General features: G+C 31.2%; 11 protein-coding genes, 1 long non-coding RNA gene, 1 other non-coding gene and 2 pseudogenes across 18 annotated transcripts; 6 read left to right on the top strand and 9 right to left on the bottom strand.

The window, feature by feature from the left end:
* Positions 1-5,773: 5,773 nt before the first annotated feature.
* Positions 5,774-10,121, bottom strand: LOC100775671 (transcription activator GLK1). 2 transcript variants are annotated; one of them, XM_003543275.5, is made up of 6 exons: positions 9,162-10,121; positions 8,696-8,836; positions 7,908-8,246; positions 7,458-7,514; positions 7,180-7,302; positions 5,774-6,311 (listed from the first exon to the last, which is right to left on the bottom strand). In XM_003543275.5, the coding sequence occupies exons 1-6, from the start codon at positions 9,660-9,662 to the stop codon at positions 6,162-6,164; spliced, it is 1,311 nt and encodes a 436-aa protein (XP_003543323.1). In that variant the 5' UTR covers positions 9,663-10,121; the 3' UTR covers positions 5,774-6,161. The 2 variants fall into 2 exon arrangements, with proteins under 2 accessions (XP_003543323.1, XP_014621441.1); XM_014765955.2 differs by lacking the exon at positions 8,696-8,836.
* A 7,569-nt stretch (positions 10,122-17,690) lies between these two features.
* On the top strand, positions 17,691-18,386 carry LOC100820571 (signaling peptide TAXIMIN 2). The gene is made up of 2 exons (XM_003543274.5): positions 17,691-17,898; positions 18,107-18,386. Exons 1-2 carry the CDS (start codon positions 17,786-17,788, stop codon positions 18,228-18,230), a joined length of 237 nt encoding a protein of 78 aa, XP_003543322.1. The 5' UTR covers positions 17,691-17,785; the 3' UTR covers positions 18,231-18,386.
* A 16,371-nt stretch (positions 18,387-34,757) lies between these two features.
* LOC100527209 (uncharacterized) lies at positions 34,758-35,863 on the top strand. The gene is given in 2 exon segments (NM_001249511.1): positions 34,758-34,908; positions 35,251-35,863. Coding segments are annotated over 2 exon segments (432 nt in total). The 5' UTR covers positions 34,758-34,868; the 3' UTR covers positions 35,643-35,863.
* Positions 35,864-41,831: 5,968 nt separating this feature from the next.
* On the top strand, positions 41,832-44,288 carry NAC175 (NAC domain-containing protein 175). The gene is made up of 3 exons (XM_006594769.4): positions 41,832-42,412; positions 42,775-42,967; positions 43,577-44,288. The coding sequence occupies exons 1-3, from the start codon at positions 42,299-42,301 to the stop codon at positions 44,107-44,109; spliced, it is 840 nt and encodes a 279-aa protein (XP_006594832.1). The 5' UTR covers positions 41,832-42,298; the 3' UTR covers positions 44,110-44,288.
* An 845-nt stretch (positions 44,289-45,133) lies between these two features.
* Positions 45,134-47,604, bottom strand: LOC100818970 (protein N-lysine methyltransferase METTL21A). Of its 2 annotated transcripts, XR_417736.4 has the most exons (3): positions 46,634-47,604; positions 46,085-46,128; positions 45,134-45,788 (listed from the first exon to the last, which is right to left on the bottom strand). XR_417736.4 is itself a non-coding variant. In XM_003543271.5 (2 exons), exon 1 carries the CDS (start codon positions 47,500-47,502, stop codon positions 46,651-46,653), a length of 852 nt encoding a protein of 283 aa, XP_003543319.4. In that variant the 5' UTR covers positions 47,503-47,604; the 3' UTR covers positions 45,134-45,788; positions 46,634-46,650. The 2 variants fall into 2 exon arrangements, 1 of the variants encoding a protein (XP_003543319.4); XM_003543271.5 differs by lacking the exon at positions 46,085-46,128.
* A 3,001-nt stretch (positions 47,605-50,605) lies between these two features.
* Positions 50,606-53,760, bottom strand: LOC100799235 (zinc finger protein MAGPIE-like; annotated as a pseudogene).
* An 11,102-nt stretch (positions 53,761-64,862) lies between these two features.
* LOC100818445 (glutaredoxin-C9) lies at positions 64,863-65,735 on the bottom strand. The gene has a single exon (XM_003543270.5). It carries the CDS (start codon positions 65,592-65,594, stop codon positions 65,070-65,072), a length of 525 nt encoding a protein of 174 aa, XP_003543318.1. The 5' UTR covers positions 65,595-65,735; the 3' UTR covers positions 64,863-65,069.
* Positions 65,736-72,216: 6,481 nt separating this feature from the next.
* On the bottom strand, positions 72,217-75,594 carry LOC100817907 (prohibitin-1, mitochondrial-like; annotated as a pseudogene).
* Positions 75,595-77,139: 1,545 nt separating this feature from the next.
* On the bottom strand, positions 77,140-78,211 carry LOC100527846 (putative fasciclin-like arabinogalactan). The gene has a single exon (NM_001251427.2). The coding sequence runs from the start codon at positions 78,121-78,123 to the stop codon at positions 77,371-77,373; it is 753 nt and encodes a 250-aa protein (NP_001238356.2). The 5' UTR covers positions 78,124-78,211; the 3' UTR covers positions 77,140-77,370.
* Positions 78,212-84,956: 6,745 nt separating this feature from the next.
* Positions 84,957-87,224, top strand: LOC100798711 (vegetative cell wall protein gp1). 2 transcript variants are annotated; one of them, XM_014765953.3, is made up of 3 exons: positions 84,957-85,632; positions 85,701-85,809; positions 86,811-87,224. In XM_014765953.3, exons 1-2 carry the CDS (start codon positions 85,058-85,060, stop codon positions 85,720-85,722), a joined length of 597 nt encoding a protein of 198 aa, XP_014621439.1. In that variant the 5' UTR covers positions 84,957-85,057; the 3' UTR covers positions 85,723-85,809; positions 86,811-87,224. The 2 variants fall into 2 exon arrangements, with proteins under 2 accessions (XP_014621439.1, XP_006594831.1); XM_006594768.4 differs by lacking the exon at positions 85,701-85,809 and having other exon boundaries at positions 84,968-85,632.
* Positions 87,225-88,132: 908 nt separating this feature from the next.
* On the bottom strand, positions 88,133-90,502 carry LOC100817378 (ras-related protein RABA1f). Its single transcript, XM_003543268.5, has 2 exons — positions 90,052-90,502; positions 88,133-88,751 (listed from the first exon to the last, which is right to left on the bottom strand). Exons 1-2 carry the CDS (start codon positions 90,261-90,263, stop codon positions 88,307-88,309), a joined length of 657 nt encoding a protein of 218 aa, XP_003543316.1. The 5' UTR covers positions 90,264-90,502; the 3' UTR covers positions 88,133-88,306.
* A 1,555-nt stretch (positions 90,503-92,057) lies between these two features.
* Positions 92,058-92,130, bottom strand: TRNAR-CCU (transfer RNA arginine (anticodon CCU)). Its single transcript has one exon. It is a non-coding gene; the product is annotated as a tRNA-Arg (tRNA).
* A 4,712-nt stretch (positions 92,131-96,842) lies between these two features.
* On the bottom strand, positions 96,843-99,862 carry LOC100816833 (rac-like GTP-binding protein RAC2). Of its 2 annotated transcripts, XM_041008455.1 has the most exons (8): positions 99,685-99,862; positions 98,866-99,062; positions 98,690-98,777; positions 98,382-98,491; positions 98,167-98,230; positions 98,003-98,067; positions 97,831-97,896; positions 96,843-97,200 (listed from the first exon to the last, which is right to left on the bottom strand). In XM_041008455.1, exons 2-8 carry the CDS (start codon positions 98,962-98,964, stop codon positions 97,102-97,104), a joined length of 591 nt encoding a protein of 196 aa, XP_040864389.1. In that variant the 5' UTR covers positions 98,965-99,062; positions 99,685-99,862; the 3' UTR covers positions 96,843-97,101. The 2 variants fall into 2 exon arrangements, with proteins under 2 accessions (XP_040864389.1, XP_003543315.1); XM_003543267.5 differs by lacking the exon at positions 99,685-99,862 and having other exon boundaries at positions 98,866-99,588.
* Positions 99,863-103,116: 3,254 nt separating this feature from the next.
* On the top strand, positions 103,117-107,862 carry LOC100798186 (uncharacterized). The gene is made up of 3 exons (XR_417732.4): positions 103,117-103,417; positions 104,190-104,334; positions 104,976-107,862. It is a non-coding gene; the product is annotated as an uncharacterized lncRNA (long non-coding RNA).
* A 7,882-nt stretch (positions 107,863-115,744) lies between these two features.
* Positions 115,745-119,798, top strand: BZIP8 (bZIP transcription factor 8). Of its 2 annotated transcripts, XM_026124889.2 has the most exons (5): positions 115,745-116,749; positions 117,359-117,449; positions 117,748-117,874; positions 119,057-119,211; positions 119,586-119,798. In XM_026124889.2, exons 1-5 carry the CDS (start codon positions 116,193-116,195, stop codon positions 119,676-119,678), a joined length of 1,023 nt encoding a protein of 340 aa, XP_025980674.1. In that variant the 5' UTR covers positions 115,745-116,192; the 3' UTR covers positions 119,679-119,798. The 2 variants fall into 2 exon arrangements, with proteins under 2 accessions (XP_025980674.1, XP_003543312.1); XM_003543264.5 differs by having other exon boundaries at positions 115,753-116,749; positions 119,057-119,751.
* Positions 119,799-125,225: the final 5,427 nt, after the last annotated feature.

Below are 125,225 nucleotides of genomic sequence, written 5' to 3'. Positions count from 1 at the left end.
TAATTAACCACTGATTCTGAAAGGCATTGAAAAAAGATGCAAGACAGGCTACGACATTTTGCTTAAAGAATAATCAATTTCATTGGCCACGATGATTCTAGGCCTCTGCCTCATCAATTAAAGTAATGGGTATACTATACAGCAAGCGTTGTCTATGGAGTTTGGAAGCAAAATTGCTAAAGTTAGCTCAATGACTGGCTTGATTAGTTGAAAGAAGGTTTCCACTTTTGATATTCGGTTTGCTTTGGAGTAATGTTGAAGGGACGTTTTTTTTAACTATGGCGTGATTAGGGGAAGAACCATTGAAAAACAAAGGTAAAATGTGCACACATCTAGAACCGGAAGTACGCAACATGAACAAGCCTTTTGGGATATGTAGGTTATAACACTTTGACTTTATATTTGATGTTTGACCCGATGACTCAGGAGAATTTATGGAAACATGACATATTTTGTGACTTTCCCATTGACCAATTATATTATAAAATAATTAATATTATTATATATAATATTAAATTTTTTAATATATATTTAATTTACATATAAATTTACATAATAAATTTTGTGACAATTAATTTTAATATAACAATTAATTTGTTTACATATATAATTTATAAATAAAAATCACAAGTTTAATAAAAATTTATATATGTGAAAAAGACATTATTAACATAAATTTATTAATGTGTTTTTTGACCTTACTACAATTCATTTTGATCTAATAATGTATTTTTTTACATATATAAATTTTAAATAAAAATCATAGGTTTCATAAAAATTTATATATGTAAACAAATTAATTATTAGATCAAAATTAATTATCACAAAATTTATTATGTAAATTTACATATGCATTAAATATACATTAGAAATTTTAGTATTATATATAGCAACATTAATTATTTTAAAACATAATTGACCTATTAGCTTAATTGGTTAAAGCGTTATCCTAATAACCCAAAAGTTATAGGTTCGATTTCTATTTGGTCCATTAATTTTTAATTAATTTGTAAAATATAATTTTGAAAAAAAAAATAAAAAATTGTATGGGCCACTTACGGATTATCAATTTTACAAAAGGATAAAATTAAAATTACGCGTGTTGTGCTGGGTGTACCAGCAATTTGTTGGGTGTGCAAAGAAAAACCCCACACACAATATTGGCTCTATATCATTTAGGCATTGAAAGCCCAGGTTTTTATTGGGCCAAAAAAGGCTTTTATCTGTCCGTCAAATTTATGAAAGTGGAGACAGCAAAATTGGTCTATTGCTATTTCTACTCTCCTTAATTGCTAATACACTCCCATTTTGATTTTTTTTCCAAGACTGCCCCAAAAAATACACTCCCCTTCATCTCTCCATAAGTCTCTATTTGATGAAAGAAGCCTTCTCCACCACAGACACAAAACATGGTGACGAAGGGGATGGTGACGATTGAGTCGACAATGCAAAGGCTTGGGTCTTGGAAGATTGATCGTTGGTGACAATTTTTCAAAGAATATTTTTTTCCTAAAACTTTATGTGATGAGATTCATACTCTCTCCCTGAGTCTTTGCTGGTTTGATACAAAATTAATAGAACCTTCTTCTTCTCCACTTTATTCCTTGACTAAAGAGTGTAAAGGAGGTACAAGATGTGGCATCATGACCCCGACAAGCGAAATTGGTGGAATTTTTTAAATTTAGCTCAAGAAACAGGATCAGTTTTTGCACTGTTGTTGTTGGGGTTTTTCCGGAAGCAAATTCACGTGGGGGTGTGGATTGATGGTTTTTCTTGATTTGGAGCAAGCTGGATTAGTTAATTGATTTAATGAAGAAAGGTTTTATTACAATCACTGGACCAATTTCTGGAATGCAGTGGACGATAATTTTGAAACGCAATTTGGGAGCGATTTCTGGAGTGCAATATGGTCTCACGATTTCTTCTTCTTAGATGATTAAAATTTATGAAAAATTACAAAATTAAAAGAGAAAATCATTAAATATGATGTAAGGTTCATAAATTTTTGTATTTTTAATCAATTTTAACCTATACGAGAGATTGTTTAAAAGATTATAGAAAGTGTATTTTTAACATTTATCATTAAATCAGTGAAAAGAAAGAGAAAAGTATTAAAATAAAATTATTAAAAAAATTATATTTGGTCATTTAACAAATGAGAAGTATTTGCAACACATTGGTATCGAAACACTTTTTTTATTGATTAAAATTTATTAAAAATTAAAAATTTAAAAAATCATTAAATATAATGTAAAACCTAAAAAGTGTTATACTTTTCAATAGATTTCAATTAATAAAAGAAAGTACATTAATAAGAATGTATTAAAAAAATGTTTTTAACATTTCTCTAAATAAAAATAAGAAACAATTTAATGATTTTGTTTTATTATTGGTTGAACTCCAAGATTAGGTGCATGTTTATTTTAACGTTTTGAGGAACATTAAACAATCGTTCAATTAAAAGTAACAAATTGTTACTTACTTCTCACAAGATGACACTTTAAAATTGGTACAAACTTACCGTAATGAAAATACAAACATGCCCTAAATGAGTGGGCTAATGTAAACGGGTCCTTACTTAACATAAAAAATTGCAAGCCTTTAAAGCAAAATATGGGTCCACCAAAGTTCCTCTAATCCTCTCAAATCTCAATCTCTATTCTCTCAATATGTGGCTCTCACCAGTCACCACCGCCTGGAATATTTTTTCTAGTTCGGCAAACAAAATATTTAGATTATAGAATGGTTAAAGTGCGGATGACAAAATTAACGTTTTAAAACCAAACATGACAGCGTTGCCAATTACCATTAACCAACTGAATAAATACATGTTATTTTGGATAATAAAAAACTTAGAACGTTATGCAAGAAAATGACGTTATCTGCTTTTATTATTATTATAGATGAGCTTAGAGTAATCTCTCGAGGTCCCAATAATTGAATTCCTGATCATACATTTAAAAAAGAAAGTTATTTATCAATCATACTAAGCTATATATGTTTACTCATAAAAAAATATAAAACCATGTTTATTATGTCTTTTACTATAGAAAAAATTTATGAAAAAGTAAAATTATTTTGTAGGTCTCACTTATTAATTAAATGTTCTTTTGATTTTGTAGTTTTTTTAAATCAACAATAGAATGTGTATTAGAAATAATATATTAGAGAATAGTTTGCTAACACTTTAAATAAATAATTGTCAAGAAATTATTAAATAATATGAGATCATCGATCATAATTTAATTAATCTTCATATGACATATAGTTGAATGTTATTAATTTTTTTTTTATAAATTTAAATTCTTAAATACATGCTACATAAAAAGATTGACCACAATTATACATACAAGATGGTTTGAAACCGTCTACTATCCACTTAGAAAAAATTACAAAATAAAATATGCAAAGTTGGTTGAATATTATCCTAAAATGTTACCAAACCAAATCAACCATTTTTCAAGGAAATTGTATAAATTGTAGTATTTAATAGATATAAGGTTATATTTAGATAAAAGTTTGAAAAGTATTTTTAGTAAATTTCAATGTATAAAATATAAAAGATTAAATGCGTTGTTTTGAAAGTAAATATACTTTTAAACTGTCTTAGTTATTGAAATCTATACATGCAATCTTCTTCTGATCATGACGGAAGAATTTTTTTTTTTAAGCATGACATAATTTGTTCAATATATCAAAATAAACCATGAGAAATTACAACCCTTCTCATTTAGGCTTGAGACACTTAAAGACATTGGACATTCAACTCCTAGCAGCAAAACCCCGAAGACATTAAAAAACAAAAGCAATCAATAAAGATTTTAACACCTAACCAATATGAGTACACCTAAGAAACCACAAAGATTATTCACAAATAATTCCAAAACTTCTGTCAGCAATTCCATAAATAACTACCACCTCATATTACAATTAAGAGCTTTAGAATTCTCTTCCTCATTAAAAACTTCAACAACTAGTTGCAGGTTATCATTATTAACCCTTAATTGCTCCACCTCACCGGCCAAATTAAAAAAAAAATAGATTTAATTCTCTCGGGTTGCCTATCTTATGTTTCCCCATCAGTGTTTCTCGGAGATACATCATAAATATTAGCCAAGACATCAAGCAAAGTAGCATGAACTATACTACTTTTTTCCAACTTCATGAATTTGAAAACTGCCCATATTAGTATTATCCGAATATTACCACCTATAGCGCCTTTGACTAGCAATCGAGATGAATGAGACTTCGCAACAATGTTTTTTTCTACAAAAATTAGATACTTTAACATAAACAATGAGAAATGAAGCTGCAAATTTTACATCTAATAATAAACCTATACCATAATCGAATATTCTTCTTTTTAAGTAGTATCGTTATTTACATCAACACTATATCCAAACAATCTTTCGATTGCCAAAAAATAAATAATATATTCCACATGCCAAAGCAACTATCTAAAATTTCAGTCAAACAAAGGAACTAGGGGTATTTTTAGCTTGATTTGATTCAATATTTTATTAAAAAATATCCGAATCAAACTTAAAATATATGCAGTTCGGTTTAGTTTGATTTTCATTTAAAATAAAATCTAAACTAAATCAAATCAATATTTATGAAAATATTATTTTATTAAAATTTATATATTTTTTTTCATATTTTAAATAAAATTACATTAAAAATTATTGATAAAAATCTATTAAACTTATTAATAGGTTAAATCTTTTATAATAAAAATATGTAAAATTTTATTTATTTTAAAAATAAAAAAGAAAGTAATATGCATTATATAAATTATATATATAATATTATTAAATATTATGAAACTTAAGTGTTACACACATAAAATAAATAACATTAAAGTAATATAAATATTAGTTAAATGTTATGGTTTGGATCGATTTCAAAAATATAAACCACAAACTAAAATCAAATTAATTGGTTTAAATCATTCAAACAAATAAAAAATATTGATTTAGTTTGATTTTTAGTTTTTAAGCAATTTTTGTTTTTTTATTATTTTGGATAACACTAAAGTTAAAAATCATTACTACCTGATAAAAAAAAAAACTCTAGAGAGGTAAAAATATCTCTAGATGAATATATAATGTTGGTTTATCGTATAAAGTATGACTTTTCCAATTCCTCCCCAGGGAACCATATATCAAAATCCAACAATATCATCCGAATAAAAAAAATATTTTACACAAAATACGAGTTGCTAGATGAATATATAATGTTGGTTTATCATATAAAAATAAAATTAATAACTTGTTAAGGACGCGAGTTTTTAATTAATGAATCTAAAATTTTAAGTAATAACTTTATGGATAAAAATTGTTCAGTACAATCATGAAGTTAATAACATTATTTGTTTTCCTGACTTAGGAGATTAATTAGTAATTAGGAGAAAGTATTAATTAAGTATGGTCTTTAACAAAAGAACCTTACTTCTTAAATCTTAATTTTGTAGGATATTAGCAATTAAAGTAGCATACGTGCATGATACAGATACAATTCATTCTTCCTCTTGTTAATGTTTTATGGTTAAAAAATAAATAATTTATATCCATTAACTATGTAATTTACTTAATGTAATAATTATTAATCTCACTAGTAATTGCAATTTGCAAGGATCCCAGCCCCATACTTCGGTACTTGTATTCGCCTTTGCAGCTCTTACTGAAAAAGGATCCTTGCCATCCCTATCAGCTTCTAATTAGTTAAAGAACAGGATAGTATATATTTGTATTCTTGTACTTGTGCATATATGAAAGCTGAAAGTAAGCCATTTACTAAAGTGTCTACCAAAGAAGGAAATCTTACACTTACATAACTCAATTATATATTCCTCATCATATATTAGTCTCATATGATCTTCTAAGACTAATACAAAAATCACAGCCTTTATAATCTCACATATATTTCACAAAAGGGCTAAACTACTTGGCTGGACATAGCACATGAACAAAGAAAGTTCCAAAAGTTATATATATAGTCTTCTCTCCCCTTTTAATTTTTGCTAGATGTGAAATAGGAAGCAAGCATGCGCATAATATTCTAACATGCAAGGGAAGAGAGATGAGAAGTCGTCGAATTAGGGTTTTATGGCCATCACACCTCGCGTAAGAGGAAAATCACCTCTCTCTTAGAATTGGCACTCAAGCACAAGAGGGAGGGATTTTGGGAATCCCTTGTCTTTGTAATTCACCCATTACACCATCAAGTGCTGGAGCTTTAAGGCCAAGAGGTAGTGGCAGCCATGGTTTTGATAAAACATCACTAATAGCTGCGTCTATGCTCTCCTTTGACTGTCAAAACAACACACGACCCACACACACACACGTTAGATTAACCTTGCAATATTATTAATTCTAGCTACTTCTCGAAATATATCTCTCTTGTGTTGTGTGTGAATTTCTTCAAGCATTTCTTTGTTTTTTTCGTAGAAAAACAATTTGTTTTATTGTTAAATGTTAAAATGAAAAATGAAATTAACTGCCAATGAGAACGACGCGAATCCAACAAATAGAACTTTGTATTTAGAGACACGGACGAACACTGATGCGTGTGTACACGGTGTATTTTGAGAAAGAGAGGAAGAGATAGAAAGAGAAGTAAGAAAATGACAGGAGAGAAAAAAAATTAAAGAGACACTGAAGGAAATTTACAAAAACTGTGATTTAATTTGTACGCATGCAAACATTTTCACATCTAAAAAACTTGGGTTTAGAAATATATCATAATTCATATGTAATAATCTCGAGCGAGTTTTGTTTTTCTTTAAGACAAAATATTTTAATTTAATAATATGTTTACAATTTTATCTGGTTATTTAAAAAAACATTTCGGTAAAATAAACCCTTAAATTATATAAAAAGTTGTATCATAAAAAAATTAAGCAAGATATTTATAATTTACTACTAATAGCACACTCTTTTTCATTGTCATTAGTTAATTTTATGCAGGTATTATCAATATTCTAAGTCTACAAAGTCTATTTATCATCAAATTTTAAGTTACTAATACAAAGTATTTACACAGATCTTGTTGCTAATTTATTTCTACTGAAGACTCTGATGGATTATTTTTGATAAATTTTTGCTATTATTTAAAAATACTTTGCATATCACATAGGCATACAAATTCAATAATGAAAGTTTTAGTGTTGAAATTTACCGGATGAAAGTCGACAAGGGGTCGAGGTGGCGGTTGGCTGGCCGGGATGCCAATGCCTGGATCTACAATTTGGTACATTGCATGGCGTGGTGGGATTCCCGGAACAGTTTGAGACCCAAATCTCTGCGTGTTTTCGTTGTATTTCCTCTATAGTTAGTGAACCAAACTTGGCAACATTGTATAATGCATACAGTAAAAGTTGTTGGCAAAAGGATCCAAATTTGGAAGGAGAAGACAACTTGAGTGGTTCCAAAAGAGTAATTAAGGCTAATAGTTACCGTGGTTGTCAGAGGTTGTGGAAAACACGGTGTTCCTGTGGTTGGCGCGTTTGGAGCCTGTACCAAACAAGAATATATATACCAATTGATTTAATTAGACAAACATAAGAAATATGGGTATTATATATAGGATTGGCTGTTTTGGAGAAAGTTTTTGAGTGCCAATTAACTGTTGCTTTTTCTGTCATACATATTCAAACACAATGAATCAAGAATACTGAATACGGTTGGCTAGTTCAGTTAAAAGATGTGACAACTTAAGCCTTTTAAGATAATTATTTCATGGTATGAGAAATTTTATGACTAAATGATTTAAAATTCAATTCTAACATTGTATCCAAAGAAATCTAAAGAGTTTTGTAACTATCGTATTTTTTAGTCAATAATTGAATGTGTTGAATACTAGAAGAAAGAGAATAAGGGAGAATTTTCAAAGTCAAAAGAGTTAACCAGTTGATGTTGGTGCCAATATAGAGGGTCCGGAGACGGCGGAGACGGAGCGGTTCGTGGTGGCCATGCAGGCGGCGATGGCGAGTATGGTGGATGTTTAGGCCACATGTGCATGAAAGACTGGTCCATGTTGTGATGCCCCCATACATGTAAAGGTCTAAAGTGGTGCATTGGTGACATGGGAGGGAAGCCCATGGTTGGTGCAAGCCAAGGGTTTACTTCTCTCTTGCTTCCTCCTCCTCTACCTGCACCTGCTGCACCCAACAATTGCTTCCTTTGACTCCACCTTGCTGCTTCAGCTTCACGCGCTAGCAAATGCTTCCTGTGCGATCTATATTTCTGCCACACACCAAAACTACACATTTGAATCATGTATATAATGCAAGATCCGAGTCTAATTAGCATGTCTAAGCACAAACCAAATTTTACCTAGATTTTTTTGCTGTCACATGCATATTATAGCATATATTCGAAATTAAAAAGTTTCCATATTAAAAGCAAGTAATAAGGTATATCTTTATTTTTGGTTTTGGTAAAGGTTAGGCTCTGCTGGTTTATTATACTCTTTCTAGCAACTTTGTTAATTTTCATTTGAGTATTACTTAATTGTAGTCATTTTTTTTCAATGAATTCAATTTGTTTATCAAAGAAATAAAAAAGAATAATCTATTTTTTTTTTTATGTTTTTTAGGTTGACTCTTAATATTGAGTTTTGGGGCATGAAATTTATAGAAGGATTGAAAATCAAACAAGCTAGGTAAGGGGTCAAAGTTGAAGAATATATCTACTTGAAGGTGGCTTGCAATGTTATGGCGGGTGAGGCAGTCAATTCCCATAATCTCCAAAATCCTAGAAGGCACAGCCTTATCCACTCCAAGCTGCTCCACTGCTTGCACGAATCGCCTGTGCAATTCTGGGGTCCAATCCACCTTCACATAACCCAAGAAAAACAAACACACACACACAACAAACCCATTATTACTACAATACATACATCAAAGCCAGTTCCAAAATTCTAACACTCACTGCATCCCTCTCTCTCTCTCTTTTTCTTTAACTTAAACGGTACCCGTGAGTTCTTTTGACACACTCTGCAACTTTAGAAAGAACCCATAGAGACAGATCCTTAAGGGTTGGCCTTAACTGCCCATGAACTTAATTTCCTAAAACTAACCTACTTAATAACGCATCAGCCTTTTCCCTAACCCAAAAAAAAAGAGAGTGATAGTAATATATATAGCAACAACAACTTACCTTAACCTTTCTCTTCCCTTGATTATTATTCCTTGATGCATGATTTGATGATTTTCTTCCTTTCTCACTTTCCTTAGGGGATGGATTCACCACCACCTCTGATTCATCACTCTTGCTTACTATCTCCTCCCCTTGACTCGAACCCGAATCTGAAGAAGAATTGGATGCTATAATAATAACCTCATCATCTTGTTTTTCAGTAGTAGTAACTATATTATTCCCATCATTGTTGTTATTTGCCACTGAAACTGACGATGAGGCTATCTCGGAATCCTCGGTACTGAGGGAGAACTCAGCAAGCATCTCAGGGTCCATCTCCAGATCCGGCAAGACATCTCCATCATCATTGATTCCCATGAAGAAATCATCGAAGTTGATGCTTTCAAGCAAGTTCCCTTCGGAAAGGTCAGCAAAATCATCGGTTCCAATTGAGACACTCTCCAATATCTCTCCTTGCCCTCCTTCATCTCTTGTGCTCCTCAAAGGTGACACCGCCAACATGAATATTAATCCTAGAATTTCAACCTTGTATTGGATTTATAAATAGTAATAAAAACGAAAACACTTATATAAAAGTGTATAGCTAGCTGGTACTGTATAGGATGATGAGCAGAATTCAGATATACTGGTGCATATATGAAAATCCAGAAAGCTGATGAGGGATATGTAAAAGAAAGATGAATGGGGTTAATTAAATAATTTGAAAATGGCTGTGTTGCCTTTTTTGGAAGCGGCAAGGGAGTGTGTGAAGAAAGAGCTGGCTGTGATCTCTCTCCACCACAACTTAGGTCGAGTATCAAAAGAGAAATGCTTTCATGTTTTTGTTTGGGCGTGTGCTACTTGCAATGTTGGTCTGCATCTACAAATATATTTTATTATATGATATATTTTTGGTTTGTGGATGCCCTTTTTTGGGTCTAGAAAGGGAATTTCAAAAACAGAAACGATCCATGGACACCTAGTATATTATTATACAATAAGAAAATGCAGTATAAATATTTTTTATATGGAAAAATAATTTAAGTAAATTATTCCTGCGGACTCTCGGGGATCAGAATATACCTTATGATTGAATGAATACTTATAAAAATCATTCATCAATAGGATCAGAACATTTGTTGATTATGTTGATATATTATTACTCTTTTAAAAACACAAATGAGATTATGAACTTTTGGTAATTATAGTTAGAATAATGCTATTTTCAAGGAATTTACACTGTTTACAGTTGATTTTATATTCTTTGTCTGTCTAATGTCTATGACATTATACATCTTATATGACGAAAAAGTGTGGCAAAAATTGTAACATTACTCAAGCGTCCAGTAATGGATATATATGAAGAGAAAGTCAATTGAAGCTATTTCTGTCACTGTGTTGTAAGATGTAACAGTTTAGTGGAAATGAAAGGGATGTAGGGCATGTTGATGTTAGTGGACAAATTGACCCGCTGTATATATTTTCTTCTCTTACAGATAATGTTTATCTTGTTTTCATGATAATCAAATATTTGAAAAGCTATATATATATAGTTGGATAAGCTGCTCATCATATATGGCTTCTCTAACCACATACCTAACTAGTTAGGTAGGCCCATATTGAACTTCTAATATTGCCACTTTATGATTAATTTGCAAAGAAAATTATGTACACCACGAATCTGAATTTCGTAAATTGACTATACGAATGTTTTCAACTTATATACAAGACTTTAGAGTTCGTTTTGGTTTGAAATCTCGCAAAATTAATTTTAAAGAAACTGATCGTGAATCGCTAAATGTAATTAAGTCGAGTGTTTAAATTAATTTGAACTGCATATTTTACATTGAAATATTTATTTATTTATACCAAAAATTGAAAGAATGGGTTTTATAACTTTAAGCCTACTTTTGGTAAATCTTCATTTTCTCCCAAATCTTGGCACATGACGCGTTGTATTAATTCTTGAACTAAAGAAATACAATAATTATCTTTTTACCTTTAGTTAAGGGTCATTTGTGGTATGACTCTATGGTTGCACAAAACCCATATTACTTTCAACTCTAGTACTCTAAATTATGAAGAAGTTATGGACATTATCAAATTTGGGAGTTAGTTATGAATTAGGGCTAGATTTAAAAATATCTCAACAAGTTGTTATGAGTAGTGACTAAATCTTATATCTTGTTTATTCTCTTTGTTGAATATTATGTAAGTAGGATGACATGTTAACTTTTATTTATTTATGGAAATAAACGTGCTTAAATATTACAGTGACTTATTTAATCTTCATGTAATCAGGGATACCCTTTGTAGTCCATCGTTAATATATTTTGTATCAAAAAATTAAAGAAACGCTTGCATTTATGTTTTGCTAAGAAAATGATAAAAAAAAAACTAGAAAATAATAAGAAAGCGAATTATGGAAGATAAAAATGTAACAAAATAAGTAGATCTTTTTAATCATTTGGTACTATAAAAAAGAAAATATAAATAAAAATATTAAATCTTCTCTCTATTTATTTAGTTGGAAGATGAGGAAGAAGTAAATATATATTGTTTGAAAGGAACAAAATATCTCTAATTTTTTTTAAAAAAAAAACGCATAATTTATAAGTTCTGAGGTATGAGTGAAAATATAGAAAAGTTTCTTATTTTAGAGAAAAAAGCTTGAAGGTGAATAGTCAGCAAAAAAAAAAAAACTTGAAGGTGAATTTCAAACCTTTTTCTTTTCTTCTATATATACCGATTTCCTTTTATTTTTTGCAGAACAAGAAAAAAAAAGTTTATGAGATATGTGCTTTCTCAGCTCTTTCTCTCAACTTTCTATTATTCCCAACATTCTTTAAAACCAGGTTGTCTTCTTATATATATATATACTTTAGACTGGACTAACATGACAACTAATTTAATAAATTATGCTCTATTAAAGCGCATTTGATTAATTAAATTAAACGCTTGAGTAAAAATTATAAAAAAAAAATTATATCATATAAAAAGTAGGTCATATATCTTAGTAAGTCATATATCTTCAAAAAAAGTAAATTTTCATAACTTGTTTTCTTTCTTTCTAAATGTCACTAAATATTTAACTGCTTATATCATATATCCAGTTTATGCCTGATATCTCAAAGGCATCGAGATTCAATTTAGGTGATGGGTCATTCACTTGAAAGTGAAAGCATGTGCGGATGAAGGGACCATTGCGGGGGAACCATTTATTTTTCCTTCAGTTAATTGACATACTTTGTTAGTACTATACAAAAAAAGACACAACTGTCTTCACTAGGCCGGATAAGGAGGGATGTATAAAAATTAGTCGGTAAAAAAATGAAATTAAATTGGTTTGAAATTATTTTAATCAGTTCGATTGTATATTTAAACAGTCAAATTATTTAAAAACTAGTTTAAAAACAAATTAATTTTAAAAAAATAATGATAAATTGAACTTGTTTTTATTTTATTTTAAATTAGTTCAAAGAGTCAAATCAAATTTGAATTGATTTTCAAAATATTTTATGAATTATTTTTTTAATAAAAAATAATATTTAAATAAAAATCAATTCGATTAATTAAACTAATTTTATAGATATAATTTGATTAATCGAATTAGTTTTATAAAATATTACACTTATTTGTTGTTAACTAATTCAGAAAAAAAAATAATTAATTTTAGATTTGATTACAATTTCATTCAATACAAATCAATTTTTTTTTTTTTTTACACTGCTAGTGATAACTATCGGTGAACGTGGACATAAAAACTGTGTTGGCTCCTCAAAGTAGAAAAAAATAATAATTGCTACTGATCAGTCATGTAATAACCAGGAATCTGATTTTCAACAATCGAAGGGTACCGGCGTCGTTCTCAAAGAGGTCCCCATATTTTCGCACACATACTAAGACAATCCAAAAACAATGGCACTGACATATATAGGCCCACCCTCAATAATTCAACTCCGAAGTCTATTATATCCTCACACAAACAATATATATATCCCTGAATTTAAGACATTTATTCGGGCATTATTTGTAGCCCTCATAACTTTCCCTTTTCAACTTTGAATGATGCAATAATGATATTTCTACAATGGTCACATGAGATATGTTACGGTAAAATATTCACTCTCTATAACTGAAATTAACATCATACTATATATCAAGAAATTATATATTTTGCCTTATGTATATGCATGGAAAACGTAGCCGTGTTTTGCTTGCTTTTATTAATGTCCTAGTTCAACAGTTGTTCATACAATATTCAAAATAATGTTTCCATAAATGGTAGTGTACATAATAGTTTTAATTTAAAATGTTATAATAAGGAGACATACCAAGAGGACTACTATAGAAGCCTAAACACAAGCAAGGCTCACCAAACCTGAACTGCAAATTAAACAATTTCAACGACTCAACTAGTCTCTTAGTGCAACGAGGAGATTTCTTTGAAAATAGTTATCCATTAAGTAGGAAAAGTGATGTTAGGATATTTAAACCCACATTATTGGAAAGATGGGAGCTCATGCTAGATTTTTAACTATTTGAGCCAATTCCGAATTAACTACATTCTATATATATATATATATATATATATATATAGTGTATACAGCTGCAATAATCAAATATATTGTTTTACTCTTATTTGCATTCTTTTAATTTTGAGGTGATATCTTAAATTGCCATAAAATCTTTGGTACAGTATATTGCTTGGCCACACAGCAAATTGACAAACAAGTTAATTTATGTACAATGAAAATTCATAAATAAGCTTCTGAAATTCAATGTATAAAATTAAGAACAGACACTAGCACAGAAATAATTGAGCATTCAACTTCAGAGAGAGAGAGAGATGTGTGGGATATACAGAGTGAGTAACAAAGCTTTTGAAAATAGATAGAAAACGATATTCGGAGGAGGCACAGCCGCGCAACAGATAGAATCTGTATGTTGGTGTGATTTGGAAATGATATTTAAAGATCTGGCCCTGAAGGCTTCAGCGGGTAATGTGGAGATGAACCTTTTGTCTTTCATGCATGGAAGCATTCAATGCAAGTTTTGTGGTGACAGGTATTTTGTTTGGATATTGGATCCGTATATTTGTATGCGTTTACACATATCTGTATAAATCTATATGTATACAAGAAGAACGACATAGTGGCACCATCAACTTTTATGTAGCCAAGTTCCTTGTTAATTTGTGGGGCATGTGGCACGAGACATATGGAATCATAATTAAGGTTCTAGTGATTATACCCACAACTACTTCATAAACAAGTATATAAACTGCTCGGTTTTTTTTTCTTCTTTCAATTTAGGTTTTATTTCAATCATAGTCTAAAATTGGTAGAGTTGTAAGCCAAAAGATAAGGTGCATGTACATTAAGAATTAAATTTTTATCACTAAGGTTTATGTGACTTAAATGCAAAGTGGAAAATTATATTTTATTAGATAAATCTTAGTTGAATTGATCCATTAAAGTTATTTTGTTTCAACTTTCAAGATAACTTTTTTGTTATAGTTGGAGACAATCTTCACTATATATATAGAAAAGAGATCTAGTGGAGAAACAACACACGAGGGAGTGTGAAAAGAGAGATTGTGAAATAAAATCATTTTGTTGAGAGAAAAATGTCTTTGTGTGAAAGTGTTATCATTTCTGGTAACCATTGAGTGTGGGGTACTCGGGTTTGTAGCGTGATATACTGTATGAGGTGAGTTACAATTTTATAATCATTTTTGTAACAGAAATATTTCTTGAGTCGGTTTCGTGGAAGGAAGAAATGTCGAACCACGTTAAATTCTTGTATTTGTTATTATTTTTCTTATAATGTAATATTTGCTGTGTTCTCACGCTTCTTTGTGAGTTTGGTAATTTTATTTGAGAAAGTATTGATTACCCAATAAAATTTATTGTGTTCTCACAATATTTTGTGATTGTGAATAATTTTATTTGAGAAAGTGTTGATTATGGAACAAAAATCACCATAACAAGTGCCACGATATCATATATATATATATATATACGTGTTTTGTGGGTGTCGTAATATGTTAGGAACATATTTCATATTTATTTTGCATGCCAGACTTAATAATCTAAGGAATCATTTTTTTTATGATAAATGTTCATTGTGAATTTATTATTTTGTTTGCGGAAAGATTCAAAATTACAATCTCTTTTTTATATTCTTCTCCCAATCATTTTTTTACGACAGAAATCAGTATGATAGAGATTCATTGAATTATGTTACCATGCTGAGAAAAGTCTGCATACAATTTTAGTTAAGCTTAATTTCTCTTTTTGTCCCAGCATAACAAAGGATACATATTTCTGACTACTACAAGTTACTGCATTGCATTTATGATTATGACTCGAGAATAAAGAAAAAGAAAGTTAAAATGAAAGCACATGCAACTATATTAATTTCCCACAACCAGCTACCACTAATGCACGTAGTTATTTTTGCTGCTAATAAATAAACAATATAAATTAATGTATAAAACCCTACAAAAAAATATTGAAATACAGAATAAATTTTCTAGATATTATTAAAATATATTTATTATTTCGAAATTAATTTTAATTACGAGATTTTTTTTTCAAGATATTGCTAAAAAGCTTATTTTTCAACAAAATAATTATTGTTATTGGTAGTGATGATTGAGATAAGGTTATGCTTATAAAGTATTGTCAGGGTTAATTGGATTCCACTGTCTACAAAATTCGTTGTGAATCTATTGATTCCTTTGCTAATATTTTCTGCAGACTTTGCTACGATTTTGGAAAAAATATTATTATTATTATTTTAAATTTATTGAAAAATTCAAAGAAAAATTTAATATTTTTTTGCATTATTCTTGTACAATTTTTATTTTGTACAAAAAATATTTTCATATAACGATTTTGGAAAAAATATTATTATTATTATTTTAAATTTATTGAAAAATTCAAAGAAAAAATTAATATTTTTTTTGCATTATTCTTGTACAATTTTTGTTTTGTATAAAAAATATTTTCATATAAACTCTCTAAGTTTTTTTATTCTATAGCAAAATAGAGTATCATAAAAAAACAATTAATTAAGAAAGAAAGAATATTTGAATAGTATCGTTAAATGCTTGAAGTCACCAATTATTTTATAACCTCCATCCGTCGTACTGATGCATCCCTCTCCCTCCCCAGCTTCCCCAGGCCAATAAGGCAAGTGCTAGTTTTGGGGTTACCCCACTCGATAGTCCCTAATTATCTAATTAACATTATATTTAAATTTGTTTTGCAACAAAGCCAAATATGTTGATTATTGATTAATTTTGATTTGTTTAACTCTTATCTTGAACAAAGGTTTAGTGACGTTAAATATTGGATTGATTTAAAAATTGTCATCGGGTATTATTCGTAAGTAGAGTGGATTTTGATATTTTTCTTGCAAGATAATGCACTTGATTTTTAATCCCGAAAGGAAGCAATACAAGGTTAGATTGAGAGAAAAAGATAAATAAATAATAAAAAAAACCAAGTTAACCCTAGCCCCTGGGAGTACTATCAAAATAGTTGGTCAAAATATTTAAGTAAAACGATAAAAATGAAGTAAAAAAAATAAAAATAAAAAACTCAGTCTAGCTTGAATTAGTTGACCTATCCTGACATGGACTTGCTCTCTTATAATGGGCTGACCACAGGACGAACTAGTCCATAAGTCCTAAAACATCATGATTAAATTACAGTTTTAAATATATTTTAATTTTATTAGAAAACAAACGTTTGTCTATATTTTAAAGTAATAATTAACTTTAAATGTTATATTATAAATTATCGAATTATATTATTTAAAACTAATATTTTTTTACTCTAATAATATATAAATAAGTAAAGAAAATATAAAACAACAAATTATTCTGAAAAGCTTACAAGTTACAAGTCGCACAAAATTAGGATAGACACCTCTAAATGCTTAACTCGTTGTGGGCTAATGCGCTTTAGGCCCAACCTCTACCGAAATCCAATAAATGGTTGAATAGGCTTGTTTGGTCACCTTAGCCCATATTTAAATTACTGTTCAAGAATAAAGATTTTCCAACCTAAACTACAAAAAGTATCTCTTGACATGGTAAAAAAAAAAATCAGCATAAAATAAAGACATAAAGATTGTATGTATAATAATAAAATGGAAATATTAAAGCAGCGAAAAAACAAGTTAACTGAGGATAAATAACAACATATATATGTATGTATAATAATAAAAAATAAATAAATAAGGCCAACTTCAACGTGAGAAATAAGGAAGAAAGAAGACGACCAAGTGGCCAACTAAGCATGTGAATGCAATTCATGAAACACATAAGGAAACTTCCAAGACAGTGAATTGCCAAAAGTAACCCAAACAACTCTCTTAGTGGAAACAGACAGCGAGGCGTAAATTACAATATCGCGGAAAGAGCATTTCAGTCTACGAGTGAATCTTCCAAAACGCTACTCGGTAATCGGTATCTTAGTATAAAAATCGCCGTACGCGTCACGGTGGCTATTAATTAATTTGAAAAATGAACACCACACGGTGAATCGCTTATATATCCCAATTTTCACAACCCCTCATATTTCTTCACATTCACAGAACACAATCAATTGCATAGAGACAAAGACAAGAAGATGGGAGAAGAAGAAGGTTGCGAATGCAGGCCACTGGGTTTCTTGCTCGGATTGCCCTTTGCTCTTTTGGCTTTGATTTTATCTCTTGTGGGTGCAGTTATCTGGGTGCTTGGGTATGTTTTTCTCTCTGAAAGTTTTTTTTTTTCTTTATTCAGTTATTTTACTTCTTTTTCTATAAGAAAATATTGTCTGGGCCAAGTAATGCCGCACAATGTGTCTTTTCTTTTGTTTTATTTAATGATTTTTCTTCCTTTTGCCCCAATTTTTGTTATTTTTTTATTGCGAACTGAATTGTGCGGTGATGGGAATTCTCTTATGCAGATCTATATTGAGTTGCTTGTGCCCATGTTGCATTTGCTGCGCTGGATTGGCTAATTTGGCAGTGAGTCTTGTAAAGCTTCCAGTAAAAGTTCTTAGATGGTTCACTCGTCAAATTCCTTGCTAGAGCATAATCTTTCCCCTTTTTGATTCTTTTGTAGCAATACTTGGGTCCTTGTATTGCCTCTTTTTTTATCTTTGTTGGGATTTGCCTATTGTTTGATTCATTGGATTTGTTACGATCATCAAGCGTTTATAATTTGATTCTTTCTTGTGATCTAAATTATGCGTCTCTCTCGCTCTGTCTAAACAATAAACATAAAAATAAAAATATTATGTTGGTATTTCATTCATGTATGACAAACTACATCTATATGATGAATTGGAGCGCCAATCTAATTAGTGACAGCACGTCGGAAAGTTGGAAACAACCGTTGACTCACTTTTTAATTTTACCTCCCTTGAGTCCAGTCCTTCAAACTTGTTGCTTGTGTTGCAGTTGCTTGAAATTTAGAACTGAGTTATGATAACATGATTGTGACCATTGCATAAATGGAGGAGAAAATAATGACTTATAAAAATGTAAAGAAGTATTGTCTGGATTCAACCTATATACTTTCATCAATGAAAAAACAACCATATATACTTTCAAGCCAAACATATTATATTGAATCTGTACCACGCACAGACATATATACTATGGAGTTTATAGATAAGTGGTAGGTTTAGGTTGTTATTCGCATAGCTGCGCCAAATATCGTTTATGGTGTTTTTAGTTTTTAAAGCCTTAGCAAAACACGTTAGTTTTAGTTCTTGTATTTTATGAACTATTCAAGCATTGGTTCTTATATAGGGAAAAAAAATGTTAGCTTTCAAAAACTAAAGTTTGGATTTTTTTTTTATTTTTGAAAAATAATACAAGAATGTTAAGAATAATCCTATCAATTTATTCAAAACTTATTGGGTTCAAAACTCAGAGATTTTAACTTTTCTTTAACTTTGAATAATAATTTGTTTTCATTCGAAGTTCAAGATCTAAAGATGAGGTTAACGATCTTCATCATACAGTCATGATCTTACAATATTTATTTATTTGTTAAAATACCTTTTCATGTTTCTTTATAGTTTTAGTAAAATTTAAATCTGTTTAAGTCTATTTTTAAAAAAATATTTTGATCATTTATGTTATAAATTTGAGTTAATCTGATTTTTTTGCTAGTTTAAGAGTAACGTCGTTAATTAATTTAAGAAAATAGTGAAATATAAAAGTTGTCAGTTTAATTTAAAACATAATGGTGATTATTTAATTTATATAAAACAACATAAAACCAACACAAATAAAATAAAAAAAAATCAAACCGAAATGACAATCGAAATTCTTTATCCAAAAATCAAATTGTAGAAGTTTAGAATCCAATCACCAACACACAACCAACATCGTAAAACCCACAATCACAATTTGATTTCTTTGTGTGACCTGGTCCTGGAGATGTCGTCATGATGGTGTTGGCGTCAATATGATGACCAAAATTCGAAGACTTGCTTAAAACTCTTATCACTCGCGCCATCACATGCGGTTGTTGCCCAAATGCGTCGCCTTTTTTGAATAAAATGAACAAGTGCTACAGGAGAGTGATAGAACACTGGGCAATGGAAGAAAAATCCGTTTCTGGGAGGAATATTGGGTCCCCGGTCATGTGGCAACAAACTCAGTCAGTATTGTATTGGCCAAAGCATATATATATATATATATATTCGATCGTGACTACCATTAATCCAATTTATTTTTTTATAAATAATGAAAAAGTTAAATACAAATTATCCTGTTAAATACATCATTTCATTCATTTGAATGCAGTAAAATTTTATATCACTACACCAAGACCAAGCCCTATATACATGCTTAGAATGATTCAGATTGCTTTTTTTGTTAATGCTGATGGTGCATGGGATATGGAACGAATTCAAGCTGTTCTTCCCTAGAACATTGCACATAAAATTAAATCAATCGATGAAGCCTCCATGCAGACTTGTCTTTAGACAAGATATTGTCTCCTGCTTGAGGGAGAATGCTCGTAGCAATCATAGTTTTGATATTTACAAGTGGACCGTTGTTTTTGGGAGCGATTTTGGATCGTTTATGGTGGAGAAATGAAATTGTGTTTCGAAATATGAATGGACCACCACACAGATGGATTAGTCATTAATTAGTGGCAAATGTATTTGGCTTTTGATTCATGACATTATCAACAACAAGGCTATGGTAATTAGTACCCTTCAACCTGCACAATCAGACCCCATTGCTGATATGATATTAGGAAGATGCATGGATGACATCACCCCAAGGAGGGTTTTTCAAAACTCAACTGTGAAGGGGTTTATTTTCATTCGGCTGAAGTTGCATCTTGTGGTGTTGTGCTTAGAGACAGTGCAGAGTGCAGACAAGTACAAAAGGGGGCTTTCTAGACTTATTGATCACTGCTCGATCTTGGAAACGTAGTTATTGGCCATTCGATCTTTACAGTATGACCATGGGCCATGGCTCATGATTTGAAGGTAACTAACGTGGTAGTAGAATCTGACTGCATTGAAGCTGTTAAACTCTTGGATGGCAAGAACTATGATGGGGACCAATTCAAAAAGCTCATTACTGAGATTTGAAAACTCACATTAATCCAAATAAACTGGCAGACTCTTTTGCCAAAGCTGGGCTAGACTTATTGACTGATATGTGTTTTTATACTTCTATTAATTCCTCTCTTTGCTGAACACTCCTTCATGGAGGACGATAATTTTAGAAAGAAAAAAAAAACATGTTTTCCATTAATGCATTTCCGAAATGCATGTCTCGCTTTTCTAGTGACACCCACAACATCCTCGCCACTACCAAAGATTTGTTGTCTGATGACTATCGACAACAAGGGATTTGTTGTTCAAAAGCATCAAACCGAAATCCCTTGTTGCTTTGAACCAAAACGAAATCCCTCCTAGGGATTGTGGCATTATTCTTTCTATTTTCTTACCTTAAACCTATTTTCCTTTGCCTTTTTAAATTTTCATAAAATTTCCATCTATGAAATTTTTTAATTGATGTAGAATTTGATCCATAAAAGGACGTTCATCACTAACAAGCTTATTCATTTATCTATTTTGTAAGGGTGTACATAAATTAATCCAATAAAATTGAAAAAAAAACAATTTTAAAAATAAAAAAATTAAATAAACAAAAAATCCAACAAATGAATTTCTTTTTGGATTTGATCCGATTTCAAATTTGATTTTTAAAATCGATTCAATCAAATCCAAACCAAACATGTATATATCTATGTATTTTTATAAATAAATTGACAATATCACTTATGTTTATATTTTTATTTCTTATATGTTTGTAAAATTATCACATAATTTATATTTATTTATAAAAATATATTAAATTATTGATATTTTTAACTAATTATTTGAGTTAAGATGTATAAACATGATTACCAAATTAAATAAATTTATTTTTGATATAATATATATTTAAAAATTATAATATTATTAGTTTTATAATGACATATAAGTGAAATACTTGATATTTTAAAAAATTATTATATTTTTTATCATTGAAATTTTGAATAAATCGATTAGATGATAAATTAAAAAATACATTATAAAAATTATCATTGATATTACTTTTTAAGATAAATACATTATAAAAATTAACAAATTTATGATACATGATGATTTGTATTTGAATCTTTTACTCTATCTATACATATATTATATATTCAAATATGTTACGAGAATATAAAGTAAAAATAACATATATTTAGAGAGAAAATTATATATTGATGGTGTAAAATAATTTTATATTATTATGTAATAATAAACCATCATGTATGATGAGTTCTTTGTTAAAGTGACCAAAATTAGTGGAGGGAAATTAAGAGGAGAAAGAAAAGAGAATATGAGAAAAATATATTTTATGACAGTTAAAAGTCATCAATATCTAGATATTATTAATAGTCTTAACACCAAACATAATGATGATTTTAAATCAATTTAAAAAAATAAAGATTAAAATAAACTTTTTTTTAAATGACAAAATTAATAGAGTTTATTATTTTTTTTAGTCCTTAAATTTTTTTTAAAACATGATTTTAATCTCAAAACTTTTTTTTATCTATTTGAGTTCTTTAACTTCTTTACCTCATGAGTTTTGGTCCCTTTAACTTTTTTTTCATCCTTACTTTTAGTTTATTAAAAGGAATAAAAGTAAGGAGGACAAAAATTTGAAAACTAAAAGTAAGCATGAAAAAAACAACTATAGGACCTAAAAAAAATAAAAAATTCAAAAAAGTTTAAGAATTAAAAAAATTGAAAATACAAGACAAAAAGATCATTTAGCCTTAATGTTGGCTTTATCATTGTTTTCTCTTTCTGATAAAAGCTTGTTATATGTTTCTGATGGATTACTATTTTAAGTATTCATTGCATTGTTTGAAATTTTTTATTCGTTCATTTGATAAAAAAAATTCCCTTTTTGTCACACATGGTGTTCATTTATGACTTCCCGGAAATCTATGAGACGACAGCATGGAGGCATGGAGATTTTGAGAGCTTACACTGTAATTTTGAGATAGCATATCTGATATCAGATCTTCTTAAACTTGTTTTTCTTTCTAAATTCTCCCCTTTTTCATCCCGTATTTTGTTTTGCTTCATTCAGTGATGGCCGTCAGGATGGACGACTACTTATGATCCCATTTTTAGAGGGACGTCAAAATTATTTTTATTTACTTTATAAAAGTATTTAAATAATTTTTCGTATTATTTTAAAGTTACATAAAAATTTATAAAAATAAGAATAGATTAATGTTTCTAATCAACATTTTTAAACTCAGCAATAATTTATTCTCAGCAAACAAATACCACGAAATTAGCCGTATACCTGCATGAAATCAACAATGTTAAAAAGGATAAGGACCACAATCCCCATTACAAATTAGAAAATACTCCTTATTCAGACCCCTCCTTTTCCATCATGCTAACATGATGTACTACCATAAAATGATTTAGTTGCCAGCAATGAATCCAGCAATTACAAATTTTGAAAGACTTCAACGTATACAACATTTGTGGTTGAACTTGAAGTAGATGTTCAATGAGGCTACAGCTTCTGTAATTTTTTTTTAAAAAAAAATTATAACTGGTGATGCAATCGAATTAGACCGACATAAGCACGGGCCAAGAAAAACATGAAAGAATGTGCATAATCTATGAGCACACAATATAAGAAGATCAGAGAATTTCATTTTTCTAAATGTTTGTGAATCAATCACACGTAGACATGAAAATAAAATCAAATGGAATTAGCCAGTTGAATCCAAATTGAAGCATCCAACACTGGATTCAAAAATGGCGTGTAGTATTGTTGGAGGATGGAACATCTTCTACCTTGGATGTTATTTTTAAAAGGTGCATTATTCTTGGAAAAATAAGCAAATTGAGTACTCTTTATTAATTGACTTTAGAAGTTACATAATAGAAGAATGAGAAAAAGCTTCTTGGAAACAATAGAATTATGAAAATGCTGAATTATAATTCGTTGTAGCAACATGCCATTTATTTGCAACAAAAATGAAGAGTCAATTAATTATGGACATGTATATCAAAATACTTTAGCACGTTAATTTATTGAACGTTAATTAAAGATTGCAAAAGACTGATGTGGATTTTTATCCCTACTTAATGCTATATAGTTGAATAGAAAGAGATGCTTATTGGAATTAAGCACCATTTATTATAGTCTTATACAAGATATAACAATGCCTTATGCTTATCCCTGACATTCAAATATAATAAATAATATTTTTTTTCTTTTCTATACGGATAGCTTGATATTTACGTGATTCAATGCCACATTATGGGCGGAAGAATGCATGCAAAATTAGAGGAAAAAATTCTAAGCAGAACTACTTCGCTTTATTAATAAAAGATACTCATAATAGAACTGTGGCATTGTAGCAGTGCCCTTTCACATCAAATAATGATGCATAGCAAAAAGGTATATCAAATTGTGCATATATCGTAATGTTTGTCTCTAGTTTTTTAGAATCTATTAGGCGTCAGTTCATTCTATTATAAATTTTTTAGTAGTTCCAACTAGGAATTGCAGTTTTCCCTTAGCATAACGGCTTTTCTGTGTGAGTCTACATAATTACCTCTAATTTAATTAGCGAGTTTAAGGGATAAATATGTAAAATTTATGCAAGATGTTTAATTACCTTGAAAAGTATACTTGATTTGTACTCCTATTGAATATTGCATGTGTGGTAGACATAGAAGTTATGATAAAAATGGTATGATCGTATTGTGTAGTTGGCTAAAGCTTTATCAATTTTATGGTGCATGACAATTTCTATCGTTTGCTATTCTCTATCCTTAAGAACCATAATATTCACAAGGATATCTTTCTATACATTATTCGGTTCAGAAGTTCGTTCGAAACAATTTGGGAATGAAAAACTCTTTGAAGAGCTTCCAAACTGACAGGGATAGTTGGAGTGGGAGATAAAAATCAGCCACAACATTATGGGAAGGAGGGGAATCATTGTGTTCTTACTGTTAAACATGATCCTTGTATAAGCAATTTATGACATATGGATTCTGTGTACCTGTGCATCGTTTGCAGTAATTTTATTCGCCATCAGATGAAATCTAATGGTTATAAAAGGTTAGAATATAAAATGAATATTTTTGTAGTTGTTTATAAAAGGTGAATTTATTTGCTTGAGAGGCCGGATGATTGTCATAGGAGACATTCCAAACTCTTTGTAATGTGGCAAGTGAAGTGATGTTGCATGGCACAATAGAAGTGCTTAGTTACTATGTAGGAATCATGCCTCATGTACATTGTACGTTTTGGAAAAATTATATCTAGACTAAAATATGTTTTTCATCTTTATAAATATCGAAAAGTTTAAAATTTATCTTTGTAAAATTTTTGATATATATATTTTTTGTCTCATAAAATTGAAAAGTGTTGTTGTTTGGCTCGGAGTTAAGTTTGGAAAAATTTGAGCTTACATGACATTTTTAAAACTTAAATTATAGGTTAAAATATATTTTTGGTTCCTATAAATATTGAAATGTTTGGAATTCGTTCTTACAAAATTTTGAATACTTTTTTTGTTCTAGAAAAATTAAAATCTATTACTTTTTGGCCCAAACTCAAGTTTGGGTATCTGAATTTACGTATCACTTTTTCATTGGTTTCATTGATAATTATGAGAGTAGTTGATTTCCATGGGTTAAAAGCCGCCATAAAATATAGAAGAAAAAACTCCTTCCCTATCTTTCTTCATCTTCTTCAAATTTAAATATTTTGTTCAACTCCAATGGTCAGCACTGCCTTATTGATCTTGTCATTTTCTTCTTCTTTGAATTCTCATTTCTTCCAAAAACTTAACACCTTCACTCCCAAACTCAACCTTACGAATACTAATTTTAATATTCTATCAAAATCAAATGTCATCGACAAACTCAACAACATGGCTTCCGAATTCACCTCTCTCTCAGAGCCAATAGATCACGTGAAGTGCCTCTTGAATTAAAGGGAAAAGAGGTTAGGGAAGTGAAATTTACAAATTTGTGAGTTTTTTCTGTATTATATGACAATTTTTAATCCCTAAAAATCACTTACTCACGTAGTCATTAATGAAATCAATGAAAGAGTGACATGTAGGTTAAGATTTATCCAAACCTATGTTTATGCAAAAAAGTAATAGATTTTCATTTTTCGAAGACGAGAAAAAGACTCAAAATTTTGCAAGGACAAATTTCCAACATTTTGATATTTATATAGACGAAAAACATATTTTAACATATAATTTAAGTTTTAAAAAATATTATGTAGGCTTGGATTCCAAGCCTGACTCCAAGTTAAAAAATAACACATTTCAATTTTACAAAAACAAAGCACATATCGAAAATTTTGTAAGGATAAATTTTAAATTTTTTTATATTTATAAGGACCAAAAATATATTTTGATTTTATATCACTTTTTTCTTTATTTTTTTTATCTCTCCCAGTCCCATATGCCATATGTTTCCACCTATATCCATCCCATTATGGAGTAGTGTTGATCAACACTCTGGATTTTGGGCTTGGCCCAATGAGTTACTAATAATAATAATAATAAGCTACGCATAACACCGTTTCACTGGAAAAAAAAAAAAAAAAAGAAAAAGGCATGAACATATAATTATTTATTTAAAAAACTGTCAGTATTGTAATAAAATATACATATATACTATAAATTTTTTTGTAAGACTTTCATTTAAACTTGGGAAATTCATCCATCCTAAAAGAATGTACTAGAAGTTAGGGTGTATGTAGTATGTGTTGGATTGACTTTTGTCTATTTTTTAACCCAATCCAATCAAACTTAATTAGATTGGATTAAATTTATTTTTTTTATTTTGTCAACACAATTTAATTTAACTTTAATTGAATTGAATTGGACTGAGTTGATTATCAAATTGGACCATTAAAAAAATTTCACCTCTTTTAAGTCTTACAAAAATTAAAAAAATCCTCAAACTCAAAAATAATAAAAAATATTTTTTTTAAAAATATTTTTTTAAAAAATAATAAAGATATTTAAAAAATGGGTATTCATAAAATATTATAGTATTCATATGATAAACATAAAAAAATATAAATATATACTCATAATATCATTCATAAAATAATATTATTACCTAAAATTACACAATTTAATTTTAATCAAATTTATTAAACTAAAATTAATTCAATTTAATAACTCAATTTAACCCACAAAAATTTAATTAAATTAAATTAGACGAATTTACATATTTAGTTCGATCCCCTTACAGCCCTACTAAACCTAAATTACCTAACTACTAGGGAGACCTACTAAACCTAGATTACTTAACTACTAGACAAAAGATAAATACTCCTATATTCCAAAATATCTGAAGCATTTTTATAGGTATCTGTTAACTCGTTGGTAAGTATATCAAATTTGTCACAAGTAATAAAGTACTTGGAAATCCGAGTGTTGAATCCACATGGACTTTATTTGTACCTAGATTAATGCAAACTCAATTACAAGCAAGAGATAATAAATTTAAAATAACAGATAAAGAAAGATAAAAGATGACGTAAAGGTTTAAAAGAAAAGATAAAAGATTTAAAGATAAAAATAGAAGACAAAGAAAAAAGATAAGATAAGAAAAGTGAAAGATGAGAAAGATAAAAGATTAGGAAAAAAAATAATTTCAAGATATGATAATATTGGAACTTGACTTGCTTTGTCCGCCTAAGATATATGAGTTTATGATTATCTATCTCCCAAATCCCTTTGAAAAGACTCGACAAATAAAATACATGAAGTATGAATTCTAAATATTTGCATGAATGCATGAACATAAAACTATCATTCTATGTCTAGTAATGATGTTCTTATGAAATCCTTTCTTGTTATTATATTAGAAGTTTTCATCTCCTGAGTGTCTAACCCCTAAAACTAATTAATGCATACTTTCTTTAAACGTTTATTAGAAGTTACTCTCTCCCGAGTATCTAACCCCTACAAGAATGTAAAGATGAGAATGCAAGATAATATAGAAAAGATCATAGAATAGACAAAACTTGGAAAGAACTCTTTTTGCATTAATAAATATGAGAAGTACATCTCACTTAGCTTTTTAGGCCTGTCAAGCTCGAATTAGGGATTTAGCCCCTCATGACTATTTAGGGCTTTACATTAAATGGAATATAAGATGGAATAAAAGAGGTGAAAGAAAAGAAGTAAATGAAATTTCTACTAAAGGGGTTTTCTAGATTTTATCGTCTAGCTCTTTATTTATAGCTGCTGAAGTGAACTTGGACCTGATATTAATTTTTTTTTTGATATTTTCTCAATCTTTTTCTCTTTTAACTTATCATTTTTATACCTAGAAGTCATATATAATAAAGATATCAATTTTTATTATTTAAACAAAAAATAACTGTTAAATAAATATTTTTAAAAATATTTTAATATAATTTTATTATAAAAAATAACTCATATTTAACCGTTATCTAATATCAGTCTTGACTTCATTATCCAAGTGCTGAGTCTAGCAACAGTTATCATTTGTTTGTCGGCATAGACATAATCTAACTTTTAATTTTAGGTAGACTTACTTGTAATTATATGACATTCTGTTTCCTTCTTCAGTTCCGTGTGCCCGTGTGGAACTGTTTTGCCCACCTAATATGAAGCTCTTTTATATTTTTAATTAATATCGAGAAATGATTTATGCAGTCATAATTATGATATCAATTTTGTTAGGGAAACAATAGCCACAAAATATTCATATATTAAGGGTATGATGTTTGATTTACTTCTTACTTTTTGGGATTAATTTATTTCTAAAATTATTTTTACTTATTTAAGAATTAATTTTTCATCCAAATCTATTAAATTTTAAAAATTAATTTTCAAAGTAAGTGCTTTGAATACTAAAAAATAGGAATAATTGAGAGATTTTTTTTCCATTTACCTCTCAATTTCTCTCTATTCTCTCCCTCCCCCCTCTAGCTACTAGGTCTATGAGTAACTTCATTTATTTAAGTTACAGTTTTGAAAACTAAAAAAAATATTAAAAAAAACAAACAAACACACTGTTATTCTTTCTTTCCTTCTTGAAACGAGTAAATTGAATATCCATAATCTCTTTTATGGAAAAAAATAAATATACGATGACATTATTTTTTATGGGTCAATATTATAGTTGTTAGTTTTTTTTAATGCAGAAATTTGAACTCACAAAGCTAAATTTTCCCTTTTACTTCTCTTTCATTATGAAATCAATCTTATAATCTTTATATGATGACATATTTAAAATCATTAATTAAAAACAAAGTGAATAACCTATGAATTTGGAATGGGGTATATACGTCATTCTACCATGTTATATAGTATCACTTTTTCTTTTCTAAGGGAGGGCTCCACCACACTGAAAGGGAATTGGATATATGGGAAACAAAATTAGGGAGATGTCAGTATGAGCATGGATCCAGCATTGTTGTATATGGATTACATCTTCATCTACAGTCTACAGTGATGGTAACTTCTGCGAGTTGTAACATCTTCATCCATGTTTTAACGTATTATATATACAGGCTTTTCCCAGCCGTATTTTTCAACACCACTTTAAATTTGGGCAACAAAGTCGAGTCAAAAAGGAAGAACGCCAAACTCAACTAACCTTTTGTAAATTTGTTGGAGATGTTTAATGCTTCATCAAAAACAAATCATTCGTTGGAAATTAACTACCAATCAGAGTAACTCTGTCAAATGCCAATGTCACTTAATTCAATATTTGTTTCCTGCAAGAGGTCCTCCACACTCCACTATATCTAGCTTTAATAGTATCCATTGCTATATGTTATGTGGAAAATTTTGTCTACTAAAGCTATATACTTAATGATTGTGCTGGAGTGTTAGCAACCCTTGAATCTTGATGCTTTTTTTTAGAAAGGAGAAATGCCATGTATGCACAGTATTATTTATTGACAAAATTATAATTTGAATTAAAAAAAAAAAAGATGCATATTTGCCTAAATTATGGTTTGACACTTAAAAATAATAAATTTCAAAAGCACTAATAATTTTGGCCAAAAGAGTCAAAAAGGCTAGCAGAAAGTTGTTAAATTGTAAGTGGCATTCCGGTTTGCGACACGACCCTTGAAAGCTACTCCATACATACAAGAGTTTCAATTTCAAAGCTGTCTTTTATGAGTTCAAACCGTTCAGACTACAGAGGCACCCGACAATCCCTCTTAGGAATTGGGAACCCGTCTTTATCATTTTTCAACAACTCTTTTTTGTTTCTTTTTAGCTTCCAATAGTTGACCCAGACTCTAACACTGCATGTGTGTGGCTGCTTCAACTTTCCTAAATCATTTTCGGTGATTACTGTATTACCATTGCTTACATACTTACATGTTCTGCCACGGATATTTTAAATTTCATAAATCAACTTTTTCCTGTCATTATAGACTTATGGCTTATTTCTGTAAATATTTTTATCAATAATTACAAAAATCACTACATTATTTATGTGTTTTTTTTTTAACTTTTGTGAAAGAAATAATAAAGAATAATATAATACTGTATTAATATTTCTTTATAAAAATTTATAAGCAAAAAATAATCAATACATTCATTAATAAAGTACATCAACTAAAAAAAAATCTAAGCCCACCTAAAATTTTATGGAAATGATTCTGCATATCTGTGAATGAATATTGCAAATTAAACTTGAAATATATCCAATAATTAATAGTTTAAACTTAAAAACAGAAGGAAAGAACAAAGATGGGAGGTGAAAAGGAATTTGTTTTCTTAAAAAGCTACGAATAGATTCAATTTTAAACGTGTCGTCTGTAAATGTTTGCATTACTAATTAAGCTGAAATTCTTTGCATGTTTATCGAAATATCAACTATAAGCTTCAGCCCTTTTACCAAGGATGGAATTCCGTGCATTGATGAAAGTAACAGCACCATTGTTCTGGCATATGTTTTTATTGCTGTGGACCAAATCTTATATGCACAAGCACAAAGGCTTGTCTCTCTTACTGAGATTCAACTCCTGCCCTGCCATTCTTCTAATCTTAGGCAAATAATTGAAACTCCATTGTCCACTTTGCAGTTGGGCATTAATGATCCTCTGTCTCTAGCTTCATCTAGTCAATCATGCACGATGTAATGATTAAAACAAATATAGGGATATTTAATGTTCATAAAGTATCTTTATCATAATTATCAGAAATTTTCTTTTTATTCATAAGTGAATTTACGTATATTAAGATTAAGATTCTATTTAGCATAACTAAATGATAAGCTAGCTCATAGTGAAAAATTATTAACAACATTTCTAATAAGATACTTATATTATTTGCTTAACTTTAACTCTTTTTTTTTCTTTTTCTATTGAAACATATATCACGTAAAGTTAGTTAAATACTATTATTTAACTTACATCCTAAATAACATATTTTTAAAGTATCGTAAAATCTACAATATTAATTTAAGCATTCATTTTAGTAATCTTAGCATTGAAATGAATTTTTGTTTAAAGTACTTAGTTAAAATGTAATTTTTGTTTCTTATTTTTTTAATTGAAATATTTTGTTATTGACTTTTAAAAAAATCACAATTTTAGTCATCTTATTTTTTAATTGAGATATTTCATTCCTCATTTTTAAAAAATATGTAATTTTAGTTCCATGATCAATCTCAGACTTGTTAATTGTGTCCTTTTTTATTTTTTTAATAAATTAAGCTTATTATCAATTAAATATTTTTTCATGTGCATAATAAACAATTATCGGTCGATGTTTACAAAATACATCGATCAACATTTGAAATTGACCATAAGAACTAAAATTATTGATTTTTAAAAAAGTGAGAGAAAAATGTTTCAATTAAAAATAAAAACTAAAATAAAAAAGTTTTTAAAAATGAATGAAATATCTTTATTTACAAATGAAAAACTAAGCATAAATTTGAGAAAATAAGAGATAAAAATTACATTTTAACTAAAAATACTTAAATGTATATGAAATGTAAGACTCACATAATTATAATAAACAACTTATATAAGCAATTATGTTCTAAGTATCGATAAATTAATAAATAAATGTTGAAAAATTTATTGATTGAATTAAAATTATTTAATAAAATTAATTGATTAATTAACAGATATATGAAAAATCATGAGTTGTAACTATCAAATATTTGGAACAACTGATATGAATATAAACTTGTTTAAGTTATTTTTTTTAAAATAATAATTCATTTTTAATTTTTAAACTTTGTTTTTATTTATTTAGAAAAATAAATTTATTTTCAAATTTTTCTACGTATTTTATTAAAATTAATTTAAGGATATATTTATGTGATAATAATAATAACCAAGACAGTGAAGTGATAGTAGTGCCAATAATTTGCTTCCATGTAGTCGAAACCTCTGGTTGGTCATTATTTCATTAATCATAAATTTATTTATAATGGTCCTGAATAGGAGAGGAAGATCCATGCTGGTTGATTTACCCCAATGTGGAATATATAGAAGAATACAAAAGTGAGTAAATTGGGCGCGAGAAAATATTGCAAAACAACCTTGTGTGTTTCTTCCTTCACTTTCAACGTCACCATGCTTCAGCAGCTATTGCTGTTTCTGCTTCTCTCTCTACCCCCCACTCTCTCTCTAAACCAAGACGGCCTCTTCCTCCTCCAAGCCAAACTCCAACTCTCCGACCCCCAAAACGCCCTCTCCGACTGGAACCACCGCGACGCCACCCCATGCAACTGGACCGCCGTCACGTGCGACGCCGCAACCGGAGGCGTCGCCACTCTCGACTTCTCCAACCTCCAACTCTCCGGCCCCGTCCCCGCCACCACCCTCTGCCGCCTCCCCTCGCTCGCCTCCCTCAACTTTTCCTACAACAACCTCAACGCCACCCTCCCCGCCGCCGCGTTCTCCGCCTGCGCCGCCCTCCTCCACCTCGACCTTTCCCAGAACCTCCTCTCCGGCGCCATCCCCGCCACCCTCCCCGACTCCCTCGTCACCCTTGACCTCTCCTGCAACAACTTCTCCGGCGATATTCCGGCGAGCTTCGGCCAGCTCCGGCAACTCCAATCTCTCTCCCTTGTCAGTAACCTCCTCGCCGGAACCCTCCCCTCTTCCCTCGGCAATATTTCAACCCTCAAAATACTTCGCCTCGCTTACAACACCTTCGACGCCGGTCCCATTCCGAAAGAGTTCGGAAACCTCAAAAATCTCGAGGAGCTCTGGCTCGCAGGTTGCAGCCTTGTGGGCCCCATTCCACCCTCTTTAGGAAGGTTAAGTAATCTTTTGAACCTCGACCTGTCGCAGAACAACCTCGTCGGAGACATACCCGAACAACTCGTATCGGGTTTGCGCAACATTGTACAAATCGAACTCTACGAAAACTCTCTCTCCGGCGCGTTGCCACGCGCCGCGTTTACAAACCTCGCCAACTTAGAAAGATTCGATGCCTCCACGAACGAGTTGACTGGGACGATTCCAGAAGAGTTGTGTGGGTTGAAGAAACTCGGGTCGTTGAATTTGTACGAAAATAAGCTCGAGGGTTCTTTGCCGGAGACTATAGTGAAATCGTTGAACTTGTACGAGTTGAAGCTGTTCAACAACTCGCTCACTGGGTCGTTGCCGAGTGGGTTGGGTAAAAACTCGAAGTTGCAGTCTCTCGACGTTTCTTATAACCGATTCTCCGGCGAGATTCCGGCGAGATTGTGCGACGGGGGAGCGTTGGAGGAGCTGATTCTGATATACAATTCGTTTTCCGGGAGGATCCCGGAGACTCTCGAGGAATGCAAGAGTTTGAGGAGGGTTCGGCTTGGGAACAATAACTTTTCTGGCGTTGTGCCTGAAGGGTTATGGGGTTTGCCCCATTTGTATTTGTTGGAGCTTGTTTATAATTCTCTTTCTGGGTCGATTTCCAATTCGATTTCCGGGGCTTGGAACTTGTCAATGTTGTTAATTTCCGGGAATAAGTTTTCTGGGTCGATTCCTGAGGGGGTTGGGGAATTGGGTAATCTTGAAAAGTTTGTAGCTAATAATAATAGTCTTACTGGTCGGATTCCGAAAAGTGTGTTTAGGTTGAGTCAGTTGGATAGGCTTGTTCTCGGAGACAATCAGCTTTTCGGAGAAATTCCTGTTGGAGTTGGTGGTTGTAAGAAGCTCAATGAGCTTGATTTGGCGAATAATAGGTTAGGTGGGAGTATTCCTAAGGAGTTAGGGGACCTGCCTGTGCTTAATTATCTTGATCTTTCAGGGAATCAGTTCTCTGGTGAGATTCCAATTGAGCTGCAGAAGTTGAAGCCTGATTTGTTGAATTTGTCGAACAATCAGCTTTCTGGGGTGATTCCTCCTCTTTATGCTAATGAGAATTATAGAAAGAGTTTTCTTGGGAATCCTGGTTTATGCAAGGCTCTCTCTGGATTGTGTCCAAGCTTGGGTGGTGAGAGTGAGGGTAAGAGCAGAAAGTATGCGTGGATTTTCCGGTTCATATTTGTGCTTGCTGGGATTGTGTTAATTGTTGGGGTGGCTTGGTTTTACTTCAAATTCCGGGACTTCAAGAAGATGAAAAAGGGGTTTCACTTTTCAAAGTGGAGGTCGTTTCATAAGCTGGGTTTTAGTGAGTTTGAGATTATTAAATTGCTGAGTGAGGATAATGTAATAGGGAGTGGAGCATCTGGGAAGGTTTACAAAGTTGCGCTGAGTAATGGCGAGTTGGTGGCAGTTAAGAAATTGTGGAGAGCAACTAAGATGGGAAATGAATCTGTTGATTCTGAGAAGGACGGTTTTGAAGTTGAGGTTGAAACATTGGGAAAGATTCGGCACAAGAATATTGTGAGATTATGGTGTTGCTGCAACAGTAAAGACAGCAAGCTCTTGGTTTATGAGTACATGCCGAATGGAAGTCTTGCTGATTTGTTGCACAATAGCAAGAAAAGCTTGTTGGATTGGCCCACCAGATACAAAATTGCTATTGATGCTGCCGAGGGGCTCTCATATTTGCATCATGATTGTGTTCCCTCCATTGTTCATAGGGATGTCAAATCTAGCAATATCTTGCTAGATGATGAATTTGGAGCAAAAGTTGCCGATTTTGGAGTTGCCAAAATTTTTAAGGGAGCCAACCAAGGGGCGGAGTCCATGTCTGTGATTGCCGGATCTTATGGTTATATCGCACCAGGTACAACCTTAAACTTGAATTATCAAACAAACTTTTGAATTTTAATTTAAAAACGAATAAATTCATCCAATGTTAAACCTCAACCTACCTCATATGGTAGAAAAATTAATGCATGTTTAGTTTGTAGTTGAAAATATTGCGACGTGCATTTTAATGAAAATCCAACAGATAAAAGCAAAATGAACATAAAAGTAAAAGTCATGATCCATTGATAAAATTACTCCTGTCAAATATGCTCATAATCTTGTAAACTGTTTATGTGTTCATTAATGTTATGTGCATAATTAATTAATCTGCATTCTGCATAGATTTAATTGGATTTTCTGGTTCAATGTGATGCAGAATATGCTTATACACTTCGGGTGAATGAAAAGAGTGACATTTATAGCTTTGGTGTGGTCATTTTGGAGTTGGTAACTGGGAAGCTCCCTCTTGACCCAGAGTATGGAGAAAATGATCTAGTAAAATGGGTTCAGTCCACATTAGATCAGAAAGGACTGGATGAGGTGATTGATCCCACTTTGGATATTCAATTTAGGGAAGAAATCAGTAAGGTACTCAGCGTGGGGCTTCATTGCACTAACTCTCTTCCTATAACCCGCCCTTCAATGCGTGGTGTGGTTAAAAAGCTGAAGGAAGTAACTGAACTTCCAAAATCCTTAAGTGGAAAACTCTCTTCTCCTTATTTTCAGGAAGAGGCTTCGGATATTGATCATGAGGGAAGCTTAGTTTGAGCTAGATGCTGAAAATCATAACAGTCAGCTTCAATTTTCACTTCAGCTTTGGTACTTAAAATGTTAGTTTTTGCATAGGTAATAGTAATTGAAGCAGCAATTGTAACAAAATAGCAAGAAACTTTCCAATTTCAATCGTGTCTAATGAAATTCACAATAGAATATATTATGTTCTACTTTGCATTAAACTCAAGAAATTGTAATATGCCAATCTTTATCCGTATTGCCGTCCATATCTAGTTGGCTTATCTGTTTACTATTTATTTCTGTTGCGGTACTCATTTGTAGTACTATCACTTGGCATTAGAAATGGCCAAAATATCCAAATCCCATGCGTATAGTATTGAGTCAACAGCTGGTATTAATATTGATTTGTGACTTAAACTTGAAGCCTGAAAGTGTTAGTGTGTAAGATCATGGCAAAGAATAAACAAACGCGGGACAAAATACTTAGCAAGCCAGATACTACTTGGCGGGATGTGTTATTTTTTTTTAATTATTAAAAATTGGACATGATTATGATGTTGTCAGAGGTTTTTGTAGATGAAATCGTTTAAAACCTTTTATTAACATCATCTACCCTAGTGGAGATTACTTCAAATCAAATCTCAATTTTAATATGCTAAAGCGGAAGATAATGCGTAGTTTTACTACATCTTTTCTCCATTTGTACTCGATTAATTTTGAAAATGCATTGACCAATGTTATTTTCTTCTTTTTTCCGCGGTGTGACAAGGACATCAAATGCATTTAATTAATGCGGATAACCTACCCGCATAATAGTTAACGTTGGGAATGATATTTTCAATTTGTAATGGGCTTTTATTTATTGAAAAATTAAACGATTATTCTTCTTATATCCAATAATTTTTTTCTCAATTAAGTTAAAAAATAATTAATATTATTATATATAATATTAAAATTTTTAATATATATATTTATATAATAAATTTTGTAATAATTATTTTTATTTAATAATATTTTTATATATAAATTTTAAATAAAAATTATAGATTTAATAAAAATTTATAGATTGGGGTTTGCTACATTCCCACATCAGTCAATCAAAACCATTGAATGAAGATTAAACATCTCAAAGTTTATCATGACAAATCTAACTTAAAATAAATATTCAAGATATAAATCATTCGGTCTTCATCCAACAGTGGTCATTCATAAATGGGCGAATGCATATGTAGGGAATTCAAAATATACTTGTAGAGGTAACGATATTCAAGCATCATTTATTTATTTATATTTTTTTATAAAATATTTTATTCTACTTTTTCTACATTTTAATTTGATACTAAATATTTCATTTTCTTTCTTGTAGTCTTCATCGTAGAGGTACTATCGTTCTTTCTATTTGTTAGATAAAATATTCAAGCGCATTTTTTTAGTGAATCCAAATATTCTAATCGAGAATAAGTACTAATAGTTTAGATATTGAGATTTATTTAAGCAATTGATATCTTTAAATAATTTTTTTTCTCCGTTACACACAAACTTAGGAGCAAATTTATTTGTCATGTTGGTAGTCTTCTCTTTTTTTAATGCCTTATTGTTAGTTTAAAATTAAATTATATATACAATTGTATTTTCAATAAAATGACTTAGTATTATTCTTCTATATTTTTTATTTTATTATAATTGAGTTGAGAATGATGGCTATTTGTTAGCAATTTGCCAACGGATAATAAACATTATATAAGGTTTGAAAACTTGAGCTATAAGACATGAACAAAATTTCTCTCTTCCTATCACTATCTTTCATATATTTTCTTTGGTTTTCTCTACTCACCTTTGTTCTTTTGAATACACTCATCTAAATATGCTGCTGTACAAATCTTGGAGCAAGCTAATTAGATATCAAATTTACCCAAGAAGTGTCCCAAAATTTGCTCTCAAGGTAGTTACTATTGGCGTAACATATCATTTTTTGTTTTCTTATTAATATTTTCCTATGCTAGTTTAATATGTTTTAGACTTAATTTGTTACGCATGTTAAGGTAGGAGAAATTATTAAATGGTTTAAAATTATCATGTTATCCATGATCTCAACCAATAATCATGTAATACTTAGATAATAAAAAATATATTTACTAAATTAAAGATATACTTAGTAACTATAATAAGGATTAATTATGTTATCCCTAAATTTAAAGAATTTTAATCAATTTAAAATATTAAATTATTTACATGTCACATGATTATTAGTCAAGACTTGATAGTTTTATATCATCTAATAATTTTTTCTAATATAAATGTAAGAGAATAACTTGCTTAAAACGTCATAACACCCCGTAAAAATTTCCAATTCCTCAATTATCAAAATGATTCAATATATGATGGCATCTCCATGAAAACTCTGTTGTTGCTATAGTTACAAGTATGAAGTATCTATTTTCCCGAGAGCGGATGCGCTGTGTTTGGAGACCCTAGTAGCTCTATCCGTTTTTCTAAACACCAATGGTTTTTTTATTTACAAGCTAACATAACAGATTTTATTTAAGTAACCAATTGTGTTTGGATTGCTGGAGGGACAATCCGAACTTTAGTTTCGAGAAGCGACATCACCCATACTTTTAAGGTGAAACAATCTTAGACTTAGTGTTACTGCAAATGCACCGGAGAAACAAACATGTGCTGAACTAGTACAAGTTGTACCAGGTTGGTCTGCCAGAATCACAAGCACAACGAAACTGTTGCATAAATCCCCTTCCCGGCCACTACATCTGATACTATTTTTTTATTAATTTTTTGTACTATTTTTTAGCTGAGTACAACAATTATTTTAAGAAATTCATAAATTAAAATTTAAATTCACAACATTTTAGAATAATATTCAAGTTTGTTATAATATATTTAATAATAGATTTTTATTTATAGTAAAATTATTGACTTTTAAAATAATTATTTTAAAAATCATATTCATAATTAAAAGTAATTTTTAATTAATTAATAATATAAAATATTTTATCCTAAGAATGTATGAGATTAAAATATCCATACTTCCTTAAAAAAAAATCCATACCAAATTTAGGATATGAATTAGTGTCATTGATCAATTTTCTTTTTTAATTTTTTTAGTTACATTTAATTTTTAATTTTTTTCTTAGGCGTGACCACCTCAAACCCAAAATATTCATCGTGGCTAGCTAGCTTTTACTTCAGCAAGTCCAATTAGCTTTGGGCCTAGGGTATCACTTATCATTCATTAGTGTAACTAAAAAGCCAGAAAGATAGAGAAAATTAATAAAATCGAAGTGAACTGCTAATCATTGAGATCTCATATCACTTGTAATTAATTAAGAAAAGGAAAAAGGAAAAAGGAACGCAAACGAAAAGACATAAACTAAACTGAACTATGAGCATTCGAATTGTCCAAACCTTTTACCCTTTCCAGTTTGATAAATGATGTAATCCTATTTTAGAAGGCTGCCGTACAGCTGGAAGTTTATGCTTTTATGCATGGATGGGATTTTTTTTTAAAAAAAATCTTAAAATAAAGTACTCAAATTTAAAACTAATAAATTAAAAATAATTTTATACCCGTTAATTCACGTACTCAACGATAATTGCACGGAAGTTGTATAAAATTAACGTGACTCGATTTATCATATTCTCTAACTTTAATTATTTCTTAATTTACATATTTATTTAATGAAATATAAATAGGTCCATTCGTATAATTATTGTATGAAAAATTTTGGTATTACATGGCAATGTTTTTTTTAAATTTTTTTATCACCAAGTATGGCGAACTTTATTAATTAAAGCCAAAAATATTAATAATAAGATAAGTTATGTACACGGTCCGATTTGGCTGATGCTTGTAGTTGTACCTTTAGTGTGCAATGGCCCACTCAAAATAAGTTTTCTGGTATTACATATGGCTTAATAACTATTAGACATAAGTGAATGGTATTGTCTCCCTAATTGTCTATCCCGACTTTTGAACATGTCCTCATATTCATATCCGATGGATTAAAATTTATGATCTCATCTCCATACCCGTTGAGTATATTGAATATTCCTGACCTTATCCCGTACGTGATTCAAATTAGAAAAAAAAAAAAATTTTATAAAGAAAATATTAAAAATTTGATTTTAAAAAAAATAAATTGATTATTATATATTTATTTTTAACTACATATATATCAATAAATTTATTATAACGCATGTGCCTAAAAAAATCGTTAAGAAAAGAATATTAAATTAAGTAAAAATTTTAAAATAAAATTAACTAGTAACAAAAATTCTAGGTCTTTTGATTAAATTATACAAAAATTTTAAAAATTTTAAGTGGCAGGGCGGGTCCGGGTTCAAGGTCAGGGCGGATGTAGTAATCTCATACCCGTATCCTTACCCGACTTTTGATTGTCGAAAAAAATCCAAACCCGAACCCATACTCGATTAACTCGAGAATTACGTGTCAAAGTCAGGATAGATTCGGACAGATACCTACAGGTAAGGATTTCCTTACCATGTCTAATAACTATGAAGCATCAACATTTCTTTTTTGTTTGAATTGTCATTAAATTAGACACATTTCTAATATAATATTTCTTATTAGATGTCTGATTCAAAAATGACATGCACACACTTAAATTGTTACCTTTACAAAATTAGTATATTTGAAAAAACATAGAATGTCAGTTTTAAAAAATAAATATATCATTAATTTAAATATTTTGTTTTATATTATTTATATTTCATTTAATTAGATTTTTTTTATGTATGTGATGTCTTTGTGTCCTATATTTTATACATTAATCATGTGTTCATGTCTGTGTCAGAGTTTGTGTTTCTTAGCTTAATACTATCTATTGTAAAATAAAAAAATTATGCTCAAATATTACTATTGCTAAATGCAGAAAATTCCTTCCATTTTTGGAACAATTTGCAAAAAAATTTGGGAAAACTTATTAGTTGTTTATTTTTAAATATATTAAACACGTACCTTGTCCTTGAGCAGTGTAAATAAATATAATCTCTTCAGCATATGCTAAAAATTCAGTCAGTAGTAACATGTATAATTTAGTATGTTCAAAGAGTTAAGTTGTCGAGTTTTAAAATATAAAAAAAAAGGTTTTCGGAAATTAAGTAATGGTTGAAAGGGTCTCTTTTGGGTATCTTTGCGTGGAATAATTTTGGTTCGAGTCTATAATACTACTATAAGTAGTAAAACTTTGTCTATGTAAATTTGAGACTTAATTTTAAGATTATTAACTAATTAACTCGTTCGATGATTTAATCTATTCCTTTCAATATACTAATATTTCTCTTCTTGGTTAATGAAGAGATTAAAATTTAGAAAAATGTGTCGTATAAATATAATAAGAAAAATACTAAAAATACACCCTTTTGAACAAACTTTTTTCTATAAATTTATTTGAAATTATAAAATTTTATAAGTCTCATATTTTATTGAATGAATATTATAATTTTTAATAATTTTAACCAAAAAGGTTAAAAAAATATCGTCAGAAATCAATTTTATCACGTGAGGAAATCACTTATTTAGAAGAATATATATCTTATGTTTGATTTTTTTTTATTTGAAAAATTCTCTTAAATGAATAATAATTATGTCTCACGAGCAAGATTAATCTGATACTTTAAGTTGAGATAAAACTAACTCGTGATCTGGGCTCTAATCCAAGAAAAAAAATCTTTTTGTTATTTCCCCTAATTTCCTTCACCTAGTACATAAATATTGAGACACGATCGCATTTGCTCTTGCCATGTGGCAAAAGATAGTGTGCTGCAACTATCAATGATGTTGAAGGCTAAGCCTGTGAAGTTGCATTGAGAGAGAGAGAGAGAGGGGAGAAAAGTTTCTTGCTATGCATGAGAAGTCTACGTGAAGGAATGGAGTTATGGTTGGCTGAAAAATATTTTCTACTTATTCTTCTTAGTTTTCTGGTATTAATATTTTTAACTTTATCTATACTCCAGGGTGACATCGGACCTAAGTTGTGGCTCTATGCTTATATTAGGTTGCCCCAATCCCACTCAACTAACTCTTTTATCCTTATATTAATTGTTCCTTTTCATGTTAAAACTGGTTTTGTTTTATTTTTAATTAAATTCAAAGCTACCTTTAGTCAGACTATAAAGGAAAAATATCTACATTTATTCCTCTACAAGTTTTCATACAAATATACAAAGCAAAGCAAAACTTGAGATCAAAGCAATCTTATATCTTATTTCTTTTCATTCTTCTCTCTCTGCAACTAACCCCATCACTTATTATGAGTTCCACTCTCTATATTTAGAATTTTAGGTATCACTCTCTCCTCTCTTCCTCGTAAGGGCAAGAGGGAGGTTGGGAAAGACTGCAATATTATTCTCTCATGCAAAAGAAAGCACCAAAAAAAGTAAGGGAGAACTTAATTCATTCCCACCCTTCAACAAAAATTGGCATGAGGGGGAGCAACCTTTAGAAGAGACAACATTTTCTTTACCCCTTCTATTTAATTATTACTACTTTAAATTCATCTCTTATAGCTCAACCTATATCTCTTAGTCTTCCTCGGTCCATCTTGTTTCGGTTTCTGTTCCATTTCTTTTATAGCAGCATAAGAGGAGCTTACAGAGAAGAAGATATCCAGAAATGGAATGAGGGTGAAATTAAAGAGGATAACAAGGAAATGACTCAGTGCAATTACCCTCAAAACAGCCATAGCATCATTGTGGAGAGGCACAAAGATAGCTTGATCAGAACATGTCCTACATGTGGTCTTCATGTCAAATGCCAAGAGCAGGTTCACATAAACTCTTTAATAAGTCAATGAATACTTATCATTATCCTTTTTGTTTCTATTGTAGTTTGAATTTAATGATGTAAGTGTTTTGTTTTTGGTATAAAACTTAGATACAGTTTGATAAGTATTGTTGATGTTGTTCTTTAATCAGAATTAGAGTTTCATGGCGGTAATCTATGTAATCTTTTAATACATACCTTTATTACATGGTTTATCGAAGTGAAACGTTAATTCAGATAATTAAGAGAATAGCACCAACAGGACCTAACGAATTGTATCTAACTTTTGTCTTTATATTTTTTCTATTTTATTGGGGCATTCATTTCAAGAATAAACATCTATATTTTGGTATTAATTCTTAGGCTGCTGGAATTCATGACTTGCCTGGACTTCCTGCTGGAGTGAAGTTTGATCCTACTGATCAGGAGATTCTTGAACATTTGGAAGCGAAGGTGCGCTCTGATATTCACAAGCTTCATCCATTAATTGACGAGTTCATCCCTACTCTTGAAGGCGAGAATGGAATCTGCTGTACCCATCCAGAGAAGTTGCCAGGTCAATTAAATACAAGCCAGTTGAGATTATTGATTTCCATTATCTTTTACTCTTTCAACATTTCTAACGAGGGATATCGATCATCTCATCTCCTATAAATCACATTTTAATTTTCGTTATTATATATTGTTTGCCAAGCATAATATATATATATATATATATATATATATATATAGTCAGACGTTTGTTTTCTTTAAAATTCAGTAACTTCAAACGAAGAAAGCATGAGCTTTGCTGAAGTCATACTTTTGGGCAGAAGACGTGACCATTACATCATTATGTTATCCATTTTTATAACATCTTTTATTTTGTTGGATACAAATGCAAGCCACAAAACCTTGCGTTTACAACTGTTTCTCTTCCTTGATCTGGCACAAGAAAGCTCTTCATATTATATATATATAAAAAAAAAATAGTTTTGAAGAAAATTATAAGATATGCACTAATGGTGTAAAACAGTTTTACAGTGTCATTTAATCTTAAATTATCTTAGAAGTCATATAAGAGATGGTGTTTGATTGGTTGACAGTAAATACCTTATATGGTATAGTTTTAATTTAAACTTTGATGTAAACTAACATCTTAATGCTTCAATGAAATTGACTGCAGGAGTTAGCAAAGATGGGTTGATCCGACATTTCTTTCACAGGCCTTCCAAAGCATACACAACTGGAACAAGGAAAAGGAGAAAGGTGCACACAGATGCAGATGGCAGTGAGACTCGGTGGCACAAAACAGGTAAGACTAGGCCAGTCTTCATCAGTGGCAAGTTAAAAGGGTATAAGAAAATTCTTGTACTTTACACAAACTACAGAAAACAAAGGAAGCCTGAGAAAACAAACTGGGTCATGCACCAGTACCACCTTGGCAACAATGAAGAGGAGAAGGAAGGGGAGTTGGTGGTCTCCAAAGTTTTCTATCAAACACAGCCTAGACAATGTGGCTCACTCATGAAAGACCTGTATCCTGCAAAACTAAGTGGTGAAGGCGTGCATGAGGTAACTAATCATAAGAACACTGGCTATGTCGAGTACTACAATAATTCTTTTGTATCATATGATCAAGGGGACCAGCATAGGTCCAGCACTGCACAATTAGTATCCCATTTCCCTGTCCATGATGGTGCTCCTTTCATTCCTTGAAAGTAGTGGTGGTGAGGAAGTGGAAAGTTGAGATGCAATGCATGGAAGGGGAAGGAACATTACAATTGTATTCTGCAATGAAGAAATAAGTTAATAACCAACTATATCTAGTTAGGAGGGAAAAGGTGGCACAGAATAAGGAGAAACTGCTTCATCTGAAAGCTAGTGGTCAGATGGGGGGGGGGGGGGGGGGGGGGGGGGGGGGGTTCAAAGTAAAGAAAGAGACAAAATGATTTGGCTGTAACTTTGTTTTCTTTCTTTTATTCTTTTGGAAATTTTGAAGGGTAGCTGTTATCATGCTTTGTACAGTGACACGAAAACATATCTCAATTGTCCTTACTTGGGTAAATACTAACCATCAATCTGTGCAAACATGACTTGTATCTAAAGCACTCTTGAACTGAAGATTCTGTCTGCGTTTTTTTACTGAGTTTATTTTGACTATACATGTGATTAGAGAAATTATATTCTTATAGCATATTTATACTGCTTATCTTAAAACAGTGGAAAAAGAGAAGAAAGAGAGACACTCAATGAGTGATAGAATGGAATGAAATAAAGAGAAAATAAATTATAAAGTGTTGTAAAGAAGAGATATATAAATAACATAATTTATACGATTATTATATGTGTGAATTTCGATCCACGAAGAATGCCATTCTAGGTTGCTAAGCATCACTGCAAATTAAACCATCCTCGTTATGGGAATGCGGATAACAGAATCGCTATGTGCTTTAAATATGACATGCTATTGTTAGACTATCCATTGGCGTTCTAATAAAAAATTTAACCAGATGTCAAAAAACAGCATTACTATGAAAAATGCAAATTAGTCAAGGTAACCATTCACTAATTTCACTCCATTTCAGTGAGATTAGATATGAAAGGAACTCTACAGTAGAATATTATTTTACTCAACCGAGAAGTATACATACGAAGGTCAACAAGTTGAAGAAGCAATTGAGTAAGTGTTGGAAAAAGGACAATGAAGTCACTCAACTTTAGACAGAATAACAACTGGGAATCGATTAACTAACATTTATATTCGATGATGCATGAAATCAAAATTATCTTTGTATACAGAAAGGGCAAAGTGCACACATAAATAGTCAGCTTCTCTTCATCTGCGTCTTCTTCTCGGTCTTGTTCTTACATCAGTGGCAGACTATTCACCATCTGCCATTCGGTAGCTTGTTTGTACTAAAATAAAATAATACTGATGGTGTATTGACTTGTGGTGCAATCAAGTCTACTACTTTATGCCACCAAACCAAGTCTTGCAGAGCCATACCTTCAACCATAAGAAATTTGTATTTGCCTATGATTTGCATATTCATTTATTTACAATGAGATGTATTGCAAACCAGGTCTGCACACTCCTACTCACACATGGGACATATACCAGAATCCGAATATTAATGATTAAAAAGAAGGTTAAATGAGCTATGATTAAATAATAAAATTTATGTAACAATTAGATATAGGTAGCTTTACTCTCATATTTAATACCCTCCATTCACTAACTTTTTCCCCCTTATGTCAAGGGAGCCTAAAGCTCAGAAAAACAAAGACAAAAACAGCAGCAAGCACACGCGTCTCAGGTATATTCCAGGATCCTTTGTTGGCAATCATTTGAAGGGTCAACATAAACACCACGGCTAACAACTTTCTATCACACCCTGTTAACAAGAACCGATTTCCACAATAAGTTTCTCAAGGCCATCCCAGATAACATGCAAAGTAGAAACAAAAAAAATTGCATACAAACACTCTGACATTGCTAGTAAACAGACTTTCAGATATAAGCTGTTCATAGACTAAGTTTCAATGAATAAAAATAATCTCATTCTCAATTAACAATAAGATAAAAAATTAGAAAATATCCAGAGTCAGATACCACTTAGGATGCATTCATGGAGCTTTAGATGGCACCAATATTATCTTGCAAGACTATTGCGTCTTTAATCTAACTTACCACTGCCTCTAGCCAATTCCCAAGATTTGTCTTTACCTCAATACCTACTTATCAGAATGAAAACAAGAGCAAAAATAAACCTATCAAACCAATGTGAACCCAGCAATAAAGTTTCTATCTTATATAAATTGATCCACAAAATTGGGAACTCGCAAATAAGTTCTTCTATAAATTCTATTCAGTAATCAGTTTGTAAAAAACAAAACTACATAGGAACAAAAATAGTATCTTTCACCCCAAAACAAAATTAACCTTTTTCCATGATTCTAATATCCAAAATTCAGTCAACAGAGATGAAATCATTAGGATTTAGGAAGCATCAAGGATTTAACTTGCGGTTGGTGACTGACCCCAATTTTGTACTTGTGCACCAAACTTAACAAACAACGAAACGGACGTTTAAACAACCAGCACAGCATTCTTCAAATGATGTTAGCCATTCTAATTTCTCAATAGAAAAAAAAAAAACATTTGTTTCCTTGAGTCACCGAACAGTGCACAGAGCTGTCACTTGCGATCGACGTAACATAAATTGAAAAAAAAAATTACCTATTAGCTATAATCAGTCACTGTTTCTTGTTTTTCTTCTTCAACAGATAAACATCGGTTTCTTCGTAAGCGTAATCGGGATGCAGATGCTCGTGCGGGACTTTCTCAACGTGGAAGACTTGTTGACACAGTTCCCAGAAAAGCTCGTGCGCCTCGGGTGCCCTAAGCTGGTACCCAAGCAAAACGACGCCGTCGTCAGAGACGAGGGTTTCCATTGCAGAAACCAAGGAAGGAACAGATTCCGGAATGTAAACGACATCGGTTGCGATAACGAAATCGAAGGGAGGATTTAGGGCAGCGATCTGCTGCGGGTTGTTCCAGTAGAGCACGGAGTGTTTGAGGGCCTTGCGGAGGATGGGCTTGTTGACTTTCAGGTTGCGCTTCAGGGCCGGCATGACGGGTGCGATGTCGGTGAGGAGCAGGTCCGTCAGGCCCAACAGGTAGAGGCCCATTCCCGCCACGCCGCAGCCCGTGCCGAGCTCCACGGCCCGCTTGCCTTGGAAGTCGAGCACGCGAGCGTAGGGGTTGTTGTCAGAGGGTGGGCCCCAGCGCTCCGCGAATTTGACGAGGACGAGGGAGCATGGCCACACGGTGGTTCCCACGTGCATGGACCCGTTGTCTTGCTGAAGCGACAGAACGGCGTCGTTCACCGCAAGCTCGATCACCGGCGAGTCTGTGAACTTCATGCTTTCTCTTCCTCTCACTGGACTGTGGAGTTTCGATTCTAACACGCAACGCAGGTGCGGAGGATGTTGGATTGTTGTTTGTTTTGGGTTGTGGGCCAAGAGGCTGGAGTTGGGTTCTGGAATATTCAAATTCATGGGCCTTACTCTAATGGGCCCTGAAATATAGACACTAGGTCCACACATAGGTGAGCAAGAATCGATCTTGAGAATTGATTGTTTCTCTTATAATCAATTTCCATTAGGGTGATAATCAATCGTGTTTACTTATAATCTATTTTAATATACAGAAAAAAGTTAGAATTTTAAGAGAATGTATGGTCAATGATATATTTAAAATAATGTTATACGAGAAAAGAAAAGATTGATGGAACATCCATTGAAAAAAGAAATGACAAAAAAATCAAATAAGGTGATTTGAACGTGAATAAAGAAAATCAATTAGAAACATGATTTTTAGTTTGAAAAAAAAATGGGAAACCAAAAATGACATTGAAAAAAAAATCATTTAGAAAAATCTTAGACTCGATAATATTTTTTGAAAATTTAATTTTTAATCATTGTTAAATGAGATTATGTGATTCCTGTATTTAACTTCACCAACTAGGATAAAAAAGGTAAGTAAAAATTTAAATGTTTTTTCTTATCAATTATATTTTTTATTTTCCTTAAATCAAACAAACAAAACATCTATCTCGGAATACCTTTGAGTTATACCCGAGAATCAAATACCATAGTTAAAATAAATATTTAATTTTTTATCTTTTTATTTTTTACCAATTTTCTCTTCTCCATTTTAACCATCATATTTCTCTTCCATATCTTAAACATAATATACGTGTTAAGTAGAGATTATCCTCGAACTTTTTTCCATAATTTTTGTTGAATCATATAGCATAAATATAGCCGGGAAAAGCAGATTTACTCCTATACGTGTCTCTTGGGTACTTGCGTACTGACTCAGAAACCTTAATCGGTTATTTGGGGTATACACAAAAATCTTAATTTCCTATCACTGATGTCAGATGAAAATGCGATGTTCGGAGGGGACTAAATCAAAATTGTGTTGTCTGATCAGAAGAAAGTAAAATGCAATACGTGCAATGAGAAGATCTTACGACTAGACTTCATGCATGGCAATTATCATTAGACATATATGTCTTCCCTACATTAAACTTTATCATTATCAATGGTTGTCAAATCTTTAATCATCTGCTATGTATTTCACTTAAAAAGAAATTGTGGTATATAATCTTGAACAACCATTTGATAATTAACTTGTCCCACCACACCACGTCCGTCATCATGTGAACAAAAGTAAAATCAAAATCATAGCATGGTGAGTGCGGCAGTCAATACTCAATAAAATGGCTTTTCTTTTATCTTTTCTCCCTTTTCTTTTGATCCCTATATGTTTTCTTTCCCAACCCGTTTGATCAAACAATGCAACCGAGCATAGGATTAACTGTTAAAGTCTTATGCAAAAACAGTGATACCGTCAACCATGTGCACATGTGTGCCCCTTGTTTTTCGTTGCTAGGTAAAAAAAAATGCTAACAAGCACGAAAATAATAACGATAAAATACACATGTATAGCTTTGTGCAATATGACATTTGCTACGAAAAGAGGCATTCAGTATATGTATATTATATCCATAGAAGACAAAATGGTGAAATTAAGATTTAAGAACGAACAAGTGAGTTCATAAACTACTAATAAAGTTATTTGTCCGCATCAAAACTGATGAGGCCCGTATTTCTTGTATTCCGGTGCAGTTTTGTTTTATATTTTTATTCATGGAGCCATGGAGGAATTCCGGTAACATTGGAGGCTAAAGGATGGTAATGGACTTTCATAAGATGTGAGATAGTTTTCTATACACTATTAATTGAGAATATATATAAGAATTTGTCTCGTACAAAAGGAATAATTATGATGACTATGATTAAATATTCAGTTATAACCAAATAGAAACATAATTTTACATTATAAAACATAATCGTTACATCACTATGACACTATCGGTGTGCTAATTTGAACAGAAGGGATTTGGAGTTCTTTAAGCATTTAATTTTGAATTAGATTTTGAAATGTATGTGTACAAAAAAAATACTATTGAAAAGAATTTCTACTAAAGACTGATGATACTTATTCCAAGATATTATAGTTTCTCACTCTTCGGTTAGGAGAATATTTTGAGGGGGAAAATTACTACATCCACTTTAGGGCTGACCCATACGCCTTGTATTTTACCTAAAAAAATTTGCTTTACCAAAAAGCAAAAAAACACTTGTCTTGGGATACATTTAAATTATGAGCTGTGTTTACCGCCCCAAGAAAGATAGTGAAAAAAGGCAACAATGTTTTTTTTTTTTTAATAAAGGCAATGTTGCTAATGCATTAAAAAAGAAGAGGAATTGACAACGAAGAAAAACCAAAAGAAATGAAGAAAGATTTGATCATTTATGGAAAAAGCCTTTGAGTGAAAGCATATAAATATTTTTTAACATTACAAGCCTCTCTCTAAGAATTATTTTCGGCCTTAATGATGTAAAAAAATATTTATTTTATAAATGTGAAAATATTTAACTTCATACTATTATAAACATGGATACGCGTAAAGAATTATCAAACTTGAAACATCTTTATCAAATAGCCTGGCCCTCTCACAGCATGTCAAGAACCACTTCATTTTTTGGAAGTTTAAAGCCATAGATGAAGAAATATAAATGGGTTTTAACATCATTCTCTAACGGCCATCATGTTGTCAATTTTGTTAAAAAATATTTTGACGACATACAAAAAGAGAAGATAGCTAGTAGTAGTACATGTATGCATGCGTTGTTGATGGATCGAATGAAAGGGTACATCATCTTATTATTTTATAATAATCAACAACAGGCTAAAAGTCTATTTGTACTATAGAATCATGCTTTTTTGGTCATTGGAAAATTCTCTCTTTTGAGTCCAGTTTGACAGGCAACAACAACAACCACAACAACACGGAGATGAAAACTGAGCAATAATGGAGTCCAAAAGCGGTCCAATCCTTTGCCCCCACTACTCCACAAACCCCTCCCCTCTCTCCCCTTTATCAAAAAATTAAAGCCCCCCATTTTTAGAAAAGGGGTTAGCTTTCAGGATTCAAAAGAATATGCATGGATATCTATCTCTCTTCTTTAATTTCACCCCTTCAATAGTTTTTATAACAACTTTTTCAGCCTCCATCAAGCACTCAATTCCCACCTTTTTTCCTCCTTGCAAAGTTTCAAGATAAATATATTCTTATTTTTCCTACTAATTCCAACCCCATCCACCATTGGCATTTATTATCATATGTTCCCTTTCATTGAGAAAAAAAAAAGAAATAAAGGAGAAAACTAAAAAATAAAAAACTTCACATTTGATTGCATGATATCAAATCAAATCCATCCGTTGGTTGATGAAGGGTGGCAAATGGTTGGCACCACCAACACCAAGAAAGTCCCTAGTTTGTCCCCATGCACTCTCCTCATTCTGTACGTGCCGTCTTTTTGTAGGGGGTATTTGTGACAAATCACCTGAATAATTATTATTATTATTCTCTGCCTCACTCCCATGATGACTTGTTGTGAGTACTGAGCTTGAACCGTACATGCCACAAAATTTGTTCCCATCTTGGCCTGGACTGTTGCATTTCAAACCTATGCTCCCATGGAATAATGATGATGGGTCCGATGAAGTTGTCCCAACTTGTGCAGCTTTTTGCAACAAAGCTGTGGCTGACATGTTTGCTGAGCTTGCTTGATGGGATTGGTGTTGTGAGCTATACAAGGAAGGGACACTTATGAGTTGAAGGTTTGGGTTATCCTTAACAATGTTATTGACTAGTGGAAGTGAAGCAGTGCTAGTTAACTCTTGATGGCTTCCATTGGAGGAGAGTTTATTTCCAAACACCCAATTTAGCTGGTAATTAGAGGGTGGTGGATTTGAGCATGAAGCAAGTGGATTCCCACTAGTACCATAAATTGCTGTTGGGCTTGTAACAGACCCAAGTTGATGAAATTCATGCAAATTATTGTTGTTAGCCATTGCCTCATGAGCCTGAGATGTTTGAGTCATCCAAAGGGATAGGCCCTTATTAGATGTTTGGTTACCTGGTGCTGGCTCCTGATCAGAGCATGAATTTGGCTTGAAAAATGATGAAAATTGGGTTGTCATGTTAGGACCTAGGGGATTTTGCATGATGCTGTAGTTGCTAATGTTTGATGCTGCGTTCACTCTAGCTGTTTCTTCTGCTAAGGCATCGCAGAAGGCCCTGTGAGTGATGAAGCTATCCCTCCTGCTCATCCAAAATTGATAACATACAGTAAATTAATTAACTGCGAATAACGATATGCAGCCACTCTTATATATCAAACATTTCATTAATATCGATCTATTATTTATTTTTATCTTTTTTTTTTCTTATCACAACATCATGTTGTTTTATATACTTGTGTTTTTCTCTTACTCTCTCTAGGTGTCATTTAGGATTTAGGCGTCCATAGATTATTTTTCTTAACTAATATTTAAAAGCAAGCAAGCATGCAAGATAGTTAATGTGTACCTTTAAAAAAGAGTTAAAGGCATAATTATAATAAGGTGGCTCAATTTTATTTTCTGCCTCGTGAGCTCTTAAGAATTTCTCTAGTGAGACTGCAGCATTTTACGACTTGTAACACTTAATTATAGCTTATGAAAATAAACTACACGAGCTGGTAATAAACACTAACAATCAAGAGAGTCTTGTTTTTTTAACCATGTTTCACTTTTTTAATGGGAACAAGAGAAAGGACACAAAAAATTAGGGAAAAGTTCAATACTAACCTATAGGGTCCATAACCCCACTCTCCAGATTAGTCAATAATATTAAGACAATTTCTTAATCACATAAGGTAATCTATGAGAATTCAAAACTAGCTTAGAGCTTTTGTGGTTTAAGATGATTGGAAAAAGGTAATAAAACTTGCAAGTATAGATTCTTTCAAGTTCTTTTCACTGCACTAAACTCATTTCTCCTTTTACTACTCCCAAAATGTAAAATAGACAGCATACACTCAGAAGCGCAGAGAAGAGAGTCAGACAAAGATGTCACAGCTACAGTTTAAAGACTTCAGCATCATGGTTATCATTTTATCTACATCTTTTTGGATTTCATCTCACCACTGCATGAAGGAAGCGATGCTCTTAATTTCTTTTGCCACAGAGATAAGGATGGTAATTGCTTGTTTCATTTATTTATTTTTCAATTTTCTTCTTATATATACCACTAGACAAGTTACCACTTTTACACAATTTTTTTTATTAGTAGGATATGGATATAACTCATCATAACAGTTTGTTGTGATCCACAATATATAAGATAGAGAGATAGATATGACTAAATACCGTGAAAAGATAGTGCCACAGTCACATTTGTATTCTCTGGTGCCACATGTTTTTGAGTGTGCTTTCCAATCTGACTGAACAGCATAACGCTTTGAGCACTTCTCGCACTTCCACTTCTTCTCACCGTGTTTTCTGCAGAAGTGCTTCTTTATCCCAGTTAGGTCTCCCAGGGCCCTTGAAGGGTGGTGATGGACACATGTCTTCTCTGGACACACATAAACTCGCTTCCTTACTTCTTTGCTTGTTCTTTGCTTCAGCTTCCAAGGAAGGTTGTGCCCTCTGCGATGGAGTTGAAGGTTTTGGTCCCTTTGGAAACCCTTGAGACAGATTTCACACACGAATCTGTTTGTGGCCATTAGAGTCTTCGGTGATAGGACTATGACTTCAGCTTCGGGATCTGTGCATGTACAAAACATTATTCATTAATTCATTCACATAATAATAAACCATTAAGCATTGCTCTTTATTTGTGAAAAAAAGGCTATTAACTTTGAATATACTTATTATCATGATGACGAGAAGAGAAAAGGTAGAGAGACAGAAAGAGATAAAACCAAAGATGCTGAGAATAAGCCATGAAATTAAAGAATTAAACAAATTACTTGCCTGGATTTCCAGGGAGGTTTCTCTTCCTCTTCAAAGTAGGAGGCTGATTGTTAGATGCAGCAGTTGAAGGGTTCTGGTGAGGGAAAGCATTTGAGATTTCTCCATCATCCATCTTTTCCAGCATCTTAGAGCTTAGGTGTTTTTTTCAATCCTAAGTTTGACTCAGTTTGGAAAACAGTTGTAAATCTGACTAAGGTGGGAAGGAAGTATATTAAGTGTTTGAATTAGGAGAAAAGCCGAGGGAATGGGGTAGCTTAGGTAGCCTTGTTATTTATATGGTTCCAACCCTAAAACCAACATGAACTGATGTATGCTAGATGGGATCTCTCTGTCCCTTCCTCTCATAAATGTTGCAGTCAATTTTAATTATCTACTTTTTAGGTGGAATAAAAAACTAAGATGCTATGGGGGAGGCAAAGAAAAGAGGAGAGAGAGGAAAAAGAAAGAGAAGAGGTGGGGTCAGTCAGTGAAATATAGAGAGAGCAGGAGGTGAGAGGCAAAGGTGTATGATGACACATATGCGGTCCTGAGAAAGTTATCTTCGTTTGGAATGATTATCTCATAATTTGTTACTTTTCGTTTTCTTATTTTTCAAATCCTTTCTCATTCAATGACTTTTTTATTCAAATCTCCAGATAATTAAATAGTGAGGAACTAGTCCTTTTGTGTATATATGTAAAGTTTACCCCAACATGAATTAAATTATTTTCATAAAAAAAACTTTACCTAACCATAACCCCGGAATCGGATTGTAAATCTGTTAATTAGTTTTGCCTAATTAAATACAACAAAAGTTACAAAACATATCAAGCTTATGTTTATCGAGTAGAGCAATAATACTCAATTACAAAAGTAAGAATATATTTGTAGTCACATATATCTGGTACATCTAATATTAATATATTGTCCTCAGGGCATTACATCCAAAATCACTCTGAGTTTACATGTTATATTTCCTGTAATTTTCTTTTCTGCCATGACCCTCAGAAACCTTTGCTTCATAGGCTCTAGTGTAGTATGTATGTATATATATATATATATGTATATATATATATATATATATATATATATATATAGCTTTATGTATAGATTGTCCAATTCAACATTAAACAAAGAGAAAAACGCTATTATCCATACTAGTGTAGCGCTACAAACATAACCAAGCGTCTATGAGAAAAACTGTTTACTTTTCCTAGATTAATGTTTTAACTTGTAATACTCCACTTGCAACCATTTTAAATCAAGGCAAAACGCTGTTTCTGTCAAAAAGTGAAAATCATTGTGTCTCGTGTGAGTGTGACTGGCATGGGAAAAGAAAAGCCAACCCAAACGCCTTCCTTAATCTTTATTTTCCACAAAAAGTAAAATTTTTCAAGTCTTTGAAGCATAGTCAAAGTGAAAGTGCAGCAGGTCATTTCCCCGAAGAAGATTGATAGATGCCAAAATCTTGTAAAATGTTTGAATACCAATAATACAATGGATTAAAAGAAAAATAGGGAGAGTTAGCTAGCTAGTTTTTCATTATGATCCATCACTTTGGCTATGCAACTTGTTATTAATTTTGCTCTGGCATTCTTACTCTTATTAGTAAACAGCCATGCACGTGTGTCCATACACACTCACCAAACTGTCAAACAATGTTAATCCAAAGCAAAAGACGAAAAAACACATAAAAGGGAATAATCGTCCGGATGACGACATGACCATATGTCTCACGTACATTGACAGTGTTTCTAGCCAACTTGGATTTTATATATATACATCAAACTAAACTCTTGTTCTTGTTTTTATTAATTATTATAATAAGAATAATGAAATAATAATAATAATTGTTATTACGGGCTATCATCACATCGTGATGATGATGCAACTGGCAGTCAAACTTGCTTTTGATTAATTTCTTATACACAAGTTGAAGGTCTATGAAGACCTTAATTGGGTGGTCAATTTTTCGAGTGGTAGATGTATAGAGAATTGAACCTTTTTCCTTCCGCCCTCAATATTTTGGATGGTAGGTCGTTTACTTTTTAGCTTTTTCTCTCGACATCTTTTGCGTGGATAGGTTCCTTTTCTTTTAAATAAAGATTTGCTAAGGTAAAAATGTTTAACCTATGGATGTTGTTTATGTTATGTAACCTATATATCAATATATAGAAAGATTAAATCTTAAAAACAATATTCTCTCTTTTTTTCTTGTAATAATGATATATATAGTATGTAAGGTATATACTAGTGTAACTTCTTCATAGAATGAAGGCACCACAAAAGAAAAAAAAAAGAAAGGAGATAAAGAAAGTAAAAAGTTTGCTTAACCTCAACGCTATGATTTTCTAGGGTAATATAAGTATTAATATTTTCTTTAGGCTATAACTTGAATATGATAGTATATGTTAAAATTGGAAATACTAAGAACAATATGAAAGAGAATATGATAGAAGACAGCCAGCTGACAAAGGCAGTGAATTTTTGGAAATGTGAGTAGGCGTCTCCTTGTGGGCTGACTTTTCATGCTACTTTGCTATTCTTAATCATAATCTAATGATGTTTTTCCTTTCTAACATTGTTTAAAATAAAAATTTGGAGTTTAGCTGTTGAACTCTTTTGGCCTTAGAATATTCTCTACCCTCCAACACTCCCCCCAAAGGCTGCAACTTTCAAGGCCTTGTGAGATTCCTATTCAAACTCCACAACTCGACCATGCCAGTTGCCACAAACAAATTGCCCTCTTCCTTCAATTCTCTCTCTAGCTTGACATGGTTGGAAACAGACATTTGAAACTTGAAAGCATATATGTGAATTTAGGGAAAAACAAATTGCTGTCACCAAGGGTGTGTTCGTTTCTTTCTTTGTCCTCTTGTTCACGGAAACTGAAAGTAAATCACAAGTTGTTTCAGAATTCATTTGGCCAATTTAAGTAAAAACAGAAAAGTATTAATATCAACACATATGTACAACAATATTTGTTGTAGCTGACTCACTGTCAATTTTTCATCCTGAAAAGACAGTTATTATATATAGCCCTATTTCTTCTTTTGGCAAATTTTACTTTGATCGTTTTGTGCAATTTCATTTCTATATTATTACTTCAATATTAAAATAAGTTATAACCTCTAGAGCATGGTCTTAAATTACGACTACATGTACTATTTCATCACAATCTTTGATTACATGTACATCACAATCTTTGATATTATGAGAAATTGTGAAAAAAAAGTGATTGATGTGACCACAAAAATTCAGTGAGTAAAAAAAAGTTTTAAGCTCAAATTATACTATAAGGGTGATATTTAAAGTCTGGATTTTCAGCGAGTAGATTTGGCTTAATTAAATTGGAATAATTGCCCGAAAGTTGGACAGATTTAGATCTGGGATTCCATTACAGAAACCCACATGGTTCTGATTATCAAAAGCTGGAGAATATTTGCCTTTTACCATTGAGCAATTGATAATTCTTTTCTTTAATATTATGTTATTTTATTTTATTTATCAATTGCTGTACAAATGCAGGATATGCTACAAAGATCTTGTTGCATTTTAACCAAATCGATCAACTTTACGGACACAATGAAAGAACAGCACTTGACATGAATATTCCCTTTTGGATTTGCAAATTGTACTTCACTTTTTCAAAGGATATGCACGGTTTCTTTGTAATGCATAATTGCAACAGTACATATATTTCTTCAAGAATGAATGAATGAATGAATACGTACATAGCAAAGTTTCGTCATTTTCTTTCTTATCACAGATATAAGAAAAGGAACAACAAAGTTACAGTAAAAGCAAAACAACTCATGCCACTATATGTTGTCTCAAATGTGTTGGCTACAATAAGAGAGTACTGTGTTTACAATATATGATGGATGCAATGCATGTTTTACGATTTCGGCTTTTCAGTTTCATGACACATGCTCTTTGTATACGCATTCAAGTATGGCGAATTGTTAAGAGCAAATTTATGCTGATTAGTATTTTGCAGCTTCACACGCCACGATGTTTTACTGTTTTTAACCATTCCGACGACTTCCAATTAATTCCATAGATATATACTATCATTTCATGAAATTTATTTGATTGATTACAAACACTATCCATAGACTACAGTGCTTTGCAATATTTGATAGTTCTCAACTTTTGTTCACTTTTCCTTTTAGCTGGGTAAAAAGGGTCAGACTTAGAGAGAACCAATAATCAATTCTAAAATGTCACAATAAAAAAAGCTAAATGGTTCAATAGAAGAGTGGTTGTCAATATCAATTATTATGCCATTAAGAGATTGAGATAAAATATGCTGTTATTTCAACGTAACCTTGAATATTAGTTTATTTCCTTTCTATTTTTTTTAAAATATTAATATCAAAGACTCCACATGATAAAAAAAGAAGATTTTTTAAGAAATATAAAAATAAACCGATAGACAAACATGCACAAACAACAATGTGAAGGAAACCGGTCTTTTTTTTTTTCCATCATCAGATCATCAGTTTATCTCTAGATTATATTCTTAAGTTTCATGACATTTAGATGTCATTACATGTGTGGTGTTTATGTTTGATTGCTATTACTTAAATCCGAATTCAAACTCAGTACTTTGTTCCATCTCAACCTGACTTTGACAGGAAAAAACACTAAAAAAATAAATAAATTAGGTAGCATCATCAGATTAAAGCCAGCCCTAATTATCAAAAAACTAAAGTTAATGACTATTTTAGCGCCGGCTAAACAATGACCTCTGTAAAAACAAACACAATACACACATGCACAAAAAAAATAAAAATAAAAATAGGTTGCTGCTGTTGAAGCAGCTCCGCTCCATTACCCTTCTCTTCCACTGCATCCTCACTTCTCGGCCCTCAAAATGAAAAACTAGCGTCAACTATGTCAATATTAAAGATAAAAAATATTTTTTATAAATATTAATTAACTCAACAGGTTGACTCTAATAATATCTTTTTAATATATATATATATATATATATATATATAAAAGAAAAGATTTACTTACTTCAAAAGTAACTCTCAAAGAGTTACTTCTCATTCTTATCATATCATTTATTTTTTTAAGATCTAATTGTTAATATTAGTGAAATATGTTATTATCAACACAAGCAGAAAAATCATATCAGCACATCAAATAGTTGAAGCTAATTTATGTTTTTCTTGTAATGAAACTTGCCTTAATCTTAATTGAGGTCGAGATCAAATGTTCCTCACCTTGTAGAAGCCGGATTGGATTGGGAGATGTAAGTTTAAAATATATTTTATGATTGAGATATTTTAAGATATGATGTATTTTGTGAATCTTTTATAAATTTAATGATTATATTAGATTTTAATTTTAATTTTTAGATATTTTAATTTCAATTTTCTATTATTTTTAATCATGATATAATAATAATTGTTATTAATTATTCTGATATTTTCATATATGAAAGTATTATCATAAAATCCATATTATATATATATATTATTTGAATTAAAATATAAGTAATACCTTTAAATGTGCTTTTATTAAAAATTATATATAAATAAATTAAATTTCTTCATAAAAGGTGGGCATGCAAATTCCTCTACCCTAACAATCTAACAAAGATGGAATCGGATTTCAATTTTTGATACATTCCCCTAAACATGCACAATGCGTAGCAGGGATAGAGATCATAGGGGCAAAAAGAGTCCAGCTTGTCTCTTTGCCGTCCCATTAGGATGCTACTTCTATATTACTGGAAATAACCTAAAATTAAAACTATAGAATATAGAAGTTAGACAAATAAGATAATTCATTTCATTCATTTATGTTCAATGCATTACAAACCATACCTTAAATAGTAAAACCTAATGAATGTAAATCCTACAAGTGTTATCATCCTAGCTTAGGGTATTAGAAAGAAAAACTAAATAACATCATAAATAATATTCTAATATTTTATCTATGTCCTATAAAATATTCCAACCATTTTATTTTGGACATGAAACGCACCCTATCACATCCCTACAATCCTACCACCAATTAAGCAATCTATTATGCATCCACTTTTAGGATTTTTAAAGTATTCCTTTTTACTTGTATGAATAATTATATTGTTAGTATATCACAGTTTATTTTACCAATATAATTTCGAACTATGTGGTCAATTTAATTATCACAATTTTTATAATATTTAAAATTTCATAAACTGCATAAAATAATTTGTGATAAATTATATCATGCAAAATTAGAATAATTTTAAAATTAAAATTTCATTAAATTACTGTCTGAAATGATTAAATATACCATACAAAACAATGACAGTGAATATTTAAACATCAAAATGTCATATGTTTAAATATATTAGTTAAATATTTCATGCAATCAATTTTGCGTAAATGCTTCCGTACCATAATTTAATTTGAACATAATTTATAATATCATTATAGATCATGGTTGAGATTGAGAATTTATTGGTGTGACTCTTAAATTAAAATGGGGCCCTAACAGAGTACCCAAAAAAATCTCCTCTCTATGGTAGAAGATAGAATCAGCTAGCTAGGTAGAGTGCCCCTACTCCACCAATTTTAATAGTAATATAATAAAAGGAATTAGTTGATGAACAACAGTTATTGTATTTGTATGGGATTGAAATGTGTTTCTGAACACGCTTAGAGGCTGAAGAGGCAAGCACTTTGCCCTCATGGATATGGAATTGACCACCACTATAACTTCAATCAACCAACTATGCATTGCCATGTAACATATGTAACAAGATTAGAAGGATTCTCTTTCTTAGCTAAAAGCATTCAGGAAAAAAATAATTTAAAAAGCAGCACCCCACAGCACTAGTATTCTCCCTTTACTTTTAGGTGAATCAAGCATGCATTAGCTATTAATTATCCCCCTTTAATTGAGAAAAAAGGTAAAGGGACCAAGCATACGTAGAGCGAGAGCGAGAGAGAGAGAGAGATCAAATAATGCCCAAACGAGAAATTATTTAGTCAAGAAAATCAAGACATGTTGTATTATTACGGTAAACAAAGGTCACTATCTTGTTCTCTCTGATGCGTTTGCGGGGAAGGTCACCATCAAGAATTATATGAGCACAACGAAGTTGCACTAAGGATAAAAGAACAATGTTTTAATACGAGAAGAAATCATATATCAAATGGCCTGGTGTGTCCTTCGTTTTCTTCATTGAATTATTGGCAAATTTGGATGGGCGAAGAGAGCAAAAGGACAGAATTTCAAAACTCCCTTCCTTCATAGACAAAAGAGGCCCATATTCCACTCCGATGATTCATAATTTGAAATAGTTAATATTCATTCAATCACACGTTCGGTACATAAAAGTGTATGCGTATAAAAAGGGATCTTTGTTGTCTACCTTAACATCTATATTGACGGTGCCCCTCCTTTAATAAATTATTATTTCTTTCAGATAACTGCGACCCCACAAAGAGATGTTAATTATGCAGGAGAAGTTTGCATAAATATGCAAATCAAATCTTGTCATTTGGATACCAAATTTTAATTCTGACATCTCTTGGAAGGGCTCAAAAGCCTTAAAGAGGCTTGCATAAAAATACAGTTAATTAACGTTTTGTGCTTCGTTTCTCTTCATAAAAAAAAAAAAAAACCACGGTTTTAAAACTAAGGCAGCTCTGAATTTCACTTGATTTTATCAAAATGTAAACATCTGTTAGTTAGGTTTTCAAACTCCATGGCGAGTTATGTGAGGCGCAAATAAACCATGTGACTCAACATAAGATAAATTGATAAAATAAAAACTTTCTTCTTTTCTATCATAAAATACTCAAAATAATGATATAATAACTATTTTCCCTTCGTTAGTCAACAAAAAGAAAAAAAAAATCAAATGAAAAGGACCTATGGATTATTTTCATTCGAGAGAATAGGCCCATATGCTAAGCTATGGCCCGTGACATACGACAATTGGCCCATAAACTTTCATGTATCGAAATATTTATTTAAGAAAAAAAGTGTATCTAAATCTCTTAAACTGTGGCCATCTATTATTAAGAACTTAATAGATATGTACAGTCTTCTATGTAAAAACTTCCACTATCAAGCATCAATCAATAAAAAATTGTAACTTTCTTTTAGACAAAAGGTAGGAAAGAAAGAGGCAAGAAGATTGAAGAGAATCCAACTAGGTGAACTTCTACGATCAACATAACTTATTATTGATAATTAATATAAAAATCAATAAAATTATTGTATCGTATAAAATTATTTTACATTAATATATGACTTATTTTCTCTATTTTTAATCACGCCAATTAGTAAAACTTTCTATTTAATATTTGAATACAACAATTATCAAAAAAAAAATTCATCAGATTTATATTAAATTGCATGTTTACAGTTTGTGAAAGTTACGTTTTTTCTGTCAAAAACAGTTATATGATTTATAATGATTAATAGCTGATGTGGAAAATTAGTGTTTTTATTTTAACTATTTATTATATTTTATTTTCATTTTCTTACATTATTAATTAATTTCAGAAATAAGTATGCATGCAAATAATAAAAATAAATAAACAAATGTACGTAGAAAAGAAATAAAAATATTTTATTTTGATTGAATTATAACAGAATAAATATAAAATAGTGTTCTTTAATTTGATATTTTACCATTATTTAAAACTTCATGTATTAAAAAAAAAGCAATTTAAGCAAATGAACTTTCTTGCAGTTACACGCAATCTAACTCTATTCTCCCTTATAGCTGATACAGAAAATGCTGTAATTTGTGTCTATGATGAATTTCGATCAGGGCTTAAAAAGTTAAAAATTTGTCAATCACTAATACTCTGGTAGACTCTTTCTCTTTTGGGGTGTATGAATCTGAATGCGTGATATGATTGGTGATACATTTCGCTATATCTTAAAGAAAATTTTATAGAGTTATTTGTAATTATTAGAATAAATGTGTATTGAGAAAATCTTAACCATTAATTTAAGAAGAGTCATTAATATAAATATGAATGATGTCTTAAAATTTACATGAAGCCAAATCAAGCCACAAATCAAGAAATAATCAATTTTATAAATAACATTTTCCACCAAAAACTTTCTAATCTCTTGCATTCTCAAATATTTCCTTCACTACTATAAAACTTCATTCCTTCACTACTACTTCGCAAATCTTTTAACTTTGAAGATACAATATTAATTTCTCTTTTCCAACAATTTCCTAATTTACATTTTATTGAAGATACAAAAAGGCAAAATTAGACTGCTAAAGAGGAATTGGAGATGCTTTTCTAGATTCATTTGCTGTGAGCCTTAGACTAAAATTCTATGTGGATCCTCCTCATAATTTTCATATTAGGAATTGACATCATATAAAACTATAATCATTGTGTATACGAAATTGAGCCGGTAAGACACTAGAATTTATTGGCAGTGTTTGATTAATACTTTGTCTCATTAATTAAATTGTGTCAAAGGGGTTGAGAAAAAACTAATAAAGCACATGGCACGCAAATTAAATTCACACGCTAGCTTCTAGAAGGGGAAGTTTTGTTTATTTCCCTTCAAACACGTAAGTTGAAATTGATACCAGTATTGGGAGATGGAAAGTTATACCTTAGTTTATACAAAATGAACAGACTCAATTACGTTGTTTATGTTGATGTAGCTACCATGCAGGTCCAAGTTCAAGTATGTATGTCATATAAGAATATTTGAAAGTCTATGGAAGAGAATTATTAATATTGCATGTTATTCTCTAAAGTACAATACACTCAGAACCATTTCCTTAATAAGGCTTTAGTGTGTGTGTGTGTGTGTTTTATTCTGCTTTAGAGTGTTTTTCATAGAAAGAAAAGAAACATATAAAAAATAAGGTAAATAAAATAGAAAAAAGAGAAATGGGGTGAATGTAAATAAGTGAAAAATTGAATAAAAAAGAAGAGGGTTTGGTTTAAAAAATAGAAAAAGAAATATAAAAGAGAAAAATAGAGAAAAGAATAATTCTTAAATGAAACAAACACAGCCAACAAGTATTATGAATATTTCCCTTCAATTTCTCATCATTTTAGCATGAAAATATTTTTAATATCAACCACCTTTTTAATTTCTCTTGTTGCTAATTCATCTCAACTAAATAACCCTACTTTTTAATATCTCTTGTACTCTCTCTTCTTAATTTCTCACCTGTTTTATTAGAGAGAGAAAAAGTGTTAAAAGATATTTGAGAGATCGAGGGAGGCTAAAGAAACAGTCTCTAAGCACAATTTGCACGAAAATACTAATGTACACGTGATAATTAGCTAACATTTTTTTTATCATCACAGTTACTGCCTAACTTGAAATGTTTATTTTCCATTGTCGGCGATGAACAGAGTTGACAAAGGCTGACACGCAACTGAATGTGTTCTTGTGGCCATTCCAACTCCAAGTAGCCCAAATGTTAAATTCTAAAGCCACCACCATTAATACGCCGAGTTTGCCGAACAAGTTACATTTTCTTTCTTTCCCTTTCAAACAGGATTCCAACGCATAATGTGACAATGTTAGCGTGACCATAGAAGATATGTTTGCAAAACCTGATTGAAATTTTATATCCGAATAATTTAAAATATTATTAGTAAGGTTAGAATTTATAATTACTACCGACGCTATTGGTGTAAGTGACAAGTTCAAGGGTTTCTTAGGTTTAGAAAACAAACAATGAGAAGAAAATGAGTTGATAGTATAAGATATTTGTTAGTAAAGAAAATAAAAGCAAAAGAAATTTAAAAAAAAATCTTTTTCCTTATTTTTTATGTAGAAAGAAAAAAGTTAGTTTTTAAAATTTCAGAAACATCTCCAATAAAATAGAGAAGTGTGTAAATTAGTGGATTTTAATTTTGATTCTTGTTTTTTTTTTAACATTTTGATTCTTGTTCTAATATCATACGTACTCGTTAACTATTTTTATGTTAGGAGACTTCCCAATTTGCAACACCCACTAATGTACTTTAACATCTCTAAAAAGATTATATCTTTAAATAAATGTCATTTATCTACTTTAGAATGTAATTTTAAAGAATAAAAATGTATAGTGACTGTGGATTTTAGAGGGATAAAAATGAAAGATTGATATGTTATGGAACTAAAATCAAAACTCAATTGTACTATGTAATCCATGTTTCCCTCTGCTTTCCATCCAAAATCTGACCGAGTCTAAAAAATATTATGAGTTGGAAGATTTTTTATTGGTTCCTTCACTTCTTAAAACAATCTAAATGGAGGAAGGAATAGATAACTTTGTTTTTTCCGTTATTCCTTAATATATCCTCCCCTTTTACTTGTGGATCCAAACAAAGTGTAAACAATTCAAAAAAAAAAAAGTTTAAACAAAAGTGTAGTGTTAGTAATCATTTTGGATTCAAGTTGTGTTAAAGAAAATGTTCAGAAAGCTTTAACTCAAACGAGTTCACCCATGCATCTACTAACCTCAGATTATTCATTATTACTAACAAATTATGTTATGATTAAAGGGAAGATCGAGTACATCAGAATTCATGTATCATGTATGTCATCGAAATAGGCAGCCAAATTGAAGGCTCGAGAAAGTGATTCTTAATCAACACTTGGGAAAATTACAAAGAAGAAGATTAATCAGACAACATATAACGGTCAAGCTAATAACTAGCTATCAAGGAATAAAAATGAAAAATTAGATTAAAAAAAAAGCAATATAATATAATGTCACAAAACTAAAGAATAACAAAGGGGTATCAAGATCAAGTCATCATAGCCATAAAGCCCCAGCTTTTTTGAGGATAGGAACCAATTCCCCAGAGATATGAGTAGCCATGATCCTATCCAATCCTCCAAACAACTTACCCCCTATAAAAACCGTAGGAAACTGCACCTTCCCCTGTTGTGTGTTCCCATCATCACTACGAATTGTTGCTTCCAGTTGCGTGGCAACACCCTCTTCATCTTTCTCCTCTACCTCATAAACCGCAGGGTTAACACCAAGACCAAGAAGCAAACGCTTCACCACGTGGCTCATGCAACACCCTCTTCTCGCAATCACTATAACGGCGTTCTCAGAAACCATGTTGAGCACCATTTTCATCCCCTCCTTCTCTTTTGGTGAAACAAGAACTGAAGAAGAATGAATATTAATAGTATTATTGTTGTTAACAATAATATTCTTGGTCTTCTTATCATCATCGTTGTGGGAATGAGTAATTAATGGGAGTGGGGTGAAGTGGGTGGTGGGGTTATGGAGATGGCGCCATGATCTATAGGGAATTGCTTGATGCATGATGATGATCTTAGTAAATGGTTGTGGGTTGTTTGTGGTTATGGGAGGTTGGAAGAGAAGGTGTGGAATTAATATAAATGGTGGTGGTGGAAGAATTGAGAATTGAAAGGGTCATAAACTAATAACTCGTTACGTCAACAAAAACATAAATTTTCCAAGTCACGCGGTGTACGTGGTATTTGTATTTGGTCACCTTGTTGTGGCTGACGTTGTAGGTTATGTCACCTTCCTCCTCTGCTTTGCATTTTGTGTACCTATTGATTTGGACGGCGCCCAACTTGTCCTGCTCCATGTTTAATCCCAAATAGTACTAAATGCCTTTTTTCTATTTCTATTTCTAATTCAGTCTCAATCCAATTCTTCATCTACTTACTAAAGTACAAAAATATACGACTTAACTATAAAATCAATATATATATATATATATATATATATATATATATATATATATATATATATATATATATATATATGTTTAGAGACTATGACAATAATAATTGATTAAGTTTAGAAACTTAAACTTGAAACTTAAATGTTTAGATATTTTCTTAATTTTATAGACTAATATGATAACGGCATACTTTTCCAATGATCAAAATTGTGATTTATTTGAGATTTACTAATATTATGCTTGACGAAGTGAAAGTGGACTCAAATTTTCTAATAAGAATTTGGGTTCCATTTTTTACATAGAAAAAATATAGTTGGGAAAATTAAAAGTAGTCAATTAAATATTTTAATAAAAATTATTAATTATTGATAAAGTTGATAAATATTTTGTATGCGTAACATAATAATAATAATAAAAGAATAAAATGCAATTAGTGTTCTAAACATTCCATCTACCTGTTTCTAGTCTTAAAACTTAAAAGGGCATAGGTGAGATACTTTGCTTGCATCCTTATTTATCCACGTCGTTTTTGTATTCGGCGTTATAGACATGGTAGAATTGGACTTAAAATAATTTAAATGATACCTGATTTGTGATTGAATGTTTTATAACCTGCATAAACATTACACTCAACTTTAATATTTTAATGGTGTGTTAAGTTTTTTTTCTCTTTCGTGTTATAAACATTATTTTTAAATTTTCTTTAAGAAATACCAGTTTTTTTCCTCTCGTGAGAAACTTTAATAACATTTTTAGCAAAAAAAATATATTTTTGATTTGTTGATGCAATTATTCTAAATATTTTTTATACGGGACGTTTCTTAGAGGTATTGGTTAGGATTTGTCTAAAGAAATGAAAATTAGAAAATTATTAATACATTATATTTCCACTGCACTTTAGTTTATGTTTTAACAAAATAAATCTATTTTTTAATTTCTTGTCCAAATCTTTTTTTTTCAAGTGTATTAGTTAATGTCACTATTATATCTTCATTATGATTCATAATATAAACTTTTATTTTATTAGCTTTTTATATAAAAAAAAAAACGCTACATAAACACTACATACTACTAATTAATGAAAATTTTGTTTATCAAATGCTACTAATAAGGTAAAACAAATTTTTCGGTGAGTAGAAAAAATTAAAAGCTATTTTAAATGAAGTGCAAAAGATAGCCTAAATAAATTTATCTTTAAACTTGCATGATTCACGTTTTAGCGCCCTTTAATACTACAACTACAAGTATTCTAAGTATAAATCCAACTTTTTTTTACACAAGTATAAATCCTACTAATGCTTTGTTTGTTTTTGTTTTTTTTTAGAGGAACTAATGCTCTGTTGAAAAACTAAAGATTCCGAAAGAACATGACATAAAAGAGTAGGGAACTACATATTATTTATTTCACATGGGCGGAATTGGACAAATATAAACAACAAGAAAAAAAAGCTAACAAATGCAATGACTTTATTGTTGATACTAATTGGTAAACTATTAAAGGTTGTTCGATAAAGTGAAAAAAAAAAAAGAAAAAAAAAGTGAATTAAAATAAAGTGTAAAATATAAAAATTATATTATTTTATTCACTTTTCTTTATGCAAAATAAGGTGCAATCATCATTGCATGAATATTGGAAAGGAAGAAAGAAGTCGAAATTCCAAAACAAGGGAGGGGGGATGACGCAAAAAATTGTTCTGGAAGAAGAAAGAAAGGATGTCACGCAGACGCAGCCACGCAGGTGGCACACGTTGTGTTTTGGCGTTGACGGACTTAAGAATAAGATGAATGACTAAAGTATCTTCAGAAAAGGAATTTTATAAAAAGATCTTAATTTAATAGATTTGATTTTGTTAAGATTTTCCATTGGATCTTCGTGCAGAAATTTAATTTTTTTAAAAGAATAGTCAAGATTTACGTCTATTTTAAAAATATTAATTTTTTATTCTTTCTACAAAATTAATTTATATCAAAATTTTGTAAGACTTAAATTTTTTTATTTAAGATGTTAAAATAAAATTTATTATTAAAATAAAAAAATAAAAAAGATTTTAAAAATAATGTGATAACATAAGATTAAAAAAAATATAAAAATCTTAAAATGAGATTTTATATTAGAAATATTTTAAGCAAAACTCGGTTTAGTCCGATCGGTCGGACCAATTTAATCGGGATTCGATAGTATAACTGAATCGATTTCACTATTGGACCGCTCATACATGTAACCTGAGATGATCTGATCAAATTTGACTGATTTTATAGAAATTCAATGACTTGATTGGTTTTAAAAATCCGAACTAGGTTGTGCACGTTAAAAAATAATTGAAGTACAAAAAGTTTATCTAAAATCTTTTTATTTATTAGCAAACTTAGATTTTTAGCTCTTGTATTTTAATTTAGGTAATTAATATTTACATTTTCTTTATTACTAATACACTTTACTTGTGTTATTAACTTAATACTTCAATTTTTATTTTAGATTCTAAATTCTAAAATATGAAATTATGAATAAATTTTTGTTAATCAAATAATATTAATTATATATACTTATAATATATAATTTTAAATTTTTTAATATAAATTGAATGAAATGGAACCAATGATTAATCTAGGCGTTAGATGACTGAAACAGTAACTCGATTATTGAGCAGACCCTCCTCTAAGATGTCAGCATCGTCAGGATCCGTGGTGAGCATGTTGTTGATTAAGAATGAATATTAGGCTGTAGCGTTGCGGCACCTTAGCAGGGAAATTTACACACCATGGCTGCCTTGGAATTTTGGTCATGGTCCCCAGCTCTTACGTCTTGTTTCAGGTTACTGCCTCCCATCTTATTCTTAACGAAAGTCTTGTTAACAACTACCACATTGATTAAGGTATTAAAAAAAAGATATTTTTTATATGTAAATTATTTTTTGAAATAATTAATAGTAAATCATAATACGAGAAATAAAAATTTTATATGAAATGTAATTTTGCATTTTTTAATAAAAAAAATTACTTGTAATTTTTAATAATTTAATTAGTGTCATTAGGACATTTATTAATATTTTTCTATAAAGAATAATTAAAGTGTTAATTTTAGTTAACAATATGATAAATTTAAATTTATTTCAAATATACTTACAGAACTAAATAACTTAAGTATTTTTTTAGAGAATTTTATATTTAATAACATTCTTTGCAACTTAAGAGATATTCTTTCAACTAATAGGTGTGCTTTATATTGATAACAATCCAATGAATATATCTACTTTAATGAAAAATGAATAAATGTATCCTTAATGAAATAAATTAAAAATTAAGTATATATTAAAAAAATGTGTTTATTTGTTTTTGATATAAAGGATAAGAAAAATAATAATAATAATAATAAAAGGAAATCAATAAAACAAAATTTTGATTTAATTCTTCAGGTTGGATGAATTATATATTCCAAATTCTGAAATTTTAAAATCTTTTTGGCAACTCTTAACTTTATAAAATAACATATGTTTTAATTATTATTTTTTTGTAAAATATCAATAATATAAAATAAATAATTGAAATATTATTTTATGATGTTGGAGATTAATATAGTTGTTTACAAATTTCATTACTTATAATTACGTATGTATACAATCTTGAAGTTTAATTTAGAAACTTATTTCAAAGAAATATGACGCAAAAGAAATATTTTCAATATAAATTATACATCTTTAACTATATTTTTTACTGAATAAATTTATATTAGTTTTTTTAAATAATTCTAATTTATTTTTAGTGAATAAAATCATCATAAAAGTTATTTTTTTATTAAAAATATATTACAGCGATGTTAGTTTTTAATCATTTTAATAATATAATAATATAGAAATGGTTTTCTTCTTTATTCAGATTTAGAAAATCAAATAAAACATTTTGTTTAAAATATCCATATATATAACCAGTAAAATTAGTTCCCCCCAATTTTTCTTTTCGGTTTCCTAGTTATTAATGCTATATTTGATACAATTCTCTTTTTTTGTTGTTGTTAAAAGTAGAAAATGGTTAAGAATTCATAATAAGTAGTATGAAAATTAAATGAAATAATCTGATATCAAAGGAGAAATTTTATTAAAATAAATAATATACTAATAAATGAGAGAATAAATGAGAAGTTCCATTAATTTTTTTAAAAAAAGTAATAGCCCATTTTCATTACATGTTTTTATTTTAGTCAAACAAATCAATCAAATAAACAATAAATTAGTTGAAAACAATTTTTCAAATAAGTAGCATTTTTTAGAGGAAAAAAATTGTTACTTATTTAAAAAGTCATTTCCAAATAAGTAGCAATTGATAAAAAAAAAACTTCGTATCCAAGAGGCTGTTTCCGGATTTGAATCCATGACCAACAAGTCACCAAGGTACAACTTTACCGCTACACTAAGGCTGGCTCTCAAATAAGTAGCAATTGATATTCAGCCAAAAATCTATTTCCTTTACAAGAAAGTCTAAAGAACATAGTATCAGATGATTTAGGACACACCTAAACCCTCCTAATTTTCATTTTCTGTTTGATACAACTTAGAAGTTTTCCTCTATACAGTATTGCAAAACTTATTAAATGAATCTCACAAATTACCTAACATCATTAATTTTTATTCCTTTTTAACTTGTTTATATTTTATTTTACAAATAATAATAATAATAACAATCAGAAATGAGTAATCCACTACTCACTAGGATCATCCTAATGGTGGAAAAATCTGGATAATATGTACTGGAAAATTTGTTAGAAAAGTTATATATGATGAATTTGTATAATTTATTTATCTGACATGGATAATTAGCAAATGATAAAAAAAAAGAGTATTACACATTTAAACTCATTATTTTATTTTCATTTCAAAGTTTTTTCGTCATTTCGTAATAGTTTGTCTTACGAGTTTTATATATTTAAAATCGTATTACAGTTCTCTATACATGTGACTGTGTTTATGGATTAATACTCACGCCACAAGATATATAATTTGTGCATCCATTGTTTCAATTTCAATATAGAGTCACAAATCACATATAGAGACAGGTTGAATAAATTCTTCCACACACACACACAAAAAAAAAAATTAAGGAAATGAAAAGATAAAATAAATCAATTTTTTAAAATTAAAAATAAGTTATACGCTTTAACTTTTAGAAAATCTAGATGAAAGACCTGATTATGATGTATGAATGAAATTTAACTTGAAAAATAAATTTATTTTATTTACTTATCCTTTTGTAATACTTGTTGAAAAATTCATTTAAACTAGATCACGGTGCCTTTCATTACCATTGCAATGACGCTGTACCAGAACTCATTAAGCTTATCCATGAGTTACTTATTTTTGGCTAGGCAAAGTATTTAAAACTATCTGAAATCCACATGGCACATAATATAGCATAACTTGATTTGATTAAATTCAATACGTCAAAGCATGACGCGGTGCAATATCGAACATATCAAATAAATTGCCAATTGGCCAATATGCCCATACATTTGACAGCTTAAAGGAACAAAAATTAATTGAAACTTTCTTTGTGATGTTTTGGGTTGAATATGCAACGAATCAAACAAACCAAGAAGCGGCATCAGGTTTTTATTATTGTATTTCTACTTATCATAATCTTGTTGACATCGATTCTGTACCAATTAACAAGTATCATTTAGCAATTAGCACATTAATATAATCATATAGAGGCTATATTTTATAAACTGGCTCACTGACTTAGTTGAATTACATTTCTTTAGATGCGGATCTCGGGGCAAAGGGTTTTGTTCTTCCATCCAGGTTTGGGATCAAATTTGGAAAATATTTAAATCTAATTTTATTTTTTTAAGTAAATTAAGCTAACATCCCCTGAAGTTTTTTTTTTATATAAAATTACACAAACTTCTCCTGCCTTTTTTAGGCCATATTCAATTATTCATGTCTTTATCTAATCCTCAGTTATTTAAGAATATACACTGACACTCCTTATACTTTACATTAATCATGCTATATCAAAATCATCGGGTAAATTTACTGTCAAGTGTCAAACCAAATAGTACAGATTTTACTCAAATCTTCTCATTCATCATTGGGCAAATATTGTCTAACGCATCAGTTAAGGTTTGGTAAGCAAAAAAAATATAAAGTCGACAATCCAATTTTATTCAGGCAGCAAAAAAAATCAGGATCCCAAACTCTCTGGCTGAAATTATTTCATTCATGTAATGTGAAGCATTCGTTTGGATCTCAATTAATCCTTTGCAAAAGATTCAAAGGGTTACCGTTAAGTAGTCTAATCAAGCCAGCTATATCCGAATTTACGAAAACATATCAAGAAAATGTATCCTAAAAACAAAAAGAGACAAACAGGCTACCAACCACTCACTTTCTGCCTGTCTCCAAATTCATCTTCTTAAGATTCAACAGCAGATCATCTGAATTCAGGTAAATCTTGTTTGCCGCGTTTGATATAGTATGTGCAATCTCTCGTACCGCTTCTATCTTCCTCAGTGTGATAAAAGCTGGATTGTTGGCAATAGCCTGTCCAATTAGTTGGGCACTTTTTGCTTCTCCCTTAAAGATTCGTAAGAAAGGTCAGGGAGAACTGAATACTTAAGATGCAAAAGTGGTCTGATAAGCAAAACAGCCAATAGCAAACAATATATGCTAAATTTAAAATCTCACTCTAAACTTAACAGGCAGATATGAACAGGCCACTTGTTACCAAAGAAGAACCCAACATAGTTATCAAGAAAAAAAAAATCACCAATTTTTCCATGAGTTTCAGGTGTGTGTTTCAGAACAAGACCTAGTCAGAATAATGGCAGTATAGTCTAACCCACCAAATAATACTTTTTCCTTAATACACATACTGTATTGGAAATATAAAATTAGAAGAAACTTGTACTAAGCACCACAGTGTTAACTGCATCTATGCATTAAAAATTTATCGTCACCTGTGCTCTAATTACAGCACTTCTCTTGTCTTGCTCAGCTTTTTCTACAACAAATTTAGCCCTGTCAGCTTCTTGTGCAGCTACCTGCTTTGCTTCAATTGCAGCAGTAAACTCCTTGCCAAAAGTCAGACTAGTAATTGACACATCATCAAGGGCAATATTGAAGTTAGCAGCCCTTTCAGTCAGAATCTTCCGGATTTCCCGACTAACAGCCTACAAAGATTAAGGTCAAGTTAAATGTTTAAGTTCAAACAAACTCTACTGTGTGCTAGAAATGAATACTCGAAATAAGAAAACATTGCATGGAACTAATAAAAGAAATTCGGAGGGAGATGATTCATGTGAACGAAACAAAAAAGCAATAATACTTCTCTAGTTCACATGACAATAAATCATCCTTAAGGATTTGATTTTGATAAAATACACATTGTGATATTGAGTAATGTTAACTGATGAAAAAAAACTTCAATTATTTTGCACTACCTCAGCAACAAGCAATCTTTTTTTTAAATGGTTATTTTTGCTTTGCTCCTTACCTCTCGCTGAGTAATAAGCTGGCTGGCATTGTACTGGGCAACCACGGCTTTCAAAGTTTCATGTATGATTGAAGGTAAAACCCTTGCATTATAATTCTCTCCAAGGGTCCGATAAACCGTAGGTAATTGGTTGGGCAACGGGCGAGTAAGAACTCGAAGTCCAATTTTCACCTGTATAACATTGTATGTGCAATCAATAAAAGGTCAATATTGCCCTGTTAATTGGTTTCTAGAAATCAAAGATTTTTTACCTAGAGAGTCTTAATTGAAACTTCCAGCATCCTATCATTCAAAGAAGAGCTAAAAAGGTACAGAATGACACAGGACAGTGGGATAAAGGCCAATATGCAGATAGTGATGGAAAGAGTATGGATGCAGATACCTTCACCCATTAGAAACAAAGGCTAAACTTGAAAAGACAAATCGTAGATTAGAGTATTCGAAACATTTGCATAAGATATTTATACTTCAAAGCCAAATATCAGATGTCTAACAGCTTCAAAATTCAGAAATAAATTATTTTAAAACACCAAATGGGAGGTGATGTAAATCTGTTTACATCATGTCAGATTAGGGGGCATCTATCAGGTTCTAAAGCTGCTAAGCTGATATTAAAATTGAGATAGATGTTTTTCATCAGTATCTTATACTTAAGTTCCAATGATGGGGTACTAGATTGGAATGTATTCAACTAGATGAAAGAACCAATATTCCAACAGATTCAAAATTATATTATTAAATCTTATCATTTGAACTTCATAAGGTAAATCTTGTCATCCAAAAACAAACTAATTTGTAATCCACACAAAAACTGACATCAAAATTCCTATATAAAATAGCATGTCTAGAAAATGAAAATAAACTAATTTGTATGTACTTTTTACAATCTGATAACAATTATGTTTCACAGTTGTGGCAATCATGTCAGTGGTGAAACATAATGGAACAAATATCAGTTGAAACATAATGTCCACACAAACAGACCATCAAAAAAGGAATCAAGGGACAAAGTAGAGAAACTAATGCAAAAAGTCCTGCAAATCAAGAGGAAAGACACAAAGATGCTCAAATCAATTTCATTTCAAATCAATTTCATTTCCAAGAATACAATATGATTAAGGTCAGAATTCTTTTTTAGGGTTCTACGAATTTGATACCAAAACCATTTCTCTGTGACTACACGCAAATCCTAGCTACATGTATTATTTACCATCTGTAGATCACGACTCCCAGATGTACTCTCAACTAGAACTAGATGGGGTCATGCACGGACATCATAGATAACCGGCTTCTCAAACCACGGAATTATGAAGTGAGTTCCTTCAGGATAGACCTGCACATTAAACAACATATCAATTTTACTACCAACACCAGAACAGAACTTAAACAATGGCCAGACACTTATAAGTGATAACAAATTAACTGAGAAGGTAAATAGCTCTTCTGAAAAACATCAAGCATAACACCACAATCATAACCAAGTAGCAGTCATCAAGCACTGCAATGCAGTAAATAGCAAAACATTTTCAATTTTTTTCTTCATATAATAACCTTGTCTTTGACACCAAGTTGAAAACAATGGCTCGGTGACCTCCTTCAACATTGTAGAGACTGTTAGCAGCTGCATACAAACCAATTCCACCAACAATCCCAAGCTTCAGCAGCGCAGAGATCCCCCCGCCACCTCGAACGTTCGGAACCTTCATGTTCTTCAGATTCATCTTTTTACCTAATTGAACAGAAATGTTGCAAATGCAAGCAACGTCAAGTAATTGAACACAAAGACGTGATCCGGAATCAATAAAGTTAAACGAGAAACGAACGAAAAATGTTCATAGAGGGAAGAACATTAATCGAATTTTCTGAAAATTCTCAACAATTCGGACAAAAATAGAATAAAAAATCAAGTTGATCGAGAAAGGACGCAAAGCTAGTTAGTATTAAAATTTTCCCGGGAAAGAGATGGAAAATGGAAATGGATGTACCTTCGATTAAGGGTTTGGGGTTGTTGTGGGGTTTATGCAGCGTTTTCTTCTGTAGGGTTTAAACTTTTCCAACAAGAAAAATAAAACCGAACGGTTCAGACGTGACACGTGAGAGAGAATTAATCTGGGTGGGGGCGGGCCGTTTGTGCTGTGGATCCCCAAAGACCCAAAGTTCAAAAATAAAAATATTATCAACGGGGTTTCTATTTACATCACCTTTTTACTCTTCACACCTCCTTTTCTTTTTAATATTTTAGATAATACTTAAATTACCCTTTTCCTACATCACCAGAGACAAAAAATGAAATAAAATAAAAGGTAAAATTCTCTCTTCTTCACCCCTCTTTGTCTCTCTCTTTCTCTCGTTGTTTGTCTTTCAAGAATAAAATAAAGTCTTTATATTTAATTATTTTCTTCCTCTTGTAAAAAACAAAAACAAAGAAGTCGATCTAATTCACATTTAGTTTTATTATTTGAAGGAGGGAACTGAAACATTAATCAAACCTGCTAGGGATGATCAAAATATTTATCAACCTTGCTTGAATCTCAACACAAACTAGAAACTACTACCATTAGACTATTAACCAACTTGCATGGTGGACCATTGATTTTTTGGCGGATAACGTTTAATTAATGGTACTCACATAGTCACATGTGGCAGCACGACTAATAACAGCTAATAACTTATAAGTGTTTGTTAATTTAGTATATTACGTTTTTTGTGGTAAACTTTTAATCCAATAACTAGTAGTATGTTCTTTTTTTCTGATATCTTTAATTTTAGCTAAATTTGAGATCAGATCTGTCTATTCTCATTTGAACAAGATTCGTAGTTTTTTATATATATACATAAAAAAATCATGTCATGGGTGGGTAAAACAACTCTGGAGAACAGTGCAGTATTTAAACATATGATTGGATATCATTCTCTGATTAGGACATCGCATCTTGACTAAAATTAATTGAGGTGGCCTTGTGTAAATTACCTTTTGATGTTAATTTTACCTCCCATCTTGACTAACAATATTGATAAGGGTGTTCAAAATGCTAATTAAGAAAATGAGTTAAGAAAGTACAAGTAACAACCCGAGATTTATTTTGTACGGCAGCCAAAGATAACACTAGTGATAATTAACAACATTTATTCAAAGTTGTAACAACCTTATTATCTGTGTTAGATGTTTGAGATTATCCTCGTTGTATGGTTGTATATTTTCTCATTCCTAAAATATCCCATATGCAACCATACTGTCCATACATCATACATTGTTACTGAAGTTGTATTTTTTTTATATAGATAAATACTAATTATTAATTATTAACTTTTTTTTAGAATAAGAATAAATCCATGATTTTTTTTCTTTCTTTAATCATCAAATTCAGCTTTATATCTCCGGTTAAGTTGAATTTAGGTTCGTACTCATCCAATTTTATGCCATCGACCATATTTCCTTCTAACTTGAGTAATTTCTTTCAAAAAAAAATACCATTTATAACTAAACACTATTACACTAATTATTATACTCGTAGTCAAAAGAGAACACTCCTTAGAGTTGAAAAAAAGAAAAAGAAAAGAAGAGTGACAAAATGGTTGAGCATTCAATTTTTATTTTTTTTGTAAATGGTTGAGCATTCCATTTATTTAGGTTTTCGGATGAGGGGAAAGAAAAAAGCTAAAGTAGGTGGTCTTTTTCTCATAGCCAAACTCATGTGATCCAAATTAAATACAAGAGAGCCATTAAATACAAGTAAAAAAAAAAAGCCTTAAATACAAAGAATGAGGCTCAATCAAACCCAACACAATTCCTTTTGTCCGTAGAAGAAGAAGAAGAAAAAAAAAGATAAAAATTCACAAATGAAGTGATGGAGAGTAAAAGAAAAAGATGAAAAACACGAGACACAAGTTATCTGATGATCAATGGAGAGCTTCTATGCAAATCAAGGCAAGTCCAACGACAAGTCCAAAAGCCACATTCCTCCCATTGGCAGCATTAGTATCCTTCTTATCACCATGAGGAGAAGGAGCGCCACCAGCCTTACCCACGCTGGGAATCTCAGGAGTACTCTTAGAACCCTTAGGAGAAGGAGCCTCAGAAGAATGAGTGGTCTTGGTGGTTCCAAAGAGCTCCAACGGCAACAGCACCTTGTCCACCTGGTACACCGCCAGAGGAAACTTCTCCCTCAGCGCGTTGTTGAGCTGCGTCTGCACCACGCCCGTGGAGATGTTCACCTGGTTACCGCCTTGGCCGGTAAAGTTCAGCCCCCAAGTCCCTTCCTCCTCGGTGGCCTGCGTCCTCACGGGGTTGCTAACAGTTAACAGATCGGAGATGGTGTAGTACTTGGGCGTGACGTGGAAGAGAATGAGCTTCACCTTCTTGTCATCGCTCAGGTCGTTTAGGGCACCGGGTTTGAGGCTCTGGAAGGCATTGTCAGTGGGTGCGAAGAGAGTGAAGCCTTGTGAGTTTGATTTGAGCTGGGACTCGATCTGAGTGAGTTGTTGTGTGTCCTTTAGGAGTTTGATTAGGGTGGTGTACTGGCCACCCTTTTCCAGGATCGCGGTGAGGTTCACCGCGCCTGAGGGGGCCGGTGCGGGAGCTTGGGCTTGGGTTTGGGCCATGAGGAATGTGGTGAGGATGAGGAGAATGAGGGTGAAGGATTTGGAGGCCATGTTTGAGATTATTGTTGTAGTGGTGTGTGTGGGAGTGGAGGGGGGGGGGGGTTTATTTGGTTAGCGTGTGTGTGTGTTAGGTTGAGACTTTGTTGGCATGAGCTGGCTCGTGGCTTTTAAATTATCAAAATAACAATTGCCTTAGTAGTTGACAAATGATGAAGTAGAAAATGCACAAAATGTTAAAGAGAGTTTAGTAGGACACGGAGAAGGATGTATGAAGGGGACAACAAGAGAAGAATCGTCTCGTCTTGCTAGGAAAAAGAAAGAATAGTACTAAAGAATGACAATGAATCCGGTTCTTGTCAAGTTTTACATTAAGAAAACAAATGGATTTTAACTTTGGATGCCATCGTGGGGAAGCATATATATAAAGTCGTGGAAATGGAAATGCTATAAGCAGAAATCGATCGTCAAACCTAATGTTTCCAATTACAAAACTTAATGCAGTACTTTAGGTGCTAGTGATATTTTCAATCAAGAATATAAGTTTAATTTGATTATATATGACAATTGATCATTAGATAATAGGTTAATAGTATATATAATATAATTTTTTTGTACGGACCCACAATGTTAATTTAAAGTAGGGCATGGAGAGAGATACCTGGAGGAGAGAAGAGAAGATTGTAGTTTCTTTTGTTATGAAAGAGATAGAACAAAGAATGAAAATGAAACGACTCACATCAAATTTTACTATAAGAATAAATCTTAACGTTGGCTGCAATCATAGGAAAACGTGGGCAAGCATAAAGTCACGGAATTGAAATCCAAGAAGAGATCAAGTCAAACCTATTATTACAATTGCAAAGTAATTGTAGTATCTTTTTTCCCATAAAAACTGGAATTTTAGCTCGATATGTAGTATTTACTTATACAATAAAGGTCAACAAAGGAGTATTTGGTAACTGAATTCATTTAAGATTGTTAATGTTAAATTTTCACGTTTAGTTTTCAAAAACATTTCTAAGAACTGTACATTTGTAGAAATTTGTAACAATGTCTTCTAAAGCATAGTAAAAAAAAAACATGGAGGAAGTAGACATCTAGCTAAGATTTCTATGAAAGGGAGAAGGTTTTAACTAGATTTAAGATAACATTTTTAAGAATCTTTTAAATATTCTAAATACATTCCTAACATTCTAAAAGAAATATTTATTTACCAGATACCCCAAAAACTTAGTAAAAGTTATTAAGGTAAATTAAAGCTTTACACTCCTATTTACAGTAACCCAAAATCCCAAATTTCTTTCTTGTTAATTATTTATCTTCTTTCTTTTTTCACCCGGCTTTGTTTTGGTGTGCAGTTTTAATTGGTATTCGTACAGTCATTAGGTGGATGTACCTACTGACTACGGAGAGATAGGAAGAAGAAAAAAATGTGCTCGCGATAATAATGTGAAAAAATTTATACCAGCAATTGAGGAAAACTGAACCCATATTATTGTTATTGGTATTTTTGGTTATTTAATTATTCTCTGCGACCACCAAATAAAATATACAGTTGGTGGTGGCACCTTTATTATTAAGGAGTATGCTAATTACCAATGCATACCGTATTACCGTTAAGCGTATTTGAAATAACACGTTCAAATTCTAATTTGTCAAAATATTCATTTTAAAAATCAAAGTAGAAATTATATACTAACATCACTAACAATAACAATATAATTTTTAGAGTATTTTAATAAATCTAAAATTATAATGAACTAATATATTCTTATTAAAAAAAACAAGTGAGATAAGAATTTTTATTTCTACTGTCTTTTTGGTTTTACGAAGGAACAAGTTAATTAATTCCTGTAGTATATGTATATTGTTTCAAAAGAATTGTTGATCGTCTAAATGACGAAAATAATTCCATCTAATGATTATATGCGAGATGGCCGTTGAAGAATACACATCGTATCGATGTACAAGTTTTGAGTTTGGACAAGCAACAGTTGTAACATGGTGCTTGGCAGCCTGGCATATGTAGACATAACATGTGGAATAACATTAAGCACTAAATAATAAATTTGAAGACATTATTATATATGTGTGCCCTGCAATATCATTGTCAGAAATACAGTGATACAATATGATTAAGCTATGAAGTCACTTCAGCCAATTTAATACGCCCATGCCCATCACTCAACATTGTTTTCTTGTATCCCACGGTCAATATTCTACATCGATTCACATTTCAGTACCACCAGAACTGTTAATTCAAATAATTAATATTGCCTCCAAATGTCATATTGATTCTTATTGTTGATGAAGAAACATAAGGCCACCTCCATCCGGAGGTGTTTATATTTTTTCTTTCTTATTAAGAATTGTGTCTATTAAGATAAGATTTTTTTAAATTAATTTTAAGTTAATTGATTTTTAGTAGAAACTTTCTTAAGCATCATGTATCATGCTATAAGTATTGGTGTTAAACTTTTATGTGGGTTATATAATGTACTTTTATAACAAGATAGTTGGCTGTGGTGGGGTGTTATGACTTAAGATACCACGTGGGGAATTTTTTAGCAACTCTTGCTATTAAATCGGGAGAAGAGGATTCAAGAATATATTTCTGGAATCTAATTCCTCCTGCTGTCAGCTTGATTACTAACGGATGTTCTTATACAGTTCTACCCACTCCTCCTTTTTGTTAGTTAATCACATTCATCACATTATGAGGCAAACGGGAAATATTAGAAGTATTTGATTTGGTTGTTTTTTATTTTCATTTTAACTTAAAATAGAAAATAGTGATGAAAATATATTTAGTTGGATTTCTATTTTTAACTGAAAATAATAAAATCGGTTTACTTTAGTTAAAACCAGGAACTTTATTTTGGGTAAAATAAAAATGCGGGGGCAAAGAATGTAATTTAAGTAAATTTAAAAATATATTTCCTTTTAAAAAATACATTTTTAGTGTTTTTATTTCTTGAAAGTAAAAAATAAGAAGTCAAACCAAACATGTTTTCAAAATTATAATATTTTAAAAATAAAAATAATTTTCAAAAAATAAAAATAAAAATACAAACCAAACACACTCAAACACACTCTTAAGTTTTTGGTACCGAAAGGAAAGTAAAAGACAATATCAAGTTATCTCACATTGTGGAAATGTCTGTTATTGTGTATAAGAAAAAATATCGATCGTGAGATGTTAAATCCCCAAATAAATTTTAATATCTCAGGGTAACCATTGGTTTCTTGTTAAGAGTTATCTTGGTTTATCAAAATCCATTAAGTATATCACAAAAAAGTCATTTATTGAAAGTTTTACGCTATGTTTATTGAACATTTAAAAATAAGGAAGAGCAAATAAAAATGTTGTCTCAGAGTTTGGTGAGCATAATTTTAAGTAGAAATAAGTTACAATTTGTGGGCCCAAACATTAAATTTCATATTTTATCCCTATTGAATAACTTTACAATATTATTATTTTGTTATTTCTTTTAAATGAAACAACAAAACATATTACTTTAATTTTTTTAAAAATTATCTATCTTCTAAATTAAACATAACATTAAAGTTGTTGGTTGAAAAAATAATTGTTTAAATTGTAAAAAGTAAAAGTCAGTAAACAATAACATGTAATGTTGAGACTCAATCTAAGATATGTAAAAGGTAGAAAAGATAATTGTTAGAATGGAGATGCTAAAGGCCTTCCATCAAATGTTTGATGTACAAATACAATTATAAATGCATTTGAATTCAAAACTTTCTTTTATATATGTTAAGTTAAAAGAAATTTATATCTTAAAGATAAATTAAGATTTCTAATAATTTTAATTAGATGTAAATAAATATAAATAATAAAAGTTGTATCTGATATATGATAATTGCTATGCATACTTAATTTGTACAGTTAAATTACATAGCAATCATCTAATTTCTTCTCTTTTGACTTAAAAAGATAAAAAAATTGTTTCTTTTGAGTCTTCATCTCCAGGATGTTAAAGTTAGTAACTTTACAAGTTTTTGTTATATTTTTTTTGTAGAGTTTGATACACCAACAGAGGACTCTAGAAGATGTTGAAGAATTGGAATAACGCGCTTAACACGCCACTACAAGCTCAATGCGATAAGCTAAGCTGGAAGCCAGCTATATCATGTATGGGTGCTAAGCATGTGGTTGGAAGCTTAGCACATTATCACTTAAGCTAGTTGTACTTTGCATGTGTGGTAAGCATGCATACACAAGATTAGCGCACAATGATTTTCAAAAAGCATGAATGTGTAGCATTTTAAAGAATATGAAAGGTTCCCTTGCTTTTTGGAGGGAGTTAACAGTAAGGGCACATTGAAGAAGCAAAATACTCACTTTGGAGCTCCTCTTCTTCCATTTCCTTTGTTTCATCTCTTGTTTTTGAGCCTCTCATAATTATGAAAGGCTAAATTATCCATTGTTGAGACTTGGATACCAAATACTCTTTGATGTAATGATCTTTACTATCTATTTAATGTTATTTCAATATTATTGCTTTCTTTATAAGTGTATTGTCTTGTTTATGGTTTGATCACCCGTTCACATGTATGTTATAGGGTTTTAATCATTGGAAAATGTTTTTATCCTAAGAACTTGAAAAAGTTTATAGGTAATCCATCTCTAGGGATAAAATGATATTATTTAACCTTATTAATGCATCTTTATTCTTAAAGCAAATTACTTGGTTTAGCTCTTAAGGGATTAAGAGTGAAATTAGGTGATTTAGGCTCTTTCATATAAGGAATCGTGATTAAAGTAGTTAGTTAATGAAGATAACAATGCATTAAGAGTAATTTTGGTATGTCAAGCATCCAACATTTCTACAATAATCTGCACCAAATATCATTTTATACATCAAAGTGTTTGTTTTTCTTACTCTTACATCTTACTTTGCTTTTCTATTCTTTGTTATGGTTGAAGTTTATATTTTTACACTATCATTCTGAAAATTATTTAGTTTTAGTCATTTATTCACTTTAAACTCGGTATATACAAACTCTAAGTATGATCGAAGTCTTTGTGAATTTGACACTCAGTCTTACCGTTTTAATATTATTTTGACAAATTGCTACACTTGTCAAGGAGTTAACAATATCCTATCAGATCATTATATGTTTCTATGCGTTTGAAAAATTCAAACGATATACTCATAAGACGATTTGATGTAATATTTAAGTAATGTATTTAAGACATTCATTTAATACTCTACGTGTGATATTCTTTCATGCATAAAATATTCTTCTAGAATTTGTTAAAGTCCTATAAAGAATAAATAAAAATCACAATTTGGAAGACATTAATTCTCATTAAAAGATACACTCTGATGTTGGAGGCATGTCATGATTAAAAAAGTAACTTCTCTACTGAAATACAAGCCATGTTATCCTATCAGAATGAACTTTGTATGAAGAAGTGATGTGCATTTAATGCAGACATTAAATGTTTCAACAAACTCAAGACCTCGGACGAAAAACAAAGTGAAGAATTCAATCGTTGAGAGACAACAGATACACGAAGATGAAGGTTATATATAGAAGAAGTTTTGAAGAAACAAGACATGAATAATTCACATGAATCATTCTTTCAATCTTGTAAATTTTTTTCTATGAATTATTGTAAAAATATTAAGCTCTCAAAACATCTTGTATATCTTAAGATAAAAGACTAAAAGTGTTGAGTGATATATCCGCTTGTTAGACTATCATACTTTAGTCTGTGAACTAACTTTTAACAAAAATCTTGTTGATTTATTTAGAGCCAACATTGATTTGGTAGAATAAAGAATATTGGTCTTAAATTAAGTTTAGGTTAGAACTTGTAAGTATATGAGTACATGAACAATACTTATAACTTTGTTAAGTTAGCGAAATCTTGGTAGGTTACCAAGGACTGAATGCAATCTTGGATTTAAAACAAACCAATATAATTCTCTTTGTGTTTCTCTCTTTTGTTTTAACTGACAAAGAGTTTGAATTTATTTTTAGATTTTTTATTTTGTTTTGTTTTATAAAGAAAATTATTTTACTCATAGTTTGATATAGTCTGATCTCTAAGTGTCTTTGGTTCTTTTATATTAGACGATAAGCATGTTTTTCAGTAAAAAAAAAGTGTTAAAATTTTAAAAATACAATTCAACTCCCTTGTTATTTGCTTCTCTAATATCCTACACTTCTCATTGTATTCTAGAATATAAATTTGCATTTCAAAATAAATTTTCTAGAAATACAATGAGGTATTGGATTCAACAGTGGGAGTGCATGAAACAAATTTCTGTCTACACCCATGCCAAGGCTTCGGCTGGCTTCACAAAAACCAAAAACAAACATGGGCATGTACTGTAGGCTATTGCTATTTCTACTCTCCTTAATTGTTATTACACTCCCATTTTGATGAAAGAAGCCTTCTCCTTAATTGCGATTTCTGGAATGCAATATGGTCTCGCTATTTCTTCTTCTGGAATTCTCAAGGTAGTCCCTAAACTCACTCGTTCTAATGGGAGTTGCTGTGTTAAGTGTGGAAAATTGATTATTGTTTGAATCCAATCCATTACCCACTTTACTCTATAGATTGATTGGTGTCTGTGCAATGTGGGTCTTCGCAGTTCAATGCTTGGCATTTGATCTCTGAACGAGTGTGCGCAACTGGAACTGTATTTTTTGGGTAATGTTGGAAAAAAATCAAAAGGGGAATGTATTTTTTGAAAGAGGACAATTGTGGAAAATAAATTGAAAAGGGGGAGTGTCTTAACAAAGAGTGAATGCTAAACTGTAATCGTCTTGTTGGGCTTAAATTGGGGCTTGGCTTTCATAAAACAATGAAAGCCGAGTAAAATGAGAAGGCCCAAACTATATAGTTGTTGTATTTTTTTTTGGAAGGAAATTCCCAGACACAATTGATTGTTGAATTCATTTTCCTCTGGCTGCATCTCGATCTGTTGTTCTGTTCTCTGGAAGGTGGTGGATGGCAAAAAACAATAAGTACGCTTCTATTAACTTCAACCACATCTACGAAAAAACCAACAAGAACAACCCTTCTCCTTCTTCTTCTTCCTACTCCTCCGTCTCCTACTCCGCCGTCTCCGCTCCCAACAAACCCCATGGCCGCATCCTTGTCCTAACCCGACCCACACCCAAACCCGTCACGCCCCCCACCCCGCAACCGCAACCACCACCGCCGAGCCCGATCCAGCACAACCACCCCCGGTCCGAACCGGGATCGGATGCGATCTCGCTCCGACCCCTGGGCCGAACCGGAACCGGTTCACCGCTCTCGTCGGTTGTCCCCGTTGTTTCCAGCCCCGACAAGGACTTGCCCTTGCTCTCTCCTCAGCCACCGAAGACGAACAAGTTCGTGCCGCCGCACCTTCGGCCCGGGTTCGTGCCGAGAGAGGAGGCCCCCCCGCCCGGGCCCGAACTTCGGCCCAACGGGAGGCCCAAGTCCGGTGGCGGGCAGTTCAGGATGAGAAGGGGTGGTCCGGGTGGCGTGTCGGATTCGGGGCTCTTGGGCCGCGGGAGTCGGCCCAGTTCCAGTGGATGGTATGCTCTTTTTTATTAGCTTGTGTGTCGTTTTACGGTTTATTTATAACAATCGTTTTGTGTTGTAGGTTGTCGTTTCCTGGTGGTTGACAATATTATGTTTGGTGATTGTGGTAGCTAGATGAGAATTTTGATTGGCCTTATCTTAAGGGGATCAGAGTAATGAAAATGCTTTAGGTCCTGTTTGGATAAAATTTTCAATTGGTACTTAGAGCGGTTAAAATGAATTAAGCTTTTTGCATAAGTTAAAATCAATTTATGCACTTGGTTTTTTTTTTAAGTTCTCTGATATATGTTGTGTTATATGTCTTCGGGTGATGAGAGTAATAAAAGTGCATTCGAAGAAGAGCCCAAGATGTTGTTTTTCATGGTTCTTCAGTTTTTTTATGTTCACTAGAGCTGTGGCCGGGGATGCATGGCATGTCGAAAATTTGTACTGTTCTGTCAACGAAAATATGGATCATTTCTGAAAGAAACATACTGGCAGATTTATTTATGGTTGTCTCTCTGAAGCCATAAAAATAAGGGATGAGTGAGGCTACACTTTTTGAAGGAACAGCATACAGATTTTACTTAATTGTTTATTTTTAACCTTCGGTTCTTCAACAATACTTGAGCAGATTTTATGGCTGGATGATAGAAAACTGTATAACTTTTTATTGTTTGCTCCTGCATTTGTTTTCTTAATTAGGCTTATTTTTAAAGAAGTGCATGGGTAGATTACTTGATTAAAATGGTGCACTTTGTATTTTAAGCATAGTTAGCCAGGCATTTTGTTGATGACCCTTGTCTTATTGTACTTGTAAGTGACTTTTATACTGTTGTTTGTTTGTGCATATTTTGGGTAGGTTAAATGCTTACAAGGATAATGAGTTTATGTGCAATCTGTCTCTATGGTGAATTTAGACCACGTAATTTTTTTATTAATTATATAAATTTTCCATGTCTATAATTTACTTGAAAGAATGAAGTAGGTACCTGGATTATCTTCTCAATATATATTCATAATATCATGCTATGCTAAACTTTTCATTTCATTTTTTTTTATCCAAAATGCGTAAAAGGGCAACCAAGTACAAAATGTCTGGACATTGTGGGTCGTAACACATATGCGTGGAATGAGCTTTTCAATGTTTACTTCGTATGTGCATGGCTTTGACAAAATTGTCTTTGTGCAGAATGGTTATGAAGTTGAATTCTTTTCCGAGGACGAAGACAAACACATTTTGCTACAGAGATTGGTTCTCAATACCAATTCAGTGCATGCATCCTTTGTCCCTCTGGAACTGACATCAATTTTCACAAGATGGCATCTCTAATATCAGTGAAGAGGTAAACTTACCAGGTGGCAGATTTTCAACACCTAACGTCCCAATTTATAGCAAAATTTGTTGTGCTCATAGGAGGCTTTAACACCCAAGTTCTTCTGTTGGTGTTTGGCCATCTTTAACCACGTGCCAATAGAATGTAGAAGAATCTATATACATATTTTTAATTCCTAGCTAAACTGTTATTTTGACTGTTCTGAAAGACATGCCTTCTGTACTTTGAGCATATGTTTGAGAGGAGATCCAATCGTTTTTATTGTTGTATTGTACTTGTTGCAGTTTGTTTGTTAATTCAGCCAAGACCATTCATTCATTAGTTACACACTGGCTTGGCCTTTTTCTGTTCCTAAAAATGTTTTACATATTCAGATGTCCACACAAAGTTGTTGAAAACAGTGAAAACTGAAAATGTGTGTACCTCACAATAGAATAGGATTCCATCAAGAGATTTCTGAAGAGTTCAATAATGAGAAGTAAGCAATTAAAGATTAAACAGTAACAAGTAGATAATGCCTACAATTATTTTTATGATGTTGATTGTTTCTTGAGTATGTCATTGCAATTTTTATATTGTAAAATCACGTGGGTCATTGTCAGATGTCTCTGTCATTTTTCTTAGCCGTCCAATTGTCTGCCATTTTCATAAACCATTTTTAATTTTTGTCAACGAAGTTGCTGTTTGAGATTCCTAAAGACTTTTTTGGTTTTTTTTTTTTTTACTTTAAAACAAAATCCTGACGCCAGGTACTGAGTGATGATTATCCAACTCCGGGATAAGACACTTTTCACATACTCTTATTCTCGTATGCTAGCATATTCTATACTAGCACATTGGTGGCAGTGGGGTGGAGGGATGGGAAAGAATGGGAGATGAAAATGGTTTAAAAGTAAATTTTCCTCGTAGATGCATGGATCATGGATGCACCTTATCCTTTTGGGTAACGTAGAGCATTATCAAATATGCAAAAAAGAAATGGGGTTCAAAGAATTGCTATGTTAAACTTCGATGAGAGCCGGGGTAATGTGTGCTCTTTATTTTTTTTATCTTTTAGTTTGTTTGTTTATCAATAACCGTGTCCAAATAATATTGATGTCATATAATAATTGAAAAATAACGGGATTTGTTATGGGTGTAGTGTAAGTAATTGTAAAAATACAGAACAAGGCAGGGATTTGAATATAAAACCTGTATTATGACCACAGGTCCACTGAAAAGGAGCAGTTGAGGCCAATCAATCGTATACATCACCAACCAAAAATTGAACAAAATAAAACAATGAATCGACAAAAACATCCTGTTACACTGCTTAACCAAGAGACTCTTTTGCATCTCTCTCTCAAACAAACTATGTGGAACAGCATCCACTCTTTTTAACAGCTGAGACATCATCATCTTTGGTTCCAATAACGATGGTTTCCCCTTTGGGTAAGGCTTTTGAATTAGGGTCATCATCCATGGTCTCAAGAGTCTTCCTACTCACAACGTTGTATATCTGAGTCAGCACTTCTACGAAAGCATTGCCTACGTTCAGGGACTCAAGGGCAGAGGTTTCCATGAAGTAGATGTTCTCTTTCTCCGCATATTCTGTGGCTTCTTCTGTGGACACTGCACGCAAATGTCGAAGGTCTGCTTTGTTTCCCACCAGCATGACCACAACGTATGCTTCTGTGTGATCCCGAAGCTCCTTCAACCATCTCTCCACGTTCTCGAATGTCACGTGTCGGGTTACATCGTACACGATCAAAGCACCCACGGCTCCTCGGTAGTATGCACTTGTAATTGCACGATATCTTAGGTAAACAAAAGGAGAGTTGAATTTCTATGAATTATCATAAAAATGAATCAGAAATATAATAATAAAAAATTATAAAAAAATTAGACTTGTAAATATAGGATTCCGGAATGATCATATATGAATTATGATTTCTGTAGTCTCTGATAAGCAAGTACCATGTCGATGGAAAAAAATACAACATTGCAAGTTTATAAGTCTAGACTTTGGATGAACTATAATAACTGTAAGGGCATTTTTGTTATTTTGTCGTGTACTATATTTTATACACCCTTGCATTTGATTTTGCTCCCATCCCTCCCACTCTAATGTGTTGTCTCTGCAAGTTCTAGCAATTTTGGCACATGGAAATAAACCGAAGCATCCAATTAAATCGAATTTCATGATAGTAGCATTTAACTACACTCCACACTGCTAAACAATCCACTTAATTATGTATTTGATCAAATTGGAACTATCATGCTCTAGGGTAACTGGTCAATGACAGAGGACTCTGCCTCTCTTCTTTTCAAATAAGGGCCAAAAGCTTGAGAAGTCATGTCTTCAGCCAATTTCTCATATCTCTAGATGTTTTATTTGTAAAGATTAATAACACGCAGAAATAAAATCACTTATCTTCCTTGCCTTGAGAAAACATTGTCATTCCGGATTCACACATCTGATAATTCTGGACTTGTTGGATGAAAGATCGGACGACTCATATTGTATCTTGGTAAATCAGTCTTAGAACACATTTGAAATGTGAGCAGTCTAATCTTCACCCAACTATTACAAATGCCTTGATTATGTGAATTTGTGCAAAATTGAATCCGGTTCTAGGAAATGTCTTATTTTTTGCAATTGAAAAGATAAAGAAATAAGGAGACATGTGATCCAAATCCAACTCTATGCTTCCTAGAATATATCTAGAACAACAGATCATGTCAGAGAAACACAGAGTCCCTGACATATTGAACAGACTACATTTTTTGCATATCTTGAAAATCTTCCCGAACCAGCAACCATGTACTACAGAACACAATCAAATCAATCCAGGCATATAAGATTGGTCTAGTAGTGAAGAAAGAAGGGAAGAGGAGAAAGGTCACGGTTTTAAATCCTCCCACTAACGAAAACTAACAATCCTATCAACTAACATTTCTCGATTAAAATAAATAAATAAATGGATCATCTGTATCTTGATCAGTGACCTCATGATCATCAAGATCAAAGCAAGAACGTCACATCCAACAAAAAGATCACACAATCACACATGCATATCTCGAAAGATAACGATTGATGGAAAAAAAAAATGTAACCTTTCTTGGCCTGCAGTGTCCCAGATTTGTGCCTTGACGAGCTTGCTATCAACGGGGACACTTCGAGTGGCGAATTCGACGCCGATGGTGGATTTGGTCTCCAAGCTGAACTCGTTTCGGGTGAATCGGGACAAGAGGTTGGACTTGCCGACGCCGGAGTCTCCGATGAGGACCAGCTTGAACAAGTAGTCGTAGTCTTCGTCGGCACCCATTGAGTAGTTTGGATGAAGCAAAAACAACGTCTTAGATCCAATCCAAACACGGTGAAAGGGGTGAAATGGGTTGAAGGGGATAAATGGGTGGGTTTATATCTTGCGAATTGTTCAGCATTGTGGTTGTAGCAGACACGGATAAAGAGAGAGAGAGAGAGAGAGAGACGTGTATGTGTAGCGCGTACCAGGAAGGAAGGTAGGCTTTGCCTGTTGGAGGGAGAAGTATTCAAAATGACTCTTCTACGTTGATACATTTTTCTTCTGTATAATATAATATTAACCCTTTCATTTTGTTTAACCATCCTATAGGGTCATCCACTTAACGTTTTAAAAATAAATTTATACATACATATGATTTTTGGGGGAAAAAAAGTGTTTTCAGTATATTTTGTTTTTGTCAAACGTGAATTTGATTTTTAACCATCCTATAGGGTCATTCACTTAATATTCCTATATTATTCTATCAATGAATTTGATTTTTAAACTTTAAAATATGTGAATTTAGTCTTTCATTTCTAATATTTCATCATATTTTTAAAAATTTAAAGAATAAATTCATCAATGTAAAAGTAGAGCTGTAAGTAGAACCAGAGACTAAAACACACAGTTTTTCTATAGTTGGAAATAAATTAAATTCAATTTGAAAAAATATTTGAAAATAAATTAAATAGATTTTTTCTAATATAGAATAACACAATTTTTTACATAATTAAAATTATATAAAACATATTTTTTTTTTAAAAAACACACACACATAAATTAAACTAGATAACATTAATTATGTATGATTTGAATTTATTTAAAATATGATTTATTACAAGTACTAGACCTATATTATATTTTTAATTAATTTATTTTGTTGAATTTAAACTTTGTTAAATTTTCACCTTTTGTATTTTTATAATAAATATATAAATAAAATTTGTTTAATTAATAAAGTGTAAATATCTTGATACTCATTTATTGGACTAATCACTAAATTACTATGTCCACAATATATTTTATTTTGACAGATCCACAATATAAATCTAAAAATACATATTTAAATATGAAAATAAGTACTGTAATACTAAACTCAAATCTTACTCATGAAGAGAGTTTAACTCAAATCAACAGCCTCCAACGTTTCTAATTTCAGGACCAGCCATAAAAACTACTGCAACATTTTGTTATGATTTGGATAAAAGGAGAAACTTCGCCGGCACATCTTGGTATAATAATACTAATACACTATTCTTCTATGGTTTGGTCGTACACTTTGAATTCCAAATACTACTATTCTATGCTGATTCATCATAAATATTCACCGTTTTCACATTCAAGACGAAAAAGAAAGCCTAGCTAGGTCATTGATGTGCCACGAAACAAGTTGCAATTAAGTTGAAATCCAAGTTCAATTCGTCACCATCGCAAGGTTGCGATTAATTAAGCCAAAGAATGTGTAAATGACACGTCAGCAATCTATCTGCTTATTAATCCAAAATTGAATCAGTTGGTTTTTTTTAAAAAAAAAAATAATAAAAATCGGGTGTTGGGGAGAGGGGGTATTTTATCATTCCATTTTTAATAGAGTTAGTCCCCATTATTTTGAGTTTAACATGGAAAAATATTACATTAAGGAAAGTAATGCATGGAAATTGCAAAGTCCAGTACGAGACCATGATTCAATTCAGAGCTAAGACATAGATAAAACCTTCCCTACAAAATTAACTAAATAATTCTATCCCTTTTTCTCTAATTCATTAGTAGCTCAACAGAATTAAAATCATAGTAACATATCAAAAATGGTAAGAACGCGCCAGGTAGGGGTCGAACCTACGACTTTCTGCTTAGGAAACAGACGCTCTATCCACTGAGCTACAGGCGCCTCTTCCCTAATTAGCTGATAATTAATATAAAAATATAATGAGTAGTTTACTTTTTCTTTACTTCTTATACTTTATAAGAGAATAAAAAATATAAGTAAATAAATGAATCAATCTGAAAAAGAACGACTGTAAATAATGATAAATAAATATTTAATTTAATATATTAATATGTCCTTAAATTTCATTATATATATATATTTTAATTTAGAAACCAAATTCTTAAAAACTAAATACTTTAAAGATCTACTAATACATTAAACCTAATTATTTTAAGTTCCTTTGTTTGTATTATTCTGTATTTCTGTTACATTTTGATATGTTCCGAATTAACAAATAAGTTGGTGACTGAGTTTGCTTTTTGACAACAATAAGAATCATGATGGGAGATATACTTGAAAGAGACGTTGTAATTCAGCAAGAAAAAAACTTGTAAAAGACGTTTTAATACCTAAATAAGCTTTTGATGAATATGAGATGTGGCAGACAGGGATACCAACCAGGTCAGAGTAGCCCCTTAGGTTGATCCTTTCAACTGGACCTGGGCCTCCAATCAATGCAGAACACATTCTATTTGATTAGTTCCTCAATTATGTGATTTAATGTTGATTTCATTTTTTTATGCAAGATTAATGTTGATTTCATAAGTATTAGTATTACTTGTTCATGCTGCCTACTTTTCGATAAATAATGTAAAAATTGTTTCGTCAAGTTAACATTTCCTTTAAATAACTCACATAATGATGAATGGTGACCATGATTAAATGATGTATGATATCTTTTTGCAACGCAGATCTTAGGGGTTTATTTAATAGTCAAACGATAACTTAAATTCTACTATGTGATAGCAGATTTGTTGGATTTAATCAATACTCTATGAATAAGTAAATACAAAAATATTCAAATGTCCAAAATTGGCGTTTGAATAACACGTTATACTCAATATTATTTGCATGTTTAATAGGAATTTCGATCAAAAAGAAGTAATTTCATTTGAAATTTATTAAATGAGAATATTTTTTGAATTAATCTCCAAATTGAGATAAGTAGGGATTTTTATGATTTCTGGATATGAAATCATAAAAAAATTTAATTTTTTAACAGTAAAGATATGAAAAATTAATGATTTTAGTTTTTTTTTATAAAATTATTTATATAAAATCATAATTTTTTACAAGTTCAAAGTCGTGATTAATTTTTTTAAAATTAATTTTGAATAACTTTAAATTTGATTTAATTATAATTTTATATTTCATTGTTTAATTTCTTAAAATTAAAAATAATTTTAATTAATATTTTTTATAATTTATAATTTTAAAGTCGTTCAAATAATAATTATAATTAAAATGATTAATTCTTTTATAATCCAATGTCTTTTGTTTTTTATTCTTAACAATTAATTATTTATTTTAATTAATATTTTCTTAACCAATAATAATTAGATAGAATGAATAAGGAATTATTTTAAATCATTAATTTGTACTATTTAGATTCCTTTTCATTTTTAAATTTAACAAATAACAATAATTTACAAAAAAAATATAAAAAATATAAAATAAAAATAAACTTCTACCATACACTTATCATGCATAACTATATGACAAAAAATAGGATAGTAGAAACACAATAACATAAAATATAAAATTATAAAATAAAGATAATAAAAATATAAAATTATAATTAAAATGATTTTAAAGTGATTCAGTATTTATGACTTTATATAAATAATTAAAAAAAACAAAGTGGTTAGATTTTTTATGACTTTAATATAAAAAAAACAAAGTTGTGAATGTTTTTAAGATTTCATATCTAATAAAAAATCCTATGAATTATCTCTATTTTTGGAATTAATTTAAAAAATATCCCCATTTAATAAATTTCAGATGGAATTATTCCTTTAGTTGAAATCCCTACTTAATAACCTTTTTTGGGAACATTGGATGTTGAATAACTAATCATTACAAATTTGAATTATGTACTTTAATAATTTTATTTGTCTTTTTAAAAATTTTATATAAAACAGAATATTCTTTTCGTAGCTAAATTAAATTGACTTACTAGTATACGTTTTGTTTGAATCGTAATTATGATTTATTCACTCTTTAAATTTGTTACAATTACAAATATCTTAATTATTAATAAATTACTAATAACTACACTTAGGGAAATTTTGATTCATGCATTGATTGACTAGTCAATTTGTTTTCAAAATAATCAAAATCATTTTCGAAGTATTTTTTTTTTATAATTAGAAGAGTGACTAACTTTTTTTTTTAAGAATAACAGTGACTAACTTCTTTTAAAAAAAATCCAAAAAAAACTGCGTTAAAAAAGAGAGTGAATAACTCACAATTATTTTCAAAGAACGGCACAAGTTTAAATTTTTCATTGCACTAAAAACAGTGAGTATTGTCCTATGAAACAGAAATTAAAATGTCATAAATCTCTCATTTTTTGCAAACTTTATTTTGCGTCGTTATTATTATTATGATGATAATATTGTTTATTTTCAACTCCTACAAAAATTCTGTATATTCTCCTTTATTATTTTTATTTGAAATTCTCTTTTTTTTTTTAGTTTTATTTTGGAATAGGAAAAATAAATGTTTTTAAGGTTATTAACTTTATCATTTTTCCTTGAAAAAATGAAAATTTTTTTCTTCAATTTTTTTGTCATTTTTTTATCTGGAATAATTAAAGTCAAGTATTAAAGATTTATAACGACTCATATTATTGTTTAACTAACTGAGCTAAATTTTTTTTCTCATGTAATTTGAGCTAAAGTTTTAAGATAAATATATTAGATTATTATTATAGTATGAAATTTCTACCCTTTCATACACAACTTTTAGGATATGTTTGGTAGGAAATTCTTCTAAGTTTCTTAAGAATCTATGTTAATTTTTTTTTAACTTGCATGGTTACTATGAATAATTTTAAATTTAATCTTTACAATCTAACATTCTTAAGAATATTTTTTAAATACAAGTTATCATTAAAACTTTCTTATCAAAGAGAATGGGTTCCTATAACAAGTATTTGATTTAAATGGTATTAGATTCAATTTCTTTAAGCAATATCTTAGATTTTGAGTTTTGCATATAAAAAAACATGATTGAAAAGAGAGACTTTATTAAATGTGACCAACCAAGTTTTCAAATGGAGGTTAATTATTAACAAAATAATAAAAAACAAGAAAACGAGACGAATTGCCTTAAAGATTTCAGTCTTAGAAATTGATTTAATTTTCTTTTAGAGAAGAATATTGACATCGCAATGTGAAAAGATAAGTGATAAGTCATCAATTTAATCACTACAAGTTGTCTTGATTTAGTTATTTGTCCATGAATTAAGATAAATTCTCACACAAGGAAAAAAAACTCAAAGTTTCATTAGACTCAATTTGCCTCAAAACTACAAAGTTTATACTATTATAGGCTAAGCTTCATTTTAAACATCTCACTATGAATTAATTTCCACTTAGATATGAATTCCCACTTACATTAAATTTCCATTAAAATTAAAACTCCATTTACCATTATAATAACCTGGAAAACCTAAAAATTGACCTAAAATATTTCAAGAATAGTTCTTTAGTTCAAAAACTATATAATCCATCCAAATAAATTACAGCCTACAATTGCATCTTGAACATAAACTCTTGGACTCATTGTGTTTAAATTATTATCTTTAAGATTGTTGAATTCATCTTCAAGTTATAAAAATGAGACAATTTTTAGTTTGGACACTTGCATGACTATATTTTAAAAAGACTTTCTAATTTATTGCGGTCTTATTTTGATAATTGAATCTTTTATCCATTACAAAAGATATTTGAAATGATTAGACTTTTACTCGATTATATCACAAAATCAATCGATATTTCATATCAATAATATAATAAAAAGAATGAAAGAGAATGAGAGTCTGATAGTCTCACCAAGAAAACATATTTTTTATTTATAATTATGTATCTCATTTCTCAAAATATTTTAAATAAATAAAACATGTTTTACTACTTTGTTAAAAAATATTATTCTCATGAAATATAATTTCTATGGGACATGATTTTCGGATATTAAAAAATTTCATACAGCAAATGCCCAATTAAAGTACCAAAACTTTACATATTAGTCTCTTTCTTTTCTAATCAAATGAGTTTTCTAATATTTATTTTAATTCAATTATATTTTGGTGACAGTTTTATCTTTCGATAAATTTATTTAAATATTTTTATTCTTCCAATCGCATTATTCCACTGTCAAATCCGAATATCGAGCTTGTAGAAAAATTCGAAGAGAAAAATTGTTCTTTTCCCTCCTTGCAAACTCCACATGAATATTATAAATACCGAATGATAAAGTTCACAACGAAGAACCACTCAAGAATTCCCTATCACTTGACTCGCAGCTATATAGAATACTTCGGAGGTGCAATATATAAATATAATACCAGATTTATGTAACCAATCATAGCAATAGCTTGACAAGATGTCATTGCCTTTTATGTGAATTCAGACTTCAGAATCAATAATGATTCTAGCTACTTAACCTTTAAGTCCCCGTTAAACACAAATGACAAAGCTATGCTTATTGCACCTCGTGAAGGATTTGAAAAATGGTTAACGACAAAAATTATGATGGGAAATTTAACCATAACTTAGAGAAGAGAACAGTGCTAAGAAAAACAAAGATGCTGAGCAACACAAAAGTGATGATTAATGCTATTATACTTTTCTTATCACAAAAATTATCTTTAATTGAGTACATTCTTTCCTTGTATTTATCCAGTAGATACAACATCATTTAGATCCACCAGCAATAAAAAGTATTGGAAAACCGAAAGAGGGTAGAGTTTGGAATACATACGTTCAGAAAGGGCGATTCTTGCAATCAAATAAAGTAAAAAAAAACAGAAGGAAAACTTAGGGGAAGGGTACGAATGTTACATGATGCAAATCAAATGAATACCAATTAAAGGAAAACGCATGTTCTGTTCTTCTTTCGTTTTTTCTTTGGCTTTGATGGCTGCAGAACAACCTTGATTGCAGCGTCAAACACAGCCTTCACATTCTGAAACATTGCATCACAGACATAAAATTACGCTGAGGCTAATAACCTTATTTACTTTCAAGCTTGTTGCACAAGTTGATAGAGTAACTTTTATATATGGTTATACACTATAATATATATCTATCACGAAGACAATGATGCCATGTACCACATTCAATGTCTTCCAAGAAAGATACTTCAGACACAAAATTTATAAAAACAAAACAAATAATTTACAAGTAGTCTGACATCTGCAGCAAAATGACTAAGTGCAATGGTTACTATACAGTTGCGTTGAAAAAGATGTTTTCACTGTATATATTTTATTCTTGATAGATGCTTTGTTAGGTGAAATGATCTAGGAAAAAGATGCGCATACTGTTTTTGATTTTAGAACCATTTTTCTACTGTTTAAGCATGTAGAAATAGAGTTAAAAGTTGCACAGAAAAATGGTGTGGGCATATTGATTTTGTAAAATCTAATGCAGTTAATATTTAAACAATAATTGGCTCATGTCCTCATATAACTTAAAACCTGAAGTCTGAAGATGTTTGGTATTATTTTATATTGTGTCCCTATTAGGACCCTTCTAGTGCAATTTGCTTTGATGGTATCTAAAACCTTCTAGTATAAGCATTGAAAATAAGAACCTGCTGAGTCTTTGAGCTGCATTCTATATACACAGCAGCACCAATTTCCTTCTTCAGCTCTTCTCCCTGCCCAACATTAACATTCAAATGTATTTGAAAACAAAATAAAAAAAATTCTATGCCAGCAACAAGAAAACGGTTTTTGTTAGAACATAGAATGCAAGTGACTTGCCTGAGCAGTAGTTATAGGTGTGGCCGCAGGATGATCAATCAAATATTGCCTATCTTCCCTCAAATCTGCAGCCAATTATAAACATCACATAACTATGAAAAACACTTATAGGTAGCTTAAGTAATACCAAAATGTCAAGTAATTTTTATAGTATTAGCTGATACCAAGTTTGGTTCCCACAAGTACAATTGGCACAATTGGGGCATAATGTCTCAGTTCAGGGATCCACTGCACAAAATGGGCCTAGTGTCAGATTATGTTTGGCTGGAATTATACCATATCACAGCTCAGAGACAAATATAAGATGTATACGTGTAAAATTGGTAGGTGTAAATGTGTCATATGATTGAGGGATAATTAAGAGACTCGGCAAAAAAACCTTCTTAGAGATATTTTCATAGCTGGCTCTGCTGAGGAGGGAAAATGCCAGCAAAAACACATCTGCTCCTCTGTAGCTCAAAGGCCTAAGCCTGTTGTAATCCTCCTGTCCTGAATTTATGAAGCTACAATAAATGAGTAAAGCATCGAAAAGTAATAACCATATCAAGAATTAAGGAATATCCAGTTTTAGTGATAGAAGCCTTCTTTTCACCACAATATACTATGCACATTACAATACAACTGCTTGGTAATGTAGTAGTGAGTGGTGAGTACTTTTTTTCTTAATCACCTTCAGAAAGTACTTACCAGCAGTGTCCCATAATCCTAGATTAACTGTGCTTCCATCAATCACCACATTTGCACTGAAGTTGTCAAAAACTGTAGGCACATAGTCCTGTTTTTTTTTTTTCCAACAAGAGCAAGTTAAACACAAACTAAAACTTAACACATTCAAACAACTAAAACATCATGTGTTTTCGTACCGTGGGGAATGTGTTGCTGGTGTAAGAGATGAGCATACATGTCTTTCCCACGGCTCCATCTCCCACAGTAACACACTTGATGAATCTTGCTGTACTCATTTTCAAATTCCTCTTGTGATTTCCTCACCTCACCTCACATCAAAGCTTCCTTTAACATTCTGTTGTTTTCATCACTTCAAGTTCCTATATTCCTTTCACTTGAAGAATTGGAAATAAAAATGAAACAATGGAGAGAAGAAGTATGATGCTTAGAAAGAAGGAGGAAGAGAAGGCCAGAAGGGTCAATTTGATTTTGAAAAGAAATGGAGGGGATGATCAGCATTTAATAAGCCAAGTCCCTCAGCACCAACTTTAGTGTGCCTCTTTTACCTTGAACATTATTGCATTTGGCTTTCTGTTTCTTTAAGGGGAAGGCCAGAGCAACAAAGGAGTCGTTTGGTGCTGTAGTGGTGTTAGTTGGTTAAGTATTGTACAAGGGAGAGAGTGAATAATTAGTATTTAGAACATAAAGCATTCCTTAGCAACATTACCTTAGTGTAAGTGGAATTGGACTCCGATAAAATCTCACATTCAAGTTTTGTAGATAAGAAAAAAACGTAATTGTAAAGAAAGATTCCCTTAAAGGTAATATAATAAATTTTAGATAGTCATTGATTCACAAAGTCAATAAATACTTCGCATTTATAACATTGTAAAAAAAATGAACATAAACATTGCTTGGTTAATGGATACCCCAGAACTAATGGTAGAAATAAGAATCATTAATTACAATTGGAGAAAAGAAAAGTAGATGGTAAAAACTGGAAGTTTGGACATTACCTTACCAAACCAAAAGCATGGTATCAAGTAGCACTAGTGTGCCGTACAACAACACAGACTCTAAATATTGGAACAAGTGGAAGTGGGTGGATGAATTTGACACTATAGTTCATGGAAAAAATATTCATTTTCCAAGTCACCAAATCACTGCCCAAATGATGAATCAACGTTCTGTTCTCGGCCTTGGTGGATCTATCCCCATCTTTATTGGGTGGTTAGTGTTATTGAAGACCCACCAATGTGTTTTTATTTTCATCAGTAAAGCAAGCTTTTTGACTTTTAATCATTTTATGTGTGCATTAATAATATGTAACGCAGTACAATATTATTGAGTACCAACTGTGATTTCATTAATTTGTAAGCAACTAGAATTTTTTTTTCTTTTTCTCTTTTTTGTTTGTTTTTAAAAGATAAAACTTGAATTCCGGGCTATTGTTCACACACTTCATAGGGAAGAGAGAGAACAATTCCAAATCACCAACAACTAAAAGCTGTGTCTGCTGAATACACTAGTCAATTGTAATTTTTAAACTTCATTAGTACAAACCCAAATGCAAATATTATAATATCATTGTATTCTACCACCTTTTTTTCCCCTCTTGGTTTGGCTTCTTTTTCCCTTTCTCCTATCTCTTGGATTTTGTGATTTTTGCTCTTCTTTTGTTCCATTTCCATGCGCGCCTTACCAGCTCACTTAAAGTTAGCTTTAGCTTTAACATGTTGAATGCATCATCATGTGAATGAAGAGTTTCCTTAATCTAGACAACTGCTACAATAACCAAGGCTTTAAAATGATGATTTAGTATGAAAAAAGTTGATTTCAAACCCTGTTTTGCAAGGTTGCTAAATTACTTTTGAATATATATCTGCCATGACAAAAAGGGACAAATCATGTCCCAACTGAAAATTTAAGTTATCAATCTGTAAATCAATATATGGAATTATTATTGTTATATGGTAAACAGCAATACAAAGTTGTTATTAGTCATGACGTATTTTTATACAATATAATACACAGATAATTAACTTCTAACTCTAATGTCACAATATGCTCCCTTTTTTCATATTATATGAATCTTTTTATTGTTATTAGTGCAAAATGTATATCAAGTTTGTCAATGATCATATATTCATATAGTATGATTTAACATATATATATATATATATATATATATATATATATATATATATATTATATGTTGAAAAAATAAAAAAGATTGTACACAGGTATATATGGCTTATTTTAATTTATCCGGTCCAATGATCCATTATTAATTCTTTTATTACTAACAAAAGTCGCAGTTAATTATGGTAACAACAAAATATTTGATTAAAACATTTTTTAAACTAAATTTCACTATTATATATCGAATGAGTAAAAGTTAAAACTCTCAGTATGAATCAATTAATCAAAGTTAAATTCAACTTCAAATGTGCGTTATATTATAACATTCAACTTCAACAAGACTTGCATAGTTGCATGACAGTGCAACAATGATAAGCTCATCATATAGCCTCGAACCATATCATCGCCGCAACTATTCCTGAATAAGAGAAATGCTCCTTCCACGGGATGCCAAATTCGATCAGAATGCCCATACTGATTCTTTAAGAATTTAATTAAAATGTTATTTTTTTAAAAATAATTAACATGAGTTATTGTTGCACATTTTATGTTCTATGTTTTGATGTGTTGTCACTTATCACGTCATTACATAAGTTTGAAGAATTAAATATTATAAATTTTAATAAAAATATGAAAATATATCATCAAATAATTCATATATCGGAATACTGAAATTAATATAATTTTTTAATGAAAAATATAATAACATTTATCTTGAATTTTAGTAATTTGTTTATAATTATTTGTGAGGTTTTATTTTATCAAAATTGATATGATTCACATTTTTTTTGTCAGTATAAAAAATTTACCATAGCCTTCCAGAAAAAATAAATAATAAATTTACCGTTATTAATAATTTTGTTAAATTAAGTTTTTAGGTTCCTAAATTATTTGATAATTTTTAATTAGATTCATAAACAGTGTTTTTAATTAATCCCTAAATTTGTATTTATTTTGTAATTAGTAACTCAATTAAAAAAATAGTTTGGGAAACTATTTCGAAATGATAAATAGTTAATTAAAAATTTCCAAATCTTTCTATGATAGTATTCTCACCTTGTAGGTTGAGAATACTGACTTTAGAACCTACAAAGCTGCATTCGTGAGAATACTGACATGCGGAGTGAAAATATTGGCTTATAGACGTTTGACAATTACTTGATTAATTAGGTTCCTAAATTATGGTAATTTTTAAATAGGTCCTTAAATTTTTTTTATTTTTATTTTCAATTGAATTGTTGAACTTATATATATATATATTTTTAAGGGATCTAGTTCCCTACAAGAACCTAATTAAAAATAAATACAAATTTAAGAACTTAGTTAAAGAAGAAAAATAATTAAAAGAAGTAATTAAAAATTGTCAAATAATACAGAAATTTTTAGAGATTAATATTTTTTTAATTTTAATTAAGTTTTTAGTTTCTATAATTTATTGAATGGGCGATTTTAATTGTCCAAATCAAATCCCGACACTTTTAAAATTAATGAAATTCAACCCAACACTGATATGGATTTCTTTAAACATGAAAAAAACAGTTCAAATTAAAAAAAATGAAAACAAACAGCTGAAAAAAATTATTTGATAGTTTAAAAAAAGTAATAAAAAAATAAAGGGAAAGCTTGTGTTGTGAAAAAAAAGAGATTTTAATTATTGTATAATAATCAATCTGTTAACAGTAGTGTAGGGTGATCTTGTTTTTTTTTTTCCTTTCCAATGCATAAAAAAAAAATCTGTTAACCTTAGTGTGAAAAAAATCAGTGAAAGGCCATACTAATAATTAAACTAACCGCTCCTTTATGATTATATAGACAACAACAAATAATAAAGTTTACTAATTAGCCTCATGTCAAGAATATGCCTTTATTATTACTTCCAAGACTATCACTATAAAGTAACACAAACAACCACTAAAAATTTAATCAGTCAAAAACTTACATAATAAGGGAATCCAGATAAGAAAACAAAAACAAAATTATTGACGACAGTTGTTGTTGTTGTAAAGAAACTTATAGAATCATTTTTTAAAAAATAAAACATAAAAGGACTACATTTTAGTGATTTGATCAGTATTAGGTTACTATCTTAGACAAAAGTTACATTGAAGTCTTTTAATAGTATTCAATTTTTATTTAAATATTATTAAAATGTTTTTCTTGTTTTTATTAAATGTAAAATCAATTATTAAATTTGTATATTGAAATTCAAAAACTAAATAAAAATAAATTATTAAAGTCCTTTATGGAAGTACCATTTTAACTCAAAAGGAGTTAAATGTCAAATAAAAAGAATGAGATGCATCTGGTTAAACGAAAAAAAAACCTGTTTAGAGTCGAAGCCTAATTGGGCCACAAAGCCCACCGCGCCTCTATCGTCGACAAAGAGGAACGCCTGTGCTCACAGTGGTATGGAAGTGGAAGCACAAAGCAGGAATCAGAAGATGCGGCGGTGATCAGCAAGTGACAGCCCAATGGCATTGCTGTTGTTTTCTTCTCTTAACTTCTGCAGCTTATTCCCTTTCCGTCCAACATCTAAAGCTTGGATCTTTTCGCAAGTGGTTTGTGCAGCACCTACAAACCGTTTTTTTGATTCTTCTAACTTACAAGGTACCCCAAATATGGTTATGTAATTTTCTGGTATCATTTCCTTTAAACACAATTTGTGTGTTCTGTTGTATCTTCGCGTGTGTGGTAACTTGTGCTCATCGGCTCATCGCTTTAGCCATTGCGTTCGTTGTTCTTAATTCTTTGCTCCTCTGTCTCACCTATGTTCCTTCAATTAGTCTTTTTATTACTTTACATTTTACTTGCTTACTTAGATAAAAGCATTCCGCGTCATTCTTAAATTTTGTAAAGGTCATATTTTTATACAACTATTGTTATATTTTGTTCGTATTTTGTACTAGCATTATAGGCACCGAAGCAATTATTGTCCCTGTCCTATACACAACCACATAATTATCTGAAGTCAGTGTAGTTTTATATTTCTTCTCTCGCTGAAAATTGTCCTTAGATAACTCTTTTATTTCTCTTAAAATCTATCCATTAAAGTGAACACAAATTTTAATTTTAGTTTCTTGCACTCTCTACGAAGAACTTAATCCATTAAGTCCCCTTACTGCTGCAATTATTCCTTTCCTGTGTTCAACTAGCTGGTATCGAACATGTAATTTGCCGTACATTCAATTACAATTTAGCTGCTTTATTTATTTAACAAAATTATTTTTGCATAGTTTTATTGCCTTAGTACGGTTCAGTTTTGTAGGAGAAACTAGGCTCAGAGGTTTAATTCTTCCAGTCATTACATGTTTCAGCTTCTAATGGGAGTCTCAACACCTAATCTAACAATATTCTAATTATGTTAAATTCTTTCATTCAGTTTCCATGTCATGCTGCTGAGACAAAGTAAGGGAGATTTTGAGCAGCAATAAAGTCATAAACATGCTTCTGAATTCCGATAGGTGCTAAGTGGAAGTCTATTCATCACCATTTAGTCCCTCCAAGTGGGCCTACAATCATCATAGGTGCTTTTATTATTTCATACGTGTGCAGTGATACCCTTACACATGCCTCTTCGTACATACCCTTTACAACTTCTTAGGTTGCTATACTTGCAGGGATCCAACCTGATCCAATCTGACAACACCCCTAAATACGTGATTGATTGCTGTTTGATGTAGTTATATTTGGCTAATTGCCTAATTCATTTCAAGTGCATGTTCCTAGGAGAGCTATGTTGATTCTAGTCATATATATTTTTTCTTTATTTGCACCATAATGTGTGAACCTAGACCCTAGTTATATGTTTATTGTTAATCATTGCATTGCATTGTATGTTTATTATTGTTAATTTCAACATGGATTCTATACATTGATATGCTGATGTCCTGGCTTTTGGTGATGACGTGCCACATTTTTGTGATTTAATCATTTCATTTTCCTCTCTAAACACTGGTAATGTCCAATTGGCAGTTTCTAGTGATACCTTGTTTGATATTGCACCATGTAAAGGTGCCTCCTTGTAGAACATAACAAAAAAAATATATTGATATTTTTTTCAATGTTTGGCCGCATCCTTTCATTCTTTTTCTTCTCTTTGTGAAATATAAATACTCATACCCTTTTGCCCCTATTGATCTAGTATTTTTCTGGCAAATGTCCACAGGTTTCATTTCTCTTGGGTCAAGGTGCTCCAGTACTATCTTAGCTGATCAAGAATGGTGATGGGAGCAATGATGCACCATAGATTTCTTCTTCATTTCTGCCCTATTCTCAATCAATGTCTTTCAGGACGTTCAGTTTCTTCATTGCAAAATCTTGAGCAGGCTGTTAGAGCGGAACTAGAAGTTAAAAACTAGGTTAAAATTCCAGAGCTTCTCATTTCCTCGGAATCCTGCCAAAATTCAAATCCTTTTTCTTTTTTATTCTTCAATTCCTCAGAACTTACGAGTGCAAATTGTTGATGAAATGTTGCAATCTTTTATACCTATCAGACCACGCTCCAAGCCCCAGCTAGCTTATTCCTATCTTCTTTCTTACACCCTTCAAAGCTCCCATCCCTTCCCCCTTGCACTAGCTGTCCTCCAATGGACTTCACGTTCTGGTTGCCTTCCAGTTCCTCAGAGCCATGTTCTCCTCTCATCTGCATGGTTGGACCAGCATTGTCTGTCTCATTCTGTAGCTAATATTTTACTTCAGATGCAATCAATTGGATATCATCCTGACTGTGGGACTTGTAATTATCTGCTATCATCTCTATGTGCTGTTGATCAACTAGAGTAGGCAGTTAAAGTCCTGAGAGGTATGGGTGGGGCAGGATGTGTTCCAGATTCGAGTAGTTATGGCACTGTAATTGGTGCAATGAGCAGAGTGAGAAAGACTGCTAAAGCACTGGATTTGATGAAGCAAATGGTGGTCCAATATGGTTTAACCCCAGACAGGGAACACTGGTGAAATTGTTGGCAGCATTACGGGCAAACAGGGAAATATGGAAGGCTGTTGAGATGATTGAATTCCTGGAGAAAGAGGGTAACTCTGTTGGATTTGAGAGTTACAAGTTAGTGATTGAAGGGTGCTTTGAGAAACGTGAGTACGTTTTGGCTGCAAAGGCTGCAACAGGGATGACAGAAAAAGGTTTTATTTATACCATATATCAGGGTCAGGCAGAAAATTATTGAAGGCTTGGCCAGTATCGATGAGTGGAAGTTAGCTTGTGCTGTGGGACAAAGATTTGCAGCACTTAAATCTTAGTTGTTAAATTATTTATAGTGGGCCAATTACAATGCTTAATGCCGATCAAGTGACTACATATTGCTTAGACCTGTGAATTTTGCATTATGGTGTCTGTGTTCTTTTCTCAATGACATTACTGGAAGATTATCTCATTCTTTGAGGCAGAGTAATGAAGCACAAGGATCTCAGATTTGCAAAACATTTGGGTGTATAATTTATAACGTCAAAGCATGGAAAAGGGTGAGCATATTTGATGGAACTTGGTTTCATTTGAATTGTGGAATTAATGTTCCCACTTAGTCTAACTTTAAATTTGTTAGTTATTTTGTACCCCATTCAACAGAATTTGGCAATAAAACAGTATTTTTGTGACTGGAAGTAACTAAATGTATATTAATTACTCAAAAAATGCAAGTATATTAAATGCACCTGGCTATAAATTCCTGGGTGAAATCATGTAATTTGTGCTGCAGTGTTCCGGTTTCTTTTTTGTTTGTTTTTGCTGAATGATCAATTAATGACTTCAATATGGCTTAACTTCACTTTCATTTGCTGGTCCTTTGTTGGGTTTACTGGTTTTGAGGTGGGTTCACTACTAAGGTGGATCTTGGGGACCACTAGGGGTTTTCTACGCAAAGGGCAGTGGGACAAGAGGATAAGAAAGGAACTGAAGGGTATTTGTAAATTATTAACTTCACTTGGATTTTTTCTTACTGTTTTGATATGATTGTGGTGCTAACTGCTAACTTCTTTTTTCCTAACTATGTCCCTAGTTTTATGAACCTAATGCTTGACAGGGTAGCCAGCCTCCGTGGCAATGCCACAAGTACCATCTTTATCCTTAGTATCATGCTTCATCCTACTGTAGCCAGATTCACCCCAGTCTATCACAGTCTATCAGTTGTTGTTCTGAAAGAGAAACCAGCTTTCCTGTTTTTATTTTTTTGATGCCTTCCACTTCAGAGAATGCCCAACAACTTCCTGCATCAAAAGTTTGGTGCCATAATGTCAACAACTCCAGACATAATTTGGAAGTGTTAAAGCATGATCTTTAGCTAACTAAGCATTAGATAAATATCAAAAGGCTTTCAATACGTTCCATTGTAAGGAAATTCCTTAAGATGTATGAAATCTTGAGAATACAATATCCCTGTAAATATTACTGAGGTTAATCAATATAGGTAAAATTCACCTGGAATTGCTGTGCAAGTGTGACTAACCACAGGCGTGTGTGTAATATGTGTATTTATTTATTTTAAGAAACTTTACCAACATGGCCTTGATCCTTGATATGTGTAACTGCACCTCTTCTCCTCCAATCTATGCTTTTTGGTAGATCCCCATGTTTTTGGTACATGAATCCTGTCTGCAAATGCAACATAGGTCGATAACCCAGATACATACATCTAAACTCTACATTTGTAAGATCTGCAAACTTGTTGTCTGTGAGCTTGTAAGCATAGTTTTTGAGAGTTGTAGACCTCTATAAAATGAACATTTACTCGGTAAATTTCAAAATGGACTTCCCATTGATCTTTGTTCCCGTATTTTCGTGCATATTCTTTCAGCCAACTTTCATACCTCTTCCTCCTTATTTCTGAATCAGATGAATTTTCAGGACATGCACTTGCAGTTATCCATAGATTGCTCAAGACAAGAAGATTGATGATAGGAACACTTAATGTTATTGTTGTCTTCATGGCTAGTTCTTAGTGCAGCAGAGAATGACAACATGCATTAATATTTATTATAACCAAGTGTTTATTCTTTGTTTTCTTTAAAGGATCAAGTGTTTATTCTTTATGTATGTTTGTTTTGTTTATGCATTGAAATGCATGTTCATTACTATTTTAGAGGCGTTTTTGCACAATGTTTATCTTGCATCCATGTATTTCATGTTTGTGAGTTTTAGCAAGGCATGAATTCTATGTATCATTTTCTCTGCATGACCCATAATACAGACGTGCAGGTCTTTAACTTGCTTAAGGTTTAGCTGCCCAAAACGAAATTGGCTTCTCTACTTTCCATTTTTCAGCTGTTCATGCACTGTCCATGTAGTTGTGTTAATATTTTATTTTGTTAATATTTAATTTTGTGATTCAATTTTAAAACTGTGTGGTTTTTAAGGGGCAGCACAGGGACAGTTGGGAAAGGGACAACAGAGAAATCGCCCAAAATTACTGAATTCTGACACATTTGGATGTTTGATAAGCAATTTCCTCGATTTAAGCTGTCTCAATTGGTGTGAACAGTTTGTTGTTTTGTCTAGACTTACAGTTGTAGTGCATTATTTCGAATGAATTCCAATTTAATGGAAGACTAGGAAATTTTTTATTGTAAGTCTACGCTGATAGTTAGTGCTTTATAATATTTGAATTTAAAGATTATTCAAGAGCCAGGGAATCATGTCCAGCTTAAGATACTGTCTGAGCACGCTAATTTCATGCAGAAGCTAAGGAATTTTGCACATGGGATATATATTTGACAGCCTTTATTCTATATTTATTGCTAAATCTCAGATATAGGCAGAGCCACTGCTATAGAGGAATGAATTGAAGGGAACCGAATAAAATGTAATAAATTGTTTGAATTTTAAAATATGATGCAATGGAATGGAGTCTATTTTTTTAAAATTATTATCTCATTTAATCCAATACCTTTATTTTTTCTTTCCTAATTTGGGCTTGTGGAGTGAAACTAATTTATTATTAACTGACCCATCTATCATTTTGTTCATTTTCCAAATAATGCAAAATTAAATATTCGAGCAATGATAATTGATAAGGTAATTGGTAATCTGATTCTATTTCATTTTATGCATTTATGTCTGACAGGGATAATGATATAAAACTGAATGATATGGAATAAAATAAAGTCAAATAGAATAAACCAATTAACCATATTATTTGTATTTAATATTTATAATAGAGCAGAAGAGATTGATTTCATCTCATGCCTCAAATTAGAGCTATAAAATAGGTATTAAATGAAATGCAATCTATCGTTATTCATTTCATGTAATCATATATTTCAGACAACGAAATTTAACATCATTCCATTTGGTTTCATCCCTTAACATTAATTCAAAGACAATCTTGGATGACTTTAAGGGTGTGGGGTGTTAAGCGGGTAAGATTCCAGAAAAAAGCATCCAGCCATGTTTCCCTGAAAGTTTAATGTCTTTCCTCCAAGAATTGCACATGTCTTGACTTGAGAACTCTGGATGCACACATCCATGGTAAAACCTTAGGCTTCTCAACTTGCCAGCTCTTCATGCTTACCCATTAAGTGATTAGTGAATGGTGCATTGATATAGGAGTACACTAGTACAGTAGTAGAAAGGGCTTGACTGCCCTAACTTCAAATGTGTTACCAAATCTGGAAGAAAAGAAGGAAAATAAAAGAAAAATAAATTAAAGGAAACCTTATTAGATTTTAATTAAGGATCAATTGCCAAATGAGATATTTAACCTCATAAAATAATAATATATTTCTCTATCTCCAAATACATAAATTATTTGGTACAAAATTATTTTAATTTAATTAGTAGGATAAAATTAAAGTCTCGCATATGTTATTGTGTTAAATAAGATTGTTCCCGATAAAAGGATATATGCGGTTTGTAAAAAAAGAAAAAATCTTTTATTTAGAATAGTTCAAATTTATGAGGCACTTTATGTTTAATTATAGCCATCTTTATTTTCTAACTTTACACATTCTTTTTACTTTTTAAAACCTCATTGTGGGTTCTTAGAACCAACATTTAAGCACCATAAACATGCCTACTCTCCAAGTTGTTGAAGCCATCAATGTATAATGGACAACAAATTAAATAATTAGCGTAAGGATGATGCCCTTTTCGGTATTTCACGAAGGAAAATACATAATATGTTTGAGATTCTTTTCTTCTGCATTAGTTGGGATTCGTCTCTTCGATATTAGTCCGAATTCTTTTTCTGCTACTCCTTGTATCTTCCAATGCATAGTTCATAATGAAGCTAACACAATCTGCAATGAGATCGTCATAACTGAGGAATATTGATTTATTCACTCACTGAAATTTTGTGATTTTTTTAAACAAAAAATTTGTCTAACTTAACAGGGGGTTATATTTAGTCGTCACGATTTTATTTTTTTTTTGGAATTTCTCACTCAATGTACTTTATGTTTTTTTAAACCAGATCGATCAAGTCCCTCTATATGTTAAAAATTAAATAAGTTTAGTTATTTTGTTAAGCTTTTGTTTAAAATCTTCAATTTTTCACTTTATGATGTTTAATTTGGGATATGAAATAATTTTAAAAATTTTAAAAATAAAAGATGTTTTTATGAAAGGTTTAGTAGGAAATAAAATTAGAGTAGTACAATTTTATTATCTAATAAGAATCAGATTATTTATGTAGATAATATATTATATTAACATTTGATATATTTATACTATATTTTATTGATATGAAATCATCATACTAGACCTGCAATGTCTATACTAATAATTTAATTTTCAAACTAAATTATACTAACAGAAACTAATTTTGTACCAAAATGGTACGATATTTTTTTTATTGTGTATATGTGTTTGGAATTTTAGGAATCTTAATAAAATATCAATAATCACTAGAAACACATTACCTTAGATTATTAAGAGGGGTTGTGAAAAATACATGAATCCATGATAAGCAGCAAAATTGATGAGTCTGAAGAACTGTTGGTTTTGTGTTCTTCCTTAACCAAATCATCATTTTTCTTTTGGGATCTTAGGTTTCTCGTTAGATGGGAGAAGATAATACAATTTTTGATTTGGTGTCTTGGGAACCACAACCTTGCTTTAGATTTTAACCTGTTAGAGTTCCCATTATTCTCTAACGGGCCAAATTGATTTCCACTTATCAAGTCCATATTAATTTATGATGATAATCCAATAGGCTCACCAAATTAGATCACTTTTATTGAGTCCATAAATGTAAATAACTAATGTAAATGATAAATATAATATGTAGTCCACACTAATTAATTAATTAGAAATCATAAAATGCCTAACAATCTTCCACTTGAACTTCATATTAACCTCAATCATATATATTGCAAAAGTCTTTAGGTGCGCAACCGTATGTTATTTACTTTACTTTTCTTAAACAATCTGGTCCATCTTATATAGTAACACAAAATCATTATAATTTTTCTCACAATCCAACGTGATTGAGCCACAATGATCACCAATGTCACATATACTTGATGACATAGATCAAATATGGATAAGCGACATGAAAATAACATGTAATGTGATATCATTCATGTTCATTTACAACTAGTCCAAACTTATTCTTTATAGAGATTAATTCAAACACAATATAAATATTGCAAACAAAACAAGCTCAGAATGAAATGATAACCTTCAACTTTATTTTATAGAAAATCAATCTATACAAATATCTGAAAAACATAAGGCATATATAGAACATAAATGAGACTCGAACTAAACTAAGGTACTATAAAGAGTCACTCCCATATAAGCAGTGTACTCATGAAAAACTTTAGGTACCAAATCTTTCGTAAGTGGGTCAGCTAGCATATCATTAGTCCTTAAATGTTCTATGAAAATCTGTCTATTCTGAACTCTTTCTTTAACAACCAAAAACTTGATGTCAATAAACTTTAATTTGGTTACACTCCTATTATTGTTGGAGTAAAGAATTGTTGAGTTATTGTCACAATAAATCTTTAATGGTTTTTCAATGTCGTCAACCACACGCAATCTAGTGGCAAAATTTCTTAGCCATATCCCATGGTTGGATGCCTCAAAACAAGCAATGAACTCTGGGGCCATGGTCGAAGAAGCTGTGAGAGTCTGTTTAGCAGACTTCCAAGAGATAGCTCCTCCAGTCAGCATAAATATGTATCTAGATGTGGAGCGTTTGCTATCTTGACATCCAGCAAAATCAAAGTCTGAGTACTCAATGATCTCCAGATTCTTAGACTTCTAATAAGTGAGCATATATCCTTTTGTTCTCTTTAGGCAACGCATCACACGTTTTGATGCTTTCCAATACTGCATTCCAGGATTACTCAAATATCTGCTCAGAACTCCTACTGCAAATGCTATATCGGGACGAGTGCAAACTTGAGCGTACAGTAGACTTCCTACTGTTGATGCATAAGGAATCTTTTGCATCTCTATTCTTTCAAGGTCATTATTAGGGCATTTTTTGAGACTAAATTTGTCTCCTTTAGCTATCGGGGTATCTCCTGGTTTATTATCTTTCATGTCGAATCTATCTAGGACCTTATCGATATAACTCTCTTGTGACAACCTTAGGATACCTTGAGAGCGATCTCTTAGTATCTTGATTCGTAATACAAAAGAGGTTTCCCCAAGATCTTTCATCTCAAAATTTTTCGTCAGAAATTTCTTAGTCTCTTGTAAGAAGCTTATATCGTTGATAACAAGTAGTATATCATCGACATATAACACCAAGAATGAGTATTCACTCCCACTAAAATTATGGTATACACAATCATCAACTGTATTTGCCTCAAAACCATACGAGGTAATGAATTGATGGAACTTGTAATACCATTGACGAAAAGCTTGTTTCAAACCATAGATAGATTTATTTAGTTTGCAAACCATAGACTTTGAGTCACCTGATACAAAGTTTTCTGGTTGCATCATAAAAATTGTTTCTTCAATGTCACCATTTAAAAACATAGTCTTAACATCCATCTGATGTAGCTCTAAATCATAATAAGCTACCAGTGCCATTATTGTTCTAAAAGAATCCTTTGAAGATATTGGAGAAAAAAATTCTTTATAGTCAATGTCTTCCTTTTGGGTAAATCCTTTAGCGACTAGACGAGCCTTATATCTCTTGATATTGCCCTTTGAATCCCTTTTGGTTTTAAATATCCATTTGTAGCCAATAGGTTTCACACTTTCAAGCAATTCGACAAGATCCCAAACATCATTGTCTTGCATAGATTTCATCTCATCCTTTATGGAATTGATCCAGTTTTGAGAGTTAGAACTATGCATGGTTTGACAGAAGTTAATCAGATCATCCTCTGTTAAACCAATGTCATCCTCATGTTCTTGGAGAAAGATAATATAATCATCAGGGATTGCACTTATCCTCTCTCTATCAGATCTCCTTAATGGCGCTTCTTGAGGTTGTTGAGGTTGTTGTATAGGTATTTGAGGAACAACCTCATCGTTGTCTTGTTCTTGAAAAATGTCATCAACAATAGTTTGAACATTGTTTTCTATTACTGGAGTTGTTTCTTAAACAACAATAGGTATGAGGACTTAAGCACTGTCAATAACAAGTTCTTTCTCAAAGACAACTTTCCTTATGTTCTCTTCCTTCCTAAACTCAACTTCCTCAAGAAATCTTGCATTTCCTGTTTCAAATATTAATCTTATAGTGGGATCATAAAACTTATAGCCCCGAGAGCGTTCAACATAGCCAACAAAATAGCAGCTAATTGTTCTTGAATCCAGCTTTCTTTCATGTGACCTATAAGGCCGCGCCTCAGCCGGATAACCCCAAATATGCAAATGCTTAATGCTTGGCTTTTTGCTAGTCCAAAGTTCATAAGGGGTTTTATTGACTGCTTTACTTGACACCTTATTAAGGATGTAAGCTGCGGTCTTTAAGGCTTCTCCCCAAAGTGACTTTGGCAAAGAAGAATGACTAACCATACTTCTCACCATATCCTTAAGAGTTTGGTTTTGTCGTTCTGCAACACCTTTCATGTTAGGTTTGCTTGACATAGTGTATTGTGGAACAATTTCACACTCTTTGAGAAAAAGCGCAAAAGGTCCTGAACGTTGTTTTCCTGATCCATCATGTCTACCATAGTACTCACCACCACGGTCAGCTTTGATAGTCTTGATTTTCTTTCCAAGTTGAAGTTCAACTTCAGCCTTGGAACTCTTAAAAACGTCTAGGGATTGAGATTTTTCATATATCAAATAAAGGTAACCGTATCTAAAGTAGTCGTTTATGAACGAGATAAAGTATTGTTGTCCATTCTAAGAAGGTGTTGGAAAAGGACCACAAATGTCCGTATGTACCAGTTCTAAGATGTCTTTAGCTCTTTCGACACCTAATTTTCTTATGTTTGTTTGTTTTCCCTTTATGCATTCAACACAGACTTCAAAGTTTGATAAATCTAAAGGTTCAAGAATTTCATTCGACATAAGTCTTTGAATTCTCTATTTAGATATATGACCTAAGCGTTTGTGTCATAAAGTGACTGAATTCTCTTTTAATTTTCTTTTTGTACCACGTAAATTTGTCTGCATTATTTCATTATAGGAACAATTAACATCTAACATATATAGATTATCAATAAAGAAATTGGAATCAATCAAATTCCAATTCTGGTAGAAACTAACTTTATTATTTTCGAATGAAGAAAAATCAAATTCAAATTCTCGTATAGATGTCATTAATTAATATAAAGCCCGTCCATTAAGATGGTACTAATCATGACTGAGCTTTGTCAAATACTTTTCTCCTTAAAAAACTACATTAATTCCAGTTAAGATAAGATGATGAAATAAAGAAGGTACCTAGAAACACAAAGACACGCGGATACGTACATCTTTAGAGAGAGAGAGAGAGAGAGAGAGAGAGAGAGAGGCATTAGGCATATACCCTACATGTGGGAATGGTTTGGGGACAAAGCAAAGAAAGCATAGTGCGTGCAAACAATTCACATGGGGGCATAACATGATCCTTCACAAGAGGCCTCTCTTTTTCTTCTCTTTCACAGCTCATGCCCCAAATCCCACGACCAATAACACTTTTGCTTATCTTAATTACTGTATGTATAGTAGCTAGCTTTTAATGAAATGATTAATGAGACACGTCGCACCCCATGCATAACAACTACATTATAAACAATCTCATGCACATGGCCTTTGTTCTCCTCTCTCTCAGATAAAGATCACGACCCATTTGGTTTTTAACCAATCACTAACCCCCTCTAGTGAGGTTGTCTTACCTTTTGTCTTAGACAAAATTTTTAAAAAATTATCAAGGAACGTGGGCTCGATTTATTCGAATCAAATCAATTACCTAATTCCGTTATATCTCTTAATTTTGGTACTATATACCACTATATGCAATTTTTTCTTTTTTCCCTTTTAAACCTTCCATTCTCTACGGGCATGCAAAATTTTCAAAAGTCTAATTTGAGATAATTTTTCCAACCACTTCAAATTCATCTAAATTGGTCAACTACATATGTTTGACCATTGTTGGACTCTTTTTTCCTTTCCATAATAATCGAACTTAAATCGTTGATGTTGCAATAATTTACCCCAACACAAATAGACATGCTAATTGCATGTCATCATGATGGAAGGGTTAAAATTAGTGTGGGCTAATAAAGTGGGAAGAGAATAGAGAATGTTCTAAAATGAAATAATGACCAAATTTGTATGAAAGAAACTACATTATTATAAGGGCATCCCACTAAAAAGAAGGTCACAAGGGCACGTGGTGGCCGATTCCCACTACTTACTAATCCACTGGCGACTTTCTTGTAACACCGTTGAAACCCAACCCCTCTTCATAGCTGTTCATAGCTGTCTAATCCCTCCCCATCCCCATGTGACCCCACTGCACAAACATATAGATACAGATACCCCAGAGATTTTTTATTTTTAATTTGGGGATTTAAACCCCGAAACAAAATACTACTACTACAACAATTAAATTTTTTAAACAACTTTGTTTTTTTTTTTCTTAAAAAGAGAGAGAGAGAGAGAGAAAAGAAGAAATCAAGAAAGTTCATGATTATGTTGTTTTATGTTCGTGTGGCTTTCTTACCTCTAACAACATTCCCCTGTGATTGCTGGGAACATGCATATACATATATATTTATAAAAGGGTTGTGTTAGAGCCTAGAGGCTCATTTGTTTCCATTTCTTCTTCTCTCTCATTGACACATCCTTGTTGTGCTGCATGCCTTATGCAATATATTTGCACATACAATAATGTGTGCATATATACATATATATGTATATATATCATTTGTTAGGGACATGTTAATGTACTACAACAAAAACATTAACATCATCTGAGGTTAATTTGCATTTTGCAACAACAGTTACTGATTTGGCGTGTTTGAACTTTGAATTCAAATGACGCAATTACCTCCAAAGATCCCAAACATGTCACCAAGTTGGCCAGATTTCTCTTCACACCACCAGAAGATGCAATTGCCACCTCTTAAATCCGGTAGCAACAACAATTATCAGCACAACCAGAACCCTTCTTGGGTAGATGAGTTTCTTGACTTCTCCTCGGCCCGGCGGGGCGCTCACCGGAGGTCGGTGAGCGATTCCATCACCTACTTGGATTCACCAATGAAGTGTGGAGAGAATAACAACAACAATGAGAACGAGTTTGACAAGTTTGATGATGAACAATTCATGTCCATGTTCACGGATGAAGTAGTGCTCTCTGGGGTCCCCTTGCTTCCACCAACCATCTTGTCCTCCTCTAACCCTTCAAGCCCTTCTGATCAGAACTTCTTCAATGATGAGAAGGAGAAGAAGGAGGAGCACCACCACCACCAATTGAAAAATGAAGCAGATGAGGTTGAAAGCCAATGCAAACAGGAAATTATGCAGCTTCCAAATGACACCAATACTTGTTCTTCCAACGAGAGAATTACTGACCCCAAGAGAGTCAAAAGGTACGTTTAGTAGTCATAAAAAATTCATCCCTACGTAAGTCCTGTTTTAGATAATTAGCTTCTTCAGAAACACTTGAAAAAAAAAAGTTTCTTCCATAAGCTCATTTATAGAAGTTTTTTCGTGTTAGGTTTTTCAAACGCTGATTTTTAACTTATACAAGAGTCAATTTTAGCTTACATAAAAAATTTATCATATTTTTTCTTCTTATATGAGTATTTATATCTAATATCAATATGCTTTTTCCTGGTAAGGTTTGCAACCATTACACAAAATTGGATAAAATAATGTGTTTCTTCTTGCTTAATTAAATGTATTTTTTTAATTTAATATAGGCTTGATGTTGCTATTCTAAATTTTTTTTGGTGAATAACTGGTGTTGCTATTCTAGTATAATGATTAATTTATGTTTATGAATCATTCTTATAATTGAGAACTGGTTCTTCAAAATTATTATGGTGTTTTTTTTTTCTGTTGTTTTCTTTCTGTACAATGTTTCATAATACCTTTCGTTTTTATCTTTTCTGTAACAGAAAATGAACCATACTAAATTGCTGAGTTAGGATTTTTGTTTTCTTTGAGTTCTGTCTCTAATTGTCGTTTTGCATCAGAATCTTGGCTAATAGACAATCTGCACAAAGATCGCGAGTGAGGAAGCTGCAATACATATCAGAGCTTGAGAGAAGTGTAACTTCATTACAGGTTTGGGATGTAACGTGATGTGACTATAATAAATCTTTGTTTTTACTTTCTTTAGTGTCCATAATAAATCTTTTTTTAAGTAAATTTTTAAGTGGCATAACATTTTTCTTCAAAAAATTTTTAAGATTTTTTCACAGTTCACTTTTTTTCTTCATTTTTATCTATTAGTATATAACGTATTTTATTTAATATTTTTCTTTTGTTTTTTTATATTAAGTATATTAAAGATTTGTGTGGTTAAAATAACATTACTCAAAATAATATATTGACCTATTTCCCAATCCGTTGACCAACGAAGGCCGAAGTTTCAGTGCTGTCTCCAAGGGTTGCATTTTTAGATCATCAACGATTGCTTCTAAATGTCGACAACAGTGCTCTCAAGCAACGAATCGCTGCCCTTGCTCAAGACAAGATCTTTAAAGATGGTAATTTTCTTCAATTATTACTTGGCTAATTAAAAAGTTATTAAATTAAACCTAACTCTATTATCTTATTGTTAATTTTTTGGTGAAGCATTTCGGATATACTTTGTGGTTGATGGATGCAATAATTAGTACTTTATGGCCATTAGAATCCATCCTACTTGTGTGATCCAATGCCTTTCTTGGTTGAGATTAATTGTCATTACTCATTACCGTCCATTTTTTTCCATTTAAGTGAAATATAAACCCCTCCGAGAGTAAGGGAAAGTGACATGTCCACTATAAGCTCACTTTGCCAAGTGAACCTAACCTCGTGGCTTTTCTACTTGTCTTTATAGTTGATGCACATGTGGGTTTATATATATATATATATATATATATATATATATATATATATATATATATATATATTATGGCTTCTATACATAGATTAGAATCTTTTAGTGATCGAGAAGTTTAACTTTCTTTTAGAATTATCATTAGTAAACTACTGTTTCGGTTCCCTAAAAATTTATAATACTGCTATGAATTTGAGATTTTGATCTCGAAAATCTAAATGTTATGATTTGTGGACAGAAAGATAGATATAGTTTCATATTACTACCCTCGATTGATGGAATAGATTAATGTCATTAATTTTTTAGGGACCAATATTGTATCATTATCGATCAACATGCATGCATCTCCGTATGCTATGTTGAAAATCCAGCGAAATAGAAATGATGATTTAGTGTATTTACCAGGATAAGTAAAATAAAATCTATGCTTTACAATTGATACTGTGTGGTTTTCTAATCGAGACCATGACAAAATATAAATGAAGATAATGTACCTAACATCTCCTCGAATTGAATTTGGTTATATTAATATATTTTTCCCGAAGCATTAATAAATCAAAAGATTAACCAATGTGGAACAAAGAGTAATAGTACTAATTAATTTGCACTGTTCTTGGCCTTTTTCTCGCGAAAGCTGAATACTATAGTAATTATTTCATTAATTTAGTAGGAAGAAACAGACCAATTATGAAAGTGCAGTGCAGTTATATTGATTTTAGTGAAAGCTTTTGCATGCACGCGTATTTAAGTCTGTGTCCGATCATCATGTGCCATGTCTCCAAAGTAGTTAAAATTGTTTAACGAATTAATCTTCCAATAATTATTAATCAAAATCATATACATGCAGCTCATCAAGAGGCACTGAAGAGGGAGATAGAGAGACTAAGGCAAGTTTATCACCAACAAAGCCTCAAGAAGATGGAAAATGCTGCAGGATCACCATTACCATCACCAAAGCCTATATGCGATGCTCAAACAGAAAAGGAAGCAACACTTCTCAACGCTTGAAGATTAATTCATCACACTATAACATGATATCAAGTAGCTATATTTATTAGCTAATTTACATTACACTGTGATTCTTTATATATACTTTTATAGAAAGAAATTGCAGAATTTTGGATAAGAGAAGGGAGAAACTGATGGAAGGAGATTAAATTTTGTTTTGTGCTTGGTAATGTATTGAATGATGTCACGTACGTATTGTTGGGTGGTGAGAATTTTTATTAGTCAATTGATGAAGGAAAAAATATTCACTGAGAGAGTCACGTTGTGCGTGGTGAGGCCATTGGCTTCTGCTAAGAAACTGCGCAGGCACGTGATGTGCTGTTTGCTTTAAAAATGAAGGGGACCACACTCAAAGCTTGCATGATTAGAATGGAGGGGGATCCACATGTGCAGCAGTGGCATCAAAAGAGAGGTTGGAAGAAACAGTTGTGTCTGTCTGCTTTATCTTCATGGATAGATAGGAGTCACTGGAGTATATGTTATTGGTGTTGATGAATGATTCTTTCACTTCTTTATTTGTTGTTGTCTTTGATTCTTTTCTATTTTGCTTCATGTTTTTCAATGTATATATATATATATATATATATATATATATATATATATATATATATATATATATATATATATATATATATATATATATATATATATATATATGTATATGTTGGAAAACAAACACAAGTGGCTTGGCTTGTGTAGGGACTAAGAATGGATGCATATGAAAGGAAGGTGTGTCAGTGAGTCCTGATGGGTTTTATGGTTTGGCTGTACTATGTAACCATTTTTATTTGACATAATTAATTGAAAAAAAAAGCCAAAATGTAAATAGTCAGTTGACTCAATTTACCCTGTATATAATGTTGTTTTAACTGTTTTATAATTTTGTGTTGTGGACTCACTGACATCATACCTTCCTATGATGACAAAAAGGATACGAAGATTGTGACTAAAATTACATTGGAATTGAAATAGTGCATGTAATCTCACAATGTGTTCTATCCTTTAATTTTCTCATTCTCTTATTATCTCTTTTTCTCTATTTGTATAAGGCTTATTACGGATTTTTCTTTAGAAAAAAAAAGATACATGTGAGGGTAAACGAATAAAGAAATCATGGCAAAGGGTTACCTTTTTTTTTATAGTAATAATTAAAGATAAACTGATGTGGACGTAGCATAAGGAGATCACTAAATTGTACTACTCGATCTCATGCTTCGTTTTCTTAAATATTAGTAAAAATCTACCATACTTTTTTTATCAAGTAAGAATCCAAATTGGCTCTTTTGGTAAATTTCTTGCCCAAGAATACTGAAGAAATCCATGCTAAATCTAGATGTCAAGAATTACCTTTAATAATTTTCCAAAGTAGTCGAGTGGAATTTAAGGAAACAGTAAGGAAGAAAAAACAATTTAGCAAACAAATTATGAGAAATTGTATTTGTATAATAAATTAGTTGAGGCTATTCTAAGCGAATTCATCAATATGAGTCTTGAAACAAGATATTTTCTTCCAATAATGGGAAAGCTACCACATCCATATACGGGAGTTGATGTGGAGTCCAAATGTAAATGTAGACAGTGTCTTCCCTAGAAGTAGATTTAATACATATTTATAAGGAATTGACATAGACTATTTTCTTTTTGGCTTGTATGTATAGGTGTGAGTGGCAGTGATGATATTTACACTGGCATGAGTGTGACCTTTTGGCTGGCATGAGATTTACAGATGGTCCACTCCAGTGAATTTAAGTCCATGTTCTAACTTTTCAAATTAAACCATACCATAGCTATTATGTTTAAAACGTTCTAGAATCTTCGGTACAGTTAGGTAGCTGTGAACATGCTTAACTACTGTTGTTCTTTGAGCTCTACAGTACGGTTCATTGCTTATCTCATCATTACTATTCTAGCATCTAGCTTACTATTCTAGCAAAGGATCGTACTGAAGTGCTACAACCGCAAGCACGAGCACAAGACAAGCATATGCATGCCACAACTCATCATATATACAACTATAATATATATGATCGATGCTACTTGTAGCAGAAATTATTACATAATTTTGGACTATTATGAATTATGATGTCAATATATTCTATATATGTGTTGCAAAATTGAGGATCACTAACTTTTTTTCCTGTATTGAATTGAAAAACTCAAATTATATGTAATATATGTTAAGATTAAATGTAAATATAAGAATGATTATGAACTATGTAATAAGTAATATTCTCAAGTTGACTTGCGGAAAGTGAGAAGAGTATTCTCAAATTCTTTGCAGCTTTGCCATCGTGAGATTTGCTCAAAATTGCTTAATATTACTTCTTATTCTATATATAAACAATAGTGATATTTTTCTTTGGTTCTAATTATAAGTAATAATAATCAGTTTTAAAAGTTAAATATTTTTTATATCTTTAATTTATTATTAACTTTTTTTACTGGATATTTAATTATTAGAATATGAATATTAACATTAAATAAGATTATCACCTATAACATTTAAATTTAAAGATATTTTGAAATAAAAATTAAATTTATGATAATATTAAATGTGATTGTCACTTTTCTTGATCTTGATATTTGTACTATCTTCCTGGTATATAAAATCAAAATTAATATAATTTAGAAAGATAATAAGAACAAAATAACTAGTAAGTCTAACATGTTAGTTTTGATTTGAGGTCTTTTTGAGACTCCACTCTAATCCAATTTTGAAATTTACATTACTTTGTTATTTTACAGACATGCAAATGTGATATCAGGTCTAGTTTTCATTCTAGTCCTAGACCTGCAGATGAAAACTGAAAAACCAAAGAGATATTTTCTAAAGCTAGAGATGTGATATCTCTAAACCGAGGGGCATATCTGTGCAATTTGCCACAGTAGTCATTGTAAATGATGATGCTTGCCATAATCCTAAAACATTTGGTCCACTTTGCATGTGGAACAAGAGAGATGGTCATATCATATGCAGTCAAGTAACTATATCCAGCAGTAAAAAGGTTGAATGGTCAATTTTACTCACGAACCCCAATCATCAAACTATCAGTGTTTTCCTGAAAGTGGTAAAACCATCCACACTATCACAGTTTTTAGGATAGGAATGGTTTTACAATTATATGGTGTGGGGGCCAACTAAAGGGTGGTCCAGGTTTGTGAGTTTGGCGGGTATCTGATCGAGCTATAAATTTGTATATAATTTAATTAATCTGTTACAAGATCTATGACAGCTCCATGAAGAGATAATGAGAACAGGAGTAATGGAAGAACATAACATGGCCAAATGACAAATGGTCCAAGAGCAAAAAGAAAAAAGTCATGGTGTTTTTGTTCATCATTAATTGGTGCAACCAACGGAGGTTGTTAGGCCTTAGTTGCTTATGCATCTAGCTTTCATAGTTAAACCACCCTGTGTAATGTCTTGCTAATTTTATTCATATGTGAACATAGTTAACATATTTCAATTGAAAATAGACTCACATTTTAAAATAGTTTTTATAACATTATTTTATTACAAATTATTATGTATAGAGTTTTTTACTTTCACAATAAATAAAGTTATATAAATTCTTCACTAAAAAATAAGTTATAAAATATTAATAAGTAAAATTATTTTATACTATCATTTAAATACAAATTATTATGATGACATATTTATTAATTTTGATAATAATTATTATAAAATTATATCGATAATTTTTTATTAATTGACACGGTAAAAAAATATTTACTCTAACACTTCAGAATCATTAAACTCTTCAAATAAAGCAAAAGAAAGGAGAAACTATTATGAGAGATCGGTTGAACTCCCCAAACCACTAATTACTTTCATGATTATGCTCTGGCTCGCCAAGGAAATGACTTGGTCTATGCATGGATGATATCAAGACGTAGAATCCCACCAGAAATATCAACCACTGAACTGCCAATCATTGTATTAAAGTGAGTTAAAAAATTGCAGAAAGTGGACGATTTACTCGGGGGATGCAACAAAATTTGGGCTAAACCAGACATTTTTCTTCAATCGTAACCAGTGCAACATAGAAATTGTAATAAGTAGTAACACAATCCACGAACTAAAATTTGGTGAGAGTTTAAATCATACCAAATTAAATTGATTAGCGTACCAATCATTGATCATATGCAATATATCCCAGGTGAATTGTCCTAGTCGTATCGATGTCGTATCATGTTGTCGGTGGAAACAATAAGACATTGTCGGGAAATATAGGCTCAAATTTTGCCATGTGAAAACAGCAGAATTTCCGACCCCCACACAGAATGAGCAATAATTATAGAGGTTGGATTAGAGGAATAATTATGCAAGTAAAGGCGAAAATTAAACTAGAGGAATAGTTATGCGAGTAAAGACGAAAATTAAACATATAATAAATTTCATGATTTGTAATTTGATACTGACGTAATTCTAGGTAACAGCTACCCTTAGTTTATGGCCCCCTGTTTTAAATTAAAGACTGCAAATTACTACAGTAGAAAACCTGCAGCCCTGAACTTCGATATGAACTGATGAAAAAAAATGGTAAACGCAGCTTATCAGTTTCCTTCAGTAGCCCAAATTGGTAAAAATGCTACTTGAGAAAACTAGTGCTTGTTATAACTTACAAGAAAATTTAAATTATCATGTCAGCGTCAATTCATTTTCAGAACACATATGTTTTTAATCTTAATACATTTTTAAAATTAATACACATTTTATAAACATAAAAAAATACACATTTTATCATAATACATTTTTAATAAACTTTGAATCAATACATGGTGATTCTATCATAATACATCATCATTTAGCCTTCCTCCTCGCGCAAAAATAATGAGGATTGTCGGACATGAATATATATTAAGGGGGAAAAACACAATAACTTTCAACTTTCAAGCATTCTAAGAAGTGGCAAAGCTAGCCAAACCAAAAAAGACCTTGGAACGCAAGTTTTCGGTCTTTTTACCTCTTCATTTTATTGCTCATATTAACAATGTAAGTCTTTGTAAAAAAAAAAAAAATTAAGTCTAATTACGATTGGTCTATCAGCGGTCAGGCACCCTTTTTGATGATTTCTGATGGAGTCCAAAATCGTTGTGAACCACCCTTTATTTACTTGAGTCAGCAAATTTCATCGAATACCTGCACAAAAACATTTGGATTTAATTTTTCGATGTGCCACTAATGTTCTAAGCAATGTTTTTGTCATTGTAACAACTGAAGGTTGATTTTCAACGATCATATTTATAACAGTCATATTTTGTTGTTATATATATATATATATATATCTTTTCTCTTTTCTAAAAAAGATACAAGAGCACAAAGTCTCGTTTATTTCTCCCAACAAAAAAAAAATCCTCTTTCTTTTCATATAAAAAAATTATTTTTGACAGCAAGAGCATTGAAATTGATAAGGTTCGGATATCCTTTCGCTGCACACGATCGGAACTAACAAGTTATCGTATCTTCAAAGAGGAGGGAGCACAATCAGACTTTCTTTCTTACCCAGTGCGAGCGTTTTCTATCTAAAGATAGCGTTTACGCGCTTCAATCCAGACTATTTAATTTTTTCCCTTGATTTAATTTTTTCTTGTGCTTATTGTATGTTATAATGAATTATTCATGTGGTGTCAATTAAATTTAGATTGCTACTGTTATTTTGTTATTTAATTAAAGACTTTTTGTATTTTCTTCTTATTTATTTTTTTCATTTTATTTTGATTTTATTTTTCCAACAGATTTTACTTTTACTTCAAATTATTGGACCTAGTACTATTGGTGGACTCTTCCTACCTGTTTTGAGCTTTCTTTCTGATGCAACAACTATTCTTGATAATCTTCTATTTACAATCTCTTATTGCTTGTACTTCACTTTGGATTTGAGAATTTTATATACCAGGTGGTAATCAACTATCTTGGATTTTCCTTTAATTCCTAAGTATACCAAAACTACAAAATTTGTAGAATTTTGCGTGGTGGAAATTTGTAGAATTACCCAAATCAAATT

The sequence above is a fragment of the Glycine max genome, chromosome 13, assembly GCF_000004515.6.
Source record: "Glycine max cultivar Williams 82 chromosome 13, Glycine_max_v4.0, whole genome shotgun sequence".
In the NCBI taxonomy this organism is placed as follows: domain Eukaryota; kingdom Viridiplantae; phylum Streptophyta; class Magnoliopsida; order Fabales; family Fabaceae; genus Glycine; species Glycine max.
Note: the sequence above shows the minus strand (reverse complement) of the source record. Positions and strands in the feature narration are given on the sequence as shown.

Excerpts from the sequence above, each read along its gene's own strand:
- BZIP8 (XM_026124889.2), top strand. The coding sequence starts at position 116,193 with ATGACGCAATTACCTCCAAAGATCCCAAACATGTCACCAAGTTGGCCA. Across the intron at positions 117,450-117,747 it reads GAAGTGTAACTTCATTACAG|GCCGAAGTTTCAGTGCTGTC; the intron begins GTTTGGGATGTA and ends TGACCAACGAAG. Across the intron at positions 117,875-119,056 it reads AGACAAGATCTTTAAAGATG|CTCATCAAGAGGCACTGAAG; the intron begins GTAATTTTCTTC and ends ATATACATGCAG.
- LOC100818445 (XM_003543270.5), bottom strand. The coding sequence starts at position 65,594 with ATGCATCAAGCAATTCCCTATAGATCATGGCGCCATCTCCATAACCCC.
- LOC100798711 (XM_014765953.3), top strand. The coding sequence starts at position 85,058 with ATGGCAAAAAACAATAAGTACGCTTCTATTAACTTCAACCACATCTAC. Across the intron at positions 85,633-85,700 it reads CGGCCCAGTTCCAGTGGATG|GTTGTCGTTTCCTGGTGGTT; the intron begins GTATGCTCTTTT and ends TTTGTGTTGTAG.
- LOC100816833 (XM_041008455.1), bottom strand. The coding sequence starts at position 98,964 with ATGAGTACAGCAAGATTCATCAAGTGTGTTACTGTGGGAGATGGAGCC. Across the intron at positions 98,778-98,865 it reads CCAGCAACACATTCCCCACG|GACTATGTGCCTACAGTTTT; the intron begins GTACGAAAACAC and ends AAAAAAAAACAG. Across the intron at positions 98,492-98,689 it reads AGGATTATGGGACACTGCTG|GACAGGAGGATTACAACAGG; the intron begins GTAAGTACTTTC and ends TCATAAATTCAG.
- LOC100820571 (XM_003543274.5), top strand. The coding sequence starts at position 17,786 with ATGGGAGAAGAAGAAGGTTGCGAATGCAGGCCACTGGGTTTCTTGCTC. Across the intron at positions 17,899-18,106 it reads GCAGTTATCTGGGTGCTTGG|ATCTATATTGAGTTGCTTGT; the intron begins GTATGTTTTTCT and ends TCTCTTATGCAG.
- LOC100817378 (XM_003543268.5), bottom strand. The coding sequence starts at position 90,263 with ATGGGTGCCGACGAAGACTACGACTACTTGTTCAAGCTGGTCCTCATC. Across the intron at positions 88,752-90,051 it reads GACACTGCAGGCCAAGAAAG|ATATCGTGCAATTACAAGTG; the intron begins GTTACATTTTTT and ends TGTTTACCTAAG.
- LOC100527846 (NM_001251427.2), bottom strand. The coding sequence starts at position 78,123 with ATGGCCTCCAAATCCTTCACCCTCATTCTCCTCATCCTCACCACATTC.
- LOC100775671 (XM_003543275.5), bottom strand. The coding sequence starts at position 9,662 with ATGTTGGCGGTGTCACCTTTGAGGAGCACAAGAGATGAAGGAGGGCAA. Across the intron at positions 8,837-9,161 it reads AAGGGAAGAGAAAGGTTAAG|GTGGATTGGACCCCAGAATT; the intron begins GTAAGTTGTTGT and ends GGTTATGTGAAG. Across the intron at positions 6,312-7,179 it reads CCCTTGTCGACTTTCATCCG|TCAAAGGAGAGCATAGACGC; the intron begins GTAAATTTCAAC and ends TTGTTTTGACAG.
- LOC100818970 (XM_003543271.5), bottom strand. The coding sequence starts at position 47,502 with ATGTGTGGACCTAGTGTCTATATTTCAGGGCCCATTAGAGTAAGGCCC.
- NAC175 (XM_006594769.4), top strand. The coding sequence starts at position 42,299 with ATGACTCAGTGCAATTACCCTCAAAACAGCCATAGCATCATTGTGGAG. Across the intron at positions 42,413-42,774 it reads ATGTCAAATGCCAAGAGCAG|GCTGCTGGAATTCATGACTT; the intron begins GTTCACATAAAC and ends ATTAATTCTTAG. Across the intron at positions 42,968-43,576 it reads CCATCCAGAGAAGTTGCCAG|GAGTTAGCAAAGATGGGTTG; the intron begins GTCAATTAAATA and ends AATTGACTGCAG.